The sequence below is a fragment of the Tenrec ecaudatus genome, chromosome 1 (assembly GCF_050624435.1).
Source record: "Tenrec ecaudatus isolate mTenEca1 chromosome 1, mTenEca1.hap1, whole genome shotgun sequence".
NCBI classification, from domain to species: Eukaryota; Metazoa; Chordata; class Mammalia; order Afrosoricida; family Tenrecidae; genus Tenrec; species Tenrec ecaudatus.
Window position 1 is genome coordinate 21,339,133 of NC_134530.1, and position 139,454 is coordinate 21,478,586.

A 139,454-nucleotide genomic window follows, 5' to 3' on the forward strand; every position below is an offset into this window, starting at 1 on the left:
GGGGAGGAGGAAGCATTTAGGAGCTAGAGGAAAGTTGTCGCTTCATCGTTGTTACATTGCACCCTGACTGGCTTGTCTCCTCCCCTAGACCCTTCTGTAAGGGCATGTCCAGTGGCTTACAAATGGGCTTTGGGTCTCCACTCCGCACTCCCCTCCCCTCACACTATGATAAGATTTCTTGTTCTGATGATGCCTGATACCTGATCCCCTCAACACCTCGTGATCACACAGGCTGGTGTGCTTTTTCCATGTGGGCTTTGCTGCTTCTGGATGCTTGTTTACTTTTAAGACCCCAGACGCGATATCTTTCCATGGCTGGGCACCATCAGCTTTCTTCGCACCCATTTTCTTATGCACCCATTTGTCTTCAGTGATCGTATCATGGAGGTGAGCACACAATGTTATGATTTTTTGTTCTTTGATGCCTGATTCCTGTCCCTTCGGCACCTCATGATCACACAGGCTGGTGTGCTTCTTCCATGTGGGCTTTGTTGCTTCTGAGCAAGATGGCCACTTGTTTACCTTCAAGCCTTTAAGACCCCAGACGTTTTATCTTTTGATATCTGGACACCATCAGCTTTCTTCACCACATTTGCTTACTCATCCACTTTGTCTTTTGTCTTCAGCAGTTTTGTCAGGAAGGTGAGCATCATAGAATGACAATTTAATAGAAGAAAGTATTCTTTCATTGAGGAAGTACTTGAGAGGAGGTCCAATGTCCTCAGATGAAGAGATTTTCAAGCCTGTGAAGTGGTGCATATTACTATTGACTTTATGGATGGCCTGTCCTGATTTGACTTTGCTTATGGATGCGGATTTCACAAGGTTCCAACTGGAATGAAGATTCTTAACATCGAAGAGTATTATTGTCTCCTGAGAGCACTGGGTTGATGTGAGTGAGCAGTATAGAAATTGGATACCCAAAATTGGGGAAATAAAGTCATGAAGTGGTTGGCTTACAAACTTTCATAGGCGGGGGAATATTTCACGGGATTATAGGACTAAGGGATAGGTGTTACTTAACTGCAATTGATAGGCATAGGTATTTTTGTTCACTTATAGAATATTATGTTTAAATGAGGGTAGCACATATTGAATTGTATGGATTTTAGTTTTATCCTGTTAGGTACAGATATGATTTTATTACTATTTGAAAATTATATATGGCTAAAGAGTTATGTGAAAGTGTTAAATTGTCAAGGGGTGTTCTGTGTCAGTCACCTAATCTGGTGTTAATTTAAGGATTGAGAATGTAGGGGTGGAGTCTAAACTGTCAATCTGGAGATAGCCAGTGAGACTTCTGTGTGCACATGGCCTTCTCCTGAGAATTCTGGGAAATCTGGTACTTCCTTCTTGGAGGTGGAAGACACCTCTCTCTCTCTCTCTCTACTACTCTCTGGGAGACATTGGAAAGACAAACCACATGGATGCAACCAGACCTCGGAAGCCAGAGATGGCCACGTGGAAACCCCTGCCAGCGCTGAGATGCTTCTATCACCAAAGACTTTCTACCCACTGGCCTGTGGTCGTCTACATTTGGCGTCATTGCATGTGTTTCGTGAGTCCAAAGAGGACTTTATAGATTGCTGTCAGACATAAGGGCTAATATCGGACTTATGACTTTGGACTGGACTGGGCTGGGATGTTTTCTCAATGTTCAATTCCTCTTGTATATAAACCTCTCCCTTATACACATATGTGTGTCTATGGATTTGTTTCTCCAGTCCACCCGGACTGACACAGGGACAATTGACAGCATTGATTTGACAGAGACAAGATGGATGTGGTTACCATAATTGCCAAAGAGTCGAAGTAGTAATTTGAATAATCTGACTCATAGGAATTTATGGCACTGGCTACGTAGGCAGGGTGTTCTATGAGTATAATAGATGGGAAACATATTACATATTTATTTGGAGTCCCTTCAATCAAGTCCTAGACATGAGCCAGCTTACAGACCACAACCTCTTAAATAAAGGGGAGTAGAGTCTCCTCAAGGTAGGACCTTCTAAACTGCAAAAAACTTAATACTGCTAATCTTTCTCTCAGCCTTCCCCAAAGGGATCTACAGTCATTTGGAAGAGTGACTGTTCACTGGAGAAAAGTAAATCATCAGACTTTTGGGGGATTGCTAGATACTGACTCTGAAGTGACACTAATCCCAGGAGATACATACAGGTGCCAAGTTGACCAGAGGTGGACTGTGATAATAAAGTTGTTGTGAGAACTTGGTTGGGTCAGAATTTTCAGTGGTTTGACAGCTGTTGTTGCTGTCAAGTGCCATCGAGTCAGCCCCAATCAGCCACCCTATGCACAACAGAACAAAGCATTGCATGGTCTCTGCCATCCCTACGATTGTTCCTATGCTCACAATTGTTTCAATGCCTGAGCTCTTCGAAGCAGCCAGTGTCAGTCCATCTCATCGACTATCAAACATCTACCAAACTCCACTTTACCAAACATGATAACCCTCTCCAGGAATTGGCCTCTCCTGATAATTATGATCAAAGTATGTAAAACGACGAAGTCTTGCCATCCTTTCCCCTAAAGAGCGCTCAGGCTGTTCTTTGTCTTAGATAGGTTTGTCCTTTTAGCAGTTCATGGTATTTTCAGTATTCTTCAATACCATAATTCAAATGCACCGATGATTCGGTGGTCTTCCTTATTCACTGCCCAACTTTCACATGGACATGAGGCAATGAAGAACACCCTGGCTGGGTCAGGCACACCTTAGTCCTCAAAGTCACATCTTCGCTCTTTAATACTCCAAAGTCTTGTGCAGCGGATTTACCCAATGTAATACGGATTTTGATCTCTTGGCTGCTACTTCCATGAGCATTGATGGTAGATCCAAATAAGACAAGTCCTTGACAATTTCAACCTTTTCTCTATGTATCTCGATGTTAACTATTAGTCCAGGTGTGAGGATTTGGGTCTTCCTTATATTGAGTCGTAATCCATACTGAAGGCTGTTAGGGTCTCGTCCAGCGAGACCCTCACGCGGTGACTCGGAGGGGCAACGAACCTGGATGGAAGAAAGACACAGAGACATGGGGCAAGACAAGTGCTGATCAAGCCCATTTATTTTGCCAAAACTCGGTATATATTCACAACAGAGAAGGAAGTGGGAGGCACATATTCCAATGAAGCATACTGTGTAACAACCGCACACTGTGCAACAACCAATCAACCACATGTTCCTAATAAGGTACAAAGGGTACACAACAGTACTCAAAGACGTCCGTGGTGACGTCCGCATGCAAATCAAGGCTTACCGGGTGAACTTATCACGATGTTCCTAATATGGTATATCTGCAGTTCAATGGGTGCTCAGTACTTTGACTAATGGCAATAAGATCAGTTATCGGAACTGCCCATGCTACAGTAGCTTGTAATGTGGGGGCGAAGTTGGGGAGGAAAAAAAGCCTTGCTGTTAGAAAGCGGCCAAGTTTCTGCTACATGTCTTGAGGCCAAGGTCTTAATGGCTATCGGCTCCCAACAGAAGGCTATGACCTTGATCTTCATCACCAAATGTTTCACGCCCTCATTTTCAGCAAGCAAGGTTGTATCATCCGAATACCTCAGATGGTTTTTATAAGCCTTCCTCCAATCCTGATGTAGTTAAGTGTCTTAATTTAATTAGAGAAGTCATTGCTGTCAAACAACATCCATAAACTAGCAGTCACAGTAGTCTTCAGAGGTGCCAGGGCCCTCTTCATTGTTCACATTTGTTCCTCCTCGTTGTGGTTAAAGGTGATTCCTCCAGGCACTCCATGTATGGGCCCATGTGTTTTTCCTAATAATTCAACTTAAACATGTCAACTTCCCTAAGCCTTTGGCTACCTTCAGTATACCAAGACTGGTCTTGTATTAACTGTATTTATTGTTAGGCCACAGTGCAATCCACGTTTTGATGAATGAGCCAACTCACATGAGTACATTAAAAGTAAATAATTTTGAGCATCAGGTCCGCTGGATAGTAACATTTGGAGCAGAACTTAAGATGGAAGGAAAGGCAAACTTTGGGCCAGCTAAAAATCACGCAAAGATAAAAAGCAGCATCTAATAAAAGTGACAATGATGACAGGCCATTGTGGGGATAACAGTGAGTACACCGCAGAGCAGTGGCGTATTCCTTTGGAGTAGCACATACCAAGTCCGATGTCAGGCTGGAGGCTTCTATGTTCACTCACGCAGCTGCAGGGATTGAGCAACACTAGACCTTCAGGTCAGATGGCACGATGCTATGCCTCCCAGATGGAAGATCCTGATCTAGCAAAAAACCAAGCAAGCTACTCCACAGCATCCACTTCAGAAGCAGGCCACACCTGCCAGGAGATCTCATCATGAAGGATTACTCGCTTCTAAATGCTAAACCATGAGAACCTTGGCCCGGGAAAATTGATACAGAACCTTAACTTATTATTTAGAATACACTCATGGTAACCCCATGGGTCAGGGTAGAATTGTGCTCTTTCAGGTTTTATTTTTTTCCACACGCAGACATTATGTCTATATAAAATCTTTCTGTGGCCAAATCTGATTCTATAATCATACATCTCAACACTTGACTTTTGACATTTACAAGTCAGTGTCATTAACTACATTCTTCCAGTGATGCAATCATTCTCACTGTCCTTTCTCATGTCATTCCACCACCATTAACAGAAACGCAGCATCTACAAAAGAAGACCTTTCTCCTCTATCCTTTCCCTGTTCGCCGATGATCAGCTTTGGTTTCTATATATTTGCTTATTTCATATTAGTGAGATCATACATTTGTCCTTTTACAACTGACTTATTTTGCTTAACGTGATGTTTTCAAGACGTATGTGATGCAGTGGTATTCCCAAGGGCTTTCGGTGACTGAAAACCAGTTCTCTTTCAAGGCACCTCTAGGTGGACTCAACTGTCCCAACTTTTCTGTCAGCAACCAAACAAATTCAATATTTGTGACCTCCAGCAACTCCATCCTCCTAATAGGTACATTTGACTCATTTTTAGCATTTCCTTAATAATAATCTTATTACAGTGAAGATTCTTCTGCATCTCCCCCCACCCCCACCAGCCCCATACACACTCACCAGTACTTCCCAGGTTTACCAAGTAAAAGTAGTGGGAAATGGTGCAGTATTTTCTTTAAAAAACAAGAATACATATGTATAAAAAAACAAGGATACGATCAGCCTTGGAGTAGCTACTTGATTGAGTGCAGCCTGAATCCTTGTTCACTCTTCAATGGGAACTTGCTTACAAAATTACATCCTCGTCCTGGTGGCAACATCAGGTGAACATTGACTTGCTAACTGGAAGGTCAGAAGTTCAAACTAGCCTCACAGTGGGGGAAAGATGATCAGGCATCTGGTCCTATAAAGATTTACAGCCTTGGAAACCATCTATAGGATCTCTATGAGTCAGAAACCACCCCTTGCCTGTCACTCTGTCGTACTGTGGTGGCTTGTTTGCTGCTGGGATGCTGGAAGCTATATCACAGGTGTTTCTTATACTAGCAGGCAGGGTCACTCCGGGTTAATAGGTTTCAGCAGAGCTCCCAGACCAAGAACAAACGAAGAAGGAAGGGATGCAACAGTGTGGCTGCAACTATGCATTCCTTCAAGCACAGGAACCATTGTGAGGCTGGTGTAGGACCAGACAGTGTTTCATTCTGTTGTCCGTAGGTTTGCTGTGGACAGAACCTACAACAATGATGACTCTGAGGATGTTGAAAGATTTATAGCCTCTGAAACCCACAGGAGCAGCTATATGGTATCTTGTAAGGTTACTATGAATCAGAATGAACTCAGTGGTAGTGAATGAGTCAACTGAATGGCACAGAATGGGGCCTCAGGACTAGAGGAAGGCTTATTAACAAACTTCGATACGCAGATAACACACACATCCTTGCTTGCTGAAAGCAAGGAGGACTTGAAACACTTGCTGGTGATGAGCAAGAAGTGCAGCCTTCAGTTTGGATTACAACTCAATGTGAAGGAAAGCAAAGTCCTCGCAATTGAACCAATAAGCAACAGCATGATTAATGGAGAAAAGATTGAAGCTGTCAAGGGTTTCATTTTGCTTGGATTCACAATTAATGCTCATCGAAACAGCAGTCAAGAAATAAAATGACTTATTGCAGCAAGTCTGCTGCACAGGACCTTTAAGATGTTGACGAGCAAGAATGTCACTTTGAGGACTAAGGTAAGCCTGACCCAAGCCATGTCTTAGACTGAATTCTCTAAAGAAGGAGAGTCAGATGCTTATATGTATGTGTATATAGAAAGGTTTATATCAAGAAATTGCTCACACAGTTGTAGAAACAGGCTAGTGCAGTCAGATTCAAGTTCTTGGGTCATATGGTTAACTGGAGGCCTCTCCCAACTCTCTAACTGCAGGAGTGGACAAAGCAGGAAGTGGGAAGACCTCAGGCTGGTGAGTAGTCCACTGATGGCTCCTAGGTTCAGCAGGCGATATGGCCAGATGTATATAAACCAAATGTAGCATACAGACCCTGCAGAAGTGAGCTAACTTCAAAGTGTGGTGGGTGAAGAAATCAGATGGTACCTGCCTATCGGAAAGGATAGCATCTGGGGTCTGAAAGACTTGTCTTTAAAAAAAGCAACCATCTAAGTGATGCGTCTGCAAAGTCCGCATAGAAGAAGCACACCAGCGTGGGTGGTCAAAGAATTGTTAATTATTAATAATAATTATCATCAGAGGGGAGACTGTATTAGTGCTTCATTTCTGAGCACCCTGGTTTGCAAAAGGGTATGCATGGCAGTGACAGCTCAGATTTCTTTTACAGAATCCCTACATAGATTGAGCCTCCACTGAATGCTTTCTAATCATTAACTGGAGATGTTGATAACCTAACCCTCTGGCAAAACGTCTTGCAGAATGGATTGCCTCCACCTCTCTCTGGCCAGCCCAGGGAGGGGCAGTCTCTCTCTGAGGGGTTTGCCTAGGTGCGTCCTTGATGGCAGCCATTATACTAGGGCCAGTACAAAGAGTTGCATAGACATGAGTTATGCCCGATTACTTTCACCTTGACTGCCTTGGTCAGAAGGCCTGGGAACAATCTTGCAAGCCCTTTTAGCGAACAATGCGTATGTCCCAATCATGGCCCCATTCCTGCCTCTGCAGTCCCACCCATAATTGTGAGACATTGGTTTGCCACCCCTCATGCTTTTGTGCCACTTTCCTTTGCTTACCCATGCCTGTTTTCAATCTTCATATCTCAACAAATCCTTAGACACCATTTCAGCCTAGTGTTGGTGACCTCCTTCACCTGAATGATGTGTCCTTGTCTTTAAGTTATCTCTGTCACTTTTAAAAGTTCATGTTCTCTTTAAGTGAAAAAAAAAAGTGAGCCTGCTTCCCCACAGCATCAGTTGCTATTAAGTAGGTCACACCCCAAAGGAAAGCTCCCCTCAACTGTATCAAAGCTGTGACCAGATTAAAGAGGTCGTACTCCCTCTTGTTCTTTGCACATCTTCTCAGCTACTTCCACAGATGATCCTATCATGGAGTTGACCACACTAGTTTAGATCCCGTTATGGGAGACTCTTGGCCCAGCCAAGGTGCTGTGAAACCTAATTACCACATATACTCTAGTATAAGCCGGCCTGAATATCCTCGGAGGCACCTAATTTTACCATAAAAACTGCATTAAAGCTGTGCTGGAAAAACTCGGCTTAGACTCAAGTATATATGGTATCACACCACAGTGCTCTCAGTAACCATAAGCATGTGACAGTTGTCAATGAATAAGGACACTGGCGAAGAGCAGATGCATTTGCATCATGGTGCTGGCAGAGAATAACGGAAGTACCATGGACTACCAGAAGAACAGCAAACAAATCTTGGAAGAAGTGCAACCAAATGCTCCTTAGAAGTGAGGCTGCTGAGACTTCACCTCACAGACTTTGGGCATGTGATTAAGAGACGACCCTGGAAGAGGCCATCTTGCTTTGTAAAGGAGATCAGTGAAAAAGAGGACGACCTTGGGTGAGAGAGGGCGGCACAGTGCATTGCAACAATGGCTCAAACAATCAAGGCTGTCGCAGGATCACGCCGTGCTTCCTTCTGTTTCACAGGGGGTTACCCTGACTCAGAACCCACTGGACTCAATGACACGCAGCAACAACCAACATCCTAAGCGAGAACCAGTTCCACAGCAGTGAGTGACACATGTGCACGCAGTTTAGAACTCAGACCACCCAAATCTGCAAAGACTGCCGGAATCTTCTAGCCCCAAGGGTCCGCAAACTTTTTGTGAAGAGCTAGATGGTAAACATTAAAGGTTGTGTGGACCTTGGGATTCTAACCTTGGTACTGTAGAGCTGAAGCAGGCACTGATAATTTGTAAGTGACTAGATGGGGGCCATATTCCAATAAAACTTTATTTGTGGACACTACAATTTTAATTTCAGATAAATTCCCCGTTACAAAATGTTCATATGCTCTGTGTGTGTTTTAATCAGATGATCTGTTATTGAAATATTTTCTTCTGTAGTGTTCTTGACTAGCAGGGCTTTCCCCAGCATTGTTGCTAATGTTAATCCGTGATGTCATGGGGCTGGTAGCCATCAACCTGGCAACCCACAGATCAGACAGTCCCTGTTGTTGTTATTGTTATTGTCAGGTACCTGAAGTGGTTTCCAACTCACAGCAGTCCCATAGGACAGACGAGAACGGCCCATGGGGCTTTCCAGGCTATAATCTTCAGGGGAGCCATCACCAGACCTTTCTCCCGTGAAACCCCTGGGTACCTCAAACAGCCCATCTTTCAGTTATCAGCCAAGCACTTAAGCATGTGTCACACTGAAGACTCCTTGCGGCCAGGCACGACAACCTCTTTCAGAGTTGTAGAGCGTTCCCTGGCTAGAGACGGGTGTTGCATCTGGTGGGCAAAATGGACAGTGGTAGCCAAAAGGGTATTTCCACTGTGCTGAACGTGTTCCTGTTTCTTCTCGTCTGTGAGTGAGTCCCTGGGGGCTTTGATGGTCAGGGAGAGGCAGAAGGTCGGGTTCTCTGTAATGCTTAGGCCCTTCCCCAGCTGTTTCCCCGTACCGTGCCATCACCACACTTTTTTGGACACAGCCCCAGGGGGTTGATGCTGAGCGCCAGAGCAAGCCTGGCACTCGCTTCCCCACCGGTGAGAAAGAGGCTTCTGGTTGTCACATGACCTCAGAAGACAACCGAGGCAAGCTACACCTCGGCCTCCCCTGAGCAGAAAGCATGGTGATTCTTTTGATCCCGCCCCTTTTTGGTTTGTTTGTTGATTTGTTGAATTTTGCAAATGTAAAAATCGTTGCCATAGAGAAAAAAAAGGGGGCCAGAAAACAGTAATCTGCAGATTCCTGCAGTGGACACTTGAGGCTGGAGGGATAAACAAAGTCTTGACCACACACAGGCTGCTTTCTTGTTAATTTTCAGCTCACATGGAATAAAACTGTGCTTTATAGTAAAAGCAGTTAAAATTCCTTCAGCCAGTCAGGTCCCAGATAGCCTTCAGGGTCTTTTTAGTCTCTGCTACATTATTATTATTACTGGCACAGGATTGCTATAAGTCAGAATTGACTTGATGGCAGTGAGTCTGAGTTGGGTGTGTTTGTTTAGCTTACAAGCATTTTCTGTAAACCTGTACAATCACCATGGAAAGCAGTATGGAGCTTCCTCAAACAATGGGGGATAGAAGTACCATATGACCCAGCAATCATTGTACTTGGTATATGCCCTACGGAAAGAAAGAACCCAGCACTATTCACAATAGAATGAAGATGGAAACATGACCTAAATGCCCATTGGTGAAGAATGAGTAGACAAACTGGTAAATACAATGGGATCTTCTGAATCTTTAAGGAATAATGAGGAAACGATGAAGCGCATGGATGTGAAGGGAAGTATGTTGAATGAAGGCAGTCAATCACAAAAGGTCAAATATTGTGTCAGACCACTGTTATTAAAAAAACCAAAAAAGTATTTTATACAAATAGAAACAGACTTTGATGGTTACCAGGGGTGAGAGGAGAAGGGACACAAGGGGAACAACAGGCTAGAGAGTATACAAGTGTTAACTTGGGTGAAGGGGGAGATGGTACATACTATAGGAGGGAGATTGGGGAAAGAGGGTGGGCGATGAAACAGGACGAGCCATTGTGGGTTTGATTAAGTTGTTTAAGGTATTGAATGCAAAAACTATAGTCTGTTACATAAATCTCCAACTAATTCACACTAAAGGAACCAAAGATGTAAATGTAAAACCTTAAACTATAAAAAACATTGATGAAAAGAATAGGCACAAATTTAGGGGCCCTAGATGGTATAAATACACAGACATAATGAAAAACACATAAGCAGCAGAAGACAAAATAGATGACTAGGACCTCCTAATAGGTGCCTCAAAAGAGTAGAAATAGAACCCACATGCTGGGAAGAAAAAAATGGCAATGATATATCAGAGAAGAGACTAAACTCTAAAGTGTATAGAAAAATTTTAACATTTCACTGAAAAAGTAATTCAATTGAAAAATGTACAAAGAATATGAACAGACACTTCACCAGAGGCGACATTCAGGCTCCAGCATGAAGACGTGATCATTAGCCACTCAAGAGATGCAAATCAAAATAACAATGAGGTAGCAGTTCACACCAGCATTGATAGCAAGGTTAAAACAAAACAACAAAATATCGGGTATGGAGAGACTGAAACACTTACGCTGTGGAAATCCATATGGCATGTCCTCCCAATGTTGGGAATAGAAATACCATATGACCCAGTTTCTTAGGGTGGGTTCTCTAGAGAAGCAATACCAGTGACACGTGTGTGTGTGTGTATCTGTGTAGGTAGAAGTATGTGTGCCACCACTTGACTGTCAGTCTGTTATAGTGTGGGGGCTTGTGTTTGCTATGAGGCTGGAAGCTATGTCACTGGTATTTCAAATGTTACTTTAAGGACTAAGGTGTGCCTGATCTAAGCCATGGTATTTTCCATTGCCTCATATGTGTGTGAAAGTTGAACACTGAATAAGGAAGACCGAAGAAGAATCTATGCATTTGAATTGTGGAGCTGAAGAAGAATATTGAAAGTACCATGAGCTGCTAAAAGGACAAACAGATCTGTCTTGGAATAAGTACAGCCAGAGTGCTCCTTAGAGGCAAAGATGGCCAGGCTTCATCTCACAGACTTTGGGCATCTTGTCAGAAGAAAGCAGTCCCTCGAGAAGGGCATGCTACTTGGTAAAGGACAGGGGCAGCAAAAGAGAGGACAGGCCTCAACACAATGGATGGACCCAGTGGCTGCACTGTGGCTATAGGCACAGGAACAGTTGTGGGGACGGTGCGGGACTGGGCAGTGCTTTGATCTGCTGTGCATACGGTTGCTATGAGCACTGTGTGAGTCTGGGTACCTTAGAGAAACAAATCCACAGAAACTCATATGTATATAAGAGAAAGTTTCATATAAAGGGTAAGTGCACATCAAGAAAACATCCCAACCCAGTGCTGCCCAAGCCCACAAGTCCAACATTACCCCATATGCCTGACACCAATCCATAAAGTCCTCCTCCATCTGTCAAAACACACGCAATGATGCTGACTGCAGGAGGAAAGCCGAATCAGTGAGCGTGTAAGCATCTCAGCACTGGCGGGGGTCTCCACAGGGCTGCTCCAGCACCCAGGGCGGCATCGGGGTAGGTCCATGAGGTTTTTCCTCAGGGATGTCTTGCAGGAAGTGAGCCTTGCCAGCTGAAGCAGGGAACTGGCTAAGGCAGCTGCACCCTGGTCCAACCATCACAAAGCAAGAGACCCCCAGAACTCAAAAGGCGAGGCTCACCAAGCCATTTACCTCTCCACCCTTCAATTAACCCCACATGTGTTTATTGACCAGGTTGGCACAATAAACTTTAACTATATCAAGTACCAACTCAATGGCACCTAACAATAACGTGTGTGTGTACGTATACATGTATATAAATATATAGCGAGAAATTTTATCAAGAAAATAGCTCACACAGTTGTAGAAGTGGGCCGGTTCCAATTCTTTGGAAGTTACAAATCCATGTCAGATGTCAGGTTGGACGCTTCTGACTTGTTTAGCTAAGGGGGCTGATGGTCCCAAGATTGGCAGGTAATGCGGCAAGCTACTGATGACTCCCAGGGTAGGCAGGTGGCTGGCTCAAGTCCAAAGAAGTTGAGCTAGGGGATGAGCCAGATGCAGGATCCAGGCCCAGCAAAAAGTTGACAAGCTTTTACAGGGGGCCCACTTATATTGGAAACAGGCCACATCCCAGGGAAACTTCCTTTCAATTGATTGAAAACTGTGATCTGTGTAAAAGTGTTGCCTTCCCCCCTGCTTTTCTTAAACTGATTAATTGCTTATCTCTCGCTCAGCCGTGGAGTCAACTCCAACTCATGTAATGGCACTATAGGACAAGTAGAACCGACCCTTTGGATTTTCAAGACTTTCACGCTTTACAGAAGTAGACAATCTCATCTTTTTCCTTTGGAGCGGCTGGTGGATTTGAACTACTTACTTTGGAGTTCACAGCGAACCCACTATACCAGAGGCGCTCCATTGACTACACTTAGCAGGTCTGGTTATGGAGGTAATTACATCGTGTTAGATGACATCCTGGGGAATTACTGCCAAACCACTCAATCCTGGCCCAGCAAAGTTTACACAAAACCTTTACTATCACACGGAGTAATCCCTCTACTTGGCATATATCCTAGAGAAATAAGAGCCCAAACATGAATAGATCTGTACACACCCGTGTTCCCAGCACGTGTGTGTCAGTTTGTTTTCCTACGGTGGCGTGTGTGTTCCTGTGATGCTGGGAGTCATGTCACTGGGGTTTCAAACACCAACAGGGTCACCCAAAGTGAACAGGCTTCAGCAGAACTTCCAGCCTAAGAATCGACTACACGACGACACGAAGGTAATAGGCTGTCTGCGTGGGAGGAATTAGCCAATGAATGCCTTGGGTAGAGCTGTGGGACATTATCAGATACTGAAAACCTCCTGAATAGCAGGAGAGCCTTGTGAGAGAGAGTGCCAGAAAACGAGCCCTTCTGGTCAGAAGACTGAAAAATGACTGAGTCAAAGCTACCTTGTCAAAGCAGAGTAAAGCATACTGACTTGGATGGAACACAGCCTTCGGGAGTATCGTCTTTGGAATCTGCATGGGGCACAACTCAAAATGAGAAGCAGCAGCTGTAAACATTTCTTAACCACAGGAACTTGGAATGCACAAAGTATAAATCTAGGAAATTTAGAAACTGTCAAAAATAAAATGGAAAGCATAAAGACAGATCTCCTATGCATTAGTGGGCTGAAATAGACTGGTATTGTCCATTTTGAATCCGAAAATCCTATAATTTATTCTGCTGGGCATGACAAATCCAAGAGGAATGGTTTCGCATTAAATCTTGAAAGGGTGTTTCCAGCTCTATCTGGAAGTACAATGTTGTTTGTGATAAATAGTATCTATCCACATAAAAAGAAAGCCAGTCAATACAATTGTTATTCAAATTTATGCACTAGCCACTAAAATCAGTGATACAGAAATTAAAGAATTCTACCAATGTAGAATTGATCAAATATGCAATCAAAATGCATTGATAATTATCAGTGATTAGAATGCAAAAGTTGGAAACAAAGAGGAAGGGACAGTAGTTGGAAAATATGGTCTTTGTGATAGAAGTGACGCTGGAGATCGCAGATCGCATGATAGAATTTTGCAAGACCAGTGACTGTTCATAGAAAATACCTTTTTTCAACAACACAAAAGGTTACTATTCCTGTGGATTTCTCCAGATGGAATACACAGAAATCAAATTGCCTATATCTGTGGGAAGAGACAATGGAGAAACTCAATATCAACAGCCAGTGGCCAACTGTGGAACAGATCACCAGTTGCTCATAAGTAAAGTTCAGATTGAAGTTGAAAAATTAAGCCCATGAGAGGAAAAACACAACTTTGAGGATATATCCCACCTGAATTTCTAGAACAGCTTGAGAAGAGATTTGGTGCATCACACACTAATGACAGAAGACCTGATGAGCTGGGATGACATCAAGAGTATTCTAGAGAAAGCAAAAACTCCTTAAGTAGACAGGAAAGAAAAGATCAAGGCAGAAGTCTGAAGAGATTCCAAACTTGCTCTTAACCATAGCGTAGCTAAGGCAAATGGGAAAATGCAGAAGACTTGAACAGAAAACTTCAAAGGGCAACTTGAGAAGACAAAGTAAAATATTACAATGAAACACGGACAGATAGAAAAGGAAGAACACGGTAGACAGAAAATGTTTTGCAAATGATGATGGCAACATATGCACCAATGTGTTGAGACAATTGATGTCTGGGTTGTTGTAAGAGCTGTAGGATAATGGGACACAGAGGGGACTGGGCGGCTGACAATGGCTTCTGGGGTCACACGGTGGGGAAGTAATGCAGTCTGAACCCCGCCCCCAACAGTGGGCCGAACCATGAAGGGAACATACCAGACCAGCAGATAGAGCAAAGCAAAGCTATGAAGCCCCTGAGGAGCCCCCCAAAAGGGACTCCAGACCATGAGGGGCAGCTCCTGGACAGCCATGAAGGCCAGCGAACAGACCTGGGATTTTTGTGGATTTCTTCTTTTTTTGTTTTTTTCTTTCTCCCTTTTATTTTTCTTCTTGTTTTTTCTCCTTTTCTCTTTGCAATCTTTTTTTAAAAAAAAAAAAATCAGTTTGGCTATGTCATAGTTGGTGTGCCTACCTAAGTAAGATAGGCATGGGAAGCATGCCCAAGGAGAAAGCAGTGGGGCTGACAGTCCTGGGGAGACCTGGGGGTGAGGGCGGTGGGGGAAGGAGTGGTGAGCAGGTAGCGCCATGGACAGGAGAACAACTAGGGTGTTACAGTCAATAACAAGGAGGAGATAGAGATCCAGGGTGGTGGGGTGTCAGAGCAACAGCAAGCTAGCTAAGAGGAGGTACCAAGAGGCAGAAATAAGGGGAAAGTGATGGTGAGGCAAGAGGAAGGTAAAAGGAAACAGAGGAAGGACCTAGGAAGCAAAGCAATGGATCGAGGTATAAACATATGGATAGAGGTAAATACATCAATCCACAAAAATAGAGGTCTTGGCCTATGTACATATATTTATGCGGCAATACACTGAGGTAGTGGATGGACTTTGGGCCTCTGCTCATGCCCTCAACATTTTTTTGGAATGAGAGTGAATGAGTGAGAGAATAAGTCAGTGAGAGAGTAAGAGAGTGAGTCATTGAGTCAGTGAGTGAGCGTGAGTGAGAGTGAGCGACTAAGATGCTCAACATATCTTAAGCTGAAAGAACTCAAGGAAAAATTCAAGCTTCAAGTTGCAATATTGAAAGAGCCTATAGGCAAAATGTTGAACCATGCAGGAAGAATCAAAAGATGATGGACAATACAGTCGCTGCACCAAAAAAGAACTAGTCAACGTTCAACCATTTCAAGAGGCAGCATACTCAACAAGTAAAGGTACTGAAGGACAGAGTTCAAGCTGCACTGGAGGTTAATAACCAAAAACAGGGCTGAAGGAATTGACAGTATACCAATCGAAATATTTCAACAATCTGATGAAGCATTCACTCATCTATGCCAAGAAATTTGGACGGCAGCTACATGGCCAACTGACTAGAAGAGATCCATATTTGTAGTAAAGAAAAGTGACCCAAGAGTGCACAAATTATAGAACAATATCATTTATGTCATTATGCTAGCAAAATTGTGCTGCAGTCCATTGACAGGGAGCTGCCAGCGATTCCTGCCAGGTTCAGATGGGCCTTAGCACAAGGGATATCATTACTGATGTAAAATGGATCTTGGCTGAAATCAGAGACTACCTGAAAGATGTTTACTTCTGTCTTATTGACCATGCCAAGGCATTCAACTGTCTGGACAATAATAAACTATGATAGACGTGAGAAGAATGGCAATCCCAGTACACCTCATTGTGCTCCCGTGAAACTTGTACATGGATCAAGAGACGGTGTGTGAGAACGGGACAAGGGAATATGAATAGCTTAAAATCTAGACTGGTGTGTGTCAGGGTTGTATCGCTGATCATACTGATTCAATCTGTCTGCTGAGCAAATAATCAGAAAGTTGGATTTTATGAAGAACTTGGCCTCAGGACGGGAGGACGGTTTAGTTGACCTGTAGTACACAAATGACACAGCCTCGCTTGCTGAAAGTGAGAAGGTGCTGGAACACTTGGTGATGAAGGTCAAGGACTGCAGCCTTGAGTGTGGGTCACTACTCCATGTAACTCCAAAGCTCCAAATTTCCTACCGACTCACAGGGACTGTGTAGGACAGAGTGGAACTGCCCTAGAGGTTTCTGAGAGTAACTTTTACAGGAGCAGAAATCTTCCTCTTTCTCCTGTAGAGTGGCTTCAAACTACTGACCCTGCAGTTAGCATCCCAATGTGCAACCACTAATACCCTCATAACTGGACCAATAGATAACATCGTGGTAAATTAAGAAAAACTGAAGTTGTGGAGGATTTTGTCTTGCTTGGATCCACAATCAATGCTCATGGAAGCAGCAGTCAAGAGATCAAATACAGCACGGCATCAGACAGATCTGCGGCACAAGACTGCTTTCAAGTGTTGAAAAGCAAGGATGTTTGCTTTGAGGACAAGGTTCGCCTGACCCAAGTCATGGTATTTTCAAATCACCTCATATGCATGTGGAAGTTGGACATTGTGTAAGGAAGAATAAATAAGAATCGATGCATTTGAATCGTGGTGCTGGCGAAGAACACTGAAAGTGCCGTGGACTGCCAAAAGAACAGACCATGTGGAAGACGTGTGACCAGAATTCTCTTTATAAACAAGATGGTGAGACTTTGTCTCACTTACTGGGGCCATATTATCAGGAGAGACCAGTCCCTAGGAAAGGATTGCAAACATGGAAAAGTAGAGGGGCAGCCAAAGAGAGGAAGGCTCTGAACAGAGGAACAGACACAGTGACTGCAACTCTGGCCTCAAACACAACAACAATTTGAGGATGGCACGGGACTGAGCTGTGTCAGAGTTGCTTTAAGTCGACACTGGCTGGATGGCACCTAGCAACAGCACACCCATCTTCATTGCCAAGCCCAAGCTGAACTCCTCGCCATGGCATCCATCTCAACTCCCGGGACCCTCTAGGGCAAGGGTAGAACTGCCCCTTTGGTGGTATGTTGAACATTTCGGAGTGTGGTACATGACAGAGATTCTTCTATTTTTTGCATTAAGTGTACAGATATTTCATTTCTTTTTAAATATCATTGGCTTTTATATTAGCTATTCGTTTCTTTTCTTTATGTCTATTTGTTCCCCTGCCCCCTGACACTTTTTGAAAAATACTTTTACTGGGGGCTCTTGCATCTCTTATCACAATCCATACGTTCCTCCAGTGTGTCAAGCACCTTTGCACATGTGCCGCCATCACCATTTTCAAAGCCTTCTCTTCCCACTGAGCCCCTCATATCAGCTCCCTAATTCTTCTCCCTCCCCACCCGGACCTACCCTCCCTCACAAACCCTTGATAAGTTATAGATTATTATTTCCATATCTTACATCACCCTCCATCACCCCTCATCCACTTTTCCATCATTCATCCCCCTAGTTTGATCCTTGTTAACGAGTTCCATTTAAAAAAATTTTTTTTCGAGTTCCCCTTTCAACCTCCACCCTCCCCTAATCCTCCTGGTATCTCTATTCTCCTTGTTGGCCACGAGTGGCTTATTTATCCTGGAGTCCCTGTTGTGGGCTCTTATCTGTAGCGGACTGTAATTTTTTACAGTAGTAGAATGTCCTCCTACCGTTCTCCCATGGAGCAGCTGGTGGATTCCAACTGCTCACCTTATAGTAACCAGCTCCACTCTTAACCACTATGCTACCAGTGTTTCATGTTAATCACAGCACTATTCAAAAATAGCAAACAGCGGAAACACCCTAAATGTCCATCAGTGGAAGAATGAATAAATAAACTTCATATATGCACACAATGGAGTACTGAACAACAGCGAAGAGTGAGACTATAAACCACCTCACGACATGGATGCTGAGCAAAGTGAATCAAATACGAAAGAACAAACATCATAATATAGCATTCATTGTCAGAGGGGGAAAAGTCAGGAAAGTTTTTATACAAAAAGAAACCGACTGGAGGGGAAACGAAGAGAAGGGGAAACAATGGGCTAGAGAGTAGACAAGTGTTAACTTGGGTAAAGGGAGATGGCAGGGAAGGTGTGTGTAGGGGAAACAGGACAAGCCATTGGGAGGTTTGGTGAGTTGTTAAAATGCAAAAATGATCCACTATGTCACCTCTACCTAATTCACAATCAAACGTTTGAGGGGAAAAAAACACCATTCACCTGTCACACTGATAATGGTTTGTTGGAAGGGCTATTGGGGAGAGGCAGACAATTGCAATTAAAATGGGGTGTATCACGGGGCTGCTACAATAAATAATATACATGGAGTGACATATAAGAACAGGAAAATAATGTCTGAGACCTGGAGGCAGGCAGTCTGAGTTAAGGGTGTCGGAAGGACCATGTTCTCTATGGCTCTATGGCAGTGGTTCTCAACCTTCCTAATGCCTCAACCCTTTCATACAGTTCCTCATGATGTGGTGACCCCCCCAACCATCAAATTATTTTCATTGCTATTTCATCACTGTCATTTTGCTGTTATGAATCTGGTGACCCCTGTGAAAGGGTCGTTTGACCCCCAAGGGGGTCATGACCCACAGGTTGAGAACCATTGCTCTATGGGACGATTCTTTCTAGTCTCCATCAGTTCTGGGGGTTCCTTGGCTTGCAAGTCCAGCATCCATCTCTAGTCATATGACCACCTCTCTTCTAAGAACACCACTCAGATTGGATAAGACTCACCCTACCCCAGTAGGGTGAACCCCTGGGTGATGCAAACTGTTAACAGGCTTAGCTGCTACCCAAACGGTTACTGAAAGGCCTAGTGATCTTGTTGTTACCATTGTTAGGCACCAGCAAGGTGATTCCAACTCAAACTCAAAAACTCACTACCATCGAGTTGATGGTGACTCACAGCGACTATATAGCATGGGGTAGAACTGTCCCTTTGAGTTTCCGAGACTTTAACTGTTTACAGGCTGGTGGGTGAAAAGTCTTGTGGATCCAGTGGTGGGGGAAGCCTCTCCTCCAGCTCTATGAATGTTGCTTCTCAACTCAGCTCCACATGGCTTGTCATCAGGAGGGTTAGAGCCGAAAGAGAGTGTGTCCCACCACCCCCAGGGAAGAGGAGAGGAAGTACAAGAATCCTCACAAGGTCACACCCACAAGGAGAATCCCTTGGTTGACCTGACAGGTTACACTCCACCCCTTTATTCCTATTTATCAAGTTGACATGAAACTGTGTAACTACCACAGCAACCTGCTGTAATACTGCCCAATCCTGCCCCACCCTCACAATCGCTGCCTTTGTTGAAGCTACTGTATCAATTCATCTCATTGAGGGTCTTCCTCTTATTTTTTGACTCTCTACCAGTATGCTTCCCTTCCCCCAGGGACTTAGTCCCCTCCTGGTAACATGTGCAAAGCATATGAGATCAAGTCTCACCATCCTTTCTTCTCAGGAGAACTCTGACCTTCCAAGGCAGATTTGCTTGTTCTCTTCACCAACTTTATAATTCAAATGCATTAATTATTGTTTTCCTTATTCATTGTCCAGCTTTTACTGCCTATTAAGGCAATTGAAATTACCATGTGTTGGGTCCTCAAAGCAACAATTAAATTACGCTGACCATTTAAAAGAGGTCTTTGTAACAGATTTCCCCAATGGAGTGCATTCTTTGATCTCTTTGTTGCTGCTTCCATGAGTGTTTGCCACTTCAATCTTTTCTCCATTTACCATTCTGTTGCTTATTGGTCTACTTTTGAGGATTTTTTTTTACTTTAGTGTTGAAGTGTAATCCATGCTTTTACAATCCAAAGATTGTAGTCTTTGATCATCAGTAAGCGCTTCAAGTCTTCCTCACTTTACCAGCAAGCAAGGGTGTATGATATGCATATCACAGGTTGTTAATAAGCCTTCCTAATCTATTATTTGGGGGACACAATTCAATCTGTAACAGAATGGGAGTTTAAAAGTCTCAAAGTGGGAAGAAGATGGAAATGTTGCACGTGGGATAACTGTTTAGTGGGGACAAGTCTGGGGGTCAGAGAAGGAATAACGGTGGGAATTTTCTGCATGGCTCATCATCCACTTTGGAGCACAGCTGTCTTTTCTGATGAAGTTGAAGCTGTGTAACCTGTTAGCTGTTATTAAGTTGCCCATTACTCATGTGCAACTCCATGTACAATGGAACGAAATGCTTTTTCTTGCACCATCTCCATCATCAGTCAGACATTTTTTTCTTGGTGCCCTGGTTTTTAGGTCTGTTTCTGGGGTCATTTGGGCCACTGATTCCGAAAATTGGATTGCTAGACCGCACCAGCTCTAGTTTCTTAGATCTGGTGTTTTATTATAGTTTCAGCTACTAAGTAACACTAATTTATCAATTATCTATAAATTACAGGATAAGGCCAAAAAGGTAAGAAATATTTGAAGAGTTACTATATATTGAGGGATTCCCAAGGGATGCTTTCATCCAAGGAAGAAAGACAAAGCTTCCTATGCCTGCAGAATTGCAGTCTTGGAAACCCGAAGGGGCAGCTCTACCCTTTCCGACAATGCGTCCATTCAGACTCATAGCAACCCTGGAGGTCACCGGGTGTTTCTTCTTAGTGCATCTTTGCCTGGAAATTTGGTGAAACCTGTTAACATCCTAGCACCAACCAAGCTTCCACGGACAGCGGTGACTGTGTGGGAGGTGCTCAGGCCAGGATCTAACTTGGATCTCCCACGTGGAAGGCGAGCCTTCTACCATTGAGCTATCCCGGCCCTCTCTGTGCCTTCTGGCCAAGCATTTCTAATCCCACAGAAACTTCCACCAGGGCACACACAGACTTCAGAGGTTCAGAATAACACCATTTTTAATAGCTCACGCGGGAGACACTCCCAATGCCCCTGGAGGGTTGGACAGGTAACCTGAAATGTGATGAACGTGAACCACGTCCAGGCACACACAACAGGAACCCAACACGGCGGCCACACAGCAAGGTGGGACAGTGTGTGGGATCGAAGCTATTCCTATGTAGTCAACTTTTTTAAGGGAGCAAAACTCTTACCTACCACCTGCTGTCTGTCAGCATGTGTGCGACTATGGTGTGTTGCATGTTGTTGCGATGCTGGACATGACACCACCAGTATTTCAAATCTAAGCAACATGAAATCTTTTGACAATATTGTTTTTTATCATGCTACCTGTTTGTCCAGTTGCGAGGATTTGGGTCTTCTTTCCGTGAAGTTGTAACCCATATTGAAGGCTGCAAGCCTTGATCACCAAGGGCTTCAAGTCTTCCTCACTTTCGGCAAGCAAGGTTGCATCATTTGTGTATTAAAGGTTGCTACCGAAGTCTTCCTCCAATGTTGAGGCTGAATTTTTCTGCATGAAATCCAGCTTCTCTTATTACTTGTGCAGCATACTGATTTAATAAGTATGGCGAGAAGCAACAGCCCTGAGCATACCTTTCCTGGTTTTTTAAAGCATGCAGTATGCCCTTGTTCTGGTCACACAACTGCTACTCGATGCATACACGGGTTCTCTACAGGAGCTCAGAGGATCCCAGAATTCCCATTCTTCTCAAGGCTATCCATGATCTGTTATGATCCAGTCAGTGCCTTTGAGGATTCAACCAACACAAGTAAGCACCTGTCTGGTATTTTCTACTTTGTCATGATCCATCTGACGCCAGCAATGATATTCCTTGAGAACAAGGAACCTTCTCTTCTAAACTCAGGCTCAATCTCTGGCAGCTCCCCGTCAATGTACTGCTGCAACTATTCTTGGATGATCTTTAGCAAAATTCGACTTGCATGTGGCAACAGTGACTGTTCTATGGTTTGAGTGTTCTGTTGGGTAACTAACTTCTTTGGGATGGGTACAGATGTGGATTTCTTTCAGTTAGTTGGCCAAGTCGCTGTCTTCCGTATTTCCTGGCATAGATGAGAAAATGCTCCCAGTGCTTCATCAGCTTGCTGAAACATTTCTTTTTCAAATTTTAATAAATTCTTGTATTGGGGACTCTTACAGCTCTTGTAACAATCCATACATCATGCTGAAGCATTTCAACTTTCAATTCCTGAAGCTTTATTTTTGGTAATGCTTGGGACTTCTCGGCACCACTGGCTATCGTTCCTGTGCTAAAGTGGCTGAATGTTGACGGGTTCTGTGATACGGCAGCGCTGTGTATTCTTTCCATTTTCTTTGGATGCTTCTTGCATCATTCCATTTTTTTGCCCACAGTATCTTTCAAAATGGCAACTTGAATTTTTAAGTTCCTTCAGATTAAGACACATTGAGCATGTGCTTTGTTTTTGCTCTTCTAAGTCTTTTTGCACATTTCATTGTAACATTGTGTCACATTCTCGAGCTGCTCTTTGAAATCCCTGTTCAGCGCTGATCCATTATTTCTTCCATCTGCCTCAGCTGCCCTATGATCAAGAGCAAGTTTCAGTCTCTCCTGACATCCAAGTTGATCTTTTCTTCCTGTTGTCTTTTTAATAACCCTTTACTTTCTTCTTGATGTTCAGATCTTCTGTCATTAGGGTTCAATGTATCAGATCTGTTCAAGAGATGCTCTAGAAATTCAGGCGGGGTAGGGTCATGAACTTGTTCTACCTCTTACTTAGAACAAGTGGTGGTGGGGGGGCATGGGCGCAGCATGCACACACATGCACGTATGCCCTGCAAGCCATACAACACCCATGGTAAGAACAGACCATCTAGAAGCACCAAGGTATTACTGAACTAGCAGTTTTATTTCGGTTGATAGCTAAGATTGACTTTTTCATATACATATATCCATCTTTTTGTCTCTGAGGAGGCTCCCTGAGGGCAGGGTCTGGGTCTCAGACATTTATATCACAAATTAGCACCTGGGACATGGTAGATGCTCATCAAAGATTTGATGGGGAGGTGTGCAGCAGGCTAAAGGGGTGCAGGGAAACACACCCTTTCTTCTGCCCCCTTTCAGTGCACCAGCTTCGCTTCACCCCCATAAGCTCCGGAGGAAGGGCGTTTAAAAGAGCAGTTTGGTTTCAGTGTGTTCACCTGTCTTCTAAGGCCAGGGATGCTGGTTTTCCCTGCGCAGTGGTGACACCAGGCTTTCGTGTTAAGCACTTTTAAGTGGAAGTAATCAATGTACAAAACGAAAGGAAAAATCCCAAACCACTGAGGAGTGTGGAGGTGGGGCGTGGACTCCGCCTTACTGGGGCAAATAGCAAAGGTCGGCCAGACCTGCTGGGCCTGAAGCGCTCGCCCTTGGGCCCGGTGACCACCTCAGGTTAACAGGGCCGGGTTCCATATGGTGGTCAAGGAGTGAGGCTCAATGTGGAGTTGAAAATGGGGCATTAAAAGGGAGTGGGGAAAACCAAACCAACCCTGTGGAGCAAGACAGCTCCAAACCCCTTCTCCTGAACAAGATGGGGCGGGCGGGGTGGAAGGCTCAGCCAGTGGTTGCATTCACTTTTGTTATCAACACTCAGTATCCCTACTGCCCCAGTGGGTGTGCAGCGGGCGGTTGCAGGGGGTAGCTGAGCTTCCTGGGGCATCTGCAGCCCCCACCCTTCCGCGGCAGGTCAGTGGGAGGCGGCACTCCTGAAGGAAAGGGTGGGGTTGCCAAAGAGGTGTACAGCCCACTGTGGCCCCCACAAGCCAGAGAAGAGCGAGCAATGCAAGACACAGAGGCCTTTAGGGGAGAGCTGAGGGCGGAGGGGTCTCTCGGGGAAGAACATGACCATCTTTGGACTGTGCCTCAGTCTGGTCCATCTTGCCTTGGGTGGTGTCTTGGTCTGGAACCAGGCCCGTGATGGGGCTCTCTGCCTCCATAGATGGTGCTGCAGGGGCCACCTGGGCTGCCACTCCATCCCCAACACCCACAGCTCCATCTTCAGCCTTGGCTTCATCCCCACTTGTGGCTTCCACAATGGGATTCCCCTCCACCACCGCTTCAAGGGCTGTCCCTTCAGCTGCCGGCTGTTCAAGGAGAGGTCCTCCAGTGGTCTCTGCTGTGTCCACAGGGCTCTCTGTGCTGGCAGGGGGCACTTCACAGCACTTGGGAGCTGTGGCTCCGTCCCCATCCACGGCCCGCACAGCCGCTGTGATCACCTTGGCAAGCACGTCTGCAGCAGCCTCCTCGGGGGTCTCCTCCTTGTCTTCACCTCCTAGGTTGTCCTCCCCTTCAGCTTCTGGGTCAGCAGCTTCATTGGTGAAAGGGTCCTCACCCTGACCAAAGAAGAGGGAATGAGGTCACTGCGAGACTGAGGGACAGAAATGCTCAGCAGACAGCCTGGGGCACTGGGAGGCAGCTGGGGGGCTAAGCTTCTACAGATGGCAGAGAAACTCCACCCTCCACTACAGTGGTGGCATGAACACTACTACAGGGTCCCAGACAAGACATCCTGTTTGGTAAAAATCATCCCAAAAGAAGAGCAGGGAAATGGAAGGAGAATGGAGTTTCCCCACAAATCTGGGAAGCTTCTCAACCCGCTCCCTCTATGCTGTATGCACGCACGCTCACAAACCACCGTGAGGGCAAGTGCACCAGGAAGCCCTCTTCCCCTCACTGCACAGCAACCCTGTCTGCTCGGGGAGAGCTGCCCCTGGTGGGGGTGGCCTCCCAAACCATATACCTGCCACTTTCTCCTGAGTGGCTGGTGGTTTTAAACTGCTGGAGTTGAGCTAAGCTGCTCAATCACAATGCTTCCTTAATCAGATACACAGTGAAGTGGAACTTCAGGTTTCAGATCCCTCGTTTTCCGGCCCCGGGGGAAGATTAGCTGGCAGCCATAATGCTGCTCAAAACAGCGTCAGGCTGCAAACCCTAACTCTTACAGCACAAGCTACAACCCACCAACTTCCAGAGAGTCAACCCTTAAGGCTGCCCTGGGAAGGAGGGTGTTTTCAAACTGAAACAGGCTCTTTACAGAGAATGTCTACCTCAAGCACTGTGCTCCTCGGAGCATGACCTGTATGGCATCAGAATGACCTCAGCAACTGGAAAGGTGACCTTGGAGGAACCCAAGATGACTGGGGAAGGAAGAGCTCACAGCGGAGGTACGAATGGCTGTATAGCCCCAAGAAGGGAATCCTGACCTGGCTGTGCACAAACCGCTGAATTGGTGAAGGCCCTGCTGTGTGTATTCTCAACCACAACGGCAGAGATGCTGGAATGGCATGAATAGAAATGAAAAACCCTGTCCACTACCTGAACCTGACCCCAGGCCTGGCAACTTAAAAAAAAAAAAAAGAAGAAGGCATGAGTAAGATTCATTGTTAGGTGATCTGATTTGGGTGCATTTAAAGGGCTATGATTCAGCAGTATTTCACCTTTATGACAAAAGGAACCAAAAGCTCCCGATGACTGGTAACTGAAACAAATGGGCACCGCAGGACAAAGGTCTGGTGATCTTATTTCTGAAAACAGCCTCTGAAAACCTTACGGAACACACTTGTCTTCTGACACAGGAGATCGCCATGAGGCTGGGCAGGCAGAATAATTCTCACAGGCATTTAACTGAGAAGGGAAAACAGGCCCTAAAGTTGTTCTGACGAAAGAACACTCAAATCTGACCTGGAAGAAGTACCAGAATGCTCTGAGAAGCAAGGATGGAAGACAACTTCTCAGACTTTGGACATGCCCCCAGGAGAGACCAGCCGTGGAGAAGGACATCACGCTTGGCAAATTGGAAAGGCGGCCCAAAGGAAGAAGGCCCTCAACAAGATGCATTGACGCAGTGGCTGCAACCATGCAGGACCAGGCGGCACTCATTCTGTGGCTGCTGTGGTTCAGGACCGATGCGTGGTGCCCAACTAGAACAAAAGCTGGGCTTTGGGCTGGCGTTGAGCCGCCAGTCCCAGGAGACGATTCTTGGCCGACACCTCTGGGCTGCTTCCTGAGCAGTCAGCATCTACTCTCTCTCCGTCCAGGTGAGAGGCGGCATGCTGGTGCATCACGTGGCACCACATTCCAGGACATCCCTCCCCTCCCTCCGCCACCACCTCTATTTCCAGTGTCACACCCTCCACTGAGGGCACCCCCCAAGAGTCGCCTTGTCACTGAGGTCTTTCCTGGACATGAGTTCGCCAAGCACCCACCTTGAGGTATTTCTCCAGCATCTTCACTATGTGTCGGTTGTTCAAGACACTCTTGGCCACATGGAGACTCGTCTTCTTGAACTGCTCAGCAGCCAGCTGCAGAGAGGCCGACGTGGGCTTTTAAAGCGGTACTGATGGCGGAAGGCCCAGGACGCTGTGCTTTGCTGTCCCCATGTCAGCCCTCCGCTGAGGCAGCCCCCACCACCCGGAGTGCACTAGGCACCTCCCCCACCAGTAGTGTTCCAGCCACTGCCGATTCTCAAGTACCATGTTTGCTCAGTTTCAATAGCATGGAAGCTGGGCCACGCCCTGTGGCCGCCCCTGAGGATGGGCACTCACTCGGCGGTTGTGGTTGTGGTCAGGGGAGTGGAGGTGCCGCTGCAGCAACTGGTGCTGAGCGGGGATGAGCATGTCACAGGCCAGGCAGTGGGCAGCCTCGATCCGCTTGAAGAAGTGCTCCTGGCCAATCCCTGCAAGCAGACGGGACAGCAAGCAGTGAGGCCTGCCTCCTCCTTCCCCCTGGCCCCAGGCGTATGCACGGCAGCTTCGGAGGGCCAGCACAGCACTCGCTCGCTCACCCTTGAAAGGATCCGGCTTTGGTTTTGTGCTCTCCTTCTCCATCATCTCCTGCCGTCGCTTCTCTATCTTCTTGTTCCTGTTCACGATATAGTCCTGGACGGGTGGGGGTGCCACCATGAGGGCAGGCTGGCACCCTGGACTCTCACATGCACCAGACGCCAGTTGCTGAGGGGGACCGTCTGGAGACCTGTGCCTCCAGGCTGCTACTGTGGCAGCTTCCCTTGGGCCCATACAGGATCCACTCCCACCCCCTGGTCCTGCAGCAGTGTGTGCGCAGCTTTTTCATTTTCTGGGCAAAGTGAATGACCAAGTGCTGGCTCCAGGGGCGCTGACCCCCCCAGACCTGTGGGGCTTCCCACCTGCAGGAACTGGACTGTCTTGTCGGGCAGCTTGGTGCTGATGAAGCGCAGCGTGTCCTTGTGAAATTTGCTCTGCAGGTGATTCTGGAGCTCCTCGTCCTCAAAGCTACGGAACTTGCACACCGAGCAGGCAAACTGGATCCTGGGGAAAGCGGGTCAGTGGGGGGCGGGTCATCAGCGCTTCCCCTAAGACTGCTGCCCTTTCCCACCATGCCCGCGCCAGAGGACGGGGCAGAAGCCCCACAGGCGCCCAGGGTAGCTGGGTAAATAGGCAGGATGGTGATGCCCGACTTTCCTGCCCCAGCTGCCAGGAAGCCCCTCACCTGTCAGCTGCTCGGTCCCGCATCCGGTCTCTCCTCCTCTGCTTCTCCCTCCTCTTCTTCACCTCCTCATCCTCGTCGTCCTTGTCATCTGTAACAGAAAAATGCCTTTTGAAATGCTGGTGGAGCCCCACGCGCTGAGCACTGTTGGGGCCAGCGCCCCACCAGCCCAGCCCTCCCAGCACCGGGAATGGGGGCAGGGGGGGGGCCGGCCTTGGGGAGAACCCTCAGGAGCTCCTGTGGGGTGTTACTTCACCCCCTTGGCCAGGCAAGGGGACACGGCCTGCCTGTTCTGCGACCCTCTGCCTGCTGCTTGACCTGACCCGTCCTGCTTCTGCTCTCAGCCTAAGGCTCCGCGTGGGTCTCGGCCCACCGTCACTTAGAAGTGCATGGCAGCACTGGGTGAGAGGAAGGCAAGCCGCTTGCCGCCTCCAGGTGGGGCCAGCAGCCGTCCTGCTGCCTCGCTCTCAACTAGGGCAGCAAGGGGCCCGAGTCCGTGCTGCCCAGCTCTACCCTGCGTGCACACACCGCCAGTCCGGGCCTTGCCCTGGGCTGGCGGGAAGCATTCCTGGAAACAAGAGTGGGAAAAGACCAGCAGGTCCTCCCGTCTGTGCCTGGGCGTCCAGGGGGCCTGGCTGGGGCCAGACACTGCGGAAGGGACCGAGAAACAGCTGAACTGTGGCCCCTACCCCTGTGCCCGCTATGGGCCTGTCCCACGACGATGGTGGCCGGCATGCGCTCTCGGGAGCCTCTCACAGGGCCTGGGGGTTTTTGGCAAGAGGCCGCTGCCTGAAACTAGGACTGCTGCTTAAGAGCAAGGTCAAGAACAAGGTCGTCCTGTAGGCAGTAGGACCTGCACACACCAGACGCGTCACCTTTGCTTTAGCACTCGCCAGCGCACACACTGCTAGGTACCTGGCGTGGACCCCAGCCACAGGCGGCTGAGGCAGTGAGTGGGGCGGGCGGGGGGGCCTGCTAAGCCTGAAAACGAGAGAAGGAAAGTCTTGAGCGGGGACCTTCGGGAGCGGAGCCCAGCGAGAGCTGGCGGTGAAGAGGAAGAGAAGTGAGTGGCGGTTTGGGTGAGTCAGGCTGGGGGCCGAGGGCAGCTCCTCCACATGTCTGAACGAGTGTGGCTCACATGGTGCTGTCGGCTCTTAGCTGGTTCTCCCAGCCCCAGGCTCTCACGTACTGTGGGCAGCCAGGAGTGTGTGGGGACACAACCCCAGAGACAACAGCACGGGGCCTGGGCAGCGGGGGGAGTTTGGAGGGGGCAGGCAGCAGCAAGCCTCCTCCCGTGCACACTCCTGAGATGTCCTTTGCTGGCACTGTGAGCTGCCAGACACCAAGGCAGGCCCTTCTGCTGGTACAGAGCGTGGCCCACGCATCCAGCTGGTGCCCCTCCCAGACTGGAACAGAGCGTCAGGGTGCACCCCCATGCCTGCTGGGAGCCCCTGGGTGGTGGGTGCGGGCTAAATGGGCAGGCAGGAAGTCAAGAGGGGCCTCGAGTGAGTTGCCTACCTCTCTGCTTCCCAGGCTCACCGAACTCATCCTCCTAGAAAAAGAGCACACAAAGCCAGGCATGTGAGGGGTACCTTCCAGAATGCTCCATGGCCAGCTCAGCTCCCCACTAGCCCAATGCCAGACCACCCCTCAGGGGCTGGAAACTGGTGACAAACGATCTTGTCACATGTCACTGACTCTCTTCTAGAAATTAAAACCAAAGGCACTGTCCCTGCCATTTTGCAGCTGCCCAAGTCCAGCCACCCAGGAAGCGTGGGGGTGGAGGTGACAGACAAGCAAGGGGAGGTGTGGGAATGAGCCACAGGGGATACAAAAACCACAGAACATCTTGAGAAAGCGGCCTGCCACCGGGTACCTCGCCTGGCCCGGGCTCAGGTTGTGGACTAGCCAACAGGGGTGAATAGGCAGCCTCTCAGCCAAGTGACAAACTGACTGCTGTCGGCTCCGGTACCCCTAAACCACTTGCCTGGAGGGACCCGGGACCAGCCTGGGGGCTGCACATGGGAACGTGGAACAGCACCTTGCACAGAGCTGGGGGCTGGCCAGCCCCATCACGGATGGCCGGCATCTGGCTGCCAGGAGGGCTAGCCCACTCGTCCTCCAGTATGGAGCGGATCATGGCACCAAAGCTACCCTTAGCCCTAGCAAGGACGAACTCTGAAGAAACCCCACAGTGGAGACAGAGACCGACTTACACCCCTGACTTCTTCATCTCCTGACCGGAAGTCGCCTGCTCCATCATCTGCCAGACACAAAGGAAGGGAGGTCAGCCCTGCCAGTGGCCCATTGCGGCACCTCCTCTGCCTGACTCCCACTCCCTGCAGGGAAAACCATTTGCCCTCCCCGGCTCCAGGCATACCATTATCGGAAAAGTCCCCCTCGCTGTCTGCCTGGGGCTGCTTGGCGTCAGGCTCCTCAGAAGTCTGCAGCAGCCGCCGCTTCCGGGCAGGGCCATCGCGCTCAAAGCCTCGCCACCGGGGCTGCAACACAAACCCACACACACGCACTTGCCAAGTGCTGAGGCACACCAGGGCTGGGAGGGTGATCACAAAAAGGGCATCAGACCGCACAGGAAGTGATCCCTTTAACACAAAGTATGCCCACAGGACAGAGCGCCATGGCTCAGGGCTGGTGGGGACCACAACTGCAAAGAGGCACAGCAGCTGCTCCTTCAGGGTCATGGGAGCATTTAAAACTCAGACTGTGGTGATGGTCGCACAACTTTCCCAGTGACCCCGGGTGTTACAGTAAACTGCTTCAGGGGACTTTCAAGGTCGGTTGTGACCTTTCGGAAACAAGTTGCCAGGCCTGGCACCCTGAGGTGCCTCTAGGTTGGGTGTGAACCGCCAGCCTGGCAATCAGTAGTCAGACCGTTTTTGCCCCTTTCCCTCAACTGAGCTGCGTTGGGCATGAAGAGGGCTTACCCGGTCCCTGATCCGGGGCTGTGCGTGGCCACAGCCGTAGGGCACAGTGTTGTTGAAGCTGCCCGCCCCCTGCATGCCCAACATGCTATAGTCGGGGGCCAGGGACTGGGAGAAGAGGGCCGACGGTGGTGGCGGTGGAGGCCTGCTTTGGGAGGGACCTCCCAGGCCCCTGCCAGCCCCATAGTTCAGCTCGCCCCAGGAAGCAGACAGCGGCTCTGAGGAGGGTGGGGGCTGTGGCAAGAAGGGCTCGCTGCGCAGGAAGGTGCCAGGGCTGCCTCGGTCCTGGAAGCGGCCCTGGCCCCGGCCCCGCACAAAGCTGTCGAGGGCACCCCGCTCACGGCCTGGGTCCCGGGGGTCGCCGTACTGGCTGCCGAAGCCGCCGTTGCGGTCTGTGCCCAGGTCGTAGTCATAGCTGTAGCCAGAGTTGTAGGGGTTGTTGTGGTCAGGCAGGCAGGCCCTGGAGTCATAGGACTCAAAGGGCTGGAAGCGGAAGGAGCTGTGGGGCAAACAGGAGGCTCAAAGGCTGCACGGGCACCAAGACATGGACCCCATGTACCCCACATCCTCAGCACAGCCCTCTGCGAAGCTGACCCCCCCCCCTCCCTTCACCCGTTTCTGCTGGCAGGCTGAGTGAGGGGACTCAGTTGCCGAGCTGGTGGAAGCCGGCGCAGAAGCAAGGAGTCAGGTAGGTGCAGCAGCAGCCAGGGAGGGCAGACCGTACTCACCTCTCTCGGTCCTGTGTGCCCTCCCCGCTGCCGCCGCTGCCCCGGCTCCCTTCCTTGGACAGCATGTCCAGGCGCTGGTTGATCTTGGCGATGAGGCTGTCGGAGGTGTCGGAGCCTGGGTCCTGGCCCGGGCCGTAGGCGGCCATGGGCATGGTGGGGCCGCCAGTGGCCAGGCCCCCATCGCTGGCTTTGGCAGCTTCCCAGGAAGGCGGGCCATAGTTATATGTGGCTCCGGCGCTCACCGCGGAGCTCTGGGACCCGTAGTAATTGTAGTTCTCGTAACCTGGCAGGGACGAGGGCTGCGTCAGGCGGTGTAGCCACACAAGACAAGGTGTCCGAGCCCCAGGAAGCCAAGGCTGCCCTCAGGAAGGGCAGTCCCAGCTCTGGGTGGTCTTCAGCCAAGCAGGACCCCTCCCCACTCTCCTGAGAATCCGCAAACGCGCCCACCTTCAGGAGCTGTAAGCCCAGTGAGGGCAGGCCCTAGAGCCCCCTTACCCACCTGTCCCAAGGCTCCAGAAGGCCAAAAGGGCCAGCCTGCTCTAATACCCAGACGTGTCTGCCCTGCAGAAGCAGATCAGAGGACCTGGCCACCCGCCCCAGACCCCGAGCAGGGCCTACCTTGCCAGCTGGCCACACCAGCTCCATACGCACCTTGAAAGAAACAAACATACATGAGCTCTGTCCCCAGAACACAGGCGCCCACCCCTGGACCTGGGCACTGAAGGCACTGGGCTGTCCACGCAGCATGGTCGGAAAGCCTAGTTCCATTAGTGCACGGGTTCCCACAGGACACCTGGCAAGTGTAGCTAAGTCTTTTCTCCTAGACAAGCCCCACCCTGCCATCACAGCAGAAGACCTTGTGTTTTCCCAAAAGCCCACCCTGTGCAGCCCAGCCCAGACACCTGCCGAGGGCACACTGAGGCCATCGCAAGAAACCAGAGCCCAACTCGACCAGGCAAGTGGGAGGCGGGGCCAGAAGAGAGGAATGGCACTCCAAGGCCACAACAAAAAGCATATTGCCAAGCCGATGACCTTGTCATTAGCAGATCAGGGCACCAGGGCAGATACCAGACACCCTCATCCCCACCCCCAGTCTGGTGCCCATGCAGGATGGGATCTACTCCCTCACGCAGGGAAAGCAGAATGGCTTCATGGGTTAATAGGGCTCGAAAAGCCATCCCAAAAGAACACAGCATGACACATAAATGTTGGCACGAGACATGCCACTCACCGAGGAAAGCAATACAACTTTGCAAAAAAGTTGGGGATAAAAAAACTCTAGGACCTATACATCCAGGAGAAACAGGTGCCAGGACGTGACTTAGACACAGGCACACCCAGGCCCACTGCAGTGCTATTCCCAACGGCAGAAAGGGGAACCGCCTGAATGGCCTCCTCTGAGAAGAGAAAGGAGAAGCAGGCTATAGCATGTACCCGTGGCCGCTGAGCAGGCAGCGTTCAAGGGAACGACCTTATGTTAACTGACATGAGCCAAACACTCATGGCTGAGTATTGTACGAGACCACTCTTAAAAGACAAAGGATAACTTGTAAAAGTTAGGAAAACTGGAGGCAGGGGAAGACACAGGGCAGTCGTAAGCTTTAAAGGCAATGGAGGCAAATACCATCAGACACACAATCCTGCAGCAGTGGAGATCGGCAAGTGGATGCTGGGACACACTCACAGGCTGGACAGGTAGGGGAGTGCACCCTTAAATATATCGGTTTGATAGAGGATATCAGTATATTCCCCTTTACCACACACATATCCAGGAATGAGGTGGGACATACAGGGGAAGAAATTAAGACAATTCCTAAGACATAAATGAACTCCTTGAGTGAATGAGTCGCTGGGCCTGTTAGGACAAGAGTCTCAGGGGTCAGAGGCTCATAAAGACAGGGTCTTACATCCGGTCTCCCCATTCGGAGGAGAGCTCGCTGAAGACCAAATGGACAGCCCAGACCCCAGTCTCCACAACCCGAGACCAGGACTAGATGGTGCCCGGCGGCCATTGCCACCTGCGTTTAGACCACGTTAGGAGGTCCTGCATAAAGTGGGAAATAAATGTGACAGAGTTCAAAGTCACAAGAGAATTGGCTTACTGGCCAGACTAGTGATCCTTCCCTTTCTGGTCTGAAGCGGAACTCATAGGGCTGTTAAATTCATGGATCACTGTGAGGTCAAACGGTGTCACTGACTCATGGGTGAGGATAAGAGGAGGGATGTGGACAGGAGACGCAGATAGGGAGGCAATGGGGTAAATCATGGCGAACCCAGGGGACGTGTAAGGAAGAGATGAAAAAACCAAGTATTTGGGATTGTCCAAAGGCAAACTACGGGCTGCTCTAGAACCTCCCCCGCCCCGCCCCCCCCCCCCATTCACAAGCCGAGGCAAACCCACGCTCGCTCCAAGCAGATCAGCGCTTACAGAGGCAGGCAGGGGTGGCTGGGGTTCTTAGCTGGGGAAAATAACTGGATAATGGTGTTCAATGAACATGATCAAAAGAACAATGCCCAGACCCCAGAACAAAACACTGGCTGGTCCAGCGCTGGCCTTGTCAATGTTACTACATCGCAGCCACTGTGTCAATCTCCGGGAGGGGCCTCCTCTTTTTCGCCGACCCTCTAGTTCACCAGCATGATGTCCTTCTTTCTCTTGGGGCCGGTCCCTTCTGTGGGCATGCTCAAAGGACCCCAGACAAAGTCTCAAGTCTCACGATCCTGGCCTTTAAGAAAGTCTCCCAAGGCATATTCGTTTGTTCTTCCGGCAGTCCATGGTACATTCAATTCTCCTCACCCATAATTCAAATGCACCCATTTTTTACTCGCTGCCCAGCTTTCTAACGCACACAAGGGGATTGAAAATACCAAGGTGAGTTGGGTCAGGCACGCCTTAGGCCTCCAGGTGAGGTTTTTTTCTTTCACAGACTGGCCTAATATGCTTCCTGGGGCGATTATTACAGAGCCAAGGAAAATGAAAAACTGACAACTCCTGGCCTCCCTCCATTGGGGAGGCCTGGTGGGTAGTGAGTGGTTCCACACTGGGCTGCAGATCAGCAAGGCCAGCAGTTCGAAAGCACAAGGGAGAAAGCCTGGGCACAGCTACAGTCTCGGAAACCCACAGGGGTCGCTAAGGCTCAGTGTTGACTAGTGGGAAGTGAGTGCTCTCTCCATTTACCACGACGATGCTGACCGGTCCAGAGACAGGATGTGTTTTATGTTGTGATCCGTACATTTTACCACAACTGAATAAAAATTCAAAAACCCCAACGCTGCACAACACAAGCAGCGGTTCTAATGTAAGCAGTGAAGACCAGTCCGACCTGGCTCCTTCCATTGAAGGAAACTATCAACTGACACAGTCCCAACGGCAGCCGAACAAGTCTCCGGTGCAAAATCCTTCCCATCAGTCTATTCATAAAACCTCATCTGCTGCTACACCACCAACTGTTTATATCCCACAACACACGCACAGGCAGCGGTGGATAGTGTAGCGAACATGCTCCAGCTGCTAACGGAAAGGATGGAAACTTGAGTGCACCTAGAAGTGCCTACGAAGACCTGATAATCCATTTCCAGAAAATTCTCTGGCACAAGAGTTGGAACAGATAGACGACGGGCCTATGGCCACAAATATTTTAAAAGGTACACAGCCCCACTCACTCTGCATTTCTGGACTGCAGGGCCAACGATACTTACTATCTTGCCCTTTACTGAAAAAGTTTGCTGGCCCTGATCTACCCCCATGGGAATCATGATGTCAGTGTCGAAAGCCCTTGGCTACCACCAAAAAAGGCCAGTGGTTTGCATCTATCAACCATTCCTGGGGAGAAATGAGGCCTGCTGCTTTGATAAAAATATGCTTCCCAAGGAAGTATACTAGCCTACAGGCTTCCTAGGAGCTAGAATCTACTCTAACGGCTGAGTCTGGCTTTGGTTTACCGGTGTTCTGGGTGTAGCATGCTTCAGGGCTCTGGTGTACTGGGGTCTGTGGGTGGGAGTGACTCACAGGCCCATACCTCGCCCACCCAGCAGGACCACTTACCCTGGGTGTTGGCAGGCCCAGCACTCCATGTCCCGTAGCCTGTGGATGGAAGGAAGGCTCGGTAAAGCAAGCTCAGCACCCCCTATGCACCATCCCTGCACCAAGCACTCTGGAGAGCTCAGTGGCAGACAGGCAGAAGGCTGCATAATCTCATTTTGCCAAAGTTATCTATAGTCCCTCCAAAGTTATCATCACAACCTGGCTGCCTGAGGGCAAAGCTGGAAAAAAAAAAGGCAGGGGCATTTCCAGGTCAACTCTGCCTGCGTACAGAGCAGCTTCTCTGCTCCAATTCCTCATCCCCTGCCTGCCTAGCTCGGCCAACGAGCGTCATTAAGCTGCCGGGATAACTACTAGAACTGGAGCTAACCTGGGACGTGGGAGGCACTGTTTGTGTGCCCTGCCCCTCAGCTCTCACTCCATGGGGCTGTGGGCTCCCTGTGCTAGCGCTAATCACCCCATGCTCCCCTGCGCCCCCCACCCGACTCATCACCCCGAAGCTCTGCTTAGTTGACAGCCCTTCCCGGCCGGAGCTCGTCCGCAGCAAGTCGCCGTGGGAACGCTGTACTATTTGCCACAGAGGCCCCGGGAGCCGACTCCGGCATTTTCCGAGCTTCCCTTCCCAACTGTGTGCAACAAGACAGTTGTCGTCAGCGAGTGACGCTCAGAGACCGGGACCTGACCCAAGGTCACACGGCCCCGGCGCGTGCCCGCCAGCACGGGCCCGCTCTAACTGCGCGCTCCCCCCGGCGCTCAGCAGGCCCCGGGAGGGACACTGCGGCTAGCCCGGACGGGTGAGGGGCCCGAGGCTCTGACTGGCGAGGCCGCCGCCCGTCCGAGAACTGGGACTGGACCCTGCCCGACCTGGAGCGCTCGGACAGAGCCGCAGCGATGGGGGCCGGGCTCGGGCCCTGGCCCACGAGACTCCACAGGCAGGAAGTGGGGAGCAGCCGCTCCGGCTACGGGCGCGAAAAGCCCAGCGGTGGGGTCTCGGTCCAAGAGCTCGGGAAGGAAAGGCTCCAGCGGCAGGAGCCGGCGGGGCTGGGGACTCAACCCTCGAGCCCGGGCCACAGGTCAGGCCGCGTAGGCCGACCCCCGAAAGCCCCGCCACCCCCCTACACGTGCAGCCGGGCCCCCTCCAGGCCCCGCCCCCAGCGCCATCTTGCGGAGGCCGCGGTAGCCGGGCTGTGCGGGAGCACGGAAGGCCTGCCCGACAGCCAATCCGCACCCAGCGCCCGCGAGCGACGGCCGCAAGGCCCAATGAGCGCCGCACGCCCCGCCACCTCCCCGCAGGCCAGGCCGCCGCACCGCGCTCACCGGGGGCTCGGGCACACAGCTCCTAGAGCGGTGGCTGCAGGGCCGGAGACAGCCCGCCCTGCCTGCGCACCATGCCACACTCACCTCCGTAGCCCTGCTCCATGTCTTCACTAAGGCACGCCCGCAGCCCCTTTTCTAGGCCGCGGTAGCGCTCATCGCCACCACCCGCCGCTCGCTACTGGACGACCAGACGCGTACGTCACTGCGCCGGTGAGCTGCCATTGGCTTGCTCGCACGGAGGACCGCCCTCCGTAGATCCCTGGCCGCCTCAGGATTGGTATGGACAGACGTCAGCAGCGTCCCGGAAACACAGTAGAACCCGCTGCGCAGGCGCACCTCTGCACTTGGCTCCGTCCCCTTCCGGCGCCCACCCCTACTCCGCCCCGGCGCCCACAGAGCGGACGGAGGCGGGCCTGAAGGGAAAGCACTTTATTGGCTCGGCCTGAACTAGCCCCGCGCGTTCAAGGGGCGCTCCCGCCCCCTTCTTCCTCCTCTTCATCAGCCTCCACGTCGAGTCCCGGGATTCCGCGAATTTGGCGCTGCAGCGCCCCGCCCAAGAGCGGCACGCCTTCCTCCTCCTCCTCCGGGGGCGGCGGGGGCGGCGGCACGACGGCCTCGGGCTCCGGGGGCACCGGTGGCTGCGGCGCTCCCTCGGCTGCGCCCTCTCCCGGGGCCCCTTCGCCTGGCTCGCCCTCCTCCTGCTCCTTGTCCTCCTCGGGGCTGTCGGTGAAGGGGTTTTCGCCCTGGCGGGGGGGAGGGGAGGGAAGGCGATGGTAAAAGCGGGCGGGGTGACCGGTCGCGGGAGAGGGCGGGGGCGACCCGGGCTCACCTTCAAGTAGCGCTCCAGCTTCTTGCTGATGAGCTTGTTGTTGAGGATGCTGCGGGCCACCATGAGCGAGGACTTCTTAGACTGCTCCATCATGAGCTGTGAGCAGAGCAGGGTGGGCTGCAGGGCCTGCTGCTGGCCCACGGCTCGGGCACCCCCCACCCTGACTGTTGGAAGCAGCAATGGAGCCACTCCTATTTACAACTGCACTGCAGCAGGAGACCAACGGAAAGTTATGTCTGGGGCCAGGAGCCTCAGGTTCAGTACCAAGCTCACTTCGCTCAGTACCAGAGACCAAACCAGCTACCCAGGAAGGAGTCAAGTGATCTCAGTGTGTCGGAAGAAAACGTCCTGTAGGGTTTTCAAAGGCCATAACCTGTCACAAGCAGATCACCAGGCTTTTCTTAAGTGTTTCTGAATGGGTTTGAACCAACCACCTCTACATTTGTTGTGAAGCACTTAACTGTCGGATTAACACTTCTCTATTGGTGGGATTGTCAACCACTTAAAAGTTTTCTGTTAGACACTGAACAGACTGTCAAGAGCAAACATTGATGTTGGCTTCATTTCCTCCTAGGACTTAGTCCTAAGTTGAGAGTTGGAACATACAGAAACACTGCGGTGGTGGGAATGAGAACGGTCTTGTCCTTCAACAGCTTCTCTAACTCACTGCCAACGAGTCCATATGACTCATAGGGACCCCCCCTCCCTCTTGTGAGTTTCTCAGACTGTGACTGTTTACAGGAGTAGAAAGCCCTATCTCTCAAGGAGCAGCTGGTGGTTTTGAACTGCGGACAGTGAGGACTGCAGCCCAATTCATAAGCGCCACACCATCAGGACTCCACTGCATTATTTTAAATGGATATATTGACTTAAATGGATACACAGGACTTCTCTTCCCATGGGCCATGGACGGAAGAAAGTGCAGAGCGTCTACAGAGTAGGACCAGCTGTCAGACTCTCTCTGAGGTGGGAGCAACAGCAAATCTACGTCACTGTTTGGAAGGTCATGTATGGTACAAAGCTATTCCAGAAAGAAAGAGATTTGGAGTGGAAGGTTGTGAGATCTGGGGAGCGTCTACCCCCAAACCCTCCACAGAGCCCTGAACAAGTCCACAGAAAGAATGACAGTCTTAAATGACATCTCCACTTGCTTTCCCCCCAGTTTCCATAGTTAAGGAAAACATTAGCAGACTTCATGCAGATTCATTAAGAAAAGATTCACAATCAAGATGCAAATGAACTTCAGAACCACCAACTTTCCCTCACTGGCCAACTTAAGTATATCTTGCTCCTAGCTTGGGTATAACAGAGATCCGTGAACACCCATCAAAACAAACTGTCCATCAACAGATCAATAAGCAAAATGTATGCACATATGGCAATATTTTACTCAGCCTTGAAAACATGCTGAAAAACATTAGCCAAGCACAAAGGATATACACTGTATGACCTCACATAAGAAATAAGCAAACCTATAGAAGCTAAAGGCTATTTGTGGCTAAGGGGATGGGGGCAGGGCAAAGAGGGCCTTCAGGCTTGCTGGGGTTATTAGTCACTGTGGAGTAGAGTCCGACTATGAATGCAGAGAACTTCACAGGGTTATAAGATCGCCAGGTCTCGTTTCCTGAATCATCAAACTTTCAGCTAGCAGTTGGTCATTTAACTCCCGAGTTTATGAAGCGAGAGTGGTAGTGCGACTTCAGGAATGAAAGCAGTGCTACAGGAATTCTACATGTAGAAAACCCTTGCAGTGACGTGTGCTTTCTCATGTATCGTTTTACAATACAAAGGGAAGAAAAATAAAGCAAGTTTTTAGTCTCTGGAGGCATCCTAGCAAATGAGAAAACATTTAATCAAGACAATGGTTGACAGTCGTGGTTTGAAATGTGACCCGCCCCCCTCTCAGTATGATGGAAACTCCTGTAGGTAACATGAGAGCAGCCAAAGGCAGGTTTCTCTCTCCCCTCAGACTCCAGTCAGAGGGCTCCTGTATCTTCCCACCAGCTCTCTAACCTATTCCAGAAACCCCGGTCTGGAAAAGCATAGCTGGGGGTGAGGGTGGAGTGGGGCGAGGGGAACCCTTCGGCACAGCTCTCTACTTTGGGGCATCATGCTGATTAACGCTAGGGCTCAGATCACCACAGGCTCAGTTAGTTCAAAGAATGAAGACCGTGCCCTGGGAGAAGCCAACAGGAGGCAGCAGTCCCCCTGCCCTCCATGGAACACCCAAAGCAGTGGTGGTGCCTGTGGGATGAAAGGCACTTCAAAAGACAGATCTTTCAGAGACACCAGGGGGCCATGGGCCAATGAGGTTCCCAGGCAGAAGCAGGACACCTGAAAAACCATCCCCACCACAAAGGAGTTCAAAATTAACTGGACCTGTTTGTAGAGCAATTTTTGTCCCAGACATTTTTTAAACAGCCCAATAACTAAGCAATTAGAGGTGAAGGATAGGGCCAAAGAGAGCCTTACCCCAACTATTGACACCTAAGGGCAACTATGCACCTGTCCAAGGATTCAGCCTCTCTGGAGCAATATCATGGCTTCAAAACCACCTGGGTGTGTGTTTGTATAAGACTTCACTATATAATGCCAGTGCCCAAAGTCTCCACATTCTGGTTTTCAGAAATAGTCACTTGCAAACAAAATTACATGACATGGAAGGAAAGGAAACTGACCCATACACCCATCTCATGCTCGCTCTCGTGTGGCCATTGAGTTGACTCTGATTCATAGCAACCCTATGAGACCGAAAGATTGTGTTGTATGAAAGGAGAGGTTAGTACTCCCCTTGACAAGGATGGAAGAGGCCCTCGGGCCTTACAACACGCATATGGTTAAGGCATTATCGATGAAGAACACAGCTTTCCCCCAGATCCTGGATACTTCCTCCCCCCAACTACCATGATCCGAATTCTACCTTGCAGGGCTGGATAGGACAGAGGCTGTACACTGGTACAGATGAGGGCTGGAGGTACAGGGAATCCAGGGTGGATGATACCTTCAGGACCAAGGGTGTGAGGGACGATGCTGGGAGAGTGGAGGGTGAGTGGGTTGGAAAGGGGGAACTGATTACAAGGATCCACATGTGACTTCTTCCCTGGTAGAGGGACAGCAGAGAAGGGGGGGAGACTCCGGATAGGGCAAGATATGACAAAATAACGATGTATAAATTACCAAGGGCACATGAGGGAGGGGGGAAAGGGGAGGGAGGGGAAAAAAAAAAAGAGGACCTGATGCAAGAGGCTTAAGTGGAGAGCAAATGCTTTGAGAATGATTGGGGCAGGGAATGTATGGATGTGCTTTATACAATTGATGTATGTATATGTATGGATGGTGATAAGAGTTGTATGAGTCCCTAATAAAATGTAAAAAAGGAAAAGAGAAAAAAATGATTAGGGCAAAGACTGTACAGATGTGCTTTATACAATTGATGTATGTATATGTATGAACTGTGATAAGAATTGTATGAGCCCCAATAAATTGTTAAAAAAAAAAAAAAAAAGACCGAAAGATTCCTGTGGGTTTCTAAGGCTGTACATATTTACTGAAGCAGAAAGCCTCATCTTTTTCCTGCAGAGCAGGCTGGTTGGTTCAAACTGCTGGCCTAGAGATGAGCAGCTCAATGCAAAAGCTCACTAAACTAACCAGGGGTCTTTGACCCACATCAGGAAAGAAAAACAGCAACAGCAGCAAAATAACATCACAGTATGCTAACTGCGCCCAAGGTGCTGTGAGGGGTCTCATCCCAGCTACAGGTTAAGATACTGAAAGAAAATCAAGCTTACATATTGTGACAATGTTGCATCAAATAGAACACCAATAAAGATTTAAAAATGATTTAAGAAAGAAAAAAATTTATCTTGGAGCTAAAAGTACAGTAACAAATGAAAAATCCACTAGAAGGAGTCAATGGCAGATCAAACTAGGAAAATAGTCACTTCAAAGGGAACAGGATAGAGATTATATAATCTGAAGCATGAACAGCCCCAGAAAAGTGGGGCACTAACATCCGTGTAACAAGAGCACTAGGAGGAGAGAATATTTTGAAAAGTACTTAAAGGAAATAAGGGCTGAAAATTCCCCCAAATCTGCTGAAAAATCTAATCTTCACATCCAAGAATTCAACAAACTTTATGATAAATGCAGAGATCTACCAAGAAACACACCACTTGCAGAGACGAGGGATTTTGAGTGCAGCAAGAGAAAAATGTGCCATCACTCACAAGGATGGTAGACTGACGGGGGCTCCTGTTCAGAAACGAGGGCCAGAAGGCAGCAGGATGACATGTTCAAAGTGATCAAAGGAGAAACAAACCAAAAACTGTACCCCAAATTCCTATACCTAGGAAAGCTCTCATTTGGAAAGAAAAGCAAAATAAAGGTAGTCCCAGATTAAAAAAACAAAACCCCAGAAACTTCACTGCTAGGCGACTTGCCCTATAAGAAAAATTAAAAGAGGTTCCCCAGGTTGAAAGCAAGTGACTCCTGACAGTGATGTCAGGACCTACCCATCTCCACTCCCACCTCATCAACGATGGAATTATGTCGCAGTGTACTGTCACATCTTTCTCTTGAGGAGTGGGGTTACTGATGGGTTTTGAACCTTGGACCTTTCAGTTATCCCCACCAGGGGGTCCTTTGACTATTCGGATATTAATCAGCACCTTTCTTTCCAATCCCGTTCAGGTACTTATTTTCTTTTTATGTGCATTTTGCTTCCTGCAATGCTTACAGCAAGTTAAGAATAGACACTGCTGTTCAAGAATTTAAAAGGCTGTATAATAAAATAAGCTTTTAAAAATATCAATGTGTATTTTTCCTTTCCTTCTCTCAACTGATTTAAAAAGCTACCGCACAAAACATGTATATAATTGTACTGTCTGACCTGTAACATGAACTACGACCTATAAATATTGTGCATTTATATATTCATAGTACACATCTATATAGTATAAACTTAAAACGCTTTACATAGGAGTCATCCCAGTTCTTGCTTGATCACTCACACCTGAGCAAGGAGCTTATCCCCCCCCCTCCCCCAAACTTTTCCACTTGGTCCTACTCTCCATTACCAAGGTGGAGTATCTTATCTCAATTACACCCTTGCCTCCCTTCCCACCAGGTGTGAACTTCCTGTTCCTCCTCTAGTGCATTTCTGCTGCCTATGGTAGCAAGCGCCCACTCCTCCAGCCCACTGTGAAGTGCAACTCCCCCCCGACCCCCAGCTCCTGCACTTTCACCGTCTTTCTGTCTGCTGTCTGAACCTAGCCTGGCCATCGTCCTCTCAGCACATCTCACTCAAGACTCCCTGCCAATGGGTTGGAGCCGTGACTCTATAGGACAGGGTAGAACTAACTGCCCCCATGTATTTCTGAGACTCTTAACTGTTTGGTTTTTTTTGTTATTTTTTGAGACTGTAATTGTTAACAGGATTAGAAAGTCCTTTCTCCCACAGAGTAGCTGGTGGTTTTGAACTGTGGACTTTGCAGTTAGTGGTCCAACGTGTAACTGCTACACCACGAGGGTGCCCTTCTATGTACATGGAGGTTCCCATATCCCACGTCCTGATGGTTCTTAGAGGAGCCCTAGTAGCGCTGTTGGATAAGCGTTGGACTGCTGACCACAAGTAGGTGGTTCAAGGCCAATGGCTGAGGGAGAAAGGCGAGACTATGTGTTCTTTTAAAGATCTACATCTTTGGAAGCCTTGTGCAGGGTCCCCAGGAATTGAAATTAAACTTGATCAAGGCAGTGGGCCTGATGAGCATGTGCAGCTACTACTCGTCTGCTGGTAGTTTGCATGTTGTTGTGATGATGAAGAGATTTCTGCACAATTTCCAGGTTAAGAAGACTGAGATTAAAAGGTCTGGCAGTCTATTCTCAAAATCAACTACTAAAAAAAACCCCTATGGGTCACAACAAACTAACCTTCAAACAATCAGCTTGGGGGTGTGGTAGGGGATGGGGGTGGATCTGGACCAGGCAATGTTTCATTGGTTTCACATGGGGGCACCATGAGTTAGGACAGCCTCAGCAACAGCTCACAGCAAGAGTCCCTCTCTGTAGCACCATGACTGCTGCACTGGGCTGGGAAAGCTGCTTTCTGTACACTGCCCTCCAGCTTCCCCTAATGTGTCCACTACAGCTCCCCATGGGCAGGGCAGGCAGTGGCTGCAACCCCAGCCCCTCCCAAGGTCACCCCTGTGAGCTCTCACTCACCCTACGGTTCCGGTTGTGATCCATGGTCTTGAGGTGCTTCTGGATGACCCCAAATTGCATGGGGATGAAAAGGTCACAGGCCGCACAGTGAGCTGCCTCCACCTTCCTCACAAAATGCTCCATGGCGATTTCTGTGGGGGAAAGAAGAGGGCATGTCCGCTGGTGCAGGGACCTCTGACAAGAGCCAGCCTCGCACACCGGTGGTCCCTGCCTGCAGACAGGGTGCCTGCCGCCTGCTCACCTTGGGTCAGATCTTGGTCACGGTAAATCTGCTGGACCAGCCCATCAAGGTCCTCCACAGTTTTCCGGAGCTCCTCTGTCTTCTTGGTCTTGTTGGTGACGTACTCCTGCCGGGGACACCCAAAGATTGTGGGGACTGCTCTGCTGCTAGGGGTCCCAAGGAAGCTCAGGGCAGTCATGCTGTGCTAGGGTTCACCTGCAGGAAGTCAGCTGTCTGCTTTGGGAGCTTGGTGCCAACAAACTTGAAATGCTCCTTGTGGAACTTGCTGTCCAGGTGGCTGGCCATCTCATCCTCGTAGAAGGTCCGGTACTTGCAGAGAGAGCACACAAACTGGATCCTGCCACAGGAGGGAGATGGGCGCTGAGCGAGCGAGGGCCCCAAAGGGTGGTTCCACCGCCTCACCCAACCCTGCTGCGGGCCCCAAGACTGGCCCTGTTCCCGGGCCTGAGGTGTGGCCCCTCAGGGGGCAGGCTGGGGCTGGGGCTCGGGAGAAGAAAGGGATGGAACAGCTGCAGTAAGTGCCATGTGGGTCAGGGGAGAAGCTCTTCCTTCCCACAGGCAGAAGGGCTGGGCCCAAGGAAGCAGCTGCTGCAACAGGCAGTACGTCGATGGACGGCTGTGGAGGGCATCACTGCCCAGGCTGGACAGGAGCTCGTGCTCTCGGCCCAGCCATGTGGCCCTGAGGTGCAGAATGGAGTGCGCAGTCCCGAGGCAGGGCCCAAAAAAGTGCTGCAGCTTCCTTCGGGGGCCTGGGGGACTCAAGAGGCCTCGCCCATCCTCTGCTCAGAACACTCAGGGGTAGTGTCAGGAGGGACAGGAAGGAAGCAGGCCTGGGCCCCGGCCGCCTCATCTTCCTCTTCCAAGAAGAGACCAGTCTGAGCTGGAGGAGGGCGCCCGCCTGGCCTGCCATGGGGCAGCCTGGAGTCACCTGGGCGAGGTGCTCTGTCTGGGCCTGGTGTCCACAGCAGAAGCCCGGGGTCTGGGGCCTGGGCTGGAGCAGGCTGCCGTGGCAAGGGGCAGAGGAGGCCAGCCGCCACCGAAGCCTCGGGGCAGGTCCCTACCTCTGCCGGACGTCCTTATCTGGGCCACACGGGGTCAGCTTTGTCTGGAGAGCCCAGGGGCCGGGCGCCGGCGAGGCTGAGGAAGGTCCAGCAAGAGCAAGAGTCTGAGGCGGAGGAGGCAAGCGCCAGTGCGGGAGCCCTGAGGGCAGACAGACCCGACCAAGGGGCGTGAAGGACTCAGCCACAGACAGCCTGGCCTGGCCTGGCAGGGCCATTGAGCGGGGCAGAGGGCAGGCCCACGGCTGCCACAGCCCACAGGGGCTGCCGTCTCTCCTGGGCACAGCGGCGGCCTCTTGGCAGCTAGCTGGGGCGGCATGGGCGCTTTGGACCTTGAGTCTCTGTTGAGCTGGCCCCCTCCCTCAGGGGCATCGGCCCCCAGTGCACCTTGGGGCTCGTGCGCCGAGTGAGCTAGCGCCGGAGCTTCTGGGCAACGGTGCCGAGCAGTGTCGGTTCTTGGGCCACAGACTCCAGCGGTCGCCAGACGGCCGCACAGGGGCAGGGAAAGAGCCAGACCTTGGGAGCCGGGCCTGGCGGTAAGCAGGGGCCATGCACGGCCGAGCAGGTGCACTCCCGAGGGAGGCCAGGCCGAGGCGCGGTGGCAGAGCTACAGCTGCTCTCCTGGCACGGCCTGCAGAGGGCGATGTGGGGGAGCTGGTTACCTTTCCACCATGCGATCACGCTGTCGCTTCTTCTGTTTGTCCTGGCTTTTCTTGCCAGCCTGCAGCTTGCGCTTGGCCTGGCTGCTCTCATCCTGGGAGGTCAGGGCCCCTGTGGAGCGAAGGGAGCAGTCACCACCTGGGCTCAGCAGGCCCAGAGCAGTGGTTATGTTGGGCTTCTGATCACGCTGGGGGCTGTGGGTTTGGTTCCGGTGGGGAGTGGGTATGGCTGAGGCCCTAAGAGGCGAGGAGGTGGGGGAGGGGATACATGCCAAGCCCACTACTCTCCAGGACCAGCCCCACCAACACTCAGCAGAGCGAGACAGGCTGCATCGGTGGGGTCAGCGGCTGAAGTTAAGAGGCCTGTGGTGGGGTACAGAGAGGCTGCAACTGGGGTCCCGGCGCCAGCCCACCCCCTGCAGACACCGCGGCTCCATGGACAGAAGTTGGCCTGTTTGGTACCTGCTGGTGCTCATCACGCGGGTGGGAGGGACACGGCTCCCAACAGGGGCTGGGGAGGCACCGAGAGAAAGGGCCCACCAACCACAGCCAGCGGATCGGCACTGGGGCCCCAGCTCAGACCCCGGCCACTGAGGACTTGCAAGTTGAAGTTATTGAGAGACTGCAGGTGTGCCTGGGGCCCCGTCCCCTGACTGCAGGCAACAACCCATGTGCTAGGTAGGGGTCACTGCTGTCCACGGCCTGTGCCTGGAAAGAACAGGGGCCAGGGAGTGTGGCAGGATGGGCAGGGAAGAGGGGGGAGTTGGGACAGGTAGAGGAGCCTGCCAGCACACACCAGCCCCTACCCGGCTGGGCCCTCCCCGATGCACCCCAGGACAAGCACCAGCCTACTCACCAGACTCACCTGAATCCTCTTTGCTGTCTTCCTTCCCATCCTCTTTCCCCTCCTCATCCTCTCCTTCCTAGCAGGCAATGGCATGAGGCAAAGAGTAAGGTGCCAGCCTGCTAGCACCCTTGCAGGGATGGCTCACCCCCAGTCTTTAGTCAGGACAGAGGGACGGCACTTGCTCACCCTGGCCACCCTGCTCAGGGTCCGGGACAGCCCACCCAGACTCCCAGATCTAAGAGTGAGGGGCCCAAGCACGTACCACTCTGGAGCCCTTATCCAAGAGCTCTGAGCCATCGGCCGCCTCGCCAGCCTCGCCCTCAGTGCCCTCATCTGGAAGGAGAGAGTAGATGAGCCTGGCCCACAGCTTGCAGGAGAAGGGGTGCGGGGGAGGCGGGAGGAGGTGCTTACCATTGTCAGAGTCACTGTTGTCGGAGCCGTCTGTCCTGGAGGCTTTGCTATCGGGCTCATCTGGACTGCCCAGCTGCTTCCTCTTCTTCTTTTTGGTCTAGATGGGAAAAAGGGCGTGGCCAGTCAGTGAGATTCTGGCTGCAATCTGCACCCCCAGTCAGGGTGGCCCCCTCACTCACCCGGAAGTCGGCTGGTGTCCAGGTCTTCCAGGTGCGCCGCATCTGCTTCATGCCGTTGCCAAAGCCGAAACCAAAGCGGGAGCCTCCTGGGAAGGAGGCGCCAGGGAAGGCGCCCCCACCTCGCGCACCCTGGAACATGCCGTACTCAGGGAGGATGTTCTGCGAGAAGAGGGAGGGCAGCCGGGGAGTGCCTGGCATGCACTGGCCCCGGGCTCCCATGGGCTCTTCCCACATGCGCCCATAGCCAGTGGCCACCGGTCGGCCGCTACGAACATCCCGGGCCCAGCCCTGTGGCCGTGGCCCAAAGGCGTCGCCACCACGCATGCGGAACTGGTCTCGGTAGGCGTCATACTGGCCCTCGTAGGCCATCTCCATCTCAGGGTCCAGCTCGCCGTAGTCATAGCCTGACCGGTACAGGTCGCGCTCGCTCAGCATGGCCCTTGAGTCACAGGCCTCGTAGGCGTCGTATCTGCAGAGTCACATGGCCAGCATCAGCTTCCTGCTCCTCCCCGCCCCAAGCCCTTCTGCCTGGACAAAACCTGGCTGCCCTGCCCCACCCCACCACGGTGCCACATTCAGAGATGCCCAGCAAAGGCCCGTGGGCTGGTAGGATGCAGAGTTGTAGAAGCAGGAAGAATACCACTACCCACACCCCAATGTAGCCAGACACAAGTGTGGGGGCCCCGAGGAAGGCCTGCCCACTGCGGTGCTGAGGGCAGCTTCTGGCCCTATGGGGACCAGTTGAGCACTTGCACATTTCGGAGAAGGCAGGCACCCAGCACCATGATGATGTGTTCACTGAGATGCCCAGGAACAGCAATCTCAGGCCTGCCCCTTAGCACCCAGAAGGAAAGTGAGACAAAATGGGGAGCATGTCCCAGGGAAGACTCCACAGTCCTGCCAGTGACTAGAATTGGACTGGGTCATCAAGGACCCTGGAGCCCAGGGTCAGGCAAACCCTCCACCCAGGAAGGAGAAGCCTCCTGAGAACTACTGCCTACCCCTTACAGAAACTGAAGGGGGATTTGGGCTAGCTTGTCCCCCAGGGGTCCTCCCAAACGCTCTTCCCACCAGGAAACTGAGACACAGAGAGGGCAAGGCAACCATAGGGGAAGCTCCAGCATAGCTCTGGCCCCAACCCCACCCCCTGCCACCTGGAGCCCCTGCCCCCCAGCAGAGCCCATGCAGCCTTGGTCAGTGCCAGCTCCTTGTGCCCGGCCTGTAGGGTGGGTGCTCTAGAGCCCCTGCAAGCCAGCACTGTCGTCCTGAGCAAGGTTTGCAGGCCTCACGACCCCGTGTCAATGCAGTCCTCTCCTCAACCTAGCATGAAGACCCTCTATGCCCGCTGGGCACCTCCTTGTGCCTTAAGTGTCCAGTGTCCTCTGAGCAAAAGGAGTTATAGCACCCCTCCCAGGGTCCTTCGCATGAACTCTGAAGTGCCTATGTCTGCCCCAGCTCACGGGCACCCACCCCGAAGCCTGTGTTCCATTGGACACCACACAGGGTGCCAGGACTGGAGAGCAGTCCTGAGGCATCTCCCAAGGTGGGGCCACTACCCTGACCTGCGAGGAGAGTCTGCAGTCAGCCTAGGGCACAGTGAGGCCCGGTACGGCTGGCAGAGGGCAGCCCTCACTCAGGAGGAGGCGGAACAAAGGCGGGGAGGGGAAGAGTCGCGGGGCCTGCAGGGGGACAAGCACTCGCTGGGAGGAGGAGGTGGCTGTGGAAGCCCAGAGAGGTGCAGCAGGAAGGAGGTGGGACGTACTCCTACTCACCGTTCCCCTCCTGAGCCGTACATGCCTCCTTGCATCATGTCCTGCTCCATGTGCGACACCATGTCTAAGCGCTGGTTAACTTTGGATAAAACGGAATCGGCACTGGCACTCCCCGCAGCACCAGGGTTCGCATTTGCGTCAGAGCTAGGCACTTCCCATGAGTTGGAAGCGGCCATCCCGTACCCATAGTTGCTGGTGTTTTCCTGACCGTAGCCGTAGCCGTAGCCATAGCCATAGTTCTCATAGCCTGTAGTAGGGAGAGCGACAAGGGACAAACACAAACAAGGACGTTTTCTGTCACAGACACAAGTCGAGGAACCTGGCCACCCATGGCTGGATAGGCTCCAGCCATTCTAGTGAGGACCTGCTGCAAGGGGGGGAGCACCAGCCCCAGGGACAACTCCCCGGCCCGCCCCCGGCCACCAGGGCAGGTAGGGGCAGAGAACACACTGGAAGGACACTTGCCTCTGTTTGCCCCAGAATTCCAAGCTCCATAGCCTGCAAAAAGTACAAGGTCAGTTATGCTTCCAACTGCTCATAGCCCAAAGCCCCCGGCCGCCTCACGGACGTGCCTCACAACGGTACCAGAGCCTGAAGGACACCGGCGAGGAGGCTTGCTGCCCGCCTCAGGTGGTCCCGGAAGTACTGAGTGACCCAGGGTGAAGACGTCACCTCTGAGGCGCAGCACTCGGCTTTCTGCAGCTCTGACCTGCACCTGCTGTTCAGGAGCCCCTGGATCCATTGAGTCAATGCTAGTAGAGCCAGATGTGGCTCCCGTATTCCGCCCTTAAAGGACTAGAATTAGACATGCCCCGAGACACGAGCTAAGTCCTCATCGGAGGGCAAGGATGAGCCAACAGAGCACAAGCAGCTTAGTATTAAATCCACTCAATGCTGAAATCCAAATCATCCACTAGTTATGGGGGTAGGGAGAGCACCCCACTGCTCTGCCCAACCCCACCACTCTAGCCCTTAAACGCCCATCTTGGCAGAAAGAGTACGATCCCAAAGGCCCTGGGTAGTGGGCATGTGCTGTGGTGGAGCAAAGGAGCAGAGCAATGGCCCAGAGGCTTGAGAAACACTGTTCAGAGAGCAGTCTAGGTTGCAAATTTGTGCTCATGTCAAAAGTGTGTGTGAAAAATAGATTAGAGTGAAAATTTCCCGTGACATTTAGGAAACTCCTTTGTAGTTATGACACCCCCCCCCACCCCTGCACCAGCACATGATAAAAAATGTAAGCCATGGAAAATAAAGACAGTGCACAACTGTCTGGCTCCTCCCAAAGGGAGTCAGCTTCCTGTTTACATTGTCTCTGCCAGGGGACACGGGACAGGCGTGTGGAGGAGGCAAGTCAGACCATCTTAAGGAGCAGTCAGTGTAAGAGATGACAGACTGGAGGCTGAGGGAGAACAAGGGCTTAGATGGCAAGAGAGGTACACGCCTGCCCCCAGAGTCCAGCCTACATTCAGGCCAGGGGCATCCAACAGTCATCACTGCCCAGCAAACCACAAGTCCAAGTGGAAACCAAAGCTGGCCACCTGGTCTTTCCTACTACCCTGCCCCCGACCCCATCCCCCTGCACCCACTTGGCAGAGGCCAGGCCTACTCGCCCGGAGGAGCACAGCTTCTTGAAGGAGACGCCAGTGCCCGTGCAGACGCCGAGGGTGGCACAGACAGCCAGGAACTTGAACGTCTGCAGGGCCAAGGGGAGACAAAGGAACAATGCCATCAGCCGGATGCTGACAAGAGCCTGGCCACACAACTGCAGCCAGTTAGCAAGACATGGACCAGAGAGGGCAGGATTCAGTCACTCAGGCTCCAGCCACAGGAATGGGCATTAACTCTGCAACCAGGACTTTTCAGCTCAAGAATAGGCAGTTGGCGCCACATGGTAGGGAGGCTGCCAGCCATCAACACTCAAGTCCTGGGCATGAGGGGAATGGGGCTTGTTCCAGGTTTTATCTAGAGCAACCCAGGCTCCCCAGTGGGCTTCCCTTTTTCTCCAAAGTGTGGCAACTGGGGACCAGGAGCATCCCAACTCATGCCCCTCTCCCAAAGATGAGACCATGTGGGAGTGTTATGGACACAACAAAAACAAAGGAAGAAAAGCGGAGGAATGACGGAGAAGCAGGAAAGGGGAACAGGTGGGAAAAGGCCAGGAGACAGCCCCTATGAGCAATGCGGCCAGAACAAAAATAGAAAACCACCTAACACCCATCCAATGGTTCATCAGCGAGAGCACGTCCCTATTCAAATGAACTTCTCAAGGCTTCCTTCACACAAAGAAAGGGTCCCAACGTTAAAGGAAGCAAAGCAAGAGCAACAATTTGTTGGAACTGAACTACCTAAAACAAGTCTGTCAACAAAGATTGAACAGTAAAAGGAATCTTGGATGACCTTGCCTCTGTTGTTCAAAGTGGTACTTACTTAATTGGGAATTGGGTGAAAGTTTACAGAGGCAAACAGGTTTCCAATTCAGCAATTCCAATCCTTGTTTTGTGACACTGATCGCAATCCTCCCCAGGTTATAAAGCTCTTCTCATGACCAACTAAAAGTAATTCTCTGACATGATTTTCTACATAGAAAATCTCAACAATGGCAACAAAAACCAACAAAAGGGTCTCTGGGTAAGTCTTCAGCAGGTTTACTGCGAAGCCGATTATGAGGTGCCGAGAGCAATGTGGCCTTTAATTGTTGTTCATGAGAGCTGACCGCATGTGAGGCTAGTGGAAGGCTGACCAGACCAGTAAGAGGGACCACCTAGGGGTCTCAGGTTGATAGTCTTGGGAGGCAAAGTGTGAGTCAACAACCTGGAACCCGAAGGCTCTGGTGTGTCGCCTGGGTGGCAGGAACAACTGTTCTTGGATGGGTCCGGGCATGCCAATGGAAACCCTCCCAGGCTGCAAGCTCGACTTCGCTTATGTGCGTGCATTTTCAGAGCTATGAAATCCAGAGCGCAAGGACGCTGGCATATGTTGTTTCAGCAAATTATTAAACCCAAAGGGGCAGGGGAAGCCAACAATCTGAAGAACCTGGGAGCTCTGGCCTATCTCTGGTTGTGAGTAGGGTGGGAGAGTGGGTGTGTTCCTGGGTAGCTTGGTGAGGAAGACGGAGAGTAGGAAGGGAGGACTAGATCCAGCTTCACCATTTGGGACCTGGATTCATGCTGTCCATCCTACACACAGGGCAACAGAGGCGGGATTCACCCACTTCGCTCCTTACTTAGTGCAATTGGAAATGTGAATTTTAAAAAATACCATTTATAATAGCATTAGGAACATGAAATACTTAGGAGTAAGTGATGAAAAGCAGGGCAGAGTCCTAAGTGAACTGTGGTCACAGATGGGAAGAGTCAATATTGTGAAGATGCTAATCTCCCCAAACAAATCCATACACTCAATGTGATGGTAATAAAGTGATCAGCAAGAATTTTCACACAAGTTGGTCCGAAGGTTGTAGGTTATTGTTAAAAAAAAAAAGAATTTTCACATAGACTGACCAATGGAGCCCAAAATGATTCTGGAAAAGCAAAGGACTCAGAAGTACTAAAACAATTGTGCAAGAAAGAACAAGACTAGGCGTGATGTGGATGGTCTGACTTCCACACTTACTGAGAAGCTACAGCAGCCAAGACACTGGAGTACTGGAGAAGTCCAGACACACAGATCTACATACCCAGCAGAATATAGACACAGGCCCACACATATGGGGCCAAAGGACCATTCACAAAGAGGCAGAAATGACAGACAGTTATCATTTTAAAAACTGGTGCTGGAATGCTTGTATATTCATACACAGAATCACAACTGAACCATGAGCTACAACTACACTACTCATGTTACATACAAGTCAATTCAAAATGCAGCACAGACTAGGAAAATCTCTGAAAGATAACTTAGCAGAAAAATCTCTGTGACCCTGGGTGAGGCATAGCGTTCTCATATAAAATACTAACATCCCGTGAGGCTCCATTAGAGAATGCCTGGCAGGCTGGCCTTCATCAAGATCAAGACCTGCTGTACTTCGCAAAACACCGACAAGAAAAAAGACAGGCCACAATCTGGGGGGAAAATATTGGCAACGCATACATCCAATGAAAGGCTTTTATGCAAAGCTTATAAACCAGAGGAAAAATAATTTTAAAAAGATAAGTCTCCCCCCCCAGAAGAATTTATTTCAGAGGACAGCACTGAAGCTGCAGCTCAAGGAGAGGGACATGACTGATCAGAGCACATGGGAGCACATAAAGGGGGAAGAAGAGAGTGGAGCACATCCTGGCCCACCAAGCCTTGACGACAATATTCCCACTCAGAGCAGCCAATTCACAGAGAGACCATATGGCCGGCCCCACTATGAGACACTACATTCCTAACTGCCCCATAACCCTACCGGGGACAACACTGAAGACACTGTGGGAATTGCGTCTGACCTGACCCCACCACATCGAGGCAAAACACAAAGGGCATGCAACAGAATAGCAAGCGGAAAAGAGCAACGAAGTCCCCAGGGAATACCAAAAATAGACTTTGGGACCAGGGCGTGGTACTCCATCAGATTCGACTGGAAAACACTCCTAAAAGCCAACAAACAGTTCTTGAATTAACTGCAAGTTTTTCTTTTGTGTAGTGTTTTTGTTCTGTTTTGTCATTGGCTTTTTGTTGTTTTCTTTTGTTGCTTGGTTTTGCTCTGTCTTGTTTTTGTGCATGTTATTATCTCTGCAGGTCTGTCTAAACAAGATAGGCTGTATGAACAATCTGGAGGAGAAAACAATGGGACCAACAGTTCTGGGGGGACATGGGAGAGGGGGAGGTGGGGGCAAAGGTAGTGGTGTTAACAGACCCAGGGACAAGGGAACAAGTGATCCAAATCGGTGGTGAGGAGGGTGTAGGAGGCCTGGTAGGGCGTGATCAAGGGTAATGTAACAGAGAGGAATTACTATCACCCAAATGAAGGCTGAGCATGATAGTGGGACAAGAGGAAAGTAAAAGGAAATAGAGGGAAGAGCTAGGAGGCAGAGGGCATGTATGGATGTCTAAATAAAGGCATGTACATATGTAAATAGATTTATATATGAGTATGGGTAAATAGATTTATATGTATATATTTACAGGTTTAGTATTACGGTAGATGTACATTGGGCCTCCACTCAAATACTCCCTCAATAGAAGAATACTTTGTTCCATTAAACTGGCATTCCATGATGCTCACCTTCCCAACAAGATTCTGAAGACAAAGCGGGTGCATATGCAAATGTGGTGAACAAAGTTGATGGAATCCGGCTATCAAAAGCTACAGCATCTAGGGTCTTAAAGACTTGAAGGTAAACAAGTGGCCGTCTAGCTCAGAAGTAAGAAAGTCCACATGGAAGAAGCACATCAGCCTGTGTAATCATGAGGTTCCGAAGGGATCAGTTATCAGGCATCAAAGAAAAAAAAATCATATCTTTGTGTGCTCACCTTCCTGATATGACCACTGAAGACAAATGGGTACGTAAGCAAAATGTGGTGAAGAAAGCTGATGGTGCCCGGCTATCAAAAGATATAGCATCTGGGGTCTTAAAGGCTTGAAGGTAAAGTAAACAAGCGGCCATCTAGCTCAGAAGCAACAAAGCCCACATGGAAGAAGCACACCAACCTGTGTAACCATGAGGTGTTGAAGGGATGAGGTATCAGACATCGAAGAACAAAAAACCCTATCATTGTGAATGATGGGGAGTGCAGAGTGGGGACCCAAAGCCTATCTGTAGGTAACTAGACATCCCCTTACAGAAGGGTCATGGGGAGGAGACGAGCCTGTCAGGATGCAGTGTAGCAACGATGAAACATACAACTTTCCTCTAGTTTCTAAATGCTTCCCCCCTCCCCTGAATATCACGATCCCAATTTTACCTTGCAAGTCTGGCTAGACCAGAGGATGTACACTGGGACAGATAGGAACTGGAAACACAGGGAATCTAGGGTGGATGATCCCTTCAGGACCAGTGGTGAGAACGGCGATACGGGGAGGGTGGGGTAGAAAGAGGGAACCGATTACAGGGATCTACATATAACCTCCTCTCTGGGGGGCAGACAACAGAAAAGTGGGTGAAGGGAGATGTCGGACAGTGTAAGATATGACAAAATGATCTGTGACTTATCAAGGGTTCATGAGAGAGGGGGAACAGGGAGGGAGGGGAAAAATGTGGAGCTGATGCCAGGGGCTAAGTGTAGAGCAAATGTTTTGATGATGATGAGGTAACAAATGTACAAATGTGCTTTATACAACTGATGTATGTATGGATAGTCATAAGAGTTGTATGAGCCCCTAATAAAATTATTTTAAAAAAAGATAAATCACTTGGGATTATATTTGATTAAGGAGGAGGATATGGAGAAGGGCAGGCCAAATTTCTCCTCTGGACTACGCAGGCCCTCCTGACTGAGTTCAGGGTTGGTAGTGAATCCCCACAGGCCCCAGGACGGACACTGCATTTCTCCCTGGCACGAGCTGCTAATAGTGCAAGGGCCTTGCTGACTATAGCCACGGAGTCTAGACTCCTGAAGATATTGCAGTGGGGCAGGCTCAGTCCTTCCCCAGACTGAGAAGCAAATTCCTCACCTCAGGAGCTAAGACATAATTATTGGTTTCTTCTGGACAGATGCTAGGGGTGGGGTGGGGTGGAGAGGAGTCCCAGACCCTGCAAAGACCAGCCCGTGCCCTGCTCCTGGCTGTCGTAGCAGACCTACAGGGCAGGCAGAGTCTGGTTGGTGAGTGCTACTTCTTAATGAAATGATTAGTGTCTAATTCCACTGGAGGGAGCCCTGTGGCAGAGTGGTGACACATTGGGCTACGGTTAGAAACTAGGCACCAGCTGTTGCTCAAGAGAAAGGTGAGGCGTTCTAGCCTGTCCTAACAGGTCACGTTGAGTGCCCATATAGTGATGCGATGGCAGGGAGTTTGGGAAGCATGCTCCAGAAATCCAACTGCTTACTCTGCTGTTTGATCTCTAGGGACCTCAGACCTTCAGTGGTGTAGCCAAGATAAAAGCTCAATTTCTGCTCAGACCATCCTGGTCCCTCAAGGGGATTTTCTGAGCCAGACATTCTGTCAAAACCCACACATACTTCCACAGAATGTGAAAGGGTCAAAGGAATCCATCCCACCCTGCCCAGATCTGCTGCTCCAGCAACCCAGCCATCTTCGGAGAAGGACCCCTCTGTGTTGCCAGCCCACCCCCCCACCTGGATCCCGCTGGGCCCACTTACCGTAATCACCGGTAGGCTGAGAACTGGTGTCTGAATATGTCGACTGCAAAGTGGTTTCAGATCCCTGGACAAAGCCTAAACACATGCACAGAGTGGTTAAATCTCCGGAATGCCAATCCAGACAACTCCCAATGTGGACTGGCTGACAGACCCTCCTCCTGTGGAGAGCCACCAAAACATTGGACTCTTAATATTCAAAGGAACCAGAATATCACCACCGAGTCAAGCCTGACTCCTGGTGACCCCATGTGCTTCAGAGCAGAACTAGACTTTATAACAGAGTTTTCTTGGCTGTAATCTTTACAGAAGCCGATCTCTAGACCTTTCTTCCATGGCTCCCCTAGGTACGTCCAAACCCCCAACCATTATCCATCTTTCCAAAATACAACACTACCAATGGAAAGGCATGGTAGGCTTAACCTGCTACACCTATACCAACCAACAAGGCACACTCACTGCGTCCAAGGTGATTCCAACTCACGCTGATCCTTCGTGTTAGAAGAATAGAAATGCTGCCTTGTGGGGTTGTCTTGGCTGTAATCTTTACAGAAGCAATTCATCCAGCCCCTTTCCCACGTTACCAGTGGGTTTGAATCACCAACCTTTAGCTTAGCAGATCACAAAACCACGTGTACCATGAGCAACCTTCTTAGTGTGTATCAGCGATTATGTATTTATTAACAACTGCAAATCCTCTATTTTGATTCTATTATCATTTCATTAAGGTCAATATTCTACAAATCACTTCCAAGGTGAACCACCTCTAGTTCAAACAAGGATGGAGGTTAATTCTGAAAAGATATTAAGGTAAATCATTTTCCCTTCCTCTTCCCCTAAATCTGAAACAGTAATGATTATTTTTTGGCTTTTCCCCCATGGTGAATTTTCATATACTATATTCTGTCACTCACTGTCATCCAGTTGATTCTGACTCATAACGACCCTATAGGGCAGGGTAGATCTACCCTTATAGATTTCTGAGTTATAGCTCTACCAATATAGTGAGCCCTGTCTTTCTCCCTTGGAGGAGCTGGGGGTTTTAAATTGCTGATCTTGCAGTTAGCAGCCCCAAAGGTTAACCACAGCATCACCCAGGCTCTGCATATTACATTACTGCTGAGAATTATTTGGGTTTAACGTGTTTGTAAGGAAAAACAAATACTATATACAATGTAATAAAGATATTTCCTATTTTCTCAACTCCCAAACTAGTTCTCATCTTAAAGAGAATTTGGATACCAGGAAGGGAAATCTGAACTTTTATCATTAACTGCTGTCACTAAGCCAAGCAAACCCAAACCGCACTCCCTGCCACCAAGGGGATTTCCACTCACAGGAACCCTACAGGACAGAGTAGACCTGTTCCTTAGGGTCTGCCAGATGGTCAGTGTTTCCAGGGCAGGGCAACCTGAGCTTTCTCTCAGAGTAGCTGGTGGGCTCAACCTGCTGGCCTCAGGGTCAGCAGACTGACACTTACCCCCTGCACCACCGAGGCCCTTTTTCAACCAAGATAGTAATTACCTCAAGTGCTCAAAAACATCCCATCAGCTAGTCACTGACATCTGCTCTAATACCTCATTACAAACAATTTAACTCTCAGCACTGCAACGCTAAGGCCCCACCAGAGCCAACCAAGGGTCTGAAAACTGAAGCCAGAGTCTCCTTTTAACTGTCTTCTCTGGGGGCAAGCATTCACCTTCCAAGACCAGGGACAATGATGCAGGCCACACCGACAGTGCCTGTCTCCAGCTGGTACAGCAGCTTCATAGGCATCATGCCACCTCGTCCTCATGAGGACACTTAGTCTGGAATTCCCAAACCCCCAGAAGTCTGAAACAACGAGCTTCCCACAAATGGGGTGGGGTGGGAGGGCAAACCTCATTGGCTGGGAACTGACTTGTGAGGACATTTACCACCTCTATGTCCCTCTGGCTATGAGTTGGGCTGTTACCTCTAGGTCGGCATTTCAAAACCACCAGCTACTACTCTACAGGAGAGACAGAGGTTTCTACTCCCATAGAGTGAGTCTCAGAAACTCACAGGGCAATTCTACCCTGTCCTACAGGGTAGCTAAGAATCAGCATCAGCTCAGTGGCAATGAGTCTGGTTTGGGTTTTATGTCTCCCACTGGGTGCAGAAATAATGTGTCTAATTACAAGGTGCTGCTCGAGACTCCATGGGGCTGGAGGAGGGGCAACAAGATGATCACACACATGGGGGTAAGGTAGAGGGGGGCGTGGCAAGGGTCGGGAAGCATTGTGATCTTAGAGGAGAACTCCAAAACACATCCAGCTCCAAGGGCCTCAAAACCAGAGGCTGGGCACTCGCACACTATCTTTACTTTCTAGAAAAGGGAACTGGGCATGGGAAGGCAAAACACGGGAAGGTAAATAAATAAAACCTCATGGGACTGCTAACCACAAGGTCTGAAGTTCAAAGCCACCAGTTGTTCTGAGGGAGAAAGATGAGATCCTCTGTCCCCATAGAATTAGTCTGGGAAACCCATCACGGCAATTCTACCAGCCTGAAGGATGGCTATGAGTTGGAATCGACTGCATGGCAGTGAGGTTCTGGTCATGAAAGGGAGCACCCATCAGACTAGGCTCACTGCAGGGTCCCCAGACCTTCTGAGAGGCCAAATTCTCAGCACTGATGATTAATCGCTGCTCCCAAGAAATAAGAAGCACTTTCTTTCAAGAGTTCACCTGTGTGGACAGATTCACATCTAAGAGGTAATCGACACCCACCTCTCCACAGTTTCCTCCATTACCTTAGGGAAACCAGTATGTTCAGTAGTAGGCCTGCCAGCAACATGCACCCTGGACTTGAGGGATGTGCTCTGGAAGCTGCCCTGGGAGCTGACCACCCTCCGAGGTAGGCCGGGGTCTATTCAGGAAGTCTAACCAGTCCGAGTCCACTTTAACTCCTGGTGCAGAGCTGGGCTCCGAGAGGGGTTTAGAAGCGGACAGGCCTTTCCTCTTTAGTGCTTTTGGTGAACTACAAATTCCAACCTTTCAGGTAGCAGCAGAGCCTATCCATAGTCTATTACGCCCAGGCCCGGACTCTTCCTCGGAAAACAAGAACGCCACCCACCAAACCTTCCAAGCGCAGTGGCCAGGTCTGCCTAATGCTGGGTTCCCTGTGCAAACAGTCTGCTCGGAGACACTGTTTTCTAGGGCAGGCCGTCCTTAGGACTGTGCAGCTCCCACTACTAGTGAGGCTGGTGCCGGCTCTTCTCGTGCAGCTCTGGAGACACAGTAAGACAGACCAGTTGCTGGCCCTGGAGTGAAAGGTCAGACCACAATTTGTGATGGCTTTGCAGGAAGGTCCCTCTCTTTGGCCAGCAAGAGCACCGCCACACCTTATTATTTTCCTTTGGGGGAAGAAAAAGAGGGGTGGTGTGGTTGCGGTTCTTTGAAGGACAACCTCCTATCTGTACTTTCTGGGCTCAGTCAGGTGAACGCCAGAGTTTCTTGCCTCCAACTTTACTACCTGCCCACCCCACCCCCAAGTAACAATTTTATTTATAGCAGAATAAGCGCTATAGAGCACAGTGGGAATGACTGAGTGTGGCTTCAACCTTGCTCCCCTGGGGGAGTGAAGCTGGCACCATGTTGAGACCACTCTAGCAGCCCAATGGGTGAGCAGTTCACAGAAGAGGAGCCACCAGCCAGCTCTGATGTGTCAGCTAATGAGTGGAGCCACCTGTGCGGGTTCTCCAGCCCGTCAGTCAAGCTCTCCAATGCCATCCTGACAGACACCTGACAATAATGGTGTGGGGTGGCACCTGACCTCCTCCAATTTCAAAAACGGGAAGGATAATCAAACCTGTAACGAGCCCAAGGCTGACTCCTATGAGGCAGAGGTCATATCTGATTTCCAGCATCAAACCTGTAACTACCAATTCTGACACCAACGGTCCCTCCTGTGGCACGCTCTACTCCTCTGCTGGGTTTGGAACTCCTTGTAATGGCCACACGGAACTCACAGACCATACCCACAATTAAAAGGTTTATTAGGGAAGTAACAGGTTTGAAATTCAAGACCAGGAGAGTCAAAACACAGTTCTTTGGCCAGGATGACCTCTTCTCAGCTGAATTCACAGGCACCTCTCTCTGGTCCTCATGACCCACTGACTTCTGCCTTGCAAGCTCTTCGCTCTGACAATAAAGGCCTTGAAGCCTTCTGTTCTAGCTCCAGCTCCACGGGTCAGCAAACCAACCTCCTTGAGCTTGGGGCACCTCATTCCATCAGCTAGCCTCCTGCCTAAAGGTACTCCGCTTTGTCTCTCCGCGGGCCTGGGAAGTCCACCATTCATTCAGTCTCCTGCTTCTCTACCGAATTTCACACCACCTCTGGGGTCACAGCAGTCTCTTGGATCAAGGAGGTTCAGAGGAGGGACTTTGGGGTCCAAAGAGCACACTATACTCCTGGTGCTTCTTTCTTGATTGTGGTGGGATCCCTCTTTCTCTACTTCTGAAAGGATTCATTATAAACTAAGCAGGACCGCAAAACCGACCAACTCCTATGCAGAGTTCCATACATCCTGGGTCATCAACAGGCTTGTTTGGTGTGCCATAAACCCTCACTACTTGTACAGTCAGTCCTACCCATGGGAATTATAAAGCCTACACATGCAGCTAGAGGGACCACAGCAATGCGGGCCACTGTAATACATGTCATAACTGCAACTTCGTGCAAGACCCACCATCAGAGCCCAGTTGGACCACTCCTGCAGTCCTTACCCACAGAAATACATGATTTGGGTTGTTACATAGCAGTGAGCCTTGGTGTTGTACCGGGTTATGCGTTGGATTGCTAACCTCACAAGGAGCAGTTCAAAACCACCAGCCACTCCAAGAGAGACAGATGAAGCGTTCTAGTCCTGTGAAAATCTAGAGCCTCAGAAACCCTAGGGGAAGTTCTACTCTGTCCGATAGGGTCACTCTTGAGTCAGAATTGACTTGATGGCAACGAGTTGATTACACAGTAGTGAGGTAAATGGTACATTAAACTGTCTCCATTTTGCCACCCGGTACATTAGTGCTCCTATTCAAGAACTCAAAGGTGTCCGGGTGGTGCTGTGGGTTAGGTACTGGACAGCTAACCAAAAGGTCGGTGCTTCAAACCCACCAGCTGCTCCATGGCAGAAAGGCGCGGCTGTCTGCTCCCGTGAAGATTGGGAGTCTTAGGATGGTTGAGTCAGAACTGACTCAATGGCAGTGGGTTTTTGGATACAAAGACTCAGCGTTTCATACCTTTGCTTGAAGGTCTCATTCTAGGTTTTTCTGTCTCGTTTTTTTCCATTGCCCCTATTTCCTTCTCATTGACAAAGAGGAAGCTACCTTTCCCAAGTGTGGGCTGTGGTCTCACCTTACAGAAAGCAATCTGGCCTTTGTTCTTGGGTCCTTCTAGGCCGTCAACACCTGAGTGGACCAAGAGGGACCCCCTAAATGGCCAATGGATGAAGCAATTTATCATGGTCCCAGTGGATAGTCTGGTAAGGGCCCCGAGGCTCAGAAAAGCTTACTGCTTGAGAAGCGTATACCAGAAGGAACTGTGTCCCTCTCTGTGACAAGCAAGCTCTATGCTACGACCCCTCCCCGACCTCACCAGTGTCTATTTGTGTCCTTTGTGGCCACTCTACAGCGGTAACTCGCTGCACATGCCATGACTTCTGCGAGGCCCTCCAGGAAAGCCTGTTGGGCAGCCTGGACAACGCTGCCCTTCTACATGTGTGGGTGAGTGGCTAGAGCCCAAGAAACGCCACATGGGAAAGCTGATCTGGACGATAGTGTCTGACTTGGGTGCTCCAACCAAGCTCCTGGTAGGTGGATCAGGGAAAGTATGGAGAAATGGGAAGGGAGGACTGACTCTGTGTCCCTGCTGGGAACTGGATTCATACTGATCCTAACTAGGTGGGACATAGCTTCTGTGCCACCCCCCACACCCTTTGTTCAGTGAGTCAACTCTCAGTAAGGCAACTTGAGGCTCAATGTGCAGGAGTGAACGAATGTTACGATCCATTTTAATCCCTTTCGATGCTTACAAATTGGAACATTTGTCTTAGGGCCTCCAAAAAACTTTAGAGGCAAATGCTTGTCTGGCCTGTGACTTAAAATTCCTTGGACTTCAGTTGTCTGCTTAAGAGGATAATTTACAATATAAAGCCACTGTTTGGTTTTAGTTGGCCATAATCGAGCAAAAAGGAATCATGATCTCCTTCATGGGGCTACCTCAGTGCCCACCCTGAGTGGAGATTATAGGCCTACAAGAACGGGAGGTGAAATTCAGCCTGGGTCATTAGTGGCCACATGACCTCGGTCACAAGTTGCTGGGCCTTTGTAGCTAAGTTTCCTCTCTCATAATAATAAGTAGTTACTGCACAGCACCTAACCACCCTCTTCAGGTTTCTTCTGTAGTCCTGGCCTCAAAAACCACAGAACTGGTTTCCATTCTCAGGAAAACTCCGTCAAGATTACAAGCAACATGAGAGGCTCCTCACTATGGGCATTACCGTTGTGGGGCGATGGGGAAGGGCTGTACTGTGTACTTCAGGGCATTTGGCAGCATCATGGGCTGCGAGTGGGTAGGGCAGCCACTCCAACACTCAGTTCCTAACTGCAAAAAGGTGGACAGTTCAAATCCACCTGTAGGTGCCTCAAAGAAAAGCCTAGTAAGCTACTCTCAAAAAAATCAGTCACCGAAAACCCTGTGGCCTACAGTTCTCCTTTGACGAACATGGGGTCACCATGGGCCTCAGGCAACTTGACAGCAAATAGCCCCTACCCACTAGATGCCAGTAGTATCTCCACCCCCAGCTGTGACATCAAGGATGCCCCCGGATAATGCCAAATGTCCCTGGGGGCATAATGCCAAATGTCCCTGGGGGCATTATCACTCCTGGCTGAAAACTGCTGAGCTAGGAGGTAATTGCTAGAAAAACTGAGGCTCTTGCCAAGCTCCTGCTCTGGGAACGGGGGAAGAAATGACTGGCACTACCTTTTTGTTCAATCAACTGCTGTGTGGTTGAGCTGAGTCTAATTCCTAAGGGCTCCTTCACAGCAGAATTGGATTCAATGAAGTTGCAAAGGTTGATCTGGGGGAACTAGATTAACAGGCCTTTTCCCCAAGGTATCTCTGGGTGATGTCCAACCATGGGCCTTTGCGCCTAGGCCAGTGTTAAGTGGCCTACAGTGGTGACTTGGAGGCCCAGGCCCCTTCTCAGCCCTGAAGACTCTCCTAGAATGAGGGTTACCAAGCAACTCACATCCTCTTAGGCCTTTAATAACTCCACCACCTGGCAGACCCACATCTGTGGATCTTGGGCATCTGTGGCTGCCAAGGCAAACCCACGTGGCCTCCTGGCTTCACCTAGGGATGCTTTACAATTGCTCAGGGCATCTGCAGCCTCTCACAGGTCTCCCCTGCCACCCTCCAATCCCATGGACTGAGCAGCAAACAAGTCAAGCTCATTCCTACCCTTCTCTATTAACAACTCCCTGGGTCAGATAATGCCTCCTTATGGAGGTCACTAGCCGCCTAATGAAAGCAACGTAGGGGTTGGGGGGAGTCCCATACTCACTCATGTTGCCTTCTGAGGCCTACCCTTTGCCTACCAGCTGCCCGAGCTGAGTTTGTGTTAGGATTCTCAGCATCTCCTTGACACTGATATATCTCTGGGCGATGCAAATTGCTAGCAAGTGTGAATATTAACCCAAAGGGTGGGTGGTTTACCCAGACATGCCTCAGGAAAAAGTCCAGATGGTCTGCTTCCGAAAGATCAGCCAATGAAAAGCCCAGGGAACAGCTGTTTGCACACCCGGGGCTAAGGGGGGTGGGGGATTCTGAACGATGTCGACCCAAGCTCAGTTAAATGCTTGTGGGCACGGTCGTCATTTAAGCTCCCCCTCCCCCGGCGGCTCCAGGGGAGATGCCTGCTCCCGTGGAGGCTCAGTCACAGAATCGCTGTATAAAGTCGTTATAGAAGTTGGAATCGACTTATTGGCAGTGGTGTTTTGGTTCGAAGTCACCCGGAGGCTGTTCCAAAAGGTCACAGGCAACGCAAAGCCCACAGAACACGCATGGGGGCGCCCTAAGTGGGCAACTGCTCGAAAGTCTCTTGACATCGCCAATTTGACAAGTGCTGGATATACCTGCGTGGACGCCAACCCTCCCACCCCGACCAGGCTCAGAACGGCCCCGGCTAGGACCAGATAGCCACCTGCCGCTCGCGCCCCTCACAGGCTCGGCGGGGGCGACAGAAGGTGGGGCGCTGAGGCATTCTCCGGGAACACAACGCGGGGGTTGGCTTGGCAATGGCGACCGCGGCCCGGACCACGAGCCGGTTTTATGGGCTGAGCCCCGGAGAAGCGGCGACTCGAGGAGGCGAGGCCGGGAGCCGGCGGTCAGAAACCTTAGGCGGGGGCGGGAGGACAGACACACGACAAGAACAAAGGCCAGAAGGGGCTGGAGGCCAGGACACGAGGCTGGAGGAGAGAACCGAGGCGCCGGGGCGTGAGGGAAGCGACAGGCCCGAGGCGCCATTTTGTGGCCGCAAAGCGGGGAGTGGGGAGTGGGGTGGGGTGGCGAATTGACGCGGCCTCTCCACGCCTCTATAGCGGCCCCTAGCACCCACCCCATCGGGACGCACCTGTGTAGCTCATGGCGGCGGCAAACACTGAGCTCGGTTCTCAGGCACCTGATCCGCGCGCCTGACGCCGCAATAGCGGCGACAATACCCCAGGCCCCTTCTACTCACAGCCCAGCCCCGCCTTCCGACCGCATTGGTGCGCTCTAGTCTCAAGCTTCTCACCTATTGGACACTTTCACTGTCTATCTAAACGATTTCTCATACCAAGGGCCGAAGATGGTGTCAATCTAAATAACCCCGCCTTATTCCCGCCCCTGTAGCTTGTGCCTCGCGGTGATTGGTCGAGATGAGACGAAGGGGGTGGGGCAGATTCTTCCAGGATTCTGTGGAGGGGGCGGGGGGAAGTGCTGTAACTACGGAAAGGCCCGAGGCCCAAGCTTGGTCGCGTGGGAGAAGCGTTTGGGCGCTGGACGCCCGCCAGAGGGAGCCGGGGCGCCGGTATGGGACTTTGTCGCGTACAAACCTGGGTATGTTCCTTTCCTGGCTTTCAGCTCAGAAATGCACATGGTGAATTCATGCAGGAATGGGAAAATTATAATTAAATAACTATAGCGCCCAGACACGACGCTGGACCCACGTCAAACAAATGTGATCCTGTGTGTAAAGAAATCAGTTCAACTCCCACTTAATTCACACACACACACACACAAATCACTAAAAAAAAAATCAGTTCAAGATGAACATGATTAATGTAATTGTTGTCACTACGTTGTACACGTGGGAAATGGCGGTTTCGCGTTGCGCATATTTTTATTCATTTGTAATTAACTTTTATGTAACCATATTTGCAGAAGTACAGCCAGAGTGCTCCTTAAAGGGAAGGTGGGGAGACTTCGTCTCACATGCTTTCGACATGTCAGGAGAAAGCTGTCTCAGAGAAAGATATGCTTGGTACAGTCGAGTGGCCCTCAGCAAGACGGAAGGACACAGTGGCAGCCACAATAGGCTCAAGCATAGGGACATTGGTGAAGCTGGCACAGGACCCGCCGTGTTCCATTCTTTTGTGCATAGGGACGCTCTGGCTTGGAATGGACTCGATGGCACCTAACAAGAACACCACAGTGCCCGTCGATGCCCTGAGTGACACAAACAAATGCTGGACAGTGACCCAATAGATTGTCACTGCCACGGGAGCCCCATAATATCTAGGAGCCAGCTTGACAGACAAAAGGCAGCTGGGAGTGTGCACATTTTGGAAAACGCATCAGAGTTAGTGTCTCCACTTTTTCTTTTGGTATCCTTTACTTAAAGAAAAAAGACTTTTAAAAAAACATGCTGTGGTTGACTTGCTTTTTGCCGTTAAGGATCATCCACTTTTTTGGTGCAATAAAATGGTTTGCTGTCAAGTCAGTTCCGTCTCATGGCAACCCCATCTATTTTCGAGTAGAGCGAGGGTTTTCACTGGCTGGTTTCTTTGGAAGGTCTTTCTTCAGGGACACCTCTGGGTGGACTTGAACCTGTACCTTTTCAGTTAGCAGCCGTCGCGTTCACTGGTTGCACTTCCGCCCGGGGACTTCTGGTGCCATAATGGCATGACGTGTAATAAAAACATTGTTTGGAAATCCATACACATTAAAGAAACATGGTGAAACACTCATATCAGCAGGTTAATTGGCCTACTGGTCAGGATTAGCTCCTCCATCATTGAGAACAGAAAGGAAGGGGCAAGGAGGAGGAATAGAAGGAGTCGCAACTGAAGAGCTTGCTCATGAGATGGTAGTTGGTGAGTAGGTGCGGTGTGATAGTTGGCTTTTCGTTTGGTTTCCCTTGCTATGGTCTTGTAACTCCCACCAAATGAACAGAAGGGATTCCATATATGAGGTGCTTATAGTCCTGCTAAGGAGATTGCATCACTTACTAATAATGCAATTAAGGTACAGAGTACCCTTGTAGGGGTGAGGCCATGCAAATTAGATATATGGAATCCTAACAGGGGTATGGGTCAGTGTTTGCCATCCCATGAGGCTTAAAATGCGCCATTCCAGAGGGGACCAGGGGGACCTCACCACTAAGGAGAGAAGTGGGACATTTCCTTTGGACTGTACTAACACCAAGAAGAGACAGAAACTGAGAACCTCCTAGACTCAGGAGGCAGAGCCAGAGACAGAACTGTACCATTGGCGAGGGTGCCCAGTGATGAGAAAGTGCAGCAGCAGAGCCAGGAGACTAGTGTGAGACCGTGTACAGTGGGTTTCCTGGCCCATGCAGCAAGATCATCGCAGTAGGTGTGCCAATCTACAGTGCAAGAGAGCTGAGCCCCTTCGAGCTGACTTGCTGGCAGAGTGGGTTTCTTCTGCTCAGCTTGCCAATGGAAAGAGCACACACTGAGAGAGCTGAGTGCCTTTGGGCAGGAGACTTCCTGGCAGACTGGGGTGTCTCTGAGCATTGGTTGGCAGAGATAGGCTTGCTGACTCACAAGTAAGAGGGCCGAGTGCCTTTAGACAGAGGCATGCTGATGGGTGGTAAGGCAGTTACAGTGCAGACCCACAGAGCAAGAGAGCCAAGCACCTTCAGGCCAAGACTTACTGATAGCCCATGGCTTTTATTAGTCAGGCTAAAGAGCTTTGTAGCACCTGTCTGAGTAGGGCAGAGGCTGGGCTTCCCTAAGAAGTGCAAGAGGCCAGAGGCACTGAGGGCTGAGAGGTCAAGGGCCAGGAAGAGGTCTGCTTCTGGGCATTGATGATAAGCTGTTCTGACTGAAGAACTGTATCCAGCAGTTGTTCCTGATCCTGTTCCTTTCCTAGAGGAGCCCTGGCAGTGTGGTGGTTATGCATTGATCTGTTAAGTTAAAGTCTCAGGGACCCACAGGGCAGGTCTACCCATCCTATATGGTCATTATGAGTCAAAAACCATTCAATAGCAGTGAGTTTAGTTCAGTTTAGCGCACGTGCGTGCGCGTATATGTGTGTATGGTCTGTGTGTATGGTGTGTATGTGTGTACGGTCTGTGTGTTCTCTGTGTGTATGGTCTCTGTGTGTATGGTCTGTGTGTTCTGTGTGTGCGTGTGTGTGTTCTGTGTATGTGTGTACAGTCTGTGTGTGTGTTCTCTGTGTGTGTATGGTCTGTGTGTTCTGTGTGTATGTGGTCTATGTGTTCTGTGTGTGTGTACGGTCTGTGTGTTCTGTGGATGTGTGGTCTGTGTGTTTTGTGTGTGTGTGGTCTGTGTGCTCTGTGTGTGTGTACGGTCTGTGTGTTCTGTGTGTGTGTATAGTCTGTGTGTTCTGTGTATGTACGGTCTGTGTGTTCTGTGTATGTATGGTCTGTGTGTTCTGTGTGTGTGGTTTTTGTGTTCTGTGTGTGTGTACAGTCTGTGTGTTCTGTGTGTGTATGGTCTGTGTGTTTTGTGTGTGCATGCATGTGTTCTGTGTATTCTGTGTATGTGTGTACGGTCTGTGTGTTCTGTGTGTGCGTATGGTCTGTGTGTTTGTATGTGTGTGTGGTCTGTGTGTTTATGTGTGTGTGCGGTCTGTGTGTTCTGTGTGTGTATGGTCTGTGTGTTCTGTGTGTGTGGTTTTTGTGTTCTGTGTGTGTGTACAGTCTGTGTGTTCTGTGTGTGTGTGTGGTCTATGTGTTCTGTGTGTGTGTATGGTCTGTGTGTTCTGTGTGTTCTGTGTGTGTGTACGGTCTGTGTGTATGGTCTGTGTGTTCTGTGTGTGTGGTCTATGTGTTCTGTGTGTGTACGGTATGTGTGTGTGTATGGTCTATGTGTTCTGTGTGTGTGTATGGTCTGTGTGTTCCGTGTGTGTGTGTACGGTCTGTGTGTTCTGTGTGTTCTGTGTCCATTGCAATGATGAATCATCAAAGGTGCGATGGGTCTTATCAGAATTGGTAAAAGGGCTGGGGGTGAAGATATGTCTGATCCCCACCTCACAGCCATCAGTCTTCAGTTCATTCTCCACTTTGTGAAGTTAGTGGAGATCAGGTGCATCTACCATGCAATTTTTCTCAGTTGGTGGCAGAAATGGGACGCGTTGAAATGGTTTCAGATTCATCGAGCTGGGGGTTTTTTTCAGAGAAAGAACTAAAGAGATGAGAAGTGAAACTTTTGATTCTTAGATGGCTATTTTGGTGGCTGTTACCCATAATGACTGAAAGAAAAATCAGAGCTCAGTGGCATTGTAGGACAAGCAGTTGATTGCTAACCATGATATTGTGGTTCAAATCCTACCAGCCACTTCCCAAGAGAAAAACGAGTCTAACTGCTCCCCTAAAGATTTACAATCTCAGAAACTCTTAGGGGCAGTTTGACTCTGTCTCATAGGATGGCTATGAGTTGGAATCCACTTGATAGATCTGGATGTTTGGTTTATACAATTGAGGAGAGAAAAACATCAAAAGCCAGGCTGGTTAAACAAAATGACTAATAGTTCCACTCAAGCAGAGGCCCTAGACCAGTGGTTCCCAACCTTCCTCGTGCCGCAACCCTTTCATACAGTTCCTCATGTGGTGGTGACCCCCAACCATAACATTATTTTCGTTGCTACTTCATCACTGTCATTTTGTTACTGTTATGAATATGGTGACCCCTGTGAAGAGGTCGTTTGACCCCCAAAGGGGCCACGACCCACAGGTTGAGAACCACTGCCCTAGACCGTGTGCATGTAAGTGAGAAGATAGTCCAGGCGCAGAGAAGAGAAGATGTAACTACACCAACTCCTTGCCTAATAATGACCTCATTATTCAATATTTTGCATTTATGACCATAGTACGTGTGTGTACACAGAGAGCATATTAGCAGTCTACATCCGGCAGTAATAAATGCTGAGTTTCCAGGGGAGAGTGATGCTGCCTGCAGTGGTTAAAGTGTGAGCCACCTTGGTTCCATGATTCCCAGTGCTTTGGCAACTATGTAGTGGAAGTCATCCTTTGGTGGTGTAGTGGGTTATGCATTCAGCTGCTAACCACAAGGTCAGTGGTTCAAATCTCTCAGTCACTCAAAAAGAAAGATAAGGCTGTCTATTCCCGTAAAGATTCAAAGCCTCAGAAACCCTGCAGGAAGAGAGTGGGGGTGGTGAGGGGGAAATGTGCAGCTGATAGTATTGATGACTGTATAACCCCGCTCGATGGGACTGAACAACAGAATTGTATGTGAGTGGATACACTGGATGTGTAAGATATGGCAAGAAATAAAAATAAATAAAATAGGGGTTCCTGGGGAGAAGAGGGGAGGGGATAAAGGGAAACAGGCATCAAGGAGTTCAAGAAGAAAGAAAATGTTTTGAAACTGATTGTGGTAGCCTTGTTCAACACTGCTTGGCGTGATTGAACTGTGGAATGTTACGGTATTTGTAAAGCGTTCCCAATAAAATGATTTTAAAACAAGTCTCCCAAATCCAAAGGGGCTGTTCTACTCTGTGCTAAAAGGTCAATAGGAGCAGAGGTCGACTCAGCGGCAATGGCTTTGCATTTCTGTTTGACTAGTCATTCCGTCTCGTGACAGAGGGTCATCCTCCATTTTTGCATAGTGCCAATTTTCACATAGGAACCTTGACTTGGGAATCTGAGGAGGAGTGGCCATGTTGTTGTTAGGTATCATGAGGTCAGTTGTAACCTACAGTGATCCCATGCATAACAGAATGAAACACTGCCCGGTCCTGTGAAATCCTCACAACTGTTCCTATGCGTAGGCCCATTGATGCAGCCAGGTGTCAATCCACCCTGTTGAGGGCCTTCCTCTTTCGTGCTGCCCCTCTGCTTTACCAAGCATGACGCCCTTCTCCAGGGAATGATCGCTCCTGACACCAAGTTCAAACTATGTGAGGCAAAGTGTCACCAAGGCGCACCCTGGTTGTTCTTTGTCCAAGACAGATTGGCTCGTCCCTTTGCCAGGCCATGGTACTTTCAATGTTCTTTGCCAGTACCATAATTCAAATGCACCCATTTTCCATGCTCTTCTTTATTCAGTGTCTAGTTTTCACATGCATACGAGGCAATGGAAAATACCACGGCTTGGAGCAGCCATACCTTAGTCCTCAAAGTAAAATCCTTGCTTTTCAACACCCGAGAGAGGTCTTGCGCAGATTTACCCAATGCAATGTGTCTTTTGATTTCTTAACTGCTGTTTCCATGAACATTGATTGTGGATTCAAGGAAGACAAAATCCTTGACAACTTCAACCTTTGCTCCATCTGTCATGATGTGACCTAATGGTCCACCTGTGAGGAGTTTGGTCTTCTCACATCGAATTATATTTATAATCCATACTGAAGACTATAATCTTTGGTCTGCATCAGCAAGTGCTTCAAGTCCTCCTCACTTTCAGCCAGCAAGGTGGTGTCATAAGCATATTGCAAGTTAATAAGCCTTCCTCCAATCCTGATGCCACACTCTTCTTCATATATTCTAGCTTCTCTGATGATTTGTTCAGCATATAAATTGAATAAGTAAGGTGAGAGGATACAATCCTAATGCACACGTTTCCTGATTTTGAACCATGCACTTTCCCCTTGTTCTGTTTGCACGGCTGCCTATTGATCCTTACACTAGCACCACATGAGCACCACGAAGCGTGCTGGAATTCCCATCCTACTCTAGGCCATCCGTATGTTGTTATGAGGAGTGGGTCTAGAACATTAAACAATGGTTTGTGTTTATCTGAATATACTATGACTTTTAAACCTTTTCCCTGCCTTGCGCTGTAAATTATCACTTGTCTGCCGCGTAGTCGTACTGTGGTGGCTTGTGCGTTGTTGTGATGTTGGAAGCTGTGTCACCAGTATTACAAATGCCAGCAGGGTCACCCAAATGGCACAGATTCCAACAGAGCTTCGAGATTAAAACTAGACGACAAAGAAGGAATGGGCTGTCCACTTCAGAGAAATTAGCCACTGGAAGCCCTAAGGAGAGTGTAGCGTTACAGCATTGTCAGATACTGAAAACCTAATGAACAGCAGCAGAGCATGGTTATGCTAGAAGATGGACCCCTTAGGTTGGAAGGCAATCGTGGTAGTTACATAATCTGGTGTCCATTTGAGACTTGAGAGGATTGAGAGTGAAGCAATAGAGTCTAGTCTGTCAATCGGGTCATAGCCAGTGAGGCCTCTGTGTGGGCATGGCCTTCCCCTGAGTATTCTGGGAATTCCAATATTTCCTTATTGAAGGTGGGGGACACCTCTCTCTTTTGGCTCACTCTCTGAGAGACACTCTCTTGACAAGACGCATGGCACTACGCTGATAGACCCTGTGTCCTGGGAGCCGAAGGAACCACGTGGAACCCCCTGCAAGCGCTGAGATAAAGCTTACAATGCCACTGGGTCCACAAGACTTCCCACCCACTGGCCTGTGATCTTCCTGCATTCGGCATCTTTGCATGCATTTTGTGAGTCTGAAGAGGACTTTATAGATTGGTATTGGTCATATGGGCTAATATCGGACTTATGGACTTGACCTGGACTTGGCTGGGATGTTTTCCTCAAAATTTAAGTGTTCTTGACTATAAAGCTCTTTCTTATACACATATGAATCTCCCTGTATCTGTTTCTCTAGTCTACCTGGACTAACACAGCAATCAAAATATCACTGAAGAAGAGCTACCTTCTCGAAGTAGAGTCGACATGGATGGGGTAAAAGTCTGCAGAAATTAAGCCTTCAGGAACTTTATTTGTTGATGGGGCACAACCCAAGATGAGAAGAAATGCTGCAAACATCAATTAATAACAGGAACTTGGAACATAGAAACTATGAATCTAGGAAAACTGGAAGTCATCCCAAATAAAATGGAATGCATGAAGACTGGCATTCTAGGTGTTTGTGCACTGAAATGGGCTGGCATTTGCCATTTGGAATCAGAAAATCATATAGTTTACTGTGCCTGGAATGACACAGTCAAGAAGAAAGGGGTCACATTTATCATCAATGGGGACATTTCCAGCCTGTGTGATCACGTGGTCCCGAAGGGATCAGTTATCAGGCATCAAAGAGCAAAAAACCATATCATTGGCTGCACACCTCCATGATACGATCACCGAGGACAAACGGGTACATAAGCAAATGTGGCGAAGAAAGCTGATGGTGCCCGGCTATCAAAAGAGATAGTGCCCGGAGTCTTAAAGGCTTGAAGGTAAACAAGCGGCCATCTAGCTCAGAAGCAACAAAGCCCACATGGAAGAAGCACACCAGCCTGTGCAATCATGAAGTGTCGAAGGGATCAGATATAAGACATCATCCGAACAACAAAAAAAATCTTACCATAGTGAATGAAGGGGGAAGTGCAGAGTGGAGACCCAAAGCTCATTTGTCAGCCACTGGAGACCCCTCACAGAGGGGTCTAGGGGAGGAGATGAGTCAGTCATGGTGCGATGTAGCACCGATGAAGAATACAGCTTTCCTCCAGTTCCTAAATGCTCCCCCGCCACCCCCTACTATCATGATTCGAATTCTACCTTGCAAGTCTGGCTAGACCAGAGGATGTACACTGGTACAGATAGGAGCTGGAGGCACAGGGAATCCAGGGCGGATGATACCTTCAGGACCAGGAGTGTGAGGGGCAATACTGGGAGGGTAGAGGGAGAGTGGGTTGGAAAGAGAGAACCGATTACAAGGATCTACATGTGACCTCCTCCCTGGGGGATGGACAACAGAAAAGGGGGTGAAGGGAGACGCTGGATAGGGCAAGATATGACAAAATAATAATCTACAAATTATCAAGGGCTCATGAGGGAGGGAGGAGCAGGGAGGGAGGGTAAAAAAAAGAGGACCTGATGCAAAGGGCTTAAGTGGAGAGCAAATGCTTTGAAAATAATTAGGGCAAAGAATGTACAGATGTGCTTTACACAATTGATGTATGTATATGTATGGATTGTGATAAGAGTTGTATGAGCCCCTAATAAAATATTTTTTTTTAATGGGGACATTTCATGATCTATCTCGAAGTACCGTGCTGTCTGTGATAGAATACTGTCTATTCCCCTACAAGTACTGATCAGTACAAGTACTATTCAAATTTATGCACCAACCACAAAAGGGAGTGATGCAGAAACTGAAGAAGTCTACGAATGTCTTCAGTCTGAAAATGATCAAACATGCAATGAAGATATGTGGATAATGATTGATGAGTGGAATGAAAAGTTGGAAACAAGGAAGGAACAGTATTGGTAACTATGGTCTTGGTGACAGAAATTAAGGTGGAGATCATATAATAGAATTTTGCAAGACCAACAATTTCTTCATTAAAAATATATTTTTTTCAACAATGACGCCAAAGGCAACTATACACATGGACTTCTCCAGAGGGAATACCAAGAAACCAAATTGACTACAGAGACCATGGAGAAGCCAATATCAGCAGCTAAAACTCAGCCAGGGCCATGTGTGGAACAGACCATCAATTGCTCCTATGTAAGTTCAGGTTGAGGGTGAAGAAAACTAAAACAAGTCCACAAGAGCCAAAATATGACCTTGAGTCTATCCCACTTGAATGTCAAAAACATCTCAAGAACAGATTCGATGCATCAAACGCTAATGACAGCAGACCTGATGAGCTGTGAGAGGACATCAAGACCACCCTTCATGAAGAAAGCAAAAGACCACTAAAAACAGGAGCGGGAAAGATTAGCATGGATGTCAGAAGAGACTCTGCAACTTGCTCTTATTGTAGAGTAGCTGAGATAAACGGAAGAAATGGTGAAGTCAAAGAGCTGGGCAGAAAATTTCCAAGGGCAGCTTGAGAAGATAAAGTTAAATATTATAATGGAATGTCAAAGATGTAGCGTAGCGTTGGAGAACCAAAAAGGATGAACATGATTAGTGTATCTTAAACGGACAGAAATCATGAAAAAAGTTTAGCTTCAGTTACAATATTGAAAAATTTTATGGGCACAATATTGAACGATATGGGAAGCATCAAAGAAGATGGAAATAATGTATAAAGTCACTGTACCAAAAAGAACTAGTTAGCATTCAACATTTCAGAAAGTGGCATATGACCAAAATCCAGTGATACGGAAGGAAGAAGTCCAAGATGGCACTAAAGGTGAATTGGAAAAATACCAATTGGAATGTTTCAACCAGCTGATGAAGCACTGGAAGCGCTCATTCATGTAGGCCAGGAAATTTGGAAGCCAGCTAACTGGCCAGTTGACTGGAAGAGATGCATCTCTGTACCCATTCCTAAGAAAGGTGACCCATCAGCACTCAGAGATTATCCAACAATATAATTGATATCAGATGAAAGTAAAATTTTGCTGAAGATCATCCAACAACGGCTGCAGCAGTACACTGACAATGAGCTGTCAGAGGTTCAGGGTCAATTGAGAAGAGGATGTGGAACAAAGAATACCACTGCTGACATGGGATGGATATTAGCTGAGAGCAGAGACTATTAGAAAGAAGTTTACTTGTGTTTTCTTGACTACCGAGTGATCCATAACCAACTATGGATCGCCTTGAGAAGAAGGGGAATTCCTGAACTCTTCTTTGTGTGGATGTGGAACCTGGATATGGATCCGGAGGCAGTTTGTGAGAACAGAACAAAGGAATAATGTATGGTTTAAAATCAGGAAAGGTGCGTCCTCTCACCGTGCTTATTCAATCTGTATGCTGAGCAAACAATCGGAGAAGCTGAACTATATGAAGAAGGACTAGGCATCAGGACTGGAGGTAAGCAGATGACACTACCTTATTGCTGACAGTGATGATTTGAAGCACTGGCTGATGAAAAGAAAGGATTGCCACTTTTAATGTGATTACATTTCAATTGAACAAAAGCCAAAATCCTCACAACTGGACCAAGGGTAACATCATGGTAAATCGAGAAAAGATTGACGTTGTCAAGGATTCTGTCTTGCCGGATCCACAACCAGTGTTCTTGGAAGCAGCACACATTGCATTGAGTCAGGCCTCCGCACAGACTCCCTTCAAATGTGGAAAAGTCAGGCTGTTACTTTGAGGACTAAGGTACGGCCGATCCAAGGCACGGTATTTTCAGTTGCCTCGTGGGCATGTGAATGTTGAACTTGGAAAAAGGCAGGTTGAAGAATTGATGCATTTGAATTATGGAGCTGGCAAAGAAGATGGAAAGTGCCATGGGCTGCCGAAAGAACGAACAAATCCGCCTTGGACAATGTACACAAGAATGCTCCTAAGAAGTCGATGGTGAGGTTTTGTCTCACATACTCTGGAACTGTTCCCAGGAGAGACCAATCTCTAAAGTGCAGGGGCAGCACAAACCAAGGAGACCCTGGGCACGATGAGTCAACATCGACGCTGCAGCCATGGGCTCCGACACAGCAACAATTGCGAGGATGGCACAGGAGGGCAATGCTGTGTTCTGTTGCACACTGGCTCGTAGGAGTCAGGATCAACTTGCTGGCCCCTAACAACAACACGGGAGCCAAAATCCAGCCTTGAGGATTTCCCACCTGAACTTAGAAAACATCTAAGGGACAAATTTGACACGTTGAACACCAAGGTCACAACAAGACCCCACAAGTTGTGGAATGACATCGGGTACATCATACACGAAGGCATCAGGTCATTAAAAAGATAGAAAAGATGTCCCATGAGGGTGATTTATAATTTTCCTCAATAAAATGATGATGTCTCTTAAGTGTACCAGAGACACATCTAAAGCATATGAATGGTTTATATGAATGGATTTTGAGCTCACACCTAATTGTAGGCCTAATCTAAGAACAATTAGTTCTTTTAAAAAATTATTTTTTTTAATTTTCATTTATTTAATTAATAATTTTGTTGGGGGGGCTTGTACAACTCTTATCATAATCCATCCATCCATCCATTGATAGTTGGGGGGTGCAAGGAGGGGAGGAAGCATTTAGGAACTAGAGGAAAGCTGTATTCTTCATCGGTGCTACACTTGCACCCCCCAACTATCATGATCCGAATCCTACCTTGCAAGTCTGGATAGAGCAGAGGATGTACACTGGTGCAGATAGGAGCTGGCGGCACAGGGAATCCAGGGCGGATGATACCTTCAGGACCAAGGGTGTGAGGGGCAATACTGGGAGGGTAGAGGGAGAGTGGGTTGGAAAGAGGGAACCGATTACAAGGATCTACATGTGACGTCCTCCCTGGGGGACGGAAAACAGAAAAGGGGGTGAAGGGAGACGCTGGATAGGGCAAGATATGACAAAATAATAATTTATAAATTATCAAGGGCTCATGAGGGAAGGGGAGTGGGGAAGGAGGGGGGGAAAAAAGAGGACCTGATGCCAAGGGCTTAAGTGGAGAGCAAATGCCTTGAAAATGATGAGGGCAAAGAATGTACAGATGTGCTTTACACAATGGATGTATGTATGGATTGTGATAAGAGTTGTATGAGCCCCCAATAAAACATTTCACACACACACACACACACACAGATCCTTAAATAAATAAATAAAAATAAATTTTAAAAAAAGGAATGAGACAGGAAGGAAATGTTCCAAAATTGATTGTGCTGGTGACTGCATGGCTTTTTAAACACGCTTCAACTATTGAATTGTATTTGTCCATAAAACTGTTTTTAACAAGACAGATAAGAAAGAAAAGACCCAAGTGGATATCAGAGGAGATTCTGGCACTTGCTTGTGAGCATTAAGAAGCTAAAGCAAGTGGAAGAACTAATTAAATAAAAGAGCTGGCTAGAGATTTTCAAAGGGCTGTACCAGCAAACCAAGTGCTAGAATGCATTGTTCAAGGACCTGGCGTTAGAAAGCCCTATAGATGAAGAACCTCTCAAGCTGCAACAACCTAAAGAAAACATTCCAGCTTCAATCTGCACTGCCCAAGGATTCTGTGGATAAAATATTGGATGATGCAGGAAGTATCAAAAGAAGATGGAAGAGACTCCCTCTCAAAGGCCCTCTCACGTGCTTGTCCACCAGAGCGAACCACAGGAAAGCAGTGCAGACGCAGGCTGCGGGTCTTGTCACATTTGAGCAGAGAGAGGCTGGCGGAGAAGCAGCCCAGCCCTCCGGTGCCCATGCATTGGCTTGACTTTGGCTACGCAGCGCTGTTGATTCTGCTGGGACCAGTGGGTGTACAAAAGCAGATAGAGTTCCAACCCTGCCTGTTGGGCTTCTCTTGGGGCAGTTCGGCCTGGATGCTTGCCAACTCTCTCGGGATTTCCTGTAGGATCGCTGTGAGCCAGATTGGCTCAATCGCAGTGCGAATGGTTTAAAACCTACTTAGGTGGTAGTTACGGAGCCTGGGGATGTTTGGGTCTTCCTGGTTGTTGATGGTCATCACACTCGGAGTAAGTATGATTACTTGACATCATTTGTTGGCATGTCCAAGATTAAACTCGTGAAGATCTCTGGACCTTAGGGGCTCTGGTGGCGTAGTGGTGACTAGTTGGGCTGTAATCTGCAAGGTCAACAGTTTGAAATATAGCGGCTTCATGGAAGAAGGAAGACAGGCTGGGCTTTCTACTCCTCTCAGAAACCCATGGAGGCAGTTCTCCCTTCTAGTGGGGGCTATAAGTTAGCATTGACTTGATGGCAATGAGTTTGGTGTTTTCAGTTTTAGTTTTTTTTTAAACTTTTACCGTTTTAAATGTAGATGAAATAAGTCCAAGACTTATTTCACAAGTGTTTTCACATATTCTGATCTACTTAAAACCAACACTAAAGTTTGCAGGGAAAAAAATCTGATATTAGTGTTCTCGTCCTACAGAGATGGTTATATACCGTAAGAGCTTCTGGTTATGCCGTTACACAATTTGATTCTCGTGTACTGATGTGATCTCTTCTTTTTGTAACTGTAGGCAACTTCTCAATGGGCAAAATGTTAGCTGTCAATATTTGGGGGCACTTGAACTCCGTACCCTTACTGAATGGAAAAGTTTGAAGACATCTTTTAGGAGATAGCCAACTTGAAAGGATGTTACGTGAAACGGAAATCAAGCTTTATGATAGCAACCACAAAGATGAAAGATATACACAAATAATTGATTGACATTCAGCCGTGTCAAAGGGCAGCATGTGACCAGGAACCAATGTTACGGAGGAAGAAGTTCAAGGTGCGCTGAAGGCATTAGCTGAAATAAGGCTCGAGGGATTGATGGAGAAGGAACTGAACTGTTTCAATAAGCTGATGCAGCACTGGAAGCTCTCTCTCTCTCTCTCTAATTAGTTGGCTTTTGGTGCATACATCATACCATTGCATCTAGCAATCACGTCAAGTCGCATTGTACAATTGCTACCAGTTTCCAAACACTCCTTTTCTCCATGGGCTCCTTGACATCGTCCCCTTTAATGCCAACGCTGTACCCGCCTCCTCCTGGAAGGACACTCTTGTCTGTGCCAAGACATCCGGAAGACAGCTATGTGGCCAACTAAGTGGAAGAGAGTCATATCTGTACGCATTCCAAAGAAAGTGACCCAAGAGAATCAGGAAATTATCGGACAATCTCATCAAGATGAGCTGCAATTGAATTTTGCTGAAGATCATTCAAAAATGGCTGCAGCAGTCTATTGACAGGGCACTGCCAGGAATTCAAGCTGGAGTCGGAATATGACATGGAATGAGGGCTATCCAGGCTGACATCAGATGGATCTTGGCTGAAGACAGAAAGTACCAGGTAGATATTTACTCATAGTCGAAGCCATTCGACTGTGTGGATCATAACAAACGATGGGTAACATTGTGAAGAACGGGAAGTCCACAGCACTGAATTGTGCTCATGTGGAACCTGTACACAGACTAAGAGGCAGCTGTTCAAACCGAATTAGGGAGCATGCATGGTTTAACATCAGGAAAGGCCTACATCAGAGTTGTATCCTCTCCCCGTACTTATTCAATTATATGCCAAGCAAATAGCATGAGAAGCTGGACTATATGAAGAAGAATGGGATATCAGGATTGGGGAAAGACTTGGTAACCAACAACCTGCAATACGTCCATGACACATGGCTTGCTGAGAATGGGAAGGACTTGAAGCACTTGCGGAGGAAAAGCAGACTGCGGCCTTCACTGTGGATTGCAACTCAGTGTGAAGAAAAAAAAATCCTCTCCACTAGACCAATAGACAACGTCATGACCAAGGGAGGAAAGATCAACGTTGTGAGGGATTTCATTGTACTTGGAGCCACAGCCAATGCTCACGGAGGCTGCTGTTGTTGAGTACCGTCGAGTTGCCTGGGACTCGTGCTCGCACTGCGTACAGCGCGACCCACCACTGCCCTGTGCTGTCGCGTCCCCCATTGTTATGTTTGCACCTATTATTGCAGGCACTTTGTCAACCTATCCCGTCTAGGGTTTCCTTCCTTTCTTTCTTTACTATTATTATTATTAAATTTTTAAGGGTTTCCTTTCTGCTGTGGGAACAGCAGCAGGCAGGCTTACAGCAGCATGGGGCCAAGGTATACTCAGAGGCCTCGGACCTCAGATCTCGAAGACCCCTCCCAGAAGTTGTAGCAACGTAACCCGAGAAAGTCAAGATGGGTGAGCCCCAAGGGCAGCCCCTCTCCCAGCCCCGGGGGTGTGAGATGGGCACGTAGGGTCTTTTGGGCATTGGCCACCTGGGTCCCACCCAACAAGGTCACTCCCTTTTATGTGTCCATCTTTTATCCTCATCACGTGTCTGTCAGTTTGTCAGACTGCGGTGGCTTGCGTGTTGCTGTGATGCTGGAAACCATACCACTGGTATGTCAAATGTCAGAAGAACAGGCCGTGAGGGATGCACACCCAGGCTGCCTACTTCTCGACCTTCCTCATGCCGCAACCCTTTAAGACAGTTCCTTATGTTGTGGTGACCTCCAACCATAAAATTACTTTTGTTGCTACTTCATATAACTGTCATTTTGCTACTGTTATGAATCAGGTGACCCCTGTGAAAGGGTCATTTGACCCCAAAAGGGTCATGACCCACAGGTTGAGAACCATGGCTTTAGTGACAAGCAGAACTTTCTGATGGAAGCAGCAGACAAGAAATCAAGTGAAATACTGCGTCGAGCAAATCTGGCCTACCAGATCTCTGTACAGTCTTAAAGAGCAAAAAGTTGTCATTTTTGAGGACGGCAGGGTACCTGACCCAAGACATGCTATTTTCAATCCCCTCATGTGCACCTGGGAGCTGGAGTAGGGAAGCCCACGGAAGAATTGATGAACTTGAATGATGGTGTTGGGGAAGAACATTGAAAGCAGTACAGCCAGAACACTCCTTAGACCCAAGGATGAAGAGCCTTCGCCTCAGGAGAGACCGATCCCCAGAGAAGGCCACCACGCTTGGTGAAGTAGGATCCGCAAAAATAAGGAAGACCCTCAGCTAGGTGGATTGACACATTGGCGGCGGCAACGGCTTTAAACCGAGCAATTGCAAGGATGACACAGGAGCAGGCAGTGTTTCATTCTGTTGCACACAGGGTCGCTAGAGCCAAAACCAACTGATCACACCTAACAACAGTGTTGTAAAAGCAAGCAAACAAAAGACCTACCTGCACAATGGTAATGCATACCGGCTATTACAGATAACAGCGTGAAACTCCATCCTCAGCTAATACTTGATTGCACATGCTGAAAGAGGAACTGGGATTGACCCAAAAGAAACAGACCATCGGCTTGAATACAGTACCCGGTGCTGTATCGGTAGCTTGGAAGAAAACCTGAGCCCCACCCAGAATCGTTCCGTTGGGACATTTGACCATGAAGACCGACCCAGAATCGCTGTGGGCACAGACTTGTCCTGGAAGGACGCCCCTCCAGAGGAGAAATAAGGAGAGTTTTGTTTCTTGAATCTCGGTTTTGCCTCTGAGTGCCTTGAGCCAAGAAAAGTAGTGACCATCAGAGAATGTCCTTCTGGGACTGAATGTGCAATAGACAGTCTTGTGGGCTTGTTTTGACCACCTGGTTCTGCTCAAGGAGTGAGAGAGCAATGCAGAGATGGTCTGAGTGGGCTATTTTCCATTGGTTCCTTCTAAGGGATGGAGGGAGGGATTGAGAGGTAGGAAGGAGGGAGGGATCAATGATCGATAAATGGATAGCTGGCTGCAGGGAGTTGTGTACCTTGAGCCTATGGCTGGTACTCATTGGCCTAGGCCACAAGGACTGGGACTGAGCTGCCCTGCACTCAGTGGAGTAAAAGGACGCTGAATAAATAATGTGCTTCGCGATGAGTTGGTGCCAGTTACTGCAATTTGATGGCTTTCTCTGGACTGGAAGGTACTTATTGGTGCAGAGACTCCAAGTTCCAAGCAGAACAGCAAAGTGTTCAGCCCAAAGAACACACACGCTTGTCACTTGCAGAAACGGGCAATTTGAACACGGACTGGACATGAGGTGGGGGTGGGGTGGCTGGCACACTTCCCTGCGTGCTTAGGCTCAAAATGAGGTTGACAAAGGAATCGAATCGATTCCCCTTGTCCTGAGTCCAGGGGAGCGAGGAGCCCTGGTGGTGGAGCAGGCTATGTGTTGGGGGTGTGAACCACAAGACCAGCAGTTTGAATCCCGCAGGTGCGTTGCGGAGAAAGAAGAGGATTTTTATTCCCATCAAGGTTTCCAGCCTTGGAAACCCACAGAGTAATGAGCCTGTTCTGTCCTCGAGATTACCCCGGTCAAAATGGACTTAGTAGCAGAGAGCGTGGGGGAAGATGCTAATGGGATGGTGTGATTCAGAGGTGAGTGTTGCTTGTTAACAAGGGTGTCATTGTAGGAGCCACAAGTGTGCTGAGGGGGAGGCGCTGCTGACTGGGAGAACAGCGGCCAGACGTAGAAGTCTCTCAGAGGCTGTGCTCTGCTTTTATCTCGCGAGGCTCAGAGCAAGGGAATCATCTCTGATTTGAATTTTATCAGAGCAGAAAGGGTGAAAATGACACATCTTTTGGGGAACTGACCACGTTGGATGGACACCCTCGGCGGACCTGAATAGCTGGTGCCTGAGTAACCACGAGTTGAGGGCCTTTTGCCCCATGAAAAGACGACTTGTCTATTACCGTTTGGAACTTGTAAAATGATTGGGAGGAGGAAGAGACAAACTTGCCATGAAAAACTAAGGACTGGCCTGCAGTGGGGTGGTCACTTGGGTTTTAAAAATTATTTTATTGGGGCTCTCGTAGCTCTTAACAACAATCGTACATGAATTGTATCCATCACCTCTGTGTATATGTTGCCATCATCATTTTCAAAACACTTTCTACTTGAATCCTTTGTATCAGCCCTTTTTTCTCCTCCCCTCATGAACCCTTGATAAATTACATTTTCATCTTACACCGTCCGCTGTCTCCCTTCACCCACATTTGTTGTTCGTCCCCGAGTGTGTGTTTTATGTTGATCATTGCGATCAGTTCCCCCTTTGCCCCGCACCTTCCCCCTACCCTCTGGCATCACTACTCCCACTACTGTTCCTGAGGGGTTTATCTGCCCTGGATTCTGTGTCGAGAGCTCTTATCTGTACCAGTGTACATGCTCCGGTTTAGCCAGATTTGTAAGCGAGAACTGGGTCATGATAGTGGCGGGGTGGAGGGGGGAGGAAGCATTAAAGAACTAGAGGAACGTTGTGTATTTCGTCAGTGCTGTGCTTCACCCGAGCTGACTTGTTCCTTCCTTGTGACCCTTTTGTGAGGGGATGTCCAGTTGTCTAGAGATGGGCCCTGGGTCTCCACACCAACCTTCCTCGTTCCTATCAATGAGTTTGTTTTGGTTTTTCCTATGCCTGCTACCTCTGGTGAGCTGCTTCCACGTGGCCTTTTTTGTTTCCCTGCTAGATGGCTTCTTGTTTAACGTCAAGCTTTTGACCCCAGACGCTATGGGATGGGTCACTTTTCTATAACCTTTCTTGCTGTGGTCCTGTAACTGCCATCAAACAAGTGGGTGGGGTTATGCAAATGAAGTTGTTGTAGGCCACCAAGGGGATTGGAGCACTTGCAAATAATGCAAATCAGGTGACAGCTACCATGGTAAATGTGGAGCCCTTGCTAGGGGATGTCGGATTTGCTATTCCCTTAGGCTTAAAATAAGCCATCCCAGAGTAGTTCATTGCCATCACGGAGAGGTGGAATAGATCCTGTTCTTGGGGCCTGGGGACCCCTAGATCCAGGAGAGGGAGAGAGCTCCATCAGCAGAGAGTGCACACGCTGCTAAGGTCTGGAGCCTGACAAAGGGCAGCAGCAGGACCGGGACACATGCAGCCGGCTTCCTGGTCCGCGGATCGGAGCGGTTACAGCAGCGACCACCGAACAAGAGCTCACTTGCAGCCCAAAGCTTGCAGATGGACGCTTGTCAGCAGCAGGGTAGAGGTGGGCGGGCTTAAGACATGCAAGGGGTCAAGGGCCAGAGAGCACTAATGAGAAGGGGATCTGACCCAAGAACTGTACCCTGACTGGTTTCTGGTGCTGGCTCGTCACCTCTCTAGCAAACCGTCATGTCTGAGTTGGGTGTGGCCATTGCAACGATGATGGGACCCAGCAGAGGAGGGCTGTGGGAGGGACGGCTGCTGCCAGAATTGGTACAAGGTTACAGGGCGAAGGTATGTCTGACTCTGACCTCAGCCGTGGGCTGCTGCGCCTGCTCTTTCCCCTGGGCAAAGGGGCAGCGGTCAGACACCTCTGCCACATCACTTTTCATCAGGAGGTGAAGGAGGACTCATTGTATTCTCGCTCCCTTCTCTATGGGATTTTAAAGAGTAACCCCCCTGCACATGAACGTTCATTGTTAGCACCTCTCACAGCGGCCCCCAAGTGGAAACAAATGAAATGCCCGTCAACCGTTGAGTGGACAGTGGTCACGTGCAGCGCATCCACCATGGACTACAGGTGACACTGCGGCGTGTGCCTCATGGACGAAATCAGTCAGTTGCAAGAGGTCACATATGTACGATCTCGTTTACAGAAAATAAGCAAATACCTAGCAGCCAAAGGATTATGAATGGTTACCAGGGTGGAAGAGGGAGAAAGGGGTGCAATTCTTACTTAGAAGGCACTAACTTGATGCTAACGTTGGTGGAATTACTTGGGAAAGAATATTGAGAACACTGGCTGTGATAGTGCAGGTATCGTGTTACTTATCTGGGCGAAGAGTCTGTCGCTCGGCAGTTACGACTTGGTCGTTTTCCCCAAAGGATGAGATCTCCTTGGGAGTGTGGCCGGCTCCCTATATTCGTGGATGCTGTGGAAACGCATGTTCGCTTTTGATGGGTTTGCATCTTCTATCTGCCTTGTCATGACTGGTTCTTGGGATTTGAGTGTCTGACTCTCATTCTCGGTTGATCCTGAGAGTGGTCAGTAGGCTTCCTTCTAACCTTTCAACCTTGGATTTATTTGCCTCTGTAGCCAGAAGCCTGCCATCTGACCTGCTAATCTTGGGTTGTCAGCCCCAGCAACTGTGCAGTCAGGAGAACCCTCCAGCATGGTGACATCTGAGCCAAGGGTTTAGAACTTCTCTGTCCCTTAAATGGCGGGAGCTACTTCCTCGATAGAAGCCTCTGGTTCTGCACATACATAGCTAAGTGTCACTCGTGTTGTTTCTCTGGAACCCAACCTATGACAATGACACAACCTGAAGAATGTAGCCAATCTAAGTGTAGTGATGGTTGAGATGGTGTTTTGTTATTTCCAATTAGAAAATAATTCTGTTCCTTCCCCTGAAGGTGGGGCAAGGTTTACGTGAGTTGAGAAACTGCATTGATTCATGTGCACTTCAGCTTTGGGTTCCTCCGTGTCACCCTTTAGGGATACCTGCCTGGTCCCCCAAACTGGGGGTTAGGACACCACCCTCCACTCCCCCATCCTAGAGCTTCCCCCTTGGCCCTTGCTGTTTCAGCTTAACACCCACTGCCCTCATACAGTGTGAGGTGCTGCTTTTGAGAAGGGGGGGTTACGTAAGCAGAGAAGGGGCATGCTCAAAAACGTCGAGTCAGAATTAACTCCATGACAATGAGACTGGTGTCTGTGGCTCTTTCACATCAAACTCACTGGTCAGTCCACGGCAGACACCATAGGCACCACGGCAGTGACCATCTCCAAGGGGCGGGCGGTCAGTGGCAGAACCCTTGCCTTGCAGGCCAGACACCAGCTTCAATGCGACTAGTGCGGCTCACGCACAGCCACCAAGCGCCACCCATCAGGGGCGGTCTGTGTCGCCATGGTGCTGCACAGGTTTCAGGGGAGCTTCCGGACTAGGAAGCCCTGGGATGAACTTTAGGAATTGGGTCAGTGAAAGCCTTGTGGGCCCCACTGATTCAGTCTACGAGTGACCATGGGATAGTGCAGGACTGGATGGTGTTTTGTGGTGTGCAGGCCCCCACGAGTCACGAGTGGCTTGAGCACGCCAACAACACAGCTCCGAGAGAGCTAGGTGGCCCTGGGTGCTGCAGAGCGAGGCTGCTTCCCGGGGCTCTCGTGGCCATTACCAGGATGGAGGCAGATCTCCAGGCATTTCTTACACGCTGCTGATGGGTGGGTTTGAACCGCCAACTCTTAGATTAGTCGTCAAAAAACCAACATTTACCAACCAGGAACTTGGTGACAACGCTGAGTTTAAAAACAGCATGCAATCACCAGCCAGGGGACAGCCAAGAGCTCCTGAAATCTCACCGATGTTCACCCAACACCTGCAGTGTGCGGGCGGAAAGAGCAGCACTCAGCACTCTCTGGCCCTTCCCTGTGTGACCAGAGCTCTGGGAGCCTGTGTCGCCACCCTCTCCAGAGAGGTCCTTCCTGCTTGCCATCCCCCCACACTGGCCACCGGCAAGCTCCTCCTTCTCCAGCAGGGCCCCACACCCTTGCTGGACAGCCTGTCCTGGGAAAACTCTGACAGCCTTTGTCCAGCTTCCCAGCTCTGGCTCCCCTCCCAGTCCGGCCTCCCGGGCCAGCTCTGCTCACGTGAGTCACACTCTAGCCAGAACTACCACCACCACCGCCACCCTGGGTGCTGAGGGCCACCAGCTGGGCAATGGGCTCAGCCCCAGCTAGACCTGGTCAGCTTGACAGCCAACAGAAGCCTAGGGCTGGTCCCAGCCTGGGCTGGTGGCCAAAGCCGGCCTGCCCACGTAACAAACACACACGCTGACTGCTTGCCCCAGTGTGTTTCCAGAAGAGAAATTTAATCTAATTTACAGACTTCTAGGTACATCAATAACCAAAAGGTGGCCACTGGAAAAAGTTAAAAGGTCAATCTGCCTTCCTGGTGTTTACCTGGCCCAGGATTGCAAAATAAAAAGATCAACGTTCCTTATTTTCTACACAAAACGCCTTTTTAAAAAAGTGAAAGGTCTAGGGAGCTATACATAGAAAGCAACAGTGAAAAGGTAAGAAGGGGGGACTGGGCATAGGGGAGGAGTCTCACCCCCCACCACCCAGGGGGGCCTGACGCTCTGGATGGGGGTGGGGGTGGGCCTGGAGATGGCAGGACACAGCTGTTAGCTCTGGGCTCTTCCCAGCTGGGAAGGCCTTATGGGGAGGGGGTAGGCCAATGAGGGTTTCCGTGGCATTGTGGGCTCAGTGGGGGCCTACTGATCCCTGGGGGTGGGCGTGTGTGTGTGGGGCCAGCTGAGGGAGCATGGCTTCCCCTGAGCAAGCACCATGGCATGACAGGGCTGCTTGCCGCGGGAACTGGGGGGCTGGGGCAGATCCCGGGCTTGAGTATAAGTCTGTGTCTGTATCTATGTGCATGTGAGAAGAGAGTCACAGGGTGCGTGGGAACCAGATCAGGGGTCTTTGGGGTCTTTGCAAATGGCTACCCTGGCAGCCACAGCCTTGCCTGGCTGCTGGGCACCCAGAAGACACCCTGCGGCCCCAGAGTCCTCAGGCTGGGGAATGGGCAGCTAGTTGGCTGCCGGAGCCCCAGCTGTAGTGTGCCCGGCCCCTGGGGGGTGCCGGTTTGAGGTTTTGGCTTGCTCCTTTGGAAACGGAAAAGAAGGAAGAGAAAGAGGAGGACAAAGAGGAGGAGGAGGAGGACACAGATGTGGCAAGAGAGGGAGTCTGGAATGCTTCTGTGTTAGGGCGCCTCTGCTGCCTCTGTCTGTGCCTGTGGGGCCTGAGGCTCCTCGGGCGGGGGGTCTGCTTTGGAGAAATTCATCTCTAGGATGTGCCGCTGCAAGTGCCGCACCCACTCCTCCTGGATGGAGAGGGGGCCTTGGAATTCCACCTCACAGAACCTGTGGGATGGAACAGAGAGGGAGGAGGGGCCCCTGCCATCAGGAGAGGCAGAAGCATAGCCCTCCATGTCTGGAGCACCCTAGGCAAGCCCTGGGACCAGGCACAGCTGCTACTACGCTGTGCGGACAGAGCGAGCATAAGAGCTGAGAGGAAGGAGCCCGGAAGCCAAATATTCCCACTAGATAGCCACCTGTAACTCTCATGGGTCTCCTGGAGGGCCCTGTCTCTGCTCAGGGCACTCTGCTGGTTCTCCCAAGTACATTTGGCCTCCCAAGCACCCCTTCTAAAGCAGGTATGTGACCTCAGGTGGGTGGGAAAAGGGAAGTCCCCTTTGGTCAAGGGGCCCTAGAACTGGAGAAGGAACTAACACCCACCACCTCTGCAGACTCAGACGTTCACTCATCCAGACTCTTCCCCCTGGCCCTCTTGACATCAAGCTGAGGGCCCATTCTGACAGCCATACAGATATTAAAATCATTCAACCTTCACAAAAGATTAGGTCAGTCGGTCCATGGCCTATTTCTCGGATTGGATAAGTGAGGCATGGCCAGGTAAATTCTTGTCCTAGGTTGTATGCTGGCAAATATCACAGCTGGGACTTGAACCCAGGACTCACCAGCCACAAACCTTAGGGTATCAGCCTGAAGCCTCAGCTTTGCCTGGGCCCAGCCACAGGCAATGGCTGAGACTTGGTGCTGTCCAGAGGTTCTGGGCAGCTTGGCCCCCACCGGTGGTCTCCCTTCCTCCATGGGGCCCATGTACCTGCACTTGAGGGTGTAGATGTTGCCAACAAACTTGACAAGTGAGGTCTGGGGGGGCCGGGGCACCAGAGAGGGCACTGGGCGGACCCGGGGTGGGGGCTGCCGAGCCTCCTCCAACTTCTGCTGTAGATCACCAGCCTCGTCACCACCCCGGGCTGAAGCTGTGTCCGGGGGTCGGGCTTGTCTGCGTTCAAATTCTGAGTGGGGAATGAGGGCAGGAGATGAGCCCAGGGTCAGGGGACAGACACTGGTGGGGTTTGTCAGTCAGACAGTGGGTGATGGGCAGGATCCTGCAGGATGGACAGGAAATGACTGCCAGGTGAGTGGTGACAGATTAAATGAAATGAGGACACTAATCAGGATGTAGGAGCCCTGGCAGTGAGTGTAGTGCACTTCCACTGAGCTACAAACCACAGGGTTGGCGGTTTGGACCTACCAGCCACTTCTTGAGAGAAAGATGAGGCTGTCTACTTCCATAAAGACTTAAAAGTCCCAGAAGCCTAGAAGGGCAGTTCCCTATGGGACTGCAAAGAGCTGGAACTGACTCAAAGGCAAGGTGCTTGAGTGCAGGGGTATTTGATCAATGACACAGACAAAGGGAGGGGAGACTGGGTGCTGAGACCGCTCTGCTGCCCTGGGGCACTCACTGTTGATGTTTTGCCGCTGGTGCTCCTCAGCCTTCACCAGGCCTGGTGGGCTGGCTGCCAGAGGCCGTTCCACACCATCAGCTGCCCGGCCGGCTTCCAGGCCCAGCTCGCCCCCAGTGCTTCGGCCAACCATGGCCAAACCGCCGGGCGCTAGCCCGAGGGCCAGCCTTTTGTCGCTGTCGCGGCCATGGCCTGCGCTGCGGAACTTCTTGGTGAAGGGGCGGCCGCCCTGAATGTAGCTGCGGTAGGCGCCCACCTTCTGGGGCCGGTGTTTGATCCACTCGCTCAGTGTCTCGATGGGCGAGCCATTGACGCACCACTCAGTCACGCCGAACTGCCTCAGGTGCGCCCGTGCGTGGCTGGCCAGGGCCTTGCGGTTTTCGAAATAGAGACCACACAGCTCGCAGCAGGCCTCGGTGGCTGCAGGTGAAGGGGTGCTACTGAGCCACAGCCCAGAGGAGCCCTGAGAACCCCGACACCTGACCACAGGCCAGGGGCCAATCCCGCCTTGCCTGGGGCCTCCCCACTGGGCCACAGCCTGGGGCCAGTGTGTGCCCGGCGTGGCCCTTCCCACCCAGCGCTTACAGGAGTGGGAAGTCTTCTCATGGAGGGTCTTGGTCTTGAAGGGCAGTTCGGTCTGGATGTAGGTCTTGGCCTTGACCTCCGCAGGGAGGAGGCGGTCCTCCTGAAGTAGCCGCTTGGCTGCCACAGCCCCCAGGTAGCTAGCGGCTGAAGGCTTGGCTCCTGTGATGGGCGTCAGGCTGAGCTCGCGGGGAATATGAGCAGGCCCCACTCCTGGTTTGCCAGGCCGGCCCACCAGGGGTGCCAGTGGCAGGGGGCCTTGCAGGGACCCAGGGGGTCCCTCCTCAGCCAGAGCTGGGGCCAGGTCGCCTGCCGGGGGTTCCTTCTTGATGAGGCACGGCTTGGACTTCTTCTTGAGGATCTCCCGCAGGGTGTCAATGGGCGAGCCATTGACTGACCACTCGGTCACGCCCATCTGCCGCAGGTGGGAGCGCGCGTGGCTCGACAGGCCCTTGCGGTTCTCGAAGAACTCGCCGCAGAACTCGCAGCGGATGTCACGTGTCGGCTCGGCCCGGGACGCTGCAGAGGGTCCGGGTGGGGTGGGGGGATGGGGGTAGTGGGGAGAAGGGAGGCAGCAGCTGCGGGAAGGAAGCCTCTGAACTTGACCCAATAGCTCCAGACCCAAAGGGCTCACTTACTGACTGCGCACCCCAGTGGCCTGCCCACCCCCAGGCCTGCTGCTTGCGCTTACTGCCTCCCTAGGACTCCATGAAGGGAACTGAGGGAAAACCGCCTAGTGTGAGTGACGTTTCGTCACCCTATGGCAAGATGATCCTCACACCCGCCCACCCCCACCCCCCGGGTATGACTGTCTCCTTTCTGAGCCTCAGTGCCCCCTCTCTAAGCCCCAGGAACTCTCCCCTGGGCCCAGGTATTCGCTTCCTGTTTCATCCTCTGGAAAACGGAGAAACTCCCACTTTCTGGTGCTGTTGGGAGGTTTTCCGGGGGCAACAGCTGCCTGAGGCAGGTGACACAGAAGCAGCACTGGTGGGTGGCACCCTTGGGTGCTCCAGCGCAGTGACTCCAAGTGAGAAACGAGCCAAGGTGGCATCACAAGCACTGCCTAAGGTGCACCAACGGGCCTGGCCTCACTCGAGCCTCAAGAAGTCCTATGTGGTTGGCACTCTGCTGACCTTCCCCTCTGAACAAAGAAGGCTGCCCAAGGCCACCGAGAGCCAGACTCCAAGTTTCAAATACTCATTTAAATACAGGGAAAAAAAACAAAAGGAGAAAAGAAAGTTAGTACCGAGTCCGTCCTGCCTCAGGGTAACCCCATGTGTGACGCATGACTGAGGGGAACTGTGCGCCACAGAGATGTCCAAGCTGTGACCTTTCTGGAAGCAGATTGCCAAGCCTTTCTTCTGACACACCTCCGGATAAACTCAAAGCTCTACCCTTTGGGGTAGTGGTCGAGTGCAGTACTGAACCAGCTCAGGCCTCAATGACCAATATTGAAAAAACGAAAAAGACTAGAGCCTACCCACAGCAGACATCACTAATCGATCCCTGCCGTCCTTCTGTCTCGGATTCTGGCTGGCAGCTACTACCAGGGCCACCGCTATACAATTTCAGCCCCCGGAGGAAGTCCCAGGAATGGAGTCACCCTCATCCTTTGGCTCACGTCGCTCCCATTCCATTTTACCTCTGGATGCCTCTGCTCAAGGTACTCAACAGGAGAAAGAGGAAACCCCTCTGCTGTGGTCTCTGCCCTGCCCCAGGGTCACTTACACAGGTTCAGGGGGGTCAGATCTTCCCGAGATGCCACCCAGGGCCCCTCAGACGGGTGCGGCTCCCCGTGAAGGGCCCCCGGCAGCATCTCCCGCTTGATCTCCACCCGCATCTGTTCAGGCTTCAGCTTCTTGGTTAGGGAGCCAGTGGCCAGGCCTGAAAACATCTTCCGGGCAGTGGGGGGTGGGGAGCCAGCTGGTGAGTGGCCCAGGGGGCTGCCTGGTGGTGGCGGCAACTTCTTGGCCAGGGATGACAGGTGCAGATCGGCATGGCCCCGGGCTTCCAGTGAGCTCCCTGGACCGCCCATCATCTTGGCCAGGGACTTATGGCTGGGTCCTGGCGGGTTTGGGGGTCCGCCAGGTCGGGAGTGGGCCTGTTGTCTCTTGAGGATCTCCCGCAGCGTGTCGATGGGCGAGCCGTTGACATACCACTCGGTCACGCCCATCTGCCGCAGGTGGGAGCGCGCGTGGCTCGACAGGCCCTTGCGGTTCTCGAAGAACTCGCCGCAGAACTCGCAGCGGATGTCACGGGTGGGCTCGGGGCCTGAGGCTGCAGTGGGAGGAGGGGAGGAGAGAGGGACAAGTCAACACAGGGGCAGGCAGCTGGGGACGGCAGTGCCGCCACCTGCAGAACATCCCGGTCGGTTGGGTGTGGGTGGCGGCGGTAGCTTGCCTACGCGTGGGGTGGTGGTGGTGGAGGGAAGATGCAAGCGAGGGGCTGAGGAGCAGGGTTGGGGTGGCACCAAGACTCCACAGCTCTGCGGACGTGTGTCAGCAAGGACAGGAGGGAAGGAGGCGCAAAGTGGCCTCTAGGCTGGGGGGCGCCCGTGGGCATATTCCACACCAAAGGGCAAGACCCGCCCCTTGGCCTTCATTCTCAGGGAGGGTCAAGGTCACAGAGATCAAAGGCCAAGAGCCAGGGCCCAGCAGCCCACTGCAAACAAGATCTCTGGGCAGCGCTGGGCCACTGCCCAGGGCCCCCGTTTCTTCCCTGCCGCTGCCAGGAGGGGGCCATGACCCCCCGGGAGGGGCTCCAGGGCCCGCAGGGAGGGGGTGCAGCTGAAGCGAGAACCTACAGAGGTTGAGAGGAGCCGGCTCCACATCAGAGGCCCAGAAAATGCCAGCAGTGGCGGCGGCCGAGAAGTCCTGCTTCCCCCAGGGGCCGGCCGCACCCATGGCCTTCAGCTTGGCCCTCTTGGCCGGCGGTGGGGGGGGGAGCAATGAGAGGGCCGCGGAGGTGGGAGGCCGCCCAGGGTGGGCCATGGCGCCGCGCCCTGGTGGGAGGCGGAGGTGGACGCCGTCCCTCCTGATGAGCCCGTGGAGCACGTCTATGGGGGATCCCTTGGCGTCCGGGTCGCTGACGCCCAGGTGGCGCAGGTGGGCGCGGGCGTGGCTGGACAGGCCCTTGCGGGTCTCAAACCAGGCACCGCACAGCTGGCAGTCCAGCTCTCGGCCCCCGTCACTATCTAAAGCTGCGGAGACAAAACACAGGGGGGTTCACGGCCGCCACCTCGGCCGGCCCTGGGTTTGGAGGACGGAGGGCTGCGGCGACGCTTGCCGGCCAAGCAGTCGGGGATGGGGAGGTCCATCACTTTTGCCACACAGGGACAAGGCTTTGGAAGGCCTGGTCCTTACCTAGCCTAACCTCTGGATACAGGGGGGCAGATGGCACGCTTAGGGATTGGGCCAGAGAGGCAGTGGTACCCCAAGGGTCCTGGTGATGGCAGCTATGTGGGGCAATGGCAGGGGTACCACCTGGCTATATACCACAGCCAAAAGCACACCTGGCCAAAGTCCAGCTCCTGGAATCTCAGCAGACAGGGAGGCAGAGCTTGAGGGGACAATACACCACCCCACTGGGGAGGAGGCTGGGCCCTAGGGACACCCCAACTCCAATGACCCCTCTATGTGTGGGAGACTCATCATTCTAAGAAACACCCTCATCAGCCCGTCCACTGTGCTCAGAGAATTTCTACCTGAGCCCTGCTTGCTGAGCCCACAGGGGCAGCACCAGCCCAAACACAGCTGGAAACACCTGCTTCCAGAATGGGATGGCCAGGAAACCAGGCCATCTTCAGACACAGCTGTGTGCCTACAGGACCCGAGGTGCAGCCCCTCGTTCCCTTCCCTACCTAAGCCCCGGGGACAGCAGAGCTGTCCCTAGGTGGTGAGGATGCATGCCCTGGCAGGCTCAGCAGCTAGCGCCAGGTCCTAGGGCAGGAGCAACAAGGAAGGTGGGGGACAGAGTCCTTTGTAGGTGGCCTACAGGGAGGGTCAGCCACCCTGACGATCCTACTGGCCTGGCTGACCCGGGATGCAAGCACTGCATTCCCTGTTGTCCCACCCCGAGCCCCCCCGGGGCCGGAACCCACACTCACTGAGGTTTAGGGGCCCCTCGTCCTCCGACTGGGGCCACTGTGCCTTTGGGGAGGCCGGCCGGGGGCTCAGGGACAGATGGGGGCTCTTGTCCTCAGGGTTCTTCGGGGCTGGGGAGCCCGCCAGGGCCAGTGGTGTCTTCTTGAGGAGTGGGGAGCTGGGAGGGTGGGACAGGCCCTTGGACAAGAAGCCAGGTGGTGATTTGATGGCCTTGTTGACGGCAGGGGCATCCAGTGGCTTGGCCAGGGCGAGCAGGCCGGGCCGAGGGGCCCCAGTGATGACCTCCTTCGGCGAGCTGGACTTCTTGGTCAGGCCTGGGGGCAGCCCGAGGGGTGAGTCGGGCAGACCCTTCTGCTTGACGAGCTCGTACAGGAGGTCAATGGGGGCACCGCTGCTCTCTGACTCTGCCACACCCAGCTGCCGCAGGTGGGAGCGTGCGTGGCTTGACAGGCCCTTACGGGTCTCGAAGCAAGCACCACACACCTCGCAGGTGGTCAGGCTCTGGGCTGCAGGGCAAGACGTAGGCCCGGAGGGCAGACTGTGAGGCCACCTGGGCCCAGTGCACCCACAGCCATACCCCAGCCCCATGCAATCCAGGGACCCTAAGTGCCTCTTACTACTGTCAAGCTCCTTTAATACATTCAACTACCCTACTGCAGAGGAAGTGGCCTGTCCAGTTTGCAAACAAGGAAACTGAGTCTCAGAGAGGGGAAGAGATGGAACCAAGCGTGCCCTGCAGGAGGGAGGCCCCTGTGTCTTGTTGGGAGGGACTCCTCTCAGATCTCCCATGTAAGTGGGGGTCCTGGTAACAGGTTTCATGCAAACTTTGACCCAACAGCTCTCAGGTGGCTTGGCCTGTGCCCAGTGGTAGGCCAGGGACACCGGTCCCTGTGGTCCAAGTCCTCTCCTGCAGAGCCCTCACCTCTATCTGTGCCGCTGCCCCCTCACTTTAATGACCTTGAAGCAGGCTGCAGTCCAGCCTGCTTATTCGCCTCCTATGCCTGGGATTGGTCTCTTGCAGCACAGTGACCGTCACTATGTAATGGAGACCATCAGAGGATAGATCAGGGCCTTCAGGACGCCCACACAAAATGCATGGGGAGAACACAGAGCTGGCAAGTGACCGCGCCTGAGTGGGAGCCGCGTTCATGACCACCACAGCCACTGCTTTTCAGTGCCCTCCATGAGCGGCCATAGGGAGCCCGAGAGAAAGTGGGGCCACCTTAAGGCCCATGCTAGTGCCTGGATCCTACCCCCCCAGTGTGTGACCAGTACCCCTATCCCACCTGCTGCCTGGGCCACTCACCCTTGAGGTCCGGCAGCTCCTGTTTGCTGCCGTGGGCGACCTCTGCAGCCACTTTGCTGCTCAGCCGACTGGCAACCTGCTCCAGGGGCCCAGGGACAGGCAGGCTCTTCTTGGGGAGCAAGGGGGAGCCCAGGTCCATGGCCACCATTGCGTTCTCTTCAGAACCCAGGCCTATGGGGTTGGGGAGATGGGCTCAGCCCAGGCCAACCTGGAGTCCAAAAGGGCTGAGAATGGGGCCCTTCATACTCATCTTTGACCCCCCCCCAAAGAAAGCAGGGGTTCCACTCATCACCCCATGTACCAACATGAGGCAGGGACACTCAGACCACCCATTCACAGCAGACATAGTGTCCACCCCTGGGAGGTGACCAGGGCAGAAGAGGCAGGTCTCAGGTAAGACCTTAGCAGGGGACTGGGGGCGTCTGTCAGTCTTGGGGGTGGAGGTGGGGACAGTCAGGACAGCAACGTTAGACCAGATCGGACGCAAAGATGAGACGCAAAAGACAAGAGGGACGACCTTCTGCGACGGGTGGCAGGTGCGGTGTCTGCAGAAACTGCTGGGGTGGGGGGTGGTCCCGCGTCCTCGGCAGGGGTAGGTAAGGTGAGAATGGAGAGCCTGGACCAGTGGGAATGGGTTTGGGGACAGGTAGAACGGGACTCACAAAAGTTTGTGCGCGTTTCTAGACCACTGCCAGCTCGGGGAGTTTCAGGGGTGAGAGGTGAGAGGGGGAAAGGGTCAAGGGTGGGCTTTCACGGTCTACCCTTTTCAAGAGCGGGGGCTGGGAGGCCCGGGGAGCCCCAAGATCAGATAAAAGGGCTGTGTGTCAGCTAGGCCGACGATGGATACAATAGGATAGGGGCCCAGGCCGGTCCCCTCCTCAGTTCAAGCGCTAGAGGATGGAGCAAGAAGCGACCAGGCTGGAGGGCCCGCGAGGACGTGGACAGAGTCTCCCCAAGGGCTGGGCGCGTCTGTCAGATGGGGCCGGGATGGCAGCGGGGCCGGGGTGAAAGTGAGTTTCTGCAGGCGAAGGGGCAGAGGGCCGTGGCGGGGCCGCCCCCGGGGCGCCAAAGAAAGGAAGGGCGTCTGTCAAGGCGGACGCGGGTTCTCAGGGCGGCGGGGGGAAGGTTTCCGAGGCTCGCGCCCGGCGAGCGGCCACGGTAGGCCCAGGCTGCAGGGCGGGCGCAGTGGGGATCCCGGAGGCGGAGCGGCGGCGGCGGCGGCGGCCCGGCTCGGCGGCCCGCGGGTTTTTCCTCCCCGTCCTCCCCGGCGCGGGCTCTTACCGGGCGCGGGCGCGGGCGGGGGCGCTGGCCCGGGTCCCGGCTCGGCCTTGGGCCCGTCCCGCGGCGGCGGCGGCGGCGGGGGCGGCGGCGGCGGGGGCAGGGGCGGCGGCGGCAGCGGCGGCGGCGGCGCCGGGGGCGCGGCGGGGCCCGGGCTCGGGGGTCCGGGCGGGGACGCCCCCGCGGGCGCGCGCTCTCGGACGGGCCCCGCGCGCGGCCCGGCCACCGCCTTGGTGTCCGCTTTTGTCACTCGGCACTGGGCGGTGGAGGCGGCCATCTTGGCACCGGCGCACGCGGGCCGGCCGCCCCAGGCGGGAGCAGCCGAGCGCCGCGCGCCGCCAAAGCCGAACCCGCTCCGCCGCGCCCCGCCCCGAGGGGCGCGTCCAGGTCGGCCGGCCGAGCGCCGAGCGCCTCGAGCGGAACCCTGGACCCGGCCCTCCCGACGCCCTCTGGACTTGCGGACCCCAGAACGGCCAGGCCTGGACTGGGCAGGACTCCCCTCCCGACATCCTAAGGCCAAGATAGCACTCTTCTCGCCTCACGCACCCCTTGGGACAGCACCCAGATCCTTAGAGCCCTACGGGCCAGTGGGGCTACTCCAACCCCCCCTCCCCGCCATTCATGAGAGCCCTCCCCACATCAGGCTGGGACCCGACTGCCTCTTGACGGCGCTGCCCAGCCCTGGGGACCCTTTTAAAGCTGGCAGTTCGTTTCAAGTCCCCCACCACCCACCCATCCCAGCACCAAACCAGCTCCCCCATTCCCTGGCAGGCCCACTCCCAGTGCCTTGACAGGTGGTGAGACCATCATTTGACCTCTGCTGCACACCCTTCAGGTAGGTTTCTGAGGATTTGGGGACTCCCAGACCTGCCAGATAACATGCGCAGCACCTTTGTGCGCCCTCACCAGCGTTCACTGACAACATGACCAGGACGGTGCCAACCCCGAAAGACATTGCAAAGTCAGGCAGGCTTGTGAGCCGAGCATCCAGATAGCAACTTTTAGCAGAGGCGAGATCCCTGAGGCCATGTCCCTCCCCCTGCCGGTCCCCAAGACATGGCCTCGATTTCCTTCTTGTCAAAGGTGGAGGTGGGCTCTGAGAGCCCCACCCTCCCATTTGCAGATCCCAAGTACCTTTTGGGGGTGAGATGCTTGCAGATGGGCCAGAGTACAACATCCAGAAAGCAGCAGGTAGGAAAAATATAAGAGGGGGCGCCCCAGCCAGGCCCCCAGCATTCGCATGCATCCCAGCCCACACGGAGTTGCTGGGTGGTATAAATGGTTAAGTGCCAGACTAAAACCGAAAAGTTGGCTGGTCCACCCCACCCAGAGGCACCTCAGAAGCCAGGCCCTGTGCTCTGTGACTGACCAGTCAAGGCCTTGACAACCCTCTGGAGCAGGGGGTTGGAAAACTTGAGATGGAAGAGCCCTCACTGTCCCTTGCAAGTACTTAAAAATTAGCCGAGAGCCATAAATACATTTTTACAAACAAAATCACCATTCTTTGAATAACATCCTTAAAATTGTTTTTGGATTTTACTTCAGAATTGAGTGTATGTACCCCCCAAAATCCGCATGTGGCTCGCGAGCCGTGGTTTGCCGACCCTTGCGCTCCAATGTTGCACTACTCTGCACACCTGGGGTTGCCACGGGCTGGAGCCCACTCCACGGTGACGAGCCACAAAGCCCACCACCTCCCTCAGAGCTCAGTAAAGGCACCCACAAAGTGAGGCTTTACTAGACTGGGCCCTTTACCTTGTCCCCTTCCTCAGTGGTGCCAGTCTAAGACGCCTCCACCCAACAGTACAATGGGATTTTCCAACGTCTCAGCCACTCAAGAAAGCACCCAACACCGTGCTTTTTAGAAGTCTAGCCCAGCTGCTACGTGGCCATGTAACGTATAAGGAAATCCCTGTTTCCCTCTCTGTACAACGACGAACACAATCCTTCCCTCCTACAGTCATTCTGAGGCATCGGTGAAAGGACACAGGTCAACACTCCACTATCGAACACCGCTTGACTAGCAGAAGGGGTTATTCGTGCTACATTTAGGAACCCTTAAAAAAAAAATCTAGAATCTGGGAGCTGGATCGGCGCTGGCCAACAGGGGAGCCATGAGCCTGGTATTGGCCGAGTGGGCAAGTCAGTTCTCTGCTCTCCTAGGTGGTTGTCGGTGACCATCCAGGGCAGCACACAGAGCATCTTCATCATCTCGGATCATTCTCATGGGCAGCCCTGCTCTACACATGGGAGTCCCTGGGTGGCGCAGATGGTTAAGCGCTCGAGCTGACCACCAAAAAGCACAGTGGTACCCAGCAGCCCCATCCCAACCAGAATCCAGCCAGGCAAGCTGCCCCCACCCTGAGGAACCCACAAGGCACGCGTCTAGCCGGACACACGCAGGTGGCCATAAGTCAGATGGACTGGATGTTTTTGTTGTTGTTTTTTTTCCCACCTGAGGTACAAGATGGCCTTAAGAGCAAGGATTCTAAAGCCCAGGCGGCATGGGTTCAAACCCTGACTGTGTTCAAACGACCAGCCCTTGTGCAACTTTAGGCACGTCAGTTAAACCTGCTGGGCCTCAGTTTCCTTATTTGCAAGATGGAGCTCATGATATGACCCCGCTGTCCAGGGGGTCCCCTAAGGATGTGTTAGTTTTGTGTTGGTTGAGTGCTCAGGGCCAGCTCTCAGGAAGCATCTGCTGGGATCACTATCAGGAAGAGGGAGGGATGGGGGCGGTGGGTGGGTGGCAGCCCAGCCCTGAATAAAACAGAAACCAAATAAAAATAATGAAGCAGGGTAGTAGTGAGAACTGTGTGACTTGTAAAGCAGCTCACAGCACCTCCAGAAATGTGGAGTGGTGCCCCTCGCCTCCCCACCCCCATCTCCTACAGAACACCCCCTCGGCCCTCCCAGATCCCACCCTGCCAGTTTCCTCCCCTTACCTTCTCCGTAGACTGGTCCAGGGTCCTCAGCCCAGGTGGGTGGGAAGGGTATGGTGAGAGGTAAGCGGGGCCGGCGGGAGGGGAGGAAGGCGCTGGGTGGCCCCCCGGGCTCTCGGCCCAGGGGGCTGGGAGGCTGCTCTGTGGCCGAGGTGGCCAACAGCTCTTGCAGGATGTTGATGGGTGAGACGGTGACCTCCCAGTTGGTGATGCCAAAGTCCCGTAAGTGGGCCCGGGCGTGGCTGGAGAGGCCGGCCCTCGTGTCGAAGCCAGCACCACAGAATTCACAGCGCATCAGGCTGAAGGTGCCCGGGTCGAAGTTCGCCACTGCGAAGGGAGAGAGGACACAGTAGCCTGGATGGAGGGGGGCAGGGGGTGGGGCTCTGCAGTTCTAGTCGGGTTTGCAAGGCCATCCACCCCTGCAGATCACACAGCCCCCCTGGACTGCCTTCCTCCCTCTTTTGCTATTTATATTCCTCCTCCAGACAGCCCTCCTGCCTGGACTGCTCCCTTAGAAACACTCTCTGCCTGTAAATTTGTACCCTGTGCGTGAGTCTGAGATGGGTGCCCTCTGACAGCTGGAGCACAGCTTCCATGCAGACTAGATGGCAAAGACGGTTAAGTGCTCGGCTGCGAACCATAGGCACCTTGGAAGAAAGGCCTGGTTATTTGCTTCTGAAAGACCCTATGGAGCAGGCCTACTCTGGTCCACACAGCCACCTCCGAAAGTTGGAGCTGCCTTGATGGTAACTGGCAGTACCGAGGACCACAGTGCTGTACTGGAAATAGGGGTTGGATGCACCAAATGGGTGTTCTGGAACTTTCTTCTACCCCTTTTGCCCACCGCCCAGGCTGAACTGGGGTCTACTCTGGGCTTCCCCAAACCTCTGTGCACCCCTCATCGCTGATGTTCGACTGTAGCTGCCTGGTTTCCTGGCACTGCCCTCTGCTTCCCCGCCATGCTCAGCATCACTCACTCACTTCTTCACTCAAACACTGGGTCAGCCCAGCCTCAAAGGGGCACCATGTCTGCCAGCATCAGACGTCTCTGGAACCAGAACCTTGGCTCCTGGGAACCTGGGCATCAGGAAGGTTCTGAAGTCCCCCCACCACCCCAGATCCCCCATGACTCCAGGGTGGGGGCCTACTTTTTCCTGCTCGTTGCCATGTCCCCAAGTGCCCAGAACAGAGGTGACAAAGAATAAGTAAAATTCCCTGCCTGAGGCTGACTCCTCTGCCCAGAATCCCTTCTCCAGCTGCTGATGTGACCAGGGCACTGGGGCGTCCCCATACATCCACCGACAGGGGGGCCTTTGCCGTGGCCCCCAGGTCTTCCTGGAGGGAGGTCCCGACTTCACCCTGCTTGGAGTCCCTGGGTGGCGCAAACGGTTAATGCAATCAGCTGCTAACCGAAAGGTCGGCAGTTTCGAGTCCCACCCCCCCCACCAGGTGCCTCGGAAGAAAGACCTGGCAGTCTACTTCCGGAAAGCTGGCCTTTGGAGACCCTCTGGAGCACAGTTCTATGGCTACACGCGTGGGGTCACCAGGAGTCAGAGGTGGCTGGGTGTGGAGTCCCTGGGGGGTGCAAACAGTAAGTACCCAGCTACTAAGAGTTGGAGGCTGGACTCTCCCCAGAGGTGCCTCGGGAGAAAGGCCTGGCGACCCCCTGGTGAGAAAGTGGTCCTTGGAGCATAGCCCTACTGTGCCACACACAGGGTGATGTGAATCAGAATCTACTGAGTAGCCAACAGGTTTTAGGGGCGTTTGGGGTGATTTGCTTTTCTGCTTTTTGTGTTGGTGCTAAGGGTTGGTGGGTGTGCTCCGGGGATCTTGGAGGGAGGTGGGTGCTGCACGGATGCCTCCCTACCTTTTTTCTTCTTCTTCTGGAAGGAGAACCTGCGCTCAATGGCCTTGACCTCTTCGGCCGAGATGAAGTGCCGCACGTTATAGCTGACGCCCACGCGGTTCAAGTGGCCCCGGACGTGGTTGGCCAATCCGATGCCGTTGTGGAAGCGGTCGGGGCAGTAGGGGCACCTCCGTTCCTCATGCTTCAGGGCTGCCGGGTCCCCGTCTAGGAGCGTGTCCAGCCCCAGCGGGCCGTCCAGCGGTGCATCCAGCAGCAGGAAGTCCAGAGGATGGGCACTCCCCAGCCGGGGCTCCTCGACCTGCAGCCTGGTGGGTGCCCTGGCCGCCTCTATGACCTGTGGCCCCAGCTTTGCCATTTGCACCACGGGGACCATCTGACGGAGCTGCCGTTGCTGGGCCGCGGAGCCCTCTGCTGCCCCCAGGGCCATTTGGAAGGTGTGCTTGAGCTCCAGGGCTGGCTGTGGGATGGGGGTGACAGCGGGTGCTGGAAAGACTCCATTTTCGGGGATAAAGTCCATTTCGGGGGCCAGGGCCCCATCATCTTCCTCTCCACTCCAGGAGTGTGTCTGGTCCCCCAGCTGGCCTGCGAGCTCACAGCCCACAGCACCCTCCAGCTCCTGCGGGTGGAGCAGGTGGGCAGAGCTCTTGTTTCTACTCAGCTGCCCGGAGTAAGGAGCCAACACTAGTGGGGAGGAATAGGCTGGCTTTGCGAGTGGCCTCTGGAAGGCACCATACAGGGGTGGCTTTGGCCGTGGGAAATCCTGCATGCCTAGCTGCTGGCAGGCGGGCCCAAAGGCTAGGCTGGAGTCGTACCCAGCAGGGCTCGCCCGCCATGGAGAGGCCAAACGTGGCTCAGCTTTGCCAAAGTAGTCTTCCGTGGCCTCGGGGAAGTGGGCGTATGTGTCCTGGCTTGTGCCTGGCTGGCCGGCGGGGTCCTCCTCAAAAGCCTCTCCATCCTCCCAGTGGGGATGGGCGTGCACCATCCCAGTGTGCTCCCCGATCAGGCTTTCGCTGGGTGCCGGGAAGCCACAGAAGCTGCCGGCGCTGAGGCCCGGGGAGGATGCGTAGGGCTGGAAGGCGAGGCTGGGAGCTTCTGGGCCTGGGCTGCCAGCCCCGCTGCTGCCCTCGCCGCTGCCCAAGGGCTCTGCAGCTGCGGGGCCTCGGGGCTCCTGGCGCACATGCAGCTTGGTGTGCTGTGTAAAAGCCTGGGAGGAGCTGGTGCCGAAGACACATTTGGGGCACTGCAGCCGGGCCTGCCGGCCCTCGTCCTCCGGCACCTGCTTCAGCTTCTGGATCTCCTCAATGATCTTCTCCCGGGAGGCCTGGTGTAGCCGGCGGTGCTGCTCCAAGCTGCCGAGGTCCGAGAAGGGCCAGCCACACTCGCTGCAGGCCAGTGGGGCCAGCTCAGCTGGGGGCTCCTGGCCTGGGGTGCGGCGGTGCTGGCTCATGTGCTCCAGGAGGTGCTCTTTCTGCCGGAAGTAGATGCTGCACTCGATGCAAGGGAACACAGCCAGCTCCTCATCCTCATCCTCATCCGGGCTGGCCAGCCCCTCGGCCACCTCCTCCAGCAACTCGCACAGGTAGGGCCCCGTCTGCACAGGGGGCAGCAGCGGCGGGAGTCGCTCCACGGATGCCTCTGAGTTCACCGTCCAGGTCTGTGTGGCCACTTCCAGGGCTGCCCTTGGTAAGCTCCATTCCGATGGTGGGGCCAGCGCCTCGGGGTCCACCAGCCCCCCTTGGGTGACTGCCATGGCCATCGCCCGGGGGTGGGCGTCCTCTGGCACGAGGACCCTCTGGAAGGGGTGGAGGTGTAGCCCTGAATCCTGGCGAGAGCCCTGCTCCTCCTCCTCCTCCTGCTCCTCCTCCTCCTCCTCCTCCTCCTCCTCCAGCCAGTGGAGGCTGGGCCGGCCACAGGATCCCTTTGCTGCCAGTTTGGGGCCCCCCTGGTGGCAGTGCCAGGGCCTTCTAGAGCCCTCGAACTCGGCATGGGGCTGCACAGTCCTCACAATGACCGAGTCCTCGAACTTCCGCCTGGAGGGGCTGCCCTCTCTGGCCTCCTGGACCAACGGGTGCTCCCAGGGCCCCCGGCTGTCGTGGGGGCCAGGGAAGGGGCCCAGGAGGTGGGGTGGGGGGGAGCCTGACCGGAAGTCCAGGCTGCCTCCATCCCAGCAGCTGCAAGGAAGTGCCAACGGGGACAGGTTAGCCACAAGCCTAGTGTCCCTACTTTGGGCAGCGGGGGGGCCCCCCAGGTACTCAAGGGCAGTGTTGAGGAACGGGGGCCTCACGTGTTACAGAGTAGAACTGCCCCAGAGGATTTTCTAGGGGTGCTGGAGGGAGGGCTGGGTGGTGCACATAGCTAAACGCTTGACTACTGGCAAGCGTTCTGCACCTCTGCAGAAGAGCCTGGTGATCTGCTTCTGAAAGGTCACAGCATGAAGCCGCCCGTAAGTTAGTTCTACTCTGCACACACATGGGGTCGCCCACTAACAGTGTCAGGTGGTAGGTGGTGGTGGGGGGCATGTTGACCCTTTCCGAGCCCTTGGATCAAAGGCCAGTTTCAGCTCTCGGGGTGCTTCTCTATAGCACCCAGCTCTCTTGCGTCATTCAGGGAGGGTTCGCCTAGCGATAGGTCCACCTCCAAGGAGTGTCCCCCAGTCTGGTGGCACAGTCAACTCTCATTTCCTCCCTGCATGATCCCAAGTCCTCACCAAACTGGCGTGACCGAGTTAATTTCATGGCACTCCCCTCTCCCCACCCCAAATCACACAGCCAAGTTGGTCGCCGTCCCACTTTGCAACAGAGTGGGATGAGGGGCGAGCCCTTTCTCACATCTCCCCTGCCTGGAGGACACAGCCAGGAGGGGTTGAGGGTCCCGCTTGGCTGATGGCCTCCAGGGTGAGGCAAGGCAACCTCTACGGGCCTCAGTTTTCCAATCCTAAAAATGGGCACAGTTCCCGAGAACCTGGAACCTCCACATCTTCACACAGCATTGAAGGAGCATGCCCACCCTCATGGTCAAAGACATCGTCATGTGGGGCAGGTGCTTATTTGAAGTCACACTGGAAAAATCCATGCCCTTGAACTGGATTTCACTCCCTCTTCAATGGGACCTCCACCCCTCAAGGCCCAGACTGAGGGATGCCACTTTATGCCAAGGAAATGCTGAGACTCATGCCTTGCCTTGCAGTGAGCTCAGGACCAACGTGGTCAGGGGCCTGCCTCCACGACAGGGGGCTGGTTGCTCCCTTGTTACAGGTCGGGAGACCCTGGGTGATTTGAGCAGCGGATGAGCTCATCTGCTCACCCAAAGGCTAGAGCTTCAAGTCCATCCAAAGGCACCTCGGAAGAAAGGCCTGGCGGTCTCCTGCCAAAAGAGCTGTCATTAGAAAACCCCTGGAGCACCATTCTACTTGGAGACAGATGGGGTCACTATGACTGGCGGGTCAGTGGCAACCGGGATTTCTTTTCTTGTTCACAGAATAGAGATCACAAGGTCTCCTCACCCAGGCCCATCTGTTGACACGGGAGAGCAGGAAGCTTCCTCTCTGCAGGGCTGAGGCGAGCGTAAGGCAAAGGCCCTGTGGCTAAGCCCCCTGCCCTTGAGTGGGTTCCGATGCAGGGTGACCCCACTGCGCTCCAAGGCAGGACGGCTTTGTAGGGTTTTCACGGCCTGGGTGGGGGCAAATACTGAAACACTGGGCTAGTGGCCAAAAGGTTGGCGCTTCAACTCCCTGCCCCGCCCCACTGCCCCCAGAGGTAGCTCAGAAGTAAATCCTGGTGATCTAGATCCCAGAGGTCACAGCTTTGAAAACTCCAAGGCATAGTTCTACTCTGTACACACGGAGCAGACGTGAGTGGGAGCTGACTCGGCACCAACGACTTCCAGCAGCCAGCTTTACCAAATCCGACTGCCCAGGCCTTTCCTCCGGGGCACCAGGGGGCTGGTTCGTGGTGGGGTGCAAACCCCATGTTTCCCCCAGGGTCCGTTTCCATGACGGATTGCCATCGCCAATCCTGATAACGACTATTGTGAACAACCGCAGACCTGCAGAGCAAGTTCATGAGTAGCTGCTGTCCTCAGCCAGTATCTTATCAAGTCCATTTTACAGACGAGGAAACTGAGGCTCAGAGAGAGCTAGTGTTGTTCTAAGGGTCTCCTAACAGAGACAGGACTCCAAGGGTCAAACCTCCAGGCTCTGACCCTTCTCCCTGCCCCCAGCCCCCACCCCCGACAGAGATAATGAGAGTTGACTGTCTGTGCTCCCCGCCGCATCCTGTGCCCCCCACCCCCCAGCACATGCTCCGGGCTGCCTACTCCTGCCTGGCCTGCTGATCCCTCTGGATCCCTGGGAGGGGGCTTTCTGGGGCCTGGGTATGCCCCCCTGGCCTCCCTGCCCTCCCTGTGTCAGGGCCAGCGTGGCACTCACCAGCTGCTGATCCGACGGGTGGTGGAGGTGGCACGGGGGAGGGCTTCGCTGAGGCCGGAATGGGGCTGCCCGTCTGCAACAGAGAGGGGAGACCCTGAGGGGGCTGGGGGCGCCCTGGCTGGGGGCCCTTTGCACCCCAGCCCCGGAGCCTTGCTGGGTGCCTTGGGAGGGCTCCGCTGGCTCCCAGCCCCTCTCTCTAAGAGACCTCTGACAACTGCTTCCCTGAGCTTGGCAAAGGGTTTCCTTGAAGGAGTCCCCTTTGCTTTCTTGGGTGGGGGGTCCTCAGAGGCTGGCTGCCTTCAAACCCCCACCCCTCCCCCCATCAGCAAGCCCTGGTAACAAGGCACCTGGCCTCTCATTATTCCTACAATACATTGCAATTTGGATGGCTCAAGCCTACGAGAGTTCCTTCTGCCTGGAGCAGCATCCCGCCCCCTCCCCCCTCTTACTTGTTGCACCAAGGGCCCTTTTAAAAGCCATCTCCTCTGGCCACCAGTCGAGTGTGTCCCCCACGACTTTCTTTCTCTTACCTGCCTCCTTTCTCCCTTCACAGCCCTGGAAACTGCCCAGCTGACTGCAGGGGAGGGCTGGTGGCACATCTCCCCAGCTAGTGTGGAAGGGGGCGTGGTCTTCCCTGTCTACTATAGAGCCGTGGCCAGTTGATATTTGCTAGAGAATCAATGTGGACCTACCAGGGCCCCTCACTGCCTCCTGAACCCCTGGACTCCAGTCTTCTCCTGGGACCCTCACAGATAGAGCCAACTCTCCATTATCCATGTGTGGAGCCCAGCCTGGAGGGACCCCAGGAGTCCTGCCTGCAGCCTGCCTGCCACGTGGGCAAGCACAAGTGAGAGCAAAGCCACTACCTGTGCCAAGGTGAACACATTGGGGGGGCGCGAGGGGGTTCAGCTTGAGGATTGCCCAGGAAGACCACCAGGGCGGCCGGGCATTCCTTTCCCAGGAAACTGAGAGCTGACTGTCAGAAGCCAGGACTTCAAGGGGAGTTCTTTTTGCAGAAAAGATGGGGTCTTTATGCAGAGCCCCTGAGGACAGCGGCTCTTGCCTGGCTTTTCTAGAAGGTGAGGTTGATAGCAGGGGCAACAGGGACTTGCAGTGACCAGAGCAAGGTGTCTATACCTCAGCATTGTGGGCATCTGAGGCTAGACCATTCTTTAAGGGGGCTATCCTGAGCACTCAGGAGCCCTGGTAGTGTACTGACTTACACGCTGGGCCACCAACGCCAAGGGCAGCAGTCGGACACCACCAGCAGCTCTGCGGGAGAAAGACAGGGCTTTCTACTCCTGTGAAGAGCTCCAGTCTTGGGAACTCACAGTTCTACTCTGTTCTGCAGGGTGGCTGTGAGTCAGCATACATTCGATGGCAGGGATACTGACCACTGGAGTCCCTGCGTGATACCATCAGGGACCACTCACCCATTAGCCAAAAGGCCGGCAGTTCGAACCTGCCCAGGGTTGCCTCAGAAGACAGGGCTGGCTGACCCATTTCTGAAAGTCCCAGCCTTGGAACCCCTAGGAACCACAAATCTATTCAGTCACCCGGGTGGGACTGAGTCACCCCGGGGGGGGACTCACTAGGAGTGGCAGTCAACTCGATGGCCACTAACAATAATCTGTGGCACTGTCGGGGGTTGAGCAGCATCCGTGGTCCCGTCTGTTTGTGACAATCACATATGTCCCTGAACATGGCCAAGTGTCTCTGAGGGGCAGAATGATTCCTAGTTGAGATTAGACTAGACTAATGGTGAGATGGATGGGGGGAGGGAAGGGATGTAGGACTGAGTCAGGCCAGGGATCTACTTGGGTTTACAGGTTCATGTTGGGTTGCGAATGGTGTGAGGTGGGGGATGGGCGGAGGGTGGTCTGGATGGTTAACACGCAATTACTAACAGAAAGGTTGGCAGTTCAAACCCACCCAGAGGGGCTTCGAGAGGAAGAGCTAGCCACCTGCCCCTGGAGCGCAGTTCTCTGCACACACCCGACCGGGCAGGCCTGGTTTGGGGAGGACCTGACAGCAACTGGTTTGGGTGGGTTTGCACAACCAGCCAGGGGGAGACCCAGGACCGGGCCTCCCTCGAGGCTATGCAGGACAGAGAGGTGACTTCTCAGGAGAGTAAGACTGAGCCACAAAGCCTGTGCGGCATGGGAGGAGGGCCTGGGTGCCCTGCTTCAGGGATTTGGGGACCCCTCATGTTGTCGAGATGCCGAGCGTCCCAGATTTGGCGATTTGTCGTCGGTGTCTAAGAATTCCGAGAGCCACGGGCTGGGTTGGCCTCTTTGAGCAGCTCCAGAGAGGCTCCTATTTTTAGTGGTGATGGCTTTTTGGAGGAAGCAGGCCATGCGCGCAGGGCTGTGGGGATGGGGTCTCACCCAGAGGCCTCCACCACTTCTGGGGATCCAACGGGTCACACGAGGTGCCTGGACCACGGCCCTCAGGGGGAGGGGTCTCGCAGAGGGTGGTTCACTGGTTCTTGCCATTTGGGGGTCCCCAAGAGGATTTGAAAATGGAAGCACATTCTCCAGGGGTGTCCATGAGCAGCTCTGTGGTGTGGCCAATAATCTAGACTTTGGGGCCAGACCGATCCAAATTCCAAGTCCAGGAGTGACCCAAAGAGTCTCCCCCTCTTCACAGTGGGAATGGGCAGTGATGGGTCAGTGGTCGGATTCTCACCTCCCAGGAGAAAGACCCCAGTTCAGCTCACGGTCAATGGCCCTCACCTGCAGCCACCCTGCCCTCACTGTCCTGTTGCTAGGACACTGGACAGGTTTCAGTAGAGCTTCCAGACTAAGACAGATTACGAAGAAAGGCCTGGCGTTGGACTTCCGACACCAGCCAGGGAAAATCCTATGGATCCCAGCCGTCAGATCTGCAATTGCTCCTGAGGATGGTGCAAGGTCAGCACTGTTGCCTTCCTTTGTGCCTGGGGTCTCCACAGGCCGGGGGCCGACTCCAGGGGGATGAAGGACAACAGTGGGAACAGTTGGCAGTAGTGGGACTAAGGCACCTGCCAGCAAGGTGGTCACAGTAAATGCTTGGCCCAGTGAGCCAGGGAGAGTGGGAGTGCTCTAGGGTAGAAGCTGGAGCCCCCCACCTGCCCTCCCCGACAATTGGGTTTTATCCCCCTGAAAGCCCCATGAGGGCAGACATGAAGCACCATTCTGCACCAGTCCCTGGCTCCAGCCTAGCATCAGGCATACCTCAGCACCCTTTCGTGCAACCTGGAAGCCAACCAGAAAGACACAAGGATGAACTGTTGGCGGAAGGTCGACAGCCACCAGAGAGGACCAGAGAGGAAGCGATGATGCCTCCAGGCCCAGGAGGGGCTGTTTGGAGGTGGTTGCTCCAGCATTGTCTTGGGTGGGGCTCTGAAGGGGTGGTGGGGATGAAGGAGGTCCAGCCTTGGGGTACAGTAGGAAACCTAGAGGCTACTCCTATTTATAAATGTCACAAGCCACCGGGGATGATGCTGGGTCCAAGAAGTTAGCTGGAGAGACACCGGCCTTGGCCCTGCGCTCCTTGCCATGCCCCCTCAGTCCCCCATCCTCAGGCTGTAAACCAGGCACACCGTCAGGCTGCCCACTGTTTTCCCAGGATAAGGTGAGGGCACACCTGGCCGCATACCAGATGGAGAAGAAATGTTCAATTCCGTGAAACCAGGCTGAGAGAGGACCTCAGGACCCAACCCCACCCTGCCCTGAGCACCGTGTGACCTGTAATAACCTGCCTCACCTGGGTCTCACCCGTGCTAGAAGTCGCACTGGCCCAGATCCCCAGAGTGCTGAGACTTGGGTGTTGGGCTGACCCTCTGCACTCAGGGGTCACCACAAAGCCTGTGCATGACCCCCACCCCCTTATTTGCCTGGATCACTGGGCTTCCCCTTCATCTTCCTCTTCCTCCAGGACCCCAGCATTCTACACTGGCTAAGTCAGGCCACCTTGGTGCCTTGCACTTCCCCTATAACAGGTCCAATGACCGGGTCATCCACTTGGTGACACATGTGACTTCTACCCCCAGGCAGTGGGTTTCATGACTTTGGAACATATATCCTTGGTCAGTGCCCAACACCCGCCCGAGAAGTTGTGTATACATGTAATCCTGGAGGGGGCTGAGGGTGTGAGGGGGCAGGTCAAAGGTCCCAGCATGGCAGAGGACGCGAGTGCTCTTGGCCAGGCTGTCTGCCCGGGTGCACATTTTGATTCAGTTACTGCCTGTATCTGTGACCCTCAGGAACTAGACTGCTCAGGCCTCAGTTTCCCCATCTCTACCACGGGGGTAATAATAATGGAAGCTAGCCCACACAGCTTGTAAGAAAAAGCATAAGCTGAGATGGTCAACTGTTGGCATGTAGGAAGTCCTTGGAAAGATGGTGCCAGGAGTGGGGGTGGGGGCAGGCCAAGGAGACAGGAGGGAAGGGTGTGGTTCCAGACTCCTTCTCCTCCCCCCCCCCCCAAAGTATCAGCCTGTACTCCCGAGACCATTCCCCCAGGCACACCAGATTCCTTCCTGGTCCACAGATAGATCAAGCTCCTCCCTGCCACAGGGCCTTTGCACCTGCTGTTCTCACTACCCTCCACCCAAATGCCACCACCCAGAAAGGCCCACCCTGGCCCTGAGCATGATCACACCCCGCTGTGTAATTCCTCCACTGCATCCCTCATTCCCTGAATTTGTTTAATTGCTTGTCCCTTTCCTTCATGAGAGTGCCAGCTGCATCCCCACCCCACCTCCCAGGGCAGACAGAGACTTTGTCTCTTGTGTTCACTGCTGTCGCCCCAGCACTTAGAAAAAAACCTGGCACACAGTAAGGGCTTGCTACGTAATGAGAAGTGACTCTTGGAGGTAAGGATGGTCAGCAATGGGTGCCCCCTTTGCTGGGTAAACTGAGGCACAAGGGGGCGGCCAGCATCCCTGAACTGTCCAGTCTCTCCTCAGCCACTAGAGGGCACATGCTGCTTTGGTCAAAAGCAGTGCTAGGGCTTAGGAGCAGGGCTCCTCCCAAAGGTGAGGGAGGGCATGCAGCAGAACGCTAGGGAGCTGCCACAGACTGATGGGGATGTTTTGCTGAGTGTGGTGGATGCTCCCACCTGGGGGATACCTTAGGGGCAAGGAGCTCGGGGCACTGAGCAAGGCACCTGCATCCAATTGGTATGCTCAGAAGAGGGAGCCAAGCACATTTGAAGTCAAGTGCCAGCGCCTAGCCCCCTGGAAGGCCTTGGCCTGTGGGGTAAAATGAGACCTACCATGTTTACATTGTAAATGGGAGTTATCCAGAGTGTGTAAGGAGAAGGCTGGGGACCCAGGCTGAGTCAGCATCCCAACTTGGCCCCTACTGGGCTGGTGCCCTCTGGACCTGGGAAATTTGGAGTGGGATGCTCTCTTGGGGCGACAGGGCCCCCTCCTCTTACCAGAAATGCCACCTCTGCCATCCAGAATGTCTTGGGGATCCTCCTTGGTGACAGGCAGGTAATGGGTGGATCGGAAGATGCCCCCCTCCCCCTCGGCGGCCTCAGCTCCACCTTCGATGTCCTCTCTTGGTGCTGGACCAGGCAGTCTCTCAGGGCCTCGGGGACGGTCTGGGGCAGCCAGGCCCCCCACCAGGGCCCCATCCATGGATGCTCTCTGCACGGCTCTCCCTCAATATCCAGGCTGGCTCAGTAGGGCATTGTGGGCCTGAGGGCAGAGAAAGAAGTGCTTAGGGGAGGAAGCAAAGAGGTCTTTGCCTCCTCAGTTTCCCCTCCCTCAAAGTCCCCTAACTCAGTCTTGCTCCTCCGCTTACCTTCCAGTACCCCTGCCCCTCAAAAAACCCAAACCAAACATCGCTGTCAAGTGGGTTCCAATTCCTGGCGACCCCATGTGTTCACAGAATGGTACTGACCTCCGCAGGGTTTTCTTTATGAAAGCCAAGCCTTCCTCCCATGGAGGCGCTGCGTGGGCTTGAACCACCAATTTTTAGGTCAGCGGCCAATCACAAAGCACTTTGTGCAGGGACCCCACCCAGCCCGGGTTAAGTTCAATCAATGTCTCAGAGGGCCCCGGCATACAGAGATAATCGGGATTTCCCCAACCTCAGCTCACCTTGCCCTTCCATCAAAAACTCTCAACACAGATGCCACACTGGCTCCACCGACCACGTTGGCACAGCCACACACCCTACACTCATCCAGCCGGCGGGCCTCCCTCCATCCACTACACAGCTGCACTGTCCCCATTGTGCTCCACGCCTCCCGGCCCCAGCACCCATTTCAGCCACGGCCACACACCAGCTCTGCACACTGTCTCCAGGTCCCCATCACAGCCCCTGCACTTCCCACACACCCACACCCCGCCTCAGTTTCCCACACCAATTATGCCTGTACTTTCCCACACTCCAACCTTCCCCCCTCACACCGGAGGGTCTTCCGCATTAACCCCTTCACCCCCACATGCAGCCTCAAATGACCCCAGCACGAAGATCTTCGCTTCTCCCCAACATCACCCCTCATGCACACCCAGCCTGTGGTCCTCCATCCCACCTCCCCAGATTGCTCTAGTCTAAGGGGGCAACAGTGGGGCCCCTGGTCCAGAAATTAGGACCCCAGGGAGGATGGGGGTGGGGTGCGGAGGGCAACTGTCCTCTTCTGCTATAAATACCTTCAAGGTAACGGCAGAAAGTGAAGGGCAGGAATGAGGCGCCCTCCCCAGGGAGAGAGTGAGGAGGCCGGGCCCAGGCAACCGGGGCGGGGCCGGGGCTCCGGGCCTGGCTGTAGGCGCTGCCCTCAGGGCCTGGGGACTCCCAGGGGGCCTGTCCATGGGCTGGAAGTCCTGGAGGGGGTCCCTGCCCAGCCTGGGAGGAAGCACCTGCGGGTGCCCACTGGGTGGGCACTGCCCATGGGGAATGGGCGGGACCACAACTTCAGGGCACTTTGGCAGCGCTGGGCAGGGGGTTCAGCCTGGACGTCCCTCTTCAGGGCTCGCGGGGTGGGGGCTGCGCAGCGCCGATGCTCCCCTCAGGGGTCCAGGGCCCCAGGGATGCGCCCTCCGCCCGTGCACCTCGGGGCTGGAGACCCCGCGGGGCACGCCGGGGTGGGGGGGGTAGGGGGTGGCGGGGAGGGAAGGGAGACACCTGCCCTCAGCCCCCTCCCCTCCCCCACCAGCACGGCCCCGCCCCCACCCAGGCCCCGCCCCTGCAGGCCCCGCCCCACCCCCGCCCTGGGGGGGTCCCGCCCGGCCCGGCCCGGCCCGGGCCTCCCCCTCCCAGCCCCGTGCCGGCTCCGCCCCGCCCGCGGGTTCCCCAGGCCCGGCCGGGCCTCACCAGGGAGGCGGCGCCGCCGGCCGGGGCTCGGGGCCGTGCTGTTCAGCGCGGCCGTCGTGGCTGCTACTGCCGCTGCCGCTCCCGGTGCCGGTGCCGCGGCCTCCGCAGCCGCCGCCGCCTCCACTGCTCGGGGGACATTGTCCCTTTAAATTGCTCCCCCCGCTGCCCCGCCCCCCCGGCGCGCCGCCATGACCTCAGCGCGACAGCCCCGCCGCGCCGCCATGATGAGGAGGTCTAGGGACCCCCCCCCTCCCTCTTCTCTCCTCCCCTCCCCCCACTTGCACCGCCCCGGGGGGCGGGGGCGAACAGCGGGCACGCCGCCATATTGGGAGTGGCCCTTCGGGGTCACCCTTAAAGGGCCCGGGTGACCTGAGCGTCCAGGGAGGGGCTCTGTTACCAATGACAATACCCTTGCCCACCCACCCCGATGGCTCCCTATCACCCCACTGGTTCTACCAATGCTAGGTCCACCAAAAGGACCAGGAAAGAGGGGAAATGATAGAGAAGTCTTTCCTTGGGTCATCCATAGGTCATCAAGACCACCAAGTCAATGCTTAGTTTCCAAGCCTTCCTCTCATCCCTCTCAACCACGCTGAACTTGAGCACCTCAGTGCCCTTAGGCGTCAATGCTAAGAGCCTCTGCTATTCCAGCCCCAGGCCCATCACCAGCACCTACGCACTCTAGTGTCTTCACCTACCCCTATCCATTTGTCCAGCTACCCATCCATTTCTCTACTCTTGCATCAGCCATCTTTTCAATTAACTAACCCCAGCCAAACAACGAATCACTCATCTCTCCAACTATCCATCCAAACATCTACTCACCCTACCCATGCACCTTCAATCTACCCACTCCTCCATCCACCATTCAACTAGCATCTGAATCAGTTAGCCAGCCAGTCTTCCACCCTTCCACATCCATTGATCCCACCCCTACTCAACAGGTCCTCTTTACTTGTTCATTCATCTTCCCACCCAGACATCCACACAAACCATTGATCAACCAACCCTATCCAACTCATTCATTCCTCCAACTAAACTGCCTGGTCATCCATCCAAACACCCACACAGTCCACCTCTCACCTTGTCTACTCATTCATCTACCACTCAACCAGATGTGATCCAATCAGCCATCCAACTCTCGACCTTCCCACACCCAGACACATCAATCCATTCAAATACCTGTTCAACCCACACATCTACGTGCCCACCCATCTCCCCACCTATTCATCCACACACATCATTGATCAACTACTCCCATGAAACCAACGAGTTTGCCATCCACCCATTCTTCAATCTCCTTTATCTACCCATTCATCCATCCGCAATCATTTACTACTCCAAAAATGTCTGATCCAATCAGACTGTTAATTCTCCAAACCCCACACACCAACTTGTCCAAATACTTGTCCAGCCCATCTTATCTAGCTGCTTATCTGTCTCTCCACTCAAGCATTTGTCTTTCCATCCATACAACCAAGCATCCACTCACACATCCCTACACGCATCCTACCACTCCACCATCCCTCCATCAGTTACATGGTTGTAGGTCTCCTCTACTGGAATGAAAGTTCCGTGAGGACAGGGTCTCTTGTTTGTCGAGTTCAGTGGGGTTTCCCCAGGAGCTTGCTCAGAGCCTCAGGAGACCTCAACAAATATATACAGTATATGTAAGCACTTAATTAAAACATTTCTTGTTATGAGCCAGATCTTTTCTAGGAAGACATACCCATCCTGCCTAACGATCTACCCAATCATTCACCTGCCAGGGTAAACATCCAGAAAATGGTAACCTAGTCACCCACCTTTTTCTCATTCATCCTACCCCTCACCTACTCATCATGATTCAAATGCACCAATCATTTAACCAACTATTTATGAAGAACTCAACCATCTCCATCTCTTTTTTTTTTTTTGGTGACAGATACACTGCCCTTTTTACCCCTCACATTGTAAGGAAGCTCAGTCTGAATCCTGTTGGCTTAGTGGTTATGTATTATGGTTAGCAGCCAGCTCAAAACCACCAGCGGCTCCATGGGAGAAAGATGAGGCTTTCTACTCCCATAAAGAGTTACAGATTTGGAAACCCAATTCTGCCCTGTCCTATATGATTGCTATGAGTCAGAATCAACTAGATGGCAGAGAGAGGGAAGGAGCACCTCTCCTCCAGGGTCTGGGGAGGGTTGGGGCTGGGATAGGGCCTGTCATTGGGAAGCAGGTGCCACCTATAACAATGGGTACTTTTTATTGAACACTTTTAATCATGATTCGTCCACTACGTAGAGAGCTTAAGATCCCTTTGCAGATGAGGACACTGAGGGTCTGCGAGATGAAGGTTAAAGTCACACACGTGAAAACCTCCTTACATTCATGACACCTCTAGTTAGGGCAGAATACGAGAGAGCTAAATGGTTGGGGGAGGGAGGGCAGTTGTTTTCTGATCGACAAAGAAACCACCGATTTTACTGACTCAATAATTTTTTACTGGACAAGCTCATAGTGCCTGACCCCTTGGCACCTGCAGCTCCATGCCCCACATAAGGCTGAAGCAAGGGTTGGGCACCGTGGTTGATGGCCGTTTCGCTGCTCCCAGACCGCTGGGGGTGGGGGGAGCGCGCCGCTCAGGTGGTGTCTCCGTTGATGCAGGGTGTTTTGAGAGGCAAGGGCTGGCTCTGGGATCCCTGTGTTCCGGGCAGAAGCTGTAAGCTTTCGATGGCATCCCTCAGCTGGGCCTGAGTACTCTCCATCTCAGCCAAGCGGCGCTCCTGCGGAGACAGTGGCGATGGGCTCCGCCAAAAGGGGCTTGCACCCCACCTCTGGCTCCCACACTTCCAAGATCTGCCCCGGAAACCCAACAGGGCGCTCACCACACTCTTCATCCTGTGGCCCTCCTTGCTTGAAGGGTCCTGATTGGGTTCTACCTGCGTGGTCCTGTGAGAGTCAGGGAGGGAGGGGAGCAGGTCAGAGACTAGGAAGCTCCCCTTTCAGTTCCTTGGTGGAGGGCGGAGGACCCAACACCCTAGAGGTAGGGGTTGGGTAGAGGGGGGGCGGGGGTCTGTGTGTGCTGGCAGGCGGTGCCTAAATAAACATGAGGAAGAGGCGGGACTAGCTAAAGTCTGTCCCAGGTGGAGTCCACATTGGGGCCCTGCTTGGGAAGAGTTGACTGGTAGGTGGAGCCAGGATGAGATGACCCGTAGACTTGGAGGGCAGGGCCACCTGAGGACAGGAGTAACCAAGGGGGCGTGGCTGAGCGTGGGGGGCGGGGGAAGGTCTTGTCAGGCGTGAATGTGGCCGGGCCTGAATGAAGACCAGTGAGCCCCTGGGGTTCGGACCTGGGCTGATCTGATTGGAGCCGGTTCGTCTGGGGGCGGGGCTAACAGGGGGCGGGGCTCTAGAGAAGTGTCAGCGGGTGGTGAAGCCCGAGGGCCGGCTCACTCGGCAATTAGCCTGGTCGCCAGGTTCTGCAGCTCGCCCCGTAGCTGCTCCTGCTGCTCCACCAAGACCCGGACTTGGGCGCCCAGAGTCTCCACGAGGCTGGACAGCTCCCTCTGCTCCTGGCGCACGGCGGCCACCTGGCCCTGCAGCTCGGCCAGCTGTGGAGAGGGAGCAGCTGTCACCTGACCTGCCGTCCCGCCCCTTCCTCTCCCTGCAGCCCCGGAGTCCCAGTCCCGAGTGCGCCACTTCACTACCGCCCTGCCCCGTAGTACGGAGGCGGAAACAGGCTCTGAGAGGGTCCAGGGGCCCAGCACAGGGAGAGCGGGTTTTGAACCAGCCTGGCCTTCAGCCTCTTCCCCAGCGCCCGCATCCCGCTCAGCAGTGCCCTTGGGCCAGATCTCACCTTGCTGACGGGTCTGTGCGTGCCCGGCGCCTGGTCTCCGATCCGCGGCGGATCCAGCTGGCGCTGCCAGGGCACCGACGACTTCCGAGGCAGGGACGCGGAGACCCCGGTCCAGGGTCTACCGCGGGGCGCAGGGCCTGTGCGCAGGGATCCCTTGGGCCGCGGCCAGGGTCCTGTGGATGGACGGCGGGCGGGCGGGCGGCCAGCAGGGACGCTCTGCGTGCGTTGCACAGGCCGAGCTCGCCGGGAGGGCCTGTCTTCCTTTGGCTGCCGCCGGGCCCAAGCCCCTGCACCATGGTCGCTGCGCAGGGATTGGCTCTTGGAGATGAGAGGGGTGTGCTTGGGAAGGTCCCGGGGAGCCAAGAAGCCAGGTTTTTCTCTTGAGGAGAAGCTGGGTGGGCGTGGGGGGAGGTTGAATGAGACATTGAAACTTTCAACGGACCCCTAAATTGAACCCATCTCCACATCGGACCAGAAAAGACCCCTCTGCTCCCCCAGGAGAAAACCAAGGCGATGGCTGTGGAGCCATTCTGACTCAAGGTAGCCCCTTGTGCTATACGTTTGAACTGCTCCTGGATTTGCCTGGCTGTAATTTTTACGGAAGCAGGTTGCCAGTTCTTTCATGGCACTGCTGGGTAGATTTGAACTGCCAACCTTAACTTTAAGGTCAGTAGTCTCGTATTTGTGCCACTCAGGGTCTTAGCCATGACCCTCACCCTGATCTATTTTTATGTGACCCTGACCTGGATGAATTCCTGTTTTCTCTCTGACCCTGCCTTTAATTTCTGCCAACAACACGTTCCTCTGCATGACTTCTCTAATTTCAACTCTGACCTCTGATCCAATGGGACTCTTGATCTGACCCTCTCTGTAACCCCATTCTGACTCTGGGCCTGCACACAAGGGCAGCCTCTTCCTTCCCACTGTGTCCCACACCCTTCCAACCTTTGACCTTAAACGGATTCTCTTTCTGACCCTTCCTAGCACATAATCTCGGAGTCCCCGGCCAAATATGACTCTGCCAATGTCCCTTCACAGAACCCTGGCCCATCTTCTGAAGCTGTCTCTGATCCTAATGACCACACCTTAACATCTGACACCATGTATACCCCTGCTTTGATCTCCATCTCTGACTTCTGCCTGAGAGTTGGTCCTCACCTCTGACCACATCACTTTCCCCTCTGGGCTGACATATAAACCTCTCCTTGGCCCCTGACATGACTGTCTCCAGCCTCTGACCTCCGCTGAATGCAGTAACCGACACTGACCCCAATGTAACCCAGACCCTGACCTCTGACACGATCCTGTCTTCACCTCTAGCTCCAACCTGGCCCTAAACCTGTCTTTGGCCCTGCCCATCAGAACCGGGACCAGACAAGAAAGTCCAGGTTACCTGGTGTGGCCCTGGACTGGGGGTGGTGGGAGACGCATGGGCACCGATACAGGAACTGGTCGGCCCTCCTTGATGGCTTGGAGGATGGTAGGCAGAGGCTCCAGGCTGTCCCGGGTGGCCTGGTGAGGCATGGGGAAGGGGGTACTGAGCAGGCTGTCTGGGACCAGAGGCTCCCCACCTTCTTGCCTCCCCACACATGTCCTGCTTTCAGGACTCGGGCCACACCTGGTCAAGCTCAGCAAAGATAGTGCAGAGCTGGGCATGCAGGACCGCCAGCTGGTGGGCCAGGTCGCTGCCACCTTGGTAACCACTGGGAGCAGCGTCCACATCCACCGTGGCCACTTGGTCCAGAAAGTGTTGCATGGCTGGGCCTCGAGCCTCCAGAAAGGTATTCATGAAGCTCATGTAGGCCTCCTTCTCACCAAACCTGGGTGGGGCCAGGCTGTATGAATCAGGCCAGGCACCTCCCCTCCCCACAATGGGTACCCCCTCCAGCTTCCCAGCACCTACGGGGCACGGTTGGCAAGGTTCTGGATGACCTTGGCGATCAGCGTGAGGGTGCGGGCTGGGCCAGGTGCTGGATGCTCTGGGGCCAGGCCAAAGAGGCTGGGTGACAAGATGGCAGGGCAGAGGAGTCGCAGGAAGAGAGAGGCACACACCAGCCGGGGACCCAGTGCCTCGGAGCCTCGTGCCTTGCATGCATCCCGCCAGCCTGAGAACACTGTGCTGAGCTCTGCAGGGAACCAGCTGGGGCAGAAGAGGCATTGGTCAGAGGGGGAAGGTTTGGGCACAAAGTTCATGTGTGGTTAAGGTCATGAGGTCAGGAGCCACATGCGGTTTGGATCACAGGACTGGGGTGTCAGGATGATGAGTCTATCTGGGGTCAGGGCTTAGGTGTGGTGATGGAGAACCCTGGGGTCTGTAACCGTGGAGTCAGGAATACAGGGTCACGACGAGACAGGGTTCATGAACTTGGAAGGCAGCTATCATTGAATTGAGCATACGATTAGAGTGCTAGGGTGCATGCTATAAAGTGGAAGGTCATCCAGGTATAGGTTCTCCTTCAGGCAGACATCACAGGACTGGGATCCCAGGATCCCTGTCATCAGTAGGCATGAGATTTTGGGGTTCAAGGTCATTTGAGGTTAGGATCATGCAGTTGTAGTCAGAGGTCATAGGCTTCTTTTTTTTTTTAAGTCCCCCATTATTTATTTATTTAAAAATCATTTTATTGGGGGTTCTTACAGCTCTTATCGGCTGTAACTCTTTACAGGAGTAGAAAATGTTATCTTTCTCTATTGTGATTCATGGTTTCGAACTGCTGACCTAACTGTGAGCACTCTAATGTTTAACCACTATGCTACCAGGGCTCCTTTGTAAGAATATGTCCCCAATGTAGGCCCCTGAATGGCATGAATGGTTTATGCTCACAGCTGATGTAAAAGTTGGGGGTTTGACCCCACCCAGGGGACTCCAGGGAACAACGGGGGGGGGGGGGATAGCCAGGCAGTAGACTTCTGTCGAGATCACAACCAACCAACTGTGGGGCAGTTCTACCCTGTAACTCATGGATGGGGTAACCTTACCTCACGACCTATTTGATGGAAACTAACAAGAGCAACAGGTCGCAAATATCACCCCAAGTTGAACTAAGTGTCCTGTCTGTCATCTGGTCGCCTTAATTTGGGACCAGAATCAGCACAGGGTCTGAGGCCAGGGGTGGGTGGATGGGTGGGTAGATGAATACAGACAGTGGGGGCCGTGACTCTCACTCATAGGAATGGATGATGTTCTCGAAGACTTCCTCACAGCCTTCTCGCAGCCTGGCCTGGTGCTGGGGCAGCTCTGGGGCAGGGCACTTGCTGGGATCCACCTCGCAGTCCTCAGTGGAGGCACAGAGACATCGCACAACCTGCCCTGTAGCCCAGCATGACCAGAACAGGCCGGGTCACATGACCACCAATGCCCACCACACCCAGCCCTCGAACTCTATCTATAACTCACCCCAGAGACACCTAACATCTCCAGGTGTCCCTAACCCTCAACCCATTCCAGCACCACCCACCCACCAGAGTCTAGACCACCTACCAGGGCACTGACGACTGCACACCCCCTCCAACTCACCCAGCGTCTCTTGGAGGTAATCTTGTGCCACCAGTTTCATGTACTCATCGATGGCTTTGGTGGCCAGCGTGTTTTCTCGGAACAGCAGAGCCTCGCGGCCCCCACAACGCGCCAACTCTGCAGTGCCCAAGTCTGTCACTAACGCCTGGGCAGGGCGGGAGGATAGCAGGATGCCAACTGAGTTGGGCAGATCCAGCCTCTTGACTCACCTTTCACACCTGGGGTTCAAGTTCTGCCCCTCACAGCAGCTGCGCCCTCGGTGCCCAAGCTGGTGCAGGAGCTCACAACAGGCTGAAAGCACTTCTAGCAGAGCGTGGAGCCTTTTATATGTGCGATCCAGCTCAGGCTCCGCCCCTTGCAGCTGCCCCGCCTTCTGCAGGCGCCCTCAGGCCCCACCCATTTCAGCTGTCCCGCTCCTCCTTAGGTGAAGCTGTTTCCTCCCTTCCCAGCTGCTGAATGAAGCTCAGACCAGACTGAGTGCAGCGCATCTCCACCCGCCCACCCCCCAAAAAACCCGACCCAACTGCCAGCGAGTGGATGCCAACTCATAGCGACCCTATAGGGCAGGGTAGAACTGCCCCTGTGAGTTTCCGAGACTGTAGCGACTGCTGGCTTCGGACTGCTGGCTGACCTTGAGGTTAGCAGCCCAACTGGTAACCACTACGCCACCTCTCGCCCCTCGCAGCTGAAGTTCAGTTCCCGCCTCTCGCAGCAGGAAGTTTAGATGCAGTCCCCCCCACGGCGGACCCGCCCCTTGCAGGTGCCTTTCCTGACTCTGCCCACCTCCCTCCCCGTCGCAGCTCCGCACCTGCGCCCGGCCGGTGGCCCGGAGCACTCGCACCATGGCGGCCGCCAACTCCTCCTTGGCCTGCGCGGGCAGCGCGGGCTCGAGCGCCCCGCAGAGGCGCGCGTAGTGGAAGGTGAGGAACTCCGCCAGCTCCTTGTAGCGCTCCGACGGCAGCACGCGCAGCCGCCGCGCCCGGATCCGCGCCCGCAGCGCCGCGCCCGCCGGCGCCCCCAGCAGCGGGAACCAGCGCTCCAGGCCCGCGGCGGGGCAGCCGGGCGCGTCTAGCTCCGCCAGCTCCAGCGCCACGCGGCCCAGGGGCGCGCCCCCCGCGCCCGCGCCCGCGCCCCGCAACCGCAGCGACAGGCGCCTCGCGGGCGGGAGCGCGGTGAAGTGGAAGCGCTCGGCCCAGAAGAGCGGGCCCGGGCCGGCCCGGGGCGCAGTGCGCGCTAGCAGGGCCCCGTCCAGCCACAGCTCGGCGCACACGCCCGCCGCCGCCCGCGACAGCCCCTTGGCCTCGTGCACCCACACGCTGAGCCACGTCTCCTCGCGTTCCACGTTGTCCTGGGGGCCGGGTGGGGGTGTCAGCAGAGAGGGGGGCGCGGGCAGCACGGGACCTGGAACCCGTGCTTCACGCCCCCAGGAAGATCCCTGAGCCCCCAGGGGGAAGAGGGTAGAGTCATGGTGGGGCGGGGGGTGTTCTCCATGTGGCTACAAGGAAGCCCTTTGACTTTTGGAAGGTCTCCTTTAGAAATCAAGAAACCACGAGTAGCACAAATGATTAAGCGCTCCATCATTAAGGTAGTTAGTGCAACCTCTCTCTCCCCCCCGCCCCCCCCCCCCCGGGGCCTCGGAAGAGCGGCCTAGAGAACTGCTTTCGGGTCTCCCAATGGAGCTGTTCTATTATGCCCACACAGGGTAGCCAGGAGCTGGAATTGGCAGGAGGGCAACTACTAACCGCCTGAGAAATGACACCGGGTTCTGGAGCCACTGAGGAGAGAGGGGCGGTGGCTGGTGCCTAGTAGGCGGGGCTTTCGGGCCCGCACTGAATGGTATTGGACACAAGAGGGTGTGTCTCGGAGCAGTAGCTAAAGATGTGGGCGGGGTTTGGAGGGGGTCGGAGGTCGGGGAGAAGGGACCGGTCCCCACGAGCTGGGTGGGACTTCTGCAGAGCCCTGACCTGGTTGGGCTGGAAGTGGCGCCGGAGGTCCTCGATCCAGCGGTCCCTCTCCGCCGCTGAGCGACAGGAGAAGCAGCGGCTCCCGCCCTCCCACGTAACCTGTGGGGACAAGGGCCCAGGGGTGGGCTTGCAGCCAGAGGTGGAGACAAAGGTTTGGGGTGAGACCCAAGTGGAGGTTTGCACATGCCTACTTACCTGGAAGCTGTGGGGTTCTCCCAGCAAGCTAGGGTGCAGCGGCCAGATCTGGACGTCCCGCTCGGCACCCAGGTCCAGCTCAGAAAGAGTGGCCAGAGATTCCCGGGAGCCTGAAGCACTGGGTGGCCTGGGGCAGGGTGAGTGACAAAACAGACACACCCTCTCACACACACACACACCCCAGGACTGTCTTTACCTTAAATTGGATCCTATGACTTCCTGCCCTCCACACCCCCAGTGGCTCTTCATGCTCTCAGTTGGGAGAATCCCCAAACTCTTGGTGGCATCCTACAGGACCCTACACGGTAGGGTCACCTGTCACCTGTCGATCACATCACCCTCTGAGCTCCAACCTTCTCTCACTCTCTGGGCTCCAACCACATCTGCCTTCTTTCTGCTCCTTGAATATGCAAAGTTCTTTCTAGACTCTTGGCTTTTGCATACACTGTTCCTTCTGTCTGGGATACTTTCCCTGCCTGGCTTGGCCTCATTAACTTCCACCCACCCTTCAGATCTCAGCTCAGGAGTCACTTACTGGGGATGCTTCCCTTGGCACTCCCAGACGAGAGTGTTGATTTAGCTTCTGTTTCATCCTGACTGGCTGAAGGCCGAATCCATGAAGGATCTTGATAGATATGACCCTAGTGTGGCCCGGGACTGCTAACCACAAGGTCAAAGAATTACAGTCAAAGAAACTCACAGGTACTGTTCTTCCCTGTCCTATAGGGTCGCTATAAGTTGGCATTGACTCGATGGCAAAGACTTTGATTTGGTTTGGGGAGTGTTGCCCTGGTGGCATAGTGGGTTACTCATTGGGCTGTTAACCAGAAGGCCGGCAGTTTGCAACCACCAACTACTTTTGGGGAGAAAGACGAGGCTTTCTGTTTCTCTCAAGATATACAGTCTCTGAAACCCACAGGGACAGTTCTGCCCTGTCCTAGAGTCCCCATGGGTCCGAGGGACTGGATGGCAGTGAGTTTTTGTTTTAGTGTTGCCCAACATGGGATAGTGCACGGAAGGGGAGAGGCAACCTTTGATGAAGGTCTACATGAAAGAGGGGGGTGGGCCATGCCGAACTCCAGACTCTCCAGACCCAGAGACCCTTACCCATCCCTGCTGCCCAGGTCCAGCTTGGCCTTTTTCTTCTCTTTCAGCCTCTTGAGTAATCCCTGTGGGGAAGAGGATGTCAACTGGGCAGACCTGTGTTTTTGTCCTCTGTTCCTTCATTCTTCCCCCACAGATGGTTTGGGAGATTCTGCTGGGCTTGGAGGCCCACAAGCTCAGGCTGCATGAGTGCGAACAACAATAAGGGCAACTAACAAGTCGTTTCTGCAGCACCTACTTAGGGTTTCCTGCATTCTTCCTTGAGTTCCCCTAACCTCCTTGAGAGGGAGTTTCTTTTATCAGCTCCATCCCATAGGGCCACCTAAGAATCCCCTTTCAGTTCAGAGGAACTTGGCGTCTTTGACACCCCAAACCCTCCCACCTCTGCTGGCTGCCTCACCCGCACATTGTGGACCTGAGGGGGACCAGCAGCCTCTGCTTCTGTTCTTCCTGGTGTCCGATCTGTAGGTGGTGGTCAGGGATGGGAAGGTGGGGTTTGGGGGATCATCTTTAGCTTGGGCCCCACTTTGTGAGCCTCCCAAATGCCCCAGCCCTCTCCCCTCCTTCAGTTTACCTGGATCCCTGAGGTTCCCCATCACTGTCTGGATGCTGGTCTCAGAGCTCCCACTCTCTGCCCGGGATCGCCTGAGACTCTGTCTCCCCCGAGAGGACAGTCAGATCAGAGAAGCAGGCAGTCTTTCTCACGAATCCTCCCCCACCCTCCCACCCATGTTTCTCTCTCACCTCCTCCTCACCCCCAAGCAGCACCAGTCTTCCGTCGAGCAGGGTGAAGCCCCCAATGTCCCAGACAGGCACATCGGGTGCAGGAGCTTCGGGGATCTGTGGGGCAGGAGGCTCTGCTTCTGGCTCCAGCTTTGGCTCTGGGCAGAGGAGGAGGCACTGGGGACCTGGGAGTCCTCTCTTCTCCCTCTGCCATGTCCCCTCTTCATTTATCGGGGCTCATCAGGACTCCTGCTCTAGGTCCCCAACAGCCACAGGGTGACCTTGGACAAGTCTGTACACCTCTCTGAGCCTGGCCTCCACTGACCATGGGTAGTTATGTCCATTTGACTGTAGGGGACACAGAGGCTCAAGGAGCTGAAGAAACTAAGATGTGGAAGTGTGGGGACAGAAGAGCAGGCAGCAGCAGAGACAGATATTCAAGCCAGGGGTGGTACACGCCTGAGCTACCAGATCTGCGAGGAGAGCCCGTCCCCGCACTGGGGCTGAGAGCCATTTGGTATTTGAACACCACCACCTACTCTGACCCCCGTACTGTGTTCACTGTTCTGTGGACCTTCTCTCATTGAATCCTCCAACAGCCCTAGCACACTGCTCCTTTTAACCAAGAAGGCCACCGAGGCCCAGAGAGTTTGAGTGACTTGCCCAGGGTCACACAGCTTGGGAGTAGTTGAGTTAGGCTTCAGACAGAACCCTTCTGCATCTTAACCAAGACAGTAAGCAGGTTGGAGATTATAAAATAGCAGCTGTGGCCCCCTTACATACAGAACCAACCTAAGGCCCAAAGCATTTAAATACACAGAACATGATGAGGCTGGGGAGTAGGAGGCAGCTGAAATGCAAAGCCAGGCAGGAGAGGATAAGCCTGGTCCACTGGATATGAGAGACCTGTCAGGGCCGAGAGCCATTTGGTATCTGGATAATGGAAAAATGGGGCTACGGCCCCTGGGGCCCCAGCTCCCCAGCCATTGTTGGCACTCTCAGGCCCTGAGTTAGGTGGAAAGAGGGAAGAGGGCAGTGGGGGCCCCAGTAATTTCCTGCTGAGCTTTTGCCGTCCCCACAACTTCCTGTGTCTGTAGGGCTGATGCTCCGGAGGCAGACGAAACCCAAGCATCCGGCCTCCCTGGCCTGGCCTAGGCTCAGCATGGGGGACCCACGTACCTGGGGACTCTGGCTTCGGCTCTGGCTCCAGCGGTGGGCTCTTATGCCTCCTCCAGAGGGTCTTGGATACTTTGAGGCGGCTGGTCCGTGCCTCCTTGGGGGGCGCAGAGAGGACACGACGGAACAGCGAGCGAGATGCTGGCTGGCTGTGCACCGTGGGCTCCGGGTTGCTCAGCGCCCGTCCCCAGCCTGTGAGTCGGCCCCAACGGGACCCTCTAGTCCCCTTCTCTCCACCACTCCCTGTGTGCCAGTGGTAGGAGCTCAATGGGGTGGGGGCTTCAGGCTGGGGCTCCGCGGCTCGGCAGGGGGGCGGTGGATCCATGGTGAGGGGTGCCCTGGGGAATGAGAGATTGACGGTTTGGCCTGTTGTTTGCCTACGTGTCCCCCTCATTTCCGCACCTTCCACTCTCAGCTCTGCCTCTAGGGACCTCCCTGGGGGCACACACACGCCCTCCACACAGGACTCTCTTACCTCGATATCCTGATCTGCCCTAGACTCAGCAGCTGTCTGCACCCTGCCCGGCTTCCTCCTGCGGAACCCAACCAAGTACACGTGACCCTCTCTGTCCCACCCACCCACCATCAGGCTGGGAGGGCACAGCAGGGCCAGGATGCTGAGGGGAGGGCAGATGGCAGCAGGCTTCTGGGGAGGGCTCCGAATGCCTCACCAATCATGAGGCAGTCTCTCTCTCTCTCTCTCTCTCTCTCTCTCTCTCTCTCTCTCTCTCTCTCTCTCTCTCTCTCTCTCTCTCTCTCTCGGAGCCTCAGTTGCCTTCTCTGAGAAATGGGCTGGTGAGAATGTAGAGCAGCTGCCGGGCAAGCATGGAAGACTCGCCCTAGTTTGAAAACTGCTATGTGTGCTAAAGCTGAATACACACATGCCTCCTCTGGCCCAGGAATTCCACTGCTGGCCACACACCCAGCTGAAGCACCCGTTGCGGATGTTAGTTGGTGTCTAGTCAATTCCAACTCAGGGCAACCCCATGAGGGACACAGTGGCAGCTTGTCACCAGGCCTTTCTCTTTACCTACCAACATGTCGGTTAGCAGTTGAGTCCAAACTGTGCCGCCTACCAAACTTATTAAAGATTATATGTGTGACTGCCACAGGGAATCTGCTCTGATTCATTAGAACGAGCCCCTGTGGGTCTCTGAGGTTACAAATCTTTTATTTTAATTTTTTTATTGAGGCTGCAAATCTTGATGGGAGCAAAGAGCCTCTCCCTCCCCCCCCCCCCACCGAGGAGCAGCTGGTGGGCTAGAACTGATGACTTTGGGATTAGCAGCCCAAGGGCTGCTCTGCCTCTATGCCACCAGGGCTCCTTGGTGTGTGAGTGTGTGTTTAAGTAAGCATGTATTACTGCAAAATGATAGGAACCTTTAATACACAAAAGTATGACCATGTAGAGCGACGGTTTCCGAGCAAAAGCTCTACCTAGGTCTGCGCGCTTGGGAAGGCAGCGTGGATGTCGCTCTAACTCTTCCCCCACAGAACCCTGCATTCTGTGATTCCTACCATGTCCAACGGGCAGTTTGGGCATTCTCTACACACTCAAATGGCGCTGCTTTTCAAGGTTCTTTGGGCTGAAGATGGATGGGGTAAGGTTTCCCAGCATAAGCTAGCCCTTGCTGCTCTCGAAACAGTAGCAGCAGCTGCTGTGTTGTGATGGAGACAATATCCCTCAGTGTTAATGCTGTGGCCTTTTTGAACCCATGCGGCTTCCAATTCTCTTTAAACTTCTTCATAATAAGCCTTCATTAGTGTTCTCTGTCCTTTGAGAACAATCTATCCAAATTACCCCTTGGGAATCCCCAAACATTGTTGCTCTAACCTTCTCAGCTGACTTCTCTGCCTTGAACTTAACTGACCTAGCAGAACCCCTGAGTCCCGGCGGGGAGGTGGTTACAAGTTGGGTTACTAACTGCAAGGTCAGCAGTTCAAAACCCCCAGGGGCTTGGCGTGAGAAAGACAGGGTTTTGCAACTCCCGTAAAGAGTTACAGGCTCGGAAACTCCCAGGGGGCCGTCCTGCACTGTCCTATAGTGTCCCTATGGTCGGCATCGACTCGGTGGCAGTGAGTGAATGAGCAGATCCCCTCAGAAGCCACTGTTTTTATCGAACTTTTAATTTGAGGGCGCCTTAATGAGACCGAGACAAGTGCATTACGGAGAGAATTTCCCTGCTGCCACCCAGTGATCACAGAGCTATGTCGACACACATTGGGAATAAACCCAGGTCTGTCTGAACCGGGACCCTGGTAATATTTTTTTTTCTTCTTTACTACTTTTATTGGCCTCTGTTTCTCATATACAATGTAATCCTTCAATCATATTAAGACAATGTGTGCCACCATCGCTACAGTCAATTTTAGAACATTTCTTCTCCTGCTCCTTGTGGTCAGCGCCCCCACTGCATCCCCTCCTCCTCTGCCACACCCCTAAGACAATGGCCAATCCAGCTGCTGCCTCTGTAGAGCTAGCCTGGATTTCATATACAGAAAAATGGTACAAGACAGGTCACAGTATTTTGGGACACATCCTTGTAGAGCCCACCCATTACCACCCAGTTGATTCTGAGTCACAGCACCCCGTAGACCAGAGAACTGTCTGAAAGGGCTTCCAAGACTACAAGTCTTCATAAAAAAAGCTGATCGCTACTTCTTTCCCCTACAGAGTGCTTGGGGTGTTCAAACCCACTGCTGTGAGTTGATTCTGACTCACAGTGACCCTATAGGAGGGAGTCATACTGTTCCATAGGGTTCTTGATACTGTAAAACTCAGTGGGAGTAGACAGCCTCATCTGTCTCCTGCAGAGCTGCTGGTGGATATGAACCTTGTGATTGGAAGCTTCCTGATGCTTAACAAATTGCACCACCAGCCCCCCCCAACACATGTATACACACACACATAAGGACACAAACACACACCCATGAAACCCATCTGTCTTGGAAGAAGTACAGCCAGGGTGCTCCTTAGAGGCAAGGATGGTGAGCCTTCATCTGACACGCTTTGGACATGTCGCCAGGAGAGACCAGTGCCTGGAAAAGGACGGCCTGCTGGGTAAAGCAGAGGGCCGGCAAAAGAGAGGAAGGCCCTAGACAAGATGGACTGACACAGTGGCTGCAACAACGGGCTCAGGCCTAGGAACCATTGTGAGGCTGGCACGGGACCAGGCTGTGCTTCCTTCTGTTGTGTATCAGGTCGCTCTGGATCAGAACCGACTCTGGCACCTAACGACAACAGCATGTGGAACTCATTGCTCTTGAGTCGATTCTGACTCCTTGTGACCCTACCGGAGAATGCCCTCCCAGGGTTTCCGAGCCAGTAACCATCTGGAATCAGACTGCCCTGGTGATCTGCTGGGTTACTCATTGGACTGCCAGCCTCAAGGTCAGCAGTTTGAAACCACCGGCCACTCCATGGGAGAAAGATGAGGCTTTCTACTCCTGTAACTCGTTAGTCTTAGAAACCCACAGGGGCAGTTCTCTCCTGTCCTCTAGGGTAGCAGTGAGTTTTTGGTTTGTTTTTGAGTCTTGTGGTGCTATGAGTTAGGCCTGGGGCTGTTAAACACAGGGTCTGCAATCCAGAGTCACCAGCTGCTATGTAAAGGTGTACAGTTTGACCAACCCTGCAGAGGAGCCCTGGTAGCGTGGTGGGTTACTCGGTGGGCTGCTAACCACAAGGTGAGCAGTTTCAAACCACTGGCTGTCCTGGGGAGCAAGATGAGACTTTCTACTCCCATAAAGATGTACAGTTGGAAAAAATAATAATTTATAAATTATCAACGGTTCATGAGGGAGGGAGGGAGGATGAGGGAGGGGGGAAATGAGCTGATACCAAGAACTCAAGTAGAAAGACAATGTTTTGAAAATGATGATGGCAATATATATACAAAGGTGCTAGACACAATGGAATGATGTATGGATTGTGATAGGAGCTGTAAGAGTCCCCAATAAAATGATTTCTAAAAATAAAATAAAAGGAAGGAGTGGAAAAGATATTATAGAAAAAAAGATATCATTTCTATAGATATTATAGAAAACAAGTGAGCCAAAAGAGAGCTAGGGTTTAATTTTTAGATCAGGAAAATATATACAGACGTAAAGAACAAAGAAGAACAATAGATACTGATCAATAAAACAATAGATAAGCCCACAAGGGCAGTTTAACTTGGTCGTATCAGTTTTTTATGAGTTGGAATTGACTCGATGGCAGTGGGTTTTGCTTGCTCAACATGATTTTGCATGCAGTCATCTCTCTGCAACTGTGACCACTCTCCTTGTCCAAATAATACCACCACTCGTAACCAGGCTTCTCAATGCTTAACAAACTGTACCACCAGCCCCCTCCGATAAATGTACACACACACATACCCATGTCCAAATAATCCCACCACTTGTAACCAGGCTTCTCAATGCTTAACAAACTGCACCACCAGCCCCCTCTGATAAATGTATGCACACACATACCTATACACAAACACACACACATGAAACCCATCTGTCTTGGAAGACGTACAGAAGCGATTCAGAACCACCTACACAGTGACTCCCTGACCCTCACCCTTCCACCCTTGGACGCCACTTCTAAGCTTGGGAATCCACACATGGGCCTCTTCTCGTGTATCCACTTTGGTATAGCCCTGAAATAAGAGTGTTCGTTAGGAGCAGATCTCTTCCTACAATGAGAACAAACTATCTACTGAGCAAACTATCTTCAACTCAGATGAAGCACAAACCCAGTGACGAGGAAAGAACACAACCAAACACCCGAGACGACCCAGAGTGTACATGGTAGTGGTGCTGGGCGAGGAGTGGGTCAGGTTTGGGGCTGCTCACCGAGGCGAGAGCGGAGGCTGTCTGTGCCCGTAGAGATGGGCACTTCCAGCAGTTCTACTCTGCCCTGGGATTGCCAAGCGGTAGAACCCACTGGAGGGCAGTGGGTTGCGTTTACAGAAAATGGAAAAGCAGGCAAAGCAATGTAGGACAAGTCTGAACAGTATCTGGAAGGGACACAAGGGGTTCCTTTCTGGTGGCCGGTCATGCTCTTTATGTCATTTTTGCACGATTGAAGTACAATTCTCATAGCATGTGAGTGCAGGCATCCCGTCTCTGAAGCTGGGTGCTGGTTATGTGAGCGTGTTCCGTTGTGAAAACTCTTGAAGCCACAGATATACCCTCACCCTTTCTGTGATCTCTGTTACATCTCGGTCTATGTTTGCTGGGGCAGAAGAAGCGGGTAGATGTTGTTTCAGATACACATGACTCAGCAAGAGAGGTAGCAGCATACTGGGGGCCAGATGGGGGCGGGAGGTGGTTTGAGTGCCAGCCGGCCCCTTCTGCATGTGTGACCCCGGGCAAGTCACTTCCTCTCTCTGAGTTTTGGTTTCCTTCTTGGCCCAACAGGGTGGGAATATATATCACAGTTCAGAAGGTTCGGACAGCGAGCTTCTGCTGAGTGCTTCCAGAGGACTCCTCAGCTCACAGGCCAGTAAGGGGGGCAGACTTCCGTGGCAAACAGAGCGCACTTTAGCTGGGGGAGTGCTGAGCACCAGAGGAGCACTTCAAGCTGGCGACATCAGGGAGGACAAGGAGCCGGCCCTGGGAAAAGTGTGTCGCAGAGAAGCAGCAGTTTATACACCGGCAGGAAGGAGCAGAGCCCCGGCCAGGGTTGTCCCAGATAGCCTCCTCTGATAGGCTTGGCAGTCCCAAGGGCCCTGGACTTAATTTAATGCTCTGCTTTTTGGTTGCCTTCCTGAGGTCCCTACATGGCACAACCGGTTTACACTAGGTGGCGTGGTAGTTACACATTGGGCTGCTACCCACAGGTAAGATGTTCGAAATCACTAGCAGCTCCTCCGCAAAGAGGAGGCTTTCTACTCTTGTAATGGGTTACAGGCTTGGAAACCCACGGGGGCAGTTCTGAGTCAGCATTGACTTGCTAGCAGGGAGTCTGGTTTTGGGTTTGCCCTGAAGAAGGTAGGTGGAGTCTTTTGTAAGGGCCAAAGATCCTTCTCCTGAAGCCAGAGGTGTATGAGCCGGCACCACCACCTAAGATGTGTGAACCTCATCCATCTCCCACCCCCACCAGGCCACCCTGTGCATCCACTCTAGCAGAGCCTCTTGGTAGAGTCCTCTTAGAGCAGTGGTTCTCAATCTGTGGGTCACGACCCCTTTGGGGTTGAATGACCTTTCACAGGGGTGGCCGGATTCATAACCATGGCAAAATGACAGTGATGAAGTAGCAATGAAAATAATGTTCTGGTTGGGGGGTCACCACCACACGCGGAACTGTATGAAAGCATTAGGAAGGTTGAGGACCCCTGAGACTTAGAGGGTTCTCTCCAGCCTTTACCACTTCCCGGTACACTGTACTCCCCTCCCAGTTCCCACAACCTGTATGTTCGTCCAAGAGCTTCCTCAGGCAGCTGGAGTCCATGCTGCCCCTCACGGACTGAACTGTGTCTGTGTGTCTTGCTCATTCCAGTATGCACTGAACTTGGCCCTGGTGCCTGTGGATGTGATCCTGTATGTTAATGAGCTCATACTTGAGGAACATGGCTTCTTCTTTTTTATAATCGTTTTATTGGGGGCTCGTACAACTCTTATCACGATCCATCCATCCATTGTGTCATGAACATCTGTACATTTGTTGCCATCATCATTCTCAAAACATTTGCTTTCTGCTTGAGCCCTTGGTATCAGCGCCTCATTTTTACCCCTCCCTCCTCTCTCCCCCTCTCTCAAGAACCCTTGATGATTTATAAATTACAATTATTTTGTCCTATCTTACACTGTCCGACATCTCCCTTCACCCACTTTTCTGTTGTCCATCCCTCAGGGGGAAGGCTATATATAGATCCTTGTAATCAGTTCCCAGGGGAGCGTGGCTTCTAAACCTAATCATTTCTGAATTACAAGAAGACCAGAATAGAGGCCCACCTGCGGAAGACAGATGTCAGGCGAGGAGTGTCTACAGCTAAAGAATACGAAGGAACCTAAGATGCCCACGGCTACTGACAAAGGAATCTACCCGACCAAGGCCTTGACTTGGACTTTGAGCCACCAGAATGGAGCCACAAGCCATTTCGGTTGGTTAAAGACACCCACTTGTGGCACTAGTGTGGCAGCACCCTTGGGAACAAAAGTCCGGGCCATGTGACAAGCATGTCAGAGAAAAGGCCTTCCCCAATGATTGACATGAGTTGGTGGATCAATACCACAGCTCTTTGCCCTTCTGTGGGGTGACTTCCATATCTTCCAGAGGCCCTCAGTGGCCCCCAATGGGACTTGCTTGTTGACCTACCCTGCACTGGCCCCCACCCCACCCCCACCCCAGCCCCCTGCTGGTGTTTCCTGGGATCAATGCCCCAATAAACGATCTGCTTGGGGAGAACTCAGCCTAAGAGCATGCTTCCAAACAGACAGCACGGCTCTTTGTAGGGTCTGTTTATTGAGAGTCTGTCGCGAGTGGGGCTGGCCGAGGCTCGTCCCTGGGCCTCTTCAAGGGGATCCTCTAGTAGAGTTTTGCTTCACATCCTAGAAAAGAGAAAGGGGGTGACTTGAGGGGGTGGGAGGTTAGATTTTCCATGGGAGGGGGTGCACTCTGCATGAGGATGGGGGCCAGGGGTGGGTACAAAGCCGAGTGCAGGCTACCAATCCACCCACTTAATGAAACGGAGCAGTTGGCATGAGGTTGTGGAGACTGCTTGATAGGTGAGGTTTGGCAGTCAGGAGGGGCCCTGGTAGCTAGCGGTTTACACACTGGGCTACTAACCGCAAGATCAGGGGTTCGAAAGCACCAGCTGCTTCAAGGGAGAAGGACGAAGCTTTCTACTTCTATAAAAAGTTCTACTCCTGCAAAGAATCTCAGAAACCCACAGGGGCGGTTCAGCTCTGTCCTATAGGGTTGGTATGAGCTGACCTCAACTCAACCGCAGTGAGCTTGGCTTGGATTTTGGTGGCTAGTGGGGGTGCTGAGGTCTTGCAGGCCGAAGTGAGGAGGCAGGGACTGAAGGCTAGACTTCGGTTGCCTACATTAAAGGATTACAAAGGCGAGGGTCTTGGGGCCTGGCTGAGCCTGCGCAGACGGAAGGGGGCGATGCTGGAGCCCCGAGGGAGTGTGGGAGGCCAGAACTCACCGGGGCGAAGCGCGGCCAAGTGCGGAGCAGGTTGAAGAGCGCTTCGCCCGGGCACTGGGTGTTCACCAGCTGGCGGTGGCCAAGCACCTTGTAGTCAGGTCTTAGGTAGCCGGAGCGCAGCGCGCAGCGGGGGAGCTCGTCCCGCACGGCGCGCAGCGCAGCCTCGGTGGGCAGCTCTGCCGTGTAGTTGCCCACGATGGCGACCCCGAAGCCGCGGGAGTTGTGGCCAAGCGTGTGAGCGCCCACTTTGTGCCAGCCGCGGCCCTCGTACACGTAGCCGTCCGAGCCCACCACGAAACTATGGAGCGGAGGGGACAGAGGCACCACGTGGAGTCAGGACGACCGGACCACAGACTCCGCCCCTGGGTCGGGCCACCCCACTCAATTCCGATGCAGCAGGATTCTCTGCGGTCCAGCCCCCTCTCCGCACTGTCTCGCTGGCCTTCTGGCCCCACCCGCAGCATCAGCCACACCCCTTCATCCTGGGGGCGTGTCCACAGCCCAGCTCCCGCCCTGTTCAGACCCGACTTCGGCTTCTGGCCACGCCCAATCTTTGTCAGGCCCGCGGCCCGCCCCCTTCCCCAAACCGAGCTTCACGCAGTCCAGGGATTTCAGCCCCCTCTGGGCTGCGAAGCGTAAGCTCAGCAGTTCGAAACCACTAGCCCCTCTGCGGGTGAAAGATGAGGCTTTCTACCCTCGTAAAGCGTTACAGTCTCGGAAACGCTCAGGAGCGGTTCTACCCAGTTCTATAGCGTCCCTATGAATAGTAATTGACTGCTTGGCAGTGAGGTTTCTTTTTCTTCTCTGCACCAGGGCTCCGTCTCCTGGGCCGGTTCCGTTCCACCAAGCCCCGCCTCCCGCAGGCTCCGCCCACCCGCTCTGGGCCCTGCCCACCTGTAACCGATGTCGTTCCAGCCGCGATCTTTCTGGTGGTATCGCTGCATGCTGCGCATGTTGGTGGCGCATTGCGCGAAGCTGGTGCAGGGCGGCGCGGGTATGTACGTGTGGTGCACATAGAGGAAGCCGAGCGGCAGCTTCAGAGGCGTCGGCTCGCCTTCGTAGGGCTCCGCTCCCCAGCGGCAGCGTGGATGGATAGCTGGGCACTCTGGAAGAGGGCCCAGGGCTGGGGTCAGCAGGCACTCCCACGCCTGCAGCTTGCACCACCGTGAAGAGTGCCTATCTGGACCATTGCTCCTGTCTCCTGCCAGAGTTAGGGAGCACCCTGAATCACCCCACCTCGGCCCCCTACTGGCGTTTCCCTTAGCTTCATCGAACTTGTTGAGAGAAAGCCCAAGGATTGGAGTTCAACCTAAAGGCTCTCTCGACCGAGGGCCCAACACTCGCTCTAGCTTACCTTAGGGACGGTCACACTGCGGAAAGAGGGAGAACCATCCAGCTGTCCAGGAAGTCCAGGAGATAGTAGCTTGACCACCCCAGCCCGACACTCCCACCCTATTTCCCTGGCCAGTTCAGAGTGAAGGCACTGTAATGAAGTCATGTGGGGAGTAACGGACTGAACTCCCATTCAAACCCAGTGGCCAACTCTGGTCTCTACTGACCTTGCGCTGGACTCATGTGTATATGCATACCCGGGCCCACTGCCTGGAATGGCTCTACTGCCCTCTTTCTTTTGTTGGTTGGACCAACTCCTATTCATCCCTCAACACCCATTGCCAATGCATTTCTCACCTGTGCATCTCCCCAACACCCCCCACTCCACCCCAAGCAGAGCACTCACTACCTCTTCTGGACGCCCTGAGGCTTTAGGTTCCCCTGACCCCATGCGGCTGGGTGTGTCTGCAAGGGTGAAGGGATGGAGGTGGGGGCTTCTCACCCAAGAACGCCTCGGTGAACTCCTTGGAGGCATGCCTGGCTACTCGAGTCATCTGCTCTTGGTTCATGTCCTGCAGCTGGGGGTGTGTGGGCTCCAGTCTCTGTAGCAGGAGGAGGGCCCCCAACACCTCCTGGGCCAGAGTGGCGGCTGAGGTCAGGGCAGCTGCATTCTGCCGCCGGAAATTGCTGCGGAGCTTCGGCTCCTTGGCCACGCCAGCGCCATAGTACTGGCTCAGCAGGAGGCTGAGGGGTGGTCGAGGCTCCGGGGTCCGACTCAGGTAGTCTCCCAGGAGGACCCCATCCAGGGCACCGTTAAGGAAGGCCGTGGTGAGCGGTGAGGCTTTGGGCTCCAGAAGGGTGAAGGCCTGAGGGGCAGAGAGCTGGTCCCAGCAGCCCTCGCTTCCCAGGCCTGGATGGCCCTGGGTCTGGGTGTTCTGGAGAAAGGCGAGGCCCAGGTCTCTGGCCAGTGTGATGGCCAGCAGGCTGTCCACACTAGTGGGGAGCGTGACTTTGGCCTCTGGCCAGGCGTCTTCCCCATTTGGAGAGGTGACATCTAGTGAGGCCACTCCGAGTCCTGGGGAGATGGTTCCGGCATCCCCAGGAAACACTGTGCTATTCAAGGGCAAGTTCACCATCCTGCGCCCCTGTAGCCCCGCCTCCAGCCCAGCCAACAGTGGCTGCACAGCCACAGTCGAGCCGTCGGGTGCTAACACCACCCCATGCTCCTGCCCATCCTGTATACCATGCTGGGCCACTCTCTCCAACAGGCCTTGAAGCTCTGGGCTCAGTGAGTCAGGACCCAGTTTGATGACCTTGAGACTCTGCCTTTCAAATAGGAAGCTGTAGAAGACGTCGTGGACTCTGGTGTTCTGGACTGACAGGAGAGATGAGAAGGCCCTAGACGTGGCCTCAGTTGCCAATGCCTTCTGCTCCAGGTCACCCAGGGCCTTGATGACCAGGTCCATGAGCAGGGGAGAAGAGGCTGTGGGAAAGGGTAGAGGGGTGGTTGTGAAGCTGTTAGTTCAGCGGCCCAGGCCCACCCCTTCTGGAGCACCACCCCTACAACACCACACTTTCTCAGTGCATCCATCGACAGCCCTGTGACCCCCGTGATAAAGAAACCGAGGCACACAGATGAGTGCTCAAGGCCCTGGGTTAAAGAACTCAAACTATGTTTGAGCACTAGAGAGCCACGGCAGGATTATGAGTGGGAGAGGGACCATCTAAGATTGCTCTTTGGGCTGCCATGGGGAGAATGGACTTTTTTGGGGGCTTGGAACTGGAAAGGGGAGACAGGGTGGAGAGAAGAAATAAAGGGCAGGAGCAGTGGGATAGAAGAAAGCAGGCTGTGTCCCTGGATACACAGGGAAAAAGATGAGCCAGTTTCCAGGGATGGGTTGGATTTGGGGTCAGTTTAGGGGGAGAGGGATGCTGGAGGATGCGCAGGGACAGGAACATGTTGTGCTCACACCTCCTTGGGGGTGATGTCAGCGGTTGGCCCTCAGACCCCGAAGTGCTGGATCTAGACCTGGGAGGTAGGAGAGCGCCCAGGTGATGGACATAGTGAACGTTGGAGGTGCCAGTTCATTCAGAGGTGTCTTGGAAGAAAAGCTTGTCAACCGCTTCCCCCGAAATCACCAATCCACAGGATGGAGGCCCGTTCTGTCCTGACACACAGAGTGTCACCACGAGGTGGAATTAATGCAAGAGCCACTGGCTGTGTCAAACCACAGCTCATCTTTATTTACTAGACCATCGCCCGAAACTCTCCAAACTGATGTAGACAACTGAACTCATTTCACCTTCATCATAACCCTCTCTAGTGCAGAGGAGTTACCCGAGACCCAGAGTGGTTAAGTTACGTGCCTGAGATCAGTCAGCCAGGAAGTGGCTGAGCTAGGCTTTGAACCCAAGAAGGTTTCATCCCCATATTCTGCTGCCTATAAGGCAACTTCTACCCCAGACAATCTACACGGTAATTCCTTCAAAACTCCATTCTTTTCGCTGCTCTTTCCAGACTTCTCTACCCAGCAGAATTATCTCCTTCTTCCCATCCCTGCTCTTCCCATCCTAGCTGTCCCTGTCTCTGCTCCCCCAGCCCCAGGTCCCTCTCTTTTCCCTGACTTGGTCTGACAGGGCTAGGAACATCTGTGTCCTAGAAGGCTGGTCCCGTCATTGGAGCCTCTGGCTTTGCCCTTGTGTAGGGCTGCACATTCTGCCGAAGCCAGAGTCCTGGCCCAGCAGCCACCTGCTCTCTGACTCACCTGCCCCAGGTTCCAGCCGCAGCAGCAATCCCAGCAGGATCAGGAGGACACTGTGGGCCATCATTGTGGGGTTCCAGCTTCCAGGCGGCAGATCTCGTTGACCTCAGTGGACACTCGGCACTGCTGGGAGGACAGACATGGAGAATAGAGCAGGGCCTTTGGCCAAGGTCAAAGTCTAGGCTGAATGAGTCACTGTCCGTTGCAGAACTGTGTGTGGGAAAAAGTGAAGGGTGGGGGGAGGTGGGGGCTGGGGGCCACAAAGGTCATCTAGATCTCAAGTTCTTCTCCATCTTGTCCTTTCCTTCCAAGGTCAAGTTCAAGCTAAGGAAGCCCATCCCAGGAGGGTCTGGAGGCCGGGGAGTTCAGACTTCTCCCCATTCTCAGGAGAGGCAGAATGAGGCTAATCTAGTAAACCCTGTCCCTTCACCTTGGCGACAGCTGTATATCACTTAGGTCCCTGCTGGACTGGTCAGACTGGCTGTGCTGGGGGAGTGGAGAGAAGGATGGCCTTGAGGTTGGCCCCTCCTGCTGGGCAACCTTAGGGCCAGGACTCTAGGTTCAGCAGGGAATCAGGAGATGTCACCGCCTACTGGGATCCAGTTCTGTCCCCAAACCACCAGAGGCAGCGGTGTGTGTGCAGGGCCTCCCCCACCCCCCTTCCCCGGCTTAGCTCAGGTGCCAGCTTCTGGGCTCACCTGAGTAGAATGAGGGGTTTGCCTTTTTTCGTGGGTGCCTGGGCCCAAGTCCTTGAAGGAGTGTGCCTGCCTCCCCTTTATCCCTGCACCGTCCAGGCGTGGCCCATGTGGCTCAGGCTGCAGTGCAAGTTGCTTCACTGTGGGCTTCCCACCCTGAAACCCAGCCTAGGGAGTTTCCCGGAGACCCACTAGGCTGAGGATTTAGCACGGGGCCAGGCATAAGGAGAGGGGAATGCCCAGGATGATCAGGCCTGGGGTTTCCCAGGCGTCATCAGTGGAGCACAGGGCCGGCCACACTGAGGGATCAGGGGTACGTGGGGGCAGGCAGTGGGGGGCCAACGATACCCCAGAGGGCACAGGGAAAAAATCCTCCTCCCAGCTTGAGTTCCAAAGATTTGGAGACAGGCGCTCAGCTGGTAGAACCGTGGGGAGGATGGGGGCTGAGTGTCCACCTAGGCTGGGTCAGCCGAATGAAGCATCGCCTTGGACACAGAATGTAAAACAACGTCAAAAGCCTCCCCCAGTCCCCCCCCTCTCTCTCTCTATATATGAACTATAAACTATATTCATATATATAATGAAATATAAGCGATTTTAATGCAATATAAAAGGAAATAAAAATGAATGCAAAAAAGTCCATGATGTGCCAGCCCCCTGCCGTGGAGTCAACGCCGACACTCAGAGCGACCCTCGAGGACCGAGGAGGGCTGCTGGGGTTTTCCAAGGCTGTGCATCCTTGTGGGCATTGAGCGTCTCGTCTTTGCTCTTTGGAGTGGCTGGTGGGTTCCAGCTGCGGATGCAACCAGGCGCCGACATCGACCCCGTGCAGGGATTCGGCTGAGAGAAGAGCTTATGCACTTCAAATGGAAGGCGTTGCCCCACATCTCAGACATCAAATAAATAACAAGTTCCTGCAAGTGGCTAAAACATAAACGAGAGGAATACAGAAAAAAGCTCACGATGTATAAAACATCAGACTGTTCTACACAGACGGGGTCAGTAACAGTGCCATGCCATGGTGTAAGGGAGCTGGAAGGAAAGTGAAAATCAGGAAGACCCTTCCTGCCTTTGCACCTCACTTGCTTCTCCTCAAGGAGCCC

General features: G+C 52.7%; 5 protein-coding genes and 1 pseudogene across 13 annotated transcripts; 1 reads left to right on the plus strand and 5 right to left on the minus strand.

The window, feature by feature from the left end:
* Positions 1 to 22,894: 22,894 nt before the first annotated feature.
* Positions 22,895 to 36,770, minus strand: AKAP8 (A-kinase anchoring protein 8). Of its 2 annotated transcripts, XM_075548406.1 has the most exons (15): positions 36,624 to 36,770; positions 35,226 to 35,264; positions 31,799 to 31,831; positions 31,181 to 31,463; positions 30,456 to 30,951; positions 29,891 to 30,011; positions 29,727 to 29,773; positions 29,029 to 29,062; positions 28,200 to 28,271; positions 27,514 to 27,601; positions 27,191 to 27,332; positions 26,831 to 26,924; positions 26,592 to 26,722; positions 26,253 to 26,348; positions 22,895 to 24,380 (listed from the first exon to the last, which is right to left on the minus strand). In XM_075548406.1, the coding sequence occupies exons 1-15, from the start codon at positions 36,640 to 36,642 to the stop codon at positions 23,847 to 23,849; spliced, it is 2,229 nt and encodes a 742-aa protein (XP_075404521.1). In that variant the 5' UTR covers positions 36,643 to 36,770; the 3' UTR covers positions 22,895 to 23,846. The 2 variants fall into 2 exon arrangements, with proteins under 2 accessions (XP_075404521.1, XP_075404525.1); XM_075548410.1 differs by lacking the exon at positions 28,200 to 28,271 and having other exon boundaries at positions 36,624 to 36,769.
* Positions 36,771 to 36,953: 183 nt separating this feature from the next.
* AKAP8L (A-kinase anchoring protein 8 like) lies at positions 36,954 to 64,791 on the minus strand. Of its 2 annotated transcripts, none has more exons than XM_075548428.1 (14): positions 64,653 to 64,791; positions 56,000 to 56,074; positions 49,220 to 49,252; positions 48,755 to 49,001; positions 46,983 to 47,451; positions 46,804 to 46,900; positions 46,655 to 46,725; positions 46,411 to 46,468; positions 45,549 to 45,657; positions 44,024 to 44,165; positions 43,829 to 43,934; positions 43,588 to 43,718; positions 37,369 to 37,464; positions 36,954 to 37,282 (listed from the first exon to the last, which is right to left on the minus strand). In XM_075548428.1, exons 1-14 carry the CDS (start codon positions 64,663 to 64,665, stop codon positions 37,001 to 37,003), a joined length of 1,929 nt encoding a protein of 642 aa, XP_075404543.1. In that variant the 5' UTR covers positions 64,666 to 64,791; the 3' UTR covers positions 36,954 to 37,000. The 2 variants fall into 2 exon arrangements, with proteins under 2 accessions (XP_075404543.1, XP_075404534.1); XM_075548419.1 differs by having other exon boundaries at positions 46,402 to 46,468.
* LOC142437914 (U6atac minor spliceosomal RNA) lies at positions 40,128 to 40,238 on the plus strand (annotated as a pseudogene).
* A 21,816-nt stretch (positions 64,792 to 86,607) lies between the features above and the next one.
* WIZ (WIZ zinc finger) lies at positions 86,608 to 113,042 on the minus strand. Of its 6 annotated transcripts, XM_075548458.1 has the most exons (13): positions 112,244 to 112,591; positions 111,019 to 111,283; positions 105,595 to 105,667; positions 101,169 to 103,339; positions 99,305 to 99,628; positions 95,082 to 95,252; positions 93,778 to 94,281; positions 92,476 to 92,871; positions 91,401 to 91,949; positions 89,676 to 90,191; positions 89,091 to 89,510; positions 88,445 to 88,640; positions 86,608 to 87,681 (listed from the first exon to the last, which is right to left on the minus strand). In XM_075548458.1, exons 2-13 carry the CDS (start codon positions 111,221 to 111,223, stop codon positions 87,522 to 87,524), a joined length of 5,685 nt encoding a protein of 1,894 aa, XP_075404573.1. In that variant the 5' UTR covers positions 111,224 to 111,283; positions 112,244 to 112,591; the 3' UTR covers positions 86,608 to 87,521. The 6 variants fall into 6 exon arrangements, with proteins under 6 accessions (XP_075404573.1, XP_075404553.1, XP_075404555.1 ...); XM_075548438.1 differs by lacking the exons at positions 95,082 to 95,252; positions 101,169 to 103,339; positions 105,595 to 105,667; positions 112,244 to 112,591 and adding an exon at positions 112,905 to 113,042; XM_075548440.1 differs by lacking the exons at positions 95,082 to 95,252; positions 101,169 to 103,339; positions 105,595 to 105,667 and having other exon boundaries at positions 112,244 to 112,395.
* Positions 113,043 to 115,386: 2,344 nt separating this feature from the next.
* Positions 115,387 to 125,746, minus strand: RASAL3 (RAS protein activator like 3). Of its 2 annotated transcripts, XM_075537640.1 has the most exons (17): positions 125,425 to 125,746; positions 124,267 to 124,403; positions 124,097 to 124,175; positions 123,923 to 123,984; positions 123,526 to 123,587; positions 122,419 to 122,545; positions 122,224 to 122,322; positions 121,068 to 121,607; positions 120,260 to 120,404; positions 119,908 to 120,052; positions 118,646 to 118,882; positions 118,361 to 118,562; positions 118,136 to 118,254; positions 116,743 to 117,133; positions 116,340 to 116,497; positions 115,772 to 115,835; positions 115,387 to 115,669 (listed from the first exon to the last, which is right to left on the minus strand). In XM_075537640.1, exons 1-17 carry the CDS (start codon positions 125,744 to 125,746, stop codon positions 115,526 to 115,528), a joined length of 3,033 nt encoding a protein of 1,010 aa, XP_075393755.1. In that variant the 3' UTR covers positions 115,387 to 115,525. The 2 variants fall into 2 exon arrangements, with proteins under 2 accessions (XP_075393755.1, XP_075393762.1); XM_075537647.1 differs by lacking the exons at positions 115,387 to 115,669; positions 115,772 to 115,835; positions 116,340 to 116,497; ... (2 more) ...; positions 118,361 to 118,562; positions 118,646 to 118,882 and having other exon boundaries at positions 119,904 to 120,052; positions 123,550 to 123,587.
* A 7,178-nt stretch (positions 125,747 to 132,924) lies between these two features.
* On the minus strand, positions 132,925 to 137,720 carry PGLYRP2 (peptidoglycan recognition protein 2). The gene is made up of 5 exons (XM_075555283.1): positions 137,660 to 137,720; positions 135,397 to 136,377; positions 134,457 to 134,667; positions 133,563 to 133,860; positions 132,925 to 132,960 (listed from the first exon to the last, which is right to left on the minus strand). Exons 1-5 carry the CDS (start codon positions 137,718 to 137,720, stop codon positions 132,925 to 132,927), a joined length of 1,587 nt encoding a protein of 528 aa, XP_075411398.1.
* Positions 137,721 to 139,454: the final 1,734 nt, after the last annotated feature.

Coding starts and splice junctions, on each gene's coding strand:
- AKAP8 (XM_075548406.1), bottom strand. Junction 30,012..30,455: donor AGCCCCGGATCAGGGACCGG/GTAAGCCCTCTT, acceptor TTTGTGTTGCAG/CCCCGGTGGCGAGGCTTTGA. Junction 24,381..26,252: donor TGCTGGAGAAATACCTCAAG/GTGGGTGCTTGG, acceptor TTCTTTGGTCAG/GGTGAGGACCCTTTCACCAA.
- AKAP8L (XM_075548419.1), bottom strand. Junction 37,465..43,587: donor ATCACAACCGGAACCGTAGG/GTGAGTGAGAGC, acceptor CTCTGCTCACAG/CTCATGATGGAGCAGTCTAA. Junction 37,283..37,368: donor AGCTGGAGCGCTACTTGAAG/GTGAGCCCGGGT, acceptor CCCCCCCGCCAG/GGCGAAAACCCCTTCACCGA.
- WIZ (XM_075548458.1), bottom strand. CDS start 111,223: ATGGATGGGGCCCTGGTGGGGGGCCTGGCTGCCCCAGACCGTCCCCGA. Junction 92,872..93,777: donor CGAGGGGCCCCTAAACCTCA/GTGAGTGTGGGT, acceptor TTGTCTCCGCAG/CTTTAGATAGTGACGGGGGC. Junction 89,511..89,675: donor TGAGAAGACTTCCCACTCCT/GTAAGCGCTGGG, acceptor CTTCACCTGCAG/CCACCGAGGCCTGCTGCGAG.
- PGLYRP2 (XM_075555283.1), bottom strand. CDS start 137,720: ATGGCCCACAGTGTCCTCCTGATCCTGCTGGGATTGCTGCTGCGGCTG. Junction 136,378..137,659: donor GCGGCTGGAACCTGGGGCAG/GTGAGTCAGAGA, acceptor CCTTTCCCACAG/CCTCTTCTCCCCTGCTCATG. Junction 133,861..134,456: donor TGGAACGACATCGGTTACAG/GTGGGCAGGGCC, acceptor TCCGCTCCATAG/TTTCGTGGTGGGCTCGGACG.
- RASAL3 (XM_075537640.1), bottom strand. CDS start 125,746: ATGGATCCACCGCCCCCCTGCCGAGCCGCGGAGCCCCAGCCTGAAGCC. Junction 124,176..124,266: donor TGCTTGGGGGTGAGGAGGAG/GTGAGAGAGAAA, acceptor CGGGGGAGACAG/AGTCTCAGGCGATCCCGGGC. Junction 120,053..120,259: donor TTACCTCCAAGAGACGCTGG/GTGAGTTGGAGG, acceptor GCTGGGCTACAG/GGCAGGTTGTGCGATGTCTC.